We start from the raw sequence: 144,179 nt of genomic DNA, 5'->3' as shown, positions 1-144,179 counted from the left end.
GAAAGCAACACATTATCTAGCAAAGTTACTTGATAACATAAGCTTAAGAATTTGAGCCGAATTGTGATCACTGACTTTAGTAAGGCTTATGATAGGGTGGATCATAACGTGTCATCTCAAAAATGCTTCAAATGGGCTGATACCTTGAATTTGTGATTTTCTGTCTTGTAGAGATCTCAATGTGTGAGGTACAATAATGTCACATCTGACTGGAAGCAGTTAAACGGATGTGTCCCACAGGGTACATTTGTGGGTCCGGCATCATTTCTTTTTCTGATAACTGATACAGTTAATGCACCGGACTCACACGTTATGGCGCTGAAATATGTTGATGACATCACCATTGTAGAAAATTCACAAAGTGTCATACAGGAGGCCTTACAGAGGTTTGTTACTTGGTCCGACAACAACAACATGTCTCTTAAAGCAACAAAATGTATGTCAATGACTGCTTGCTTTTGAGTCCATCTCCTCTTACTATAGCCAACCAACAACTGGCTGAAGTGAATGTTGTCAGGTATTCAAATCAGTTCAGATCTCAAATGGGACACATCCATTAGAGATGTAATAACACGCGCACATATTATGCTCACTACGCTTAAGCGGTTCAACCTTCCTGTTAGAGACATGATTTATGTTTATGTAGGCTATGTTAGGTCATTATTGAAGTATGTAGTACCAAATTGTCACGGTGGTCATGGTGGTATCACAAGAGAGCAAACTCTTGCAATTGAGCGCATCCAAAAACGCAATTATTAAAGAGTCATCCTATGAGGAGGCGTTCCAAACTTGCGCACTTGATAGATTCACGCAAAGAAGAGAAAAAAAATTGTCTAGGATTTGCTCAAAAACATGGACTACGATTCTTTTCGTGGCTTCCTGAAGAAAGGGTGAAAATACATGGCCATGAGCTTAGAAATAGACACAAACTTACTCTTCCTATATGGCGCACAAATAGACACACTGAAAGAAAATTAGGTGTCAGAGCCGACACCTTTTGGTGTGAAAGTGACACCTTACAGTGTTGCACCGACTCCTTTGGGTGTCAAAATACAATTGACACCTAAATTAGTGTCACATTTATTGAAATTACTCCACCAGGTACCAGGTGTCAATATTTTCCTGAATAGTATATATCGGAAAGAGGCGTCAGGACCTGATTACACCTCTTTTGGAGTATTTTTGTCTGACACCTTAGCTGACGGCATGTTAACAAAAGGAGCGCGACGTTCACATAGAAATGTAAGCATTTGCATGGTAGACATCTCACATCGTTTTTGCATCAAGTAATACAAAATAATTCTTACCAATCTCACAATGATAGTACAGAACATTGGATTTTTTACATTCAGAATCGGTAACGCTTTAAGATGATGGATACATCCTATTTTTAAGCATAAGCCCATCAGCACCCTCACATAACTGCTGTAAATTTTATGAATATTGATAAAATAAAAATGATATTGATTTTACCGCTGCAATATTTCAATCCTCTATTTGATTTAAAAGACACTTTCCTGGTCTGAATCATACTGCACTTGTGCTCCACCAAAGGCTTTTAATGATTTCACCTTTATATCTGACAGCGGCCTTGAAACTGGAAGTATAATTAGAACAAGCTCCTATAATTTCCCGATTTAGTATTACGTGAAGCAAAATGAGTCTTCTTTCACATTAAAGCATTAAAAAATTGATATCGTCAGATCGATTTAAATGTCACTATCATTTCATGCTATATTTCGAACTTTTCAAAATTATGAAACGTTCATAACATAACTATTCGCAATAAAGAAAAACATACTTTCATTAGTTTACGACAAGTCGAGTAGTATGGTAATATGATAAGCTCGCTGTTTAATACATACAACAGGTAAGAAAATTACACTTAATTAGTTTTTTACAAAATGTACACAAATTACCCCGTTTGGTATTCCTAATCTTTTTTATGCAACCATTATAGCCCGCATCTAAAATCAATCAGATAAGGGTGTATCTCACAAACTTCTTCAAGGTAAAATCAGGGCCCTGACACTCCGTTCAGAAGTATGTTACTGCGTGGAAGCGGCCATTGACCCTGTAATCGCGTAGCGTTTGTTAGCACCCCAGCGACCCCCCGCGTTGCCGTTAGCACCCCATGGTAGCGCCCATACGTGTGTCAATTTGTGGTTCGCGGGATCTTTTTTTCAGGCTCTGTAGCGTGCAAATTTGGCTGGTGCGATTTTTACAGTGGGGGACCTGGTAAAATATTAAGAGCATTTCCCCCTCTTAACATTTTTTAGATCCATGTAAAAATAAAATTCAAAGTAAGATTCTATTGCTGTGACATTATTGAATAATGTAAATAACATGGATTTATTGTAAGACAAGATACTCTTAATGCAACAAGATATGGCTTTCATTTTACTTATGGAATTAGATTCTTGTATTACATATTGATGAGGATTCCTAGTGCATAAGTAGGAAATTAAACTGATATTGAAATTTAGAAAAAATGTGCTTTCCTAAGGGAATTGCAATTCGTGGGTTTTGCACTCTATAATCCAATTGTATAGGGTGAAGTCGTATTTAATTATGAGCTTTTTCTTCTTAAAGGAGTGGTATTCAAAGAATTATATCAACATTGATACTATGTTCATACATACACGCTTTGTAACAGCACGCGTGATTGGTCGAGAGGCTACGAGAGCTGGGCATAAACAACGTTATGCCCGGCTCGGGTAAACAACGTTTATGTCCGGTATTCCGGATGTGAGATCACCGGAAAATCGTGTTTTTAATAATGTTACTTGTAATTTTTTGTTATTATTTGGATGAAATAAGATTGACCTTTTCGGTAAATCCCATAAGCCTTTGCGAGTACACCTGAGATGTCGTCATTGGACTTGCAATGCGCAGTAACGATGTTCGATAAACGATGTGTGCATCGACTCAGATCGGCGTGACGTCAAATGACGACATCTCAGGTGTACTCGCAAAGGCTTATGTGATTTTACCGAAAAGGTGAATCGACTGACAGATGTTGGTATTAATAGAACTTTACGGATCAGCAATGATCTGGTGCGAATTCTATATGTGAAAATATTGGGGTTTTCAATTGAATATGAAACACTGGATAGAAAGTAGGAAGAAGTAGAAAGGCACTAAAACATTATATCCACGGAATGCCATTGGCTGCTCTGAAAGGCTGACGATGTTTCTACCAGTTTTTATATACTGGTGATTCTTCAGGGTGTATCAAAATAAAGTTTGCAGTTCAAAAATACCACTACATTAACAATTATGAGGTATTCAACATCTTGTCCTCTCACAACTGTAAAATCACTGGCGTGTGACCATTAATAAGGACTCGGTAGCTATTGTTGTGAGCCGTGTAAAAATGCAGTTGCTCGAAGTCAATTAAAATAACATGTAAATCACAGTTTCGCCACTTTTCTTGCAATAATTGACAGAATACCTTGTAGAATTGTTTGGCAATCGTGTGATTCGTTTGAAAGACCTAGTAGAATGGTTCCTAAGATCTTCTGATACCTCTGGATTTCTTCTTCACGTGCTATCTAAAAGCAAGTCCTCCTGGAGACCTTTATGAACTCCGCAGAAACATAATTGCACAAGTTGACATCCCAGGCAGACCTCTCGTAAGAATGGTGGTGTGAATGCCATGTTGGGGGAGAGCCGGTATTAGAGTCAAGCGGTAGCATGACCAGCAAGTTTTAAAAAAACGACTGATAAAGAAGAATAAACAGATGCACCGCGGACTATATTTACACGAAACAAAACGCTATTGTTCTGTGATATTTTTCGCTGGGTATAAAATATATCTAAAACCATGCTAAATCTTATTTACTGTCCAAAGTGTAATATTTTAATAACTCAAATTAATTCAAAAAGTTACACCAATCTTACAGTCAATCCGATTGTTTGATAATAAACAAACATTCTTGTATTATTTCACGCGGTATTTCATAGCCAAAATTAGTGTAAAATCATAGCTAATAATACTGATATCCAGAATCTTTCGTCACTGCTACAGCCATACATGGCTGTCACTGTCGCACTACTTTTTGAGATTCACTTTCAAAATATACCCTAGCATTTTCCTGGATACCCTACATACAAATTCTGGATCCCATTCGCCAAAAAGTTTTTCACAATTCTTTTATTCTTTCCGGACCACAGCATACATTCATATTAATAAATACTCCACTTTCACACGTCGTTATATCGGGACGTCCACGTGGCGAAGTGGTTAAGGCCATGGACTTCTAATCCACTTATGAAGTTTTGCCCAAGTTCGAAACTTCCCACCACCTTTTTTTTAAATGTTTTATTAACCAATTTATTGTCATAAATCAAGAATAACACCATTTCGAACATCCATTGCTATTGTGATATTATATTTTTTTTCATCAAACAAACATGTTTGATTTTTTATTTACATTTAGGCCTAGGCCTAGGGCCTACTTTCACCATCCAGGTCATTTAAAACACATTTATCAGTGGCTCTGTTCACAGCTCAGACTTAAATTATATTTGGAATAAATATTATAAATTGTCACAAATTCAAATCACAAACAGCGAAAGATCGCCAACAACTGCCGCTGAATATTGTTATCCAACTAGATTTCCCCACAGGGCTATAAAGAACCACAAACCGCGAAATTTGGATATATACTAGATTGCCCTGCAGGGCTATAAATTAGCTCCCGATAGAGGGCAGGGCTTGATAAGGGAAATTAAAATCACAAACCGCGAAAGATCGCCGACAACCGCCGATTAATAGGGATATCCAACTAGATTGCTCCGCAGGGCTACAAAGAACCACAAACCGCGCAATTTGGATATCCAACCAGATTTCCCACATGCCTATCGATTATAAAGAACCACAAACCGCGAAATATGGATATCCAACAAATTAAGACCACAAACCGCGAAAGATCAACAACAACTGCCGCTCAATATTGATATCCAACTAGATTGCCCGCAGGGCTATAGAGAACCACAAACCGCGGAATTTCGATATGCAACTAGATTGCCCCACAGGGCTTCAAAGAACCACAAGCCGCGAAATATGGATATCCAACAAGCCAGATTATATAGAACCACAAACCGCGAAATATGGAAATCCAACAAATTAAGACCACAAACCGCGAAAGATCAACAACAACTGCAGCTCAATATTGATATCCAACTAGATTGCCCCGCAGGGCTATAAAGAACCACAAACAGCGAAATTTGGATATGCAACTAGATTGCCCCACATGGCTACAAAGAACCAGAAACCACGAAATATGGATATCCAACAAGCTTAAACTATAAATTAGCTCCCGATAGAGGGCAGGGCTTGATGAAAACCACAAACCACGAAAGATCGCCGACAACCGCCGCTTAATAGGAATATCGAACTAGGTTGCCCGCAGGGCTACAAAGAACCACAAACATTAAAACACGATTATATTGCCTACTCGGGCATTTAGACGCTTCCGTAGTATATGCTTAAATATAATGCGCATTTACCAGTTCCGACTTGAAGTAGGCCTAAATCGGACTTACTCTCTGTGTCTCTCTGGCATTGTCATCATTGGATGTGTGTTGTTCATATTTACATTTTCTTTACATATTTACGTTGCCTTGAATAATTAAAATATATTAAAATGTATATTGATCATTTTGTACGCCTCTTAACATTACAGTCACGTGTGACAAGCAAGTTTTAAAAATAAACGACTGATAAAGTTTTGTTTAATTATTTATTGTCATGAATCCAGAATTGCAACTTCAAACATCTATTTTTCGTTTTATTTGTTTTATGGAGCACATCCTAACCTGATGACTTTCCAAGCTTGAAGCTGCTTGGCTACATTCATAAAAAGAAAAGAAATCTACCAAAAAAACGTTGACAACGTAAAGAAATCAGCAAGTTTAAAAAACCCCACCTCGGCTCACTTTTAGAAACTTGGTCCCATTTTAAACACCAACAGCAACTCAGTGTTTTTATTTTATTTCAACAGAACACAGCGTTTCCAACAAGATTACAAGCCTACGTGTTATTTGTTTAATTCAATCATTAATCATGATTATTATAAAACAAAACACAATAGGATATTGGCTTACCGTGCAAGAACAAGATAATAACCTTTCAGGTCGTTCCAGAAAGCTTACAAATTAATATCGCATCTCCACATTAAAGATAAATAACACTTCTGGAAATGTTTTAAATTTATATAAATATGATAAAGTTTAAATCAGTACCTTTTACAATGGGACCAAGTTTCAAAAAGTGAGCCGAGGTGGGTTTTTTAAACTTGCTGATTTCTTTACGTTGTCAACGTTTTTTTTGGTAGATCTGCATATACAGTAAGCCAAAATATTAAGGTACCAGTTATGTTCACCCCTTGTATATCCTAAACAAAGACAGATGTTTCATAATTGGAACCAGCAGTAAACAGCTACATCCTTTAGCTTAAATTTAAGACCTCATTCGTTGAAATTGTTCAAGAAATAAAGACACGACGATTCAAAAATCCAAGGAAGATGGCAATTTAAAAGTTGCAGTTTGCTCCATGCCATGCCCATATATTGGTTTTGTACACAAAGCATTCGCGAACAAGAGAACTAGCGCCGTGTTTCCATTGATTAGCATATTAAAACTAGCGTTGTGCTTTCATTGATTAGAACACGAAAGTGCAACTTTTGATTTCGTTTCTTCATTAGGTTTTAGATCGCAATATTATTGTCTTTAATTCTCAACCAGTTTCAACAAATAAGGTATTAAATCAGAGCTAAAGAGTACAGGAATTGGCTTTTTTGTTTTATTTTGACATATTTGTCTTTATTTAGGAAATACAGGGGTGAACACAACTGGTACCTTAATTCTTTGGCTTACTGTATAGGAATGATGTCCATGTCCTGGTGTCCGTGTGGAAGACTAAGCCTGTTTATTACTGTAAAGAAAGTGGTTAAACGTGTGATTCGGTTCACAATAAAATTGCTACTGAGTCCTTATAAATGGTCTCATGCCAATGTTTTTACAGCTGTGGGAGGACAAGATGTTGATTCAGCTATCAGCTTGAGTATCCATCATACGTTTTAACCTAGTGGCATTTTTCGAACTGTATACTTCACCCTGTGAAAAATGCAGTGAAAAATGTGTAATTCCGGGCAGAGGACGCTAGTTGAAGTTGTGAATCAAAAGGCAACGGTGGTCGTAAATTGTGTTAGGGAAACTGTCGAAAAACCACACACAAAATAGGTAGCTACTCAATCAATACCAAAATCATCAAACTGTTCATCAATACAAATATCAGTAATATTAGTTACTTCATCAGTACAAAAAAAACAGCTACTTCATCTTTAAATCATGAATACCATACCAATACCAGCAGTTGATACAGCGTACGTCAGCTTCTAAATCAGCAGCTGATACAATTACATTAGTTTACAGCGAATAATTTATATATGGATCACCCTGTACGATACAAAGACCATATCAATTGTATCCTACAGATAACCAGAAGGATATAAATATCACATTAAGCCATACTAAATTAGCAGCTTTCATAATTTTCCCAAATTGTATTTTCCATTCTCTTTTTTTTTCAATTGTATTTCACATCTGTTACATGAATTATCGAGGTAGTGTTACATTTACCATCGAACAGTAACATTGCCAATATGGAAGGAGGGGCTAACCATAGCAGCACATAGCCTAATGGGTATATGCACGAGTGTGCACATATGACAGTATTTGTGTTATGAAATGCGCGAAATAGGTAGCTCAATGGTTATTTTATCATCATTTAATGTCATCATTATCATCGCCGTCATTACCATCTCCATCACCATCATCAGAGGGTGGGGGAGGGGGCAAGACAACTTTTAAATAGGGAAAACTTTGACGAATAATGGTCCAAACAGGCTAAAAACTACAAAAAGGCTATTTCACATATCAGGACGGCCAGCATCCCACAGGGGGTGCAAGAGGGGGGGGGCAAGACTTCTCACAGGGGGTAGCTGCTCCCCTTGGCTACGCCACTGATAATTATGAACGGCCTATTTGATTTTAAAGTGGAAGAACCAGTCATCTTGGGCAATATCTAAGGCAGCCACACACACGTGACGTGAGAAGTGATTTTATTTGGTCATCATCTGGACATTATAGATGTGATTCGCTGTTATCTTACGCAATCTGCAAGGCAAGCACTAACACGTGAGAAAGGTGTTTATTCTGTCATCATCTGTACATAATAGATGTGGCTTCGTAATAAGCAGTCAGATCTGGGGGTTAGATTACCATGATTACCAGGTGCAATTATTCCTACTTCTATTAATAACGCGAGGCATTCAGTAAAATACAACAGCAAAATAACACCAGAGCTGCTAATTTGCAATGTAAATTCAAGTTATGCAGAAGTCCGCGAAGCGAGAAAGGTATGCTCGGACATGCTTCACAATTCCTGTTATATAATCTATTTTAAGGCAACAATATGGCCTGCTTCATTCATTTAAACACAATGAATGAGGGACGTAGACATTTTAATATGGTATCAATTTGATATTTCATATTTGTGTTATATCTTCATTTAATCTCTATAATTATTTAAAAACAAAGCAGGAACATGTAAACCAAGGTCACAAGCTGAAAACCCAACTCAGGCAGGGTTTTACAAGGCAACATAAAAATAGCAACATATCTGGAGTTCCACAATGCATATCGAAATAGAAACACAATTTTTGTTATGTCTTTGAATATTGATTTGTCAGGACACTTTTCAAGATCGTTCATTAAAGATCCGATTCTCTCACTGTTCAAGTTTCTACACGTACTATATGCGCTTTATTAACATTCATTTCAAATGGATAGTGAGTTCAACAACCTGAATGCACTTGGTGTTGTTATTTATGATGACTACATCTGTGCATTGACTGGTGTTAAGACTATCGGAAGGAATTGCACCCTCGCCAATGCATCACCCCTTTGTCCGCATAGATCTTAACCCAAGAAGTGAGATTTTTGTAAATAGCGCCTTGCAGTTGGTGGCGCCAGAATGGTAGAGAGGACGGAATTGTGCCCCAAGTAAACCTCCTCTTAGAGGCACGTGGAACAGGTGATTAATAAGGATGTGCTGGAAACATACACATCGTATTCTTAGTCAGTGGGAATGGTCTGTTACGTAGACACATAATCTGATTGGACAATCGCATGATTTTGGGTGTCGTCTATCAGGTTGTAGACAATCCCACGTCATCATGAGTGTTGATAACGCGTAACGCGCTCATAGAGATGCGAGTATGTATCGCGTTGTATGCGTAGACGCTAGCAGTACGCACAACAAAAGATGTGAAGTTGTAAACAAGTTTTGTTCATTTTAGAGAAAGGGAGTTTTTTGTAACTTAATTTTTGCTTTGAAAAATAGTTTGCAGTTATTAAAATAATATTTAACTGACTAAGAATGAGAATAAACGATAGCAATTTTTTTTACTATCCTCTACCTATGATAGGTAGTGGATATCGTAGTTGGACTTGCCTCTCGTCTATCACACGGTAGAGGATAGTCAATATAAAATTCCTATCGTTTATTCTCTAATTTATACCTTACATATAAATCGATAGATGATCTTTACCTCACTTCTTCTGCTAATGCACCTCAACCAAAGTGTCATTTTTTGCAAGGTCACTGTGGCTATGGCCAAGTGACATCAAGGTCCATCCAATAATGAAGGGGAGATTACCATTTGGCTAGCGCTGTTGAACGCTCAATACACAAGGGAAATTAAAGTCAATTCATGTGAATCTCTCCTGCTAAACCAGGCAACAAATGATCGCACAAATTATCTTCACGAGGAGTGAATTCATCCTGATTACCAACAGATTATGATGTCACCGTTAAGGTTAGCAACTATTTTAAACTGTTGTGATTTGGTAGTTCACAGCTGAGACCATGGTCTCAGGTTCACAGTAGCTTGCGAATGGTAGTGAGCTTTGGCAAAATTTGCAGTGATCATTTCATAGCGAGTGTGTAGAAGAATTCGAACATCACATATATACTTTTGTAGGCCCTGTGGTTCTTGAGTTATGTTGTAAAGAGGGCTGAAACAACAACACTTTTGTAAAACGTACATAAATCAATAACAACAATAAATCAAGCACAAGCGAGTAGTTATGATTTGTAGAATGAACTTTTGCAAGACATCAAAATGTTATTTGTCAATAATATATTGATTGTGATAATTAAAATCGATTGGTTTTTTGGCTGTTTCGACCAACAATGCATCGTGTAATATAATTTACCCCATTGATGTTTATTGTTGGTTTCTTTCACCAAAAGTGATTGATTTTTAAATGGAGATTTTAAAATATTAAATGGAGACTATTAGTTTTCTTTGGGCCAAACAATAATTTAATTTAACCATGGAAGACTGGTACCGATATTATAAAAGCACTTATTATTCTTATGTAAATTAAGATATTATTCAACCGATAAATAAAATACATGTAATTATCTAAAAACATATCAATGGAGCAGATAACATAACTTTAAGCAGTTAACTTACTCATGCAACTCGAATCGAATGACTTGATTCCACACGGACTTGATTCAACAGTTGCTGGTTTGTGACTGGAACAGCAAATGATTCAACCCTACTTGTTGTAATTCGCCTTGGTTGATTCATTAATGACTTTACTCGACTCGTGACTGGGATCCTCGATTACTTGACTCGACTCGGGACTCAGCTTTCATGATCGCAGACTGAACCGTGACAAAGGGTTGGACATCGACCCTGTCTGGGACAACCTCCTGAACCCCAGGAACCAAGGGGGCGGCACAGCATCTTCAAGTTTTACGTCATCAACATCTGTGACGTCATCGGAGGTGTCCTAGTACTACATCACTAGCAACAACAATCTTCAGAGCAATAACATCCGCTGAAGACACCAGTTAACCCGGTGAAAGCGCTCCGGTGAGTGTACAAAATTTGAGTAGCGTAGAAGGATAAATTTTTTTTTTTTTTTTTTTACGTTTATCGCTACGTATGAATATACATCATTATATTGCCAACTTGCAGCAAAAGTCGAATGCTAGATGATTGAGGCTCAAAACCAAGCCGCCCTTGTCCTTTTATTATATACTAGTACCTTATCCTTACCCTGGACTGATAATTCTTTGAGCAACATGCCTCAATTATGCCCAGAAGATGTGTGTCATAAAACATATATATAAAAAACCATATGTACCTGTTAGCATTCCATAATTTCCTGCTGAAAGAAGCATATTAAATCCAAATCACGCAATACGCCCATGTAATAGCATCATACACAAATACAAACGTGATAAGGTACAGGAAATGCCGTGTAGGGAAAGATACCTTTCATGCATGAACAATTAAAGGCTTCAGCGAATCGGAGAGCATGGATTATTAAAAACGGGCGGGAAGTAATTGGTGCTTCATTTAATATTATTTTATATGATGTTAATACATCCCAACGAACACAAATGCAGAACTTATTTCCTTTTCAATACGATTCATCCCAAGGATTTCCAACCTATACTATGCATATTAATTTGCTTAAATCTTTTTTCACAAATATTTCACAATATGATGTGATGGTCCTTTAATGATTTGTGAATTTTTGGCCAGTTTCATTAACGCTCAGTGTTAAATCACGTACGTGTAAACAAATGCAACGCAGAACATAACTCAAGCGGAATTTTACTTTTTTAAGGCAAAAAATAAGACAAAATACTACGGAAAGATATGGTTATTTCAGAGAAGATATCTTACCCTTCCCAGAATCCTTTGCAACATGATGTATCACCTCGTTACATCAAATGACACCGCTTTTACTTTGTACATGTTTCCTTTGTTTTCATGTTGAGAATAGACTTGCTAAACATGGTCCGATAGTCACGAAAAAACAACTTTTCCAAGATCTGGATGTTCTCTATTTATTTATATTTTTGTCACCAGTGTTGTACTAGATAGCACATCTCTGGTATTCTTTATTCACCCGAAGGGGATTAAAAAAAGATGCATTTTACTCCCACATTAACATACTTGTTGGTGAGGATGACCTCTTAACTGGCCTAATTTAAGAGGTCAATGAGTTATTAAATGTTCAAAACGTGTTCTATTTCAGATGGTAGAGATTTCATTTGATTAACTGGATTCCAGCATCACGATTACTCTTTCAATCCAATGTCATGGGCTAACAGCTTCATCTTTAACAGTTATAACAGTCATTAGATTACTCAACATCCTTACATCCTCATCCATCTTCACCCAGTGTGTGAAGTTTTTAGTTGAGTCGGCAAGGGCAAATTATGCGTGTTATCCCCATAATACTTAAAGATGTTATCAAACATTAAAGTATTACTTTCATTTCATTTTATTCGCCAGAAAAACACTATAAAATACATATATTGCACCTTTATAAGCACTACATCAAAAACAATTAGATATTTAAAAACGATCATCTTAGAGGGAAAAAAGTTGGAAATAAGTAATCTCCTATTTTAAACGCAAACCCATCAGCACCCTCACATAACTGCTGTAAATTTTGTGGATATATCGATACGATAAAAATGATATTGATTTTAGTACTGCTATATTTCAAATCCCTTTCTGATTGAAAATACACTTGCCTGGTCTGAATCATACCGCAATTGTGTTGCACCAAGGGGTTTTAATGATTCACCCTTTCAATCTGACAGTGGCCTTGAAACAAGAAATATACTTAAAAACAAGCTCCTATTATTTTCCGAATCAGTATTATGTGAAGCAAAAATGAGTCTTTTTTCACATTAAAACATCCAAAAATTTATATCAAATCAATATAAATATCACTCTCACGTCGTGTTATAAAAAAGGTATTAAACTTCTATAACTTTAACTATTCAACAAATTATTCCTTCATTATAGCTTTCGAAAAGTCGGCTGATATAGTAATCACACTGTTCAATTCCAATATCAAGTAAGAAATTGACATCTTATAAATTCTTACCAAATTTACATATTTTTATATTACCCCGACATATTACCTGATGCATTTCCAACCTTTCGGGGTATATCACAACTTCTCCAAGGCATCAAATGAAGAGCATTTCCCCTTTTTAACATCTTAGAGTAAAATTTTGCCGCTGTGACATAATTGAATAACGCAAATACCAAGGATTTCTGGTGAGAAAAGATACTTTTAATGCAACAAGATATGGCTTTCTTTTTCCTTATGGAAATAGATACTTTGGTGGGGATTCCTGGTGTATAAATTGAAAATTGAGGTGTGCTTGAAATGTAAATTGTAAAATGTACTTTCTTAAAAGATGTTAACGGAATTTAGATTCATGGGTTTGAATTCTACATTTGTTGTCATTCAAAGTATTATATCACCATTCTATGATTTTGATTGCAATCTCATACAGTTTAAAGGAGGGTGGACCGATTTCATTACATTACTATGTAAAACATTATACTCACGGAATGCTATCGACAGCTCTGAAACGGTGACGGCGTTTCCTTTAGTTTTTGTCGAATAGAGGACGCTAATGGGAAACCGTCCAGTGATTGTAAATCTTGGTAGGAAAATGTCTGAAAACAATACTAAATGAGTAGATAGCTTCTCAATCAATACCAAGATCATCAATATTTGGTTACTTTATCAAATACAAATATTCAGTAATAGTTAGCCACTTTATTAAAGGCCCATTCAGTGATTTGCTCATCCGGACGATCGTAAAAATCATCAAAATTCAGGCTTTGGTACCTTTGTCATTGTCATAGATGTGCTAACATAACCTGCTATTGGTTCAGCCGAAAGCTGTGTATTTATAAAATAGCTACATGCATTTGAATGGGACTTCAATTTCGTCAATACTTCTGTTTTCTTCTTTTTTGCCAATTTGTTCATTTTAAAAATACCATATTAATTTTTTTACACTTGCGCTAGAATCGCTGAATGGGTCTTTAAAATAAATATCAGAAGTAGCATGTTACTTCACCAACGTCTATATTAGTACTAATATCTGCAGTTGATACAATTACTTTGTCAATACCCATATCAGCAGTTAATATAGTTATTTTATTAATACCAAAATCACTAATAGTTAATAACTACTTCATCAATACAAGTATCAGAAATAGAATGTTAATTCGTCAACAGTTGACAACATTACTTCATTAGTACCAATATCAGCAGTTTATACAATTACTTTACCGATACTTATATCAGCCATTGATATATTCACTTCATCAATACCAAAATCAGCAATCAGGAATTGATACATTCACTTTATCAATACTAATATCAACAATTGAATACTTCCTCAATACCAATATCAGCAATTGATATAGTTACTTCGTCAATACTAATATCAGCGGTTTATATAAACTCCTCAACAAAATGTTGGAAAGTTTTTTTAAGCATCTGTATCTCAAATTATTTGTGACATAGTCATATCGTGTTGCATATCAATGGATAGCTACAATACGCCCCTTTACAATGACACCCAATTTGAAACAATAACATTTTTCACGGCTGCGTACACGCCTTGTGAATGTAGTGGGTCTCAAAAAGAATTTGCCAAATTGAACATTATTCTGTGCAGCAAGCTGCAATCCCATAACTTCACAATCTGGGACCTAATGCAATCCTCCAATATGACACCGGTCGCCCCACATAGCCAGGGTAGTCAACGACTACCTACCAAAAATGGGAGTAGAGTCAGAATGGCCTGCCATCAGGCCAGACCCGGTGCCAGACTTCAACCCGATTGAACACTTGTGGGACCGGCTTGATCGTGCTGTGCGTGCCAGAGAAGCCCATATGCAACCACATTGAATGACCTGCGACCAATCCTTGTTGAAGAATGGAATTCCATCCCACAGTAACGTGTAACCAGGTCGGTGAGCAGCATAAGGAGAAGGTGCCTGACTATTGTGGCTGCCTGTGGTTTTTCCACCCGCTATTGAGGTTAGTGGCTAGCGTTGTTTGAGCACAGAATAATGGTCAATTTGGTTCATTCTGTTTGAGACCCCATTACATTCACAAGGCGCGTACTCAGCCGTGAAAAATTGTTATTGTTTCAAATGGGGTGTCGTTGTAAAGGGGAGTATTGTAGCTATCCAGTGATATGCAACACGATATGAATATGTCACAAATAATTGGAGATACAGATGCTTGAAAAAACTTTCCAAACTTTTGTTGAGGAGTTTAGTTAAGTCATCAATACCAATATTATAACCAGTTGATACATTTACTTCATCAGTACCAATATCACCAGTTGATACATTTACTTCATCAATACCAATATCACAAGTTGATACATTTACTTCATCAATACCAATATCACCAGTTGATACATTTACTTCATCAATACCAATATCACCAGTTGATACATTTACTTCATCAATACCAATATCACCAGTTGATACATTTACTTCATCAATACCAATATCACCAGTTGATACATTTACTTCATCAATACTAATATCAGCAGTAATGTGTTGATAAAGTCACTTCATCAATACTAATATAAGCAGCTAATAAAATTTAAAATTATTTCACCAATACACATCATCAGCAGTTGATACAGTGTACTTTATCAATACAATATTAGCAGTTTATACAATTACTCCTACTTCGTTGACACCTTATCAATACCAAAATCAGCAATAGTTTATAGCTACTTCATGAATACAAATATCAGAAATAGAATGCTACTTCATCAATGTAAAAGTCAGCAGTTGACGACATTACTTCATCAGTACCAATATCCGCAGATATAGTTCATTCATTAATACCAATTTCAGCAATTGATATAGTTACTTGATCAATACCACAATCAGCGGTTTATATATTTACGTCATCAATACAATATCACCAGTTGATACTTCATCAATACCAATATCAGGAGTTGATATAGTCACTTCGTCAATACTAATATCATCAGCTGATCAAATTTAAACTTACTTCTTCAATACACATCAGCAGTTGATACAGTGGACTTTATCAATACATGTACAATATCAGCAGTTCATACAATTACTTCTACTTCATCAATACCATTATCAGCAGTTGAGACATTTACTTCATCAATACAAATATCAGAAGTTGATACAATATACGTCATCAATACCAATCTCATCATTGATAGCAATAATAGCAGTTGATACAGTTCGGCTGTATGAAAATAAGTTATTGCACTTCATTGACACCATTTACCCTCGAGCTTAATGGTCCGTCATTGTTTTCTCGCTAAAATGGACGCAAAGGAGGTACCCATGGTTAGCGCGAGTCATTTGGTGATTTACTGAAAAGTTTTAGTATTATGCTTCTGGATGAAGAAAGAGAATATTTAACACGTGATGCTTATAGCCTACATTATATAGTGATTTTTGATTGAAGCGTCCCGCGCCATAAGATTAACATAGTATACAACGAATTCCTTAAACACAGATCACCCTGTAACTTCGAAAATCCTTTTAGGCATTCTCACTAAGAACATCGTATCATATCCAGAAAGATGCATTGCTTTATCATATCGAATTGAGCCATATCAAATTAACGTCAATCATATTTTTGGCAAATTGATTTCCTCTCTTATCTTTTTTTAACACAATTAACATCTGGTGCATGGATCATCTAGCTAGTGTTACATTTTACTGGCGTTTTCTTTTCTTTCTTATTTTGAGGAGGGAGGAGGATAGCAGATATGAGTAGCAAAATACACGCACTTCGCGGATCATCATCATCATCATCATCATCATCATCATCATCATCATCATCATCATCATCATCATCATCATCATCATCATCATCATCATTATCATCATCATCGGTCATCCTCCACTACAAACACAATCAAAGACTTTGAATGCTCCTGAAATAAAAACAGTCTAAATTTACCATGATTCGGTTATTTATTTTCATCTTTCGCAATATGTGAGGCACATGTGAGAAGTGAATTTATTTGGTCATCATCTGGACATAAAGGATGTAACTCGCTGTTATCTTACGAAATCTGCAAGGCGTTGGTTCACTGTACAAACACGTGAGAAGGGTGTTTATTTTGTCATCAGATGTACACAATAGATGTGGCGTTGTAATAAGCAGTTAGATCTGGGGGTTAGATTACTAGGAATAACAGGTGGAATTCCTACTTCAATTAATAACGCAAGACAGTCATGGAAGTACAACACCAGAACTGCTAATTTACAATGTAAATTGTTATGCGGAAGTCCATGAGGCAAGAAAAGTATGCTCGGGCATACTTCCTGTAATAAAGTCTATTTTAAGGCAATAAGTCGTGACCTCCTTTATTCAACTAAACACAACGAAGCAAGGACGTAGAAATATTAAGAGATTAATTTGACATTTTATACTTATGTGTTACCAAAGAACTAATTGCATTAATTACCAAATTACAGTTTGGTATGCATTTTCAAATTCAGTAAAGCGGTAACCGTGGGTCAAAGGATGTGGTATTTTGATCAGTCACTCGACAGTGGTGACTTGAGACTTGACTCGTGACACGAACTTCAAATGACTGAACTCGGCTCGTGACTTAATCTGGTTGATCTCTTGATAACTGGAATCGATCATGATTCGACAATAGAATATTAATCGAGTACCATTGTTTAATCAGTTTAGGTCAGTTGAGTATTACAGGACACAAATATAATAATAAGTAGTGTTTCAATAAACAAAGTGGAATGAATGTAAAAAACTATAAAATTAATGTGTTAATTCATTATATTGATATTGCTTTAATGCTCACGACTCGATGTCCCTCTGCAATTGACTCTTCGACTCTTCACATCCATTCAAATGACTCGACTCGAAGTATTTTTTTTCAGATAACTTGACTTGACTCGACTTGCTCATTGATATGGCCCAACGCGTCTCGTGATTTGACCCCTCATTTCGCCTCGCGAATTTACCACTCAATGTCTCAATTCGACTCGTTATGATTCGACTTTTATGATTCGAAAGCAAGTCTGACTCAAGGATATTGAGCTTGATGCCTGCCAAAGTTTTGATCTTGCCCTGGATGTTGATCTGCTATCTGGAAGGATACATATTATCAAATAGTCTAATGTTTGATGTGACTCATGAGGCTTAAGAGCGGACCGACCTTGGTCTTTTATCATACGCGTCTGTTAGTGTAATCGCATCCTAGGTAATGTTAAAAATTTGCTGCTGAAAAAATCATAAATAAGATTCAAATTATAATACGTCTATGGCATTATGCACGAATGCAAACGTTAAATTGAAGGTACAGGAAATGCCGTATAAAGAACGGTACCGTTTCATGCCTGAACAACTAAAGGCTACAGTTATTAAATTGGAGAACATAGAATTTTTTTTTTTTTAAATGGCGGAAAAAAGACTGATCTGTAGCCCTCTGTATAAGAAAGTCTGTGTCTGATGAGGATTCATCTCAAAATCAACAGATTGTCTTCAATACTTATGATTTTCTCATAGATGCCCACAAGAGCTATAAAATACAAATTTCCATATTTCAAAACTTAAAATCGGTCCAATTGGTGCACGTACTAATACCATGCATTTGTCATTGTTTGTTTGATGTATTTTTACGAAGATGTTAAACTATGGTGTGATGCCGGGGTGTGATGATCATTTAATGATTTGTCATTTTTGGCCAGTTGATTTACTCAACTTCCGTTTACGCTTAGTGTTAAATCATGTGTAAACCAATGCAACGCAGAACATAATTCGAGCGGAATTCTACATTTCAAAGGCAGGAAATGAGACCATTCAATACGGGCAGATAGGATCCTCTATTCACCCGCAGGGAGGTAATAAACCGCTTTTTACTCCCATAATAACACACTTGTTGGTGAGGATATGATCTCTCAACTGGCCCAATTTAAGAGGTCAATGATTTATTAAATGTTCAAGGCGTGCGCTTTTTCAGATGGGAGAGATTTCAGTTGATTAACTGGATTCCGCCATTACTATATGTCCTCCAATCACGTCGACATGGCTTCATGCTTCATCTTTAACAGTCATTAGATAACGTAATATTCTTACATGTTTTATTTATGAACATGTTCAAAGAAGCATCACATTGGAATTGACGGGGTAATGTGAATGAACATTCAGTGGTAAATAAGCAGTGGCATAAAACATTAATAAAATAAAAATAATGAAACATAATTATCTCATGATTATATTCCCAAATAAATAAATAATAAATTCCCAGGAAACTACCTTCTGGTCTTTGATTTTTATTCGACAACCACTTGATTGTTAAAGGGCATTATATTGCTCGGGCAACATCATAAATAGCAAGATAATATTATGAGGACAATGAAAATGACTCCTTTTTTGAGAAAATAAGACGTTTAAAATTGATATTCCGCAAAAATCCTACTGTAAGCGGTGAGTTCCTTCGAACGAGGCAGATTTGACCTAGAAAAAAGTTTGACGTCATGAAATGATATGTGCCCGCTTTGAAAGACTGTAAACACTCTCAATGCACAGAACGTATACTGTTGTTGTTCTCAGAAAAACCTCTGAATCAAGTATTACAGATTTAATGGTTTTTAAACATATGGATAAAATCAGCCGCTTCTTTATTATATACTGCGCCAATAAAGTATCCTTACACTTGGAAAAATAATCACAGTTTCAAAACTAAACAATATTGGGGTAAATTTGTTTTTTAATCTAATCTATCTAATCCTGCACATTATGACACCATATTGAAACCAATGTGACCTCAAGAAGTAAAGTTACAACCAATTGAACAAGCGAAGGTCCAGTTTTAAAAGTGACAAACTGGCCAATACAAGGCGCAAAAAGATTTCAACAAGCCGCAACAAAGAGACAACACAGTTTCTCCAATGAAGCGTTATTTAAAGCAGTTTTTATTTCAGTTTTTACTTCTCTGTACTTTTCATAACTTTCATTTTATTTGTCAGTTCTTTTGTTTCAGTTTTCTTTTATTCCTTTTGTTTAAATTAAAGCCAAACGCATTAATCAGCCATTCATCACTTTTAAACCAGATGTCTAGACTGTGGAGTTTTGAATAGGCCAGTTTGTCACTTTTAAAACTGGACCTTCGTCTAATCAAATGCTTGTAACTTTGCTTCTTGAAGTCACATTGGATTCAATGTGGTGTCATAATGTGCATGATTAGATAGTGCATCTATTAAAGAAACAAATTTTATCCCAATATTGTCCAGTTTGGAAGTTGTGATTATTTATCCAAGTGTAAGGATACTTTATTGGCGCAGTATATATTAGTAAATTGTGATATTACAATTCATAATATATCAACATCATGAGAAATATTTGGACAAAATATTAAAAAAATATTTTGAGCTTAGAATTTGAGCGTGATCGATATTGTATTTATTATGCAAATAAACAATTTCAATGGGCCTTTTGTTGACCATTGAAGGTCGCGCATTTATACATGAATGAATATGAAAAGAGTTCAAGGCTCATGTGTTATCGTGAACATAGGGGAACGGCGGGTAATCCCACTCTTGATATTGGTATGGTTTATTCTATCTTACGTTGTTTTAATGTGTAGTAATAGGCTTAAATGAAAAGGTGTTCGGAATTACCCCACTCTCCCCTATAGTGTCCGCTTCATTTACTTACCTCATTCAGCCCGCTGCCTTGAAAATTAATTTCTAACAGGGGAAAGACCCGTACGAGCCTGAACTTTACCAACACAATTTCTCTTTTTTTTTCAGGAGAAATACGCATAAAACATTGCAACGAGTGTCAACTTGTAATGTAATAATTATTCTCTCCGAATGGAGTTAAACTTGTTTTTGCAATAGATATGCCCTTTAACACTTTGTCCAAAATATCGGGTCTTTTGGAGTATGCGAAACTGAAATGCTGGTCACCGGGCAATGCTGGGCGATATTTGTATGTTATAGGTCGTATCCGCCTTGCTTGGCTGTGTATCTCCGTACTTCGGAGATTGTGGACAAAAACAGTGTTATAGTTAAAACAGTGCATGATGCAGTCATGTCTACAGTAGAATTCATCTCGACCTTTGCAGGACTTAACCCCATTAAAAGCTATTAAACCAAGATAACACTCATTGAAACAGCTCAACTGATTAAATCGGATCTTCTCTGGTTGTGCACATGTGTCTGTTTTCATGTGCGATATCGCAATAAAGCTGGTATTATAGCTTCAGTTGGGTAACCGATTATAAAGGAAACGAAAGGAAACAATGGTATGTGTACCTTTGTTCACGAAATGAGACAATGGCCTGCTTTTTGTAAACCAGCATTCTTGAAAATGAGCAACATAATGATTGTTGACTTAACACGGTTTGGAAATAATTTCTTCATATTTTTGGTGTTATCTGTCGTTTACATATCCTTCCTAAAACACAAAAAGTGCGACCCTCTCCAAACACCTAAATTAGCTAAAAATTTAGGACATGTTACAAAACTATATTGTCTAGAATTTTAGAAGAGTACTTTTAATATTGGCCGGTTATTTTTCACACAGCGACGTTAACTAGGCAATGTACTATTACCTATAACATTAACTAAAACACCAAAGTACGAATATTTCCAAACATCTAAATTAGCTAAAAATTTAGGACATGTTAAACAAGAAATGTCTTTAAAAAAGACAATGCCTCCAAGATACCAGTGGGCACCTTTTGTTATTAGTTAAGGAGACACTTATAATGCTAGCTTTGAGGTAACGCTATTGGATATAGATTTTGTCTGATTGAAATATGTGAGTCCATTCTCTCCTGATTACAAGACTGAAAATTTTATTTTAATCGGATATTCGGTTACCAAAATATATGGCCTGTCAAAATGGCGCGAAGTTGGCAACAAATTTCTTTAATTTTTGTTATGCAATGATGTCAGATAGGCCTTATTTTCTAATTATATATGCAAGAATTGTACAAAGTAGAATGTTCAGATCGGCTACAAAATAAGATATAAAACCCATGATTGCCTTTTTCCATGCAAATTTCCATTTGCATAATTAATTAGGGCCCTAATCAACTTTTCTAATAAGTGGCCCAAATTAATTATGCAAATTGAAATTTGCCAAGACGCAACCGTAATTTTGTAGTAGGTCTACAGTGTGTGTTCTACCCATGTACCATGCCTCAGTAGGCCTACTATAATAGCTCTTTTAATTGTATCTGAAATCTTTACTTTGCATAATTCATACATGTAATTAGAAAATCATCTGGCAACTGGACTTGTCAAAATATAGAAAATAAAAAGAAAGTTGTTGCCAATTTTTTGTTTTGGGTTCGCACCATTTTGACAGGCCATATCTCAAGAACCGAATGTAATCTACAGGGCATAAGCTTTAACATATTATTTAAATAGAAAGAAAATCTAAATTTGTGCATTAGCCAATAGGGCCACGGTCACCTAAAGCCATCTTGCAATCTTGCAGATAATTCTGATGTATGAAATAAGACCTTCAAACTTTCAGATATGAAGAGTTCCAGATGCAGGCAGCCGTTTCTGTTTTTAAATGCATATATAAATAAATAAATAAATAAAGTAATTTATATAGCGCATTATGCCAGGCCTCAATGCGCTGAACAGAGAACTAAACTTACAAATATATGCAAAAACTACAAAAGTACATATTCAAATAGGCATAATACAACCAATACAAATTAAATTATAGTAAACACATTTAAAAAAACAACAATATAAAGCAATATTACACTTGATAAGAGAAACAGAATAGCATATTATAATGAACAAAAGCATGATATATTATAAACAACACACTTAAATCCAAATCACTACTCGAATCCCCAGGAATATGCCCAAGTTGTATCAAGAGTCATTTCTCGTGGAATTTTTGACTGAAAATTACGATTGTAACGTTTCAGAGTAACAAATTTTCGTATCAGATTTTTTTATGCCTGTTTATTATATTTTGTATTCAGGACTAAAATAATATTAATATTATTATATTTAGGGGGGTCTTTTTATAGGCCATTTCTCTTTTGTATGTGTAATTGAATAAAAAAATCAAAAACATTATTGTTTTTGTTTTGTTTCCTTCATTTGTGCTTTGTCTTGCATCGAAAGGGCCAATATCAACACCTTGTTTGTGAGAAGTATTGTGTGGGGAAAGATGATTCTTGCATTTTATTTTTATTTTTATCTTAACAAACAAAAAGCAAATTTCTCAGTCAAAGTCTTGAAACGGTCATGGGTATGCATGCAAAAATATTGCAACAGTACCGTACTCAGTAGAACATAAAACACAACCACGCATGGGAATTGGGGAAGCAAATACTTTAAAACGAATTATTCCGAATTATATCAACGCAATAAAATTGCAATATTTTAGTACATGTATTTGAACAGCAATGCCCGGGCAGCAATGAAGCCGGCCATAGGCGCGGCTAGGCGTATCATACCATACATTGCAGTTCAAATGCATCGGATCATGATTGTGGCCTAGTCGAGCCTAGCATGCATGCCAGTCGGTCTGCTGACTCGCCGCGGCACAAAAATACCTCCAATTTTGCACAAAACAATCCATGATGTCAAATTATCACATCCAAAGTGTCGCCATGAACGTCAGCTTCAACTTCTCCAGCCAAAGTTTTTGCATTAATAACCAGGTTTCATGTAATCATGAAATTAAACCTTGTTTGATGTGTATTCCCATTGCCACAGCACAACGGTTTTCCAACTTGTCTTCAACGATAAAGCTGCTGATCACACCGAAGGCTGATGAGCGCTGAGGCTACAACCTATAATTAAAGACCGAATTAAAAAAAGACTAGTTTGCGTCTGACGTCATGACAAAGGCGCGCCGTGATTGGTTGCTGACCTGCGCAGTATGGCATTTTTGGTCTGGTTTACAGGACGGCATACGCAAGCTAGTCTTTTTTATTCGGTCTTCAATTATACAACATATGAGTTTGAAAATATTCTAATGCATAATTCATTAACTTGATAGACCCACGCCATTGGCGCCACGTGCTAGGCGTTTCTAGAATCCCTATAGAATAAGATTAATTTTAATGCTAATTTATTGCACATGCTGAGGAAGCGTGATTACCTTTTTGAACATTCGGAAATGGCGATAGGCGAATTTATGTATGGCGCAAAGAGGTGGGGGATATATATTGGGCTCTCGATATTGGGCGGAAATTAGAGTACTTGTCAGAATATAAATTTGTACAATCGGCCTACATGCCGCGCAATGTGCGGCATTTTAGGTGTAAATTTCAAAGCATACTACCTCCTGCGGAGGCAGAAAAACTGACATACATACCACCAACATGACCAACCACGCATGGGAAGCAAATACTTTAAAACGAATTATTCCGAATTATATCAACGCAATAAAATTGCAATACTTTAGTACATGATTTGAACAGCAATGAAGCCGGCCATAGGCGCGGCTATAGGCGCGGCTAGGCGCATCATAGTTGAACACGGCACAGCACATACATCTCGTATGCAGAGAAATCAAATAGCTAGCCGGTCTTTTCAATCCCATCATTTCAACCTATTATTATGATGTAGACACGCATGCACGATGATTGCGGCCTAGTCGAGCCTAGCATGCATGCCAGTCGGCCTGCTGACTCACCGCGTATTAAATGACACAAAAATACCTCAAATTTTGCACAAAACAATCCATGATGTCAAATTATCACATCCAAAGTGTCGCCATGAACGTCAGCTTCAACTTCTCCAGCCAAAGTTTTTGCATTGATAATCAGGTTTCATGTAATCATGAAATTAAACCTTGTTTAATGTGTTTTCCCATTGCCACACACAGCATAACGGTTGTCCGACTTTATTTCTACGATATTGCTGATGTGCTCTATCTTTATTCCATGATGAGGCTACAACCCATAATTAAATACCGAATTAAAAATACTAGTTGCGTCTGACGTCATGACAAAGGCGCGCCGTGATTGGTTGCTGACCTGCGCAGTATGGCATTTTTGGTCTGGTTGACAGGACGGCATACGCAAGCTAGTCTTTTAATTCGGTCTTCAATTATACCACATCTGAGTTTGACAACATTCTAATGCATCATTCATGAGCTTGATAGACTCGCACCATTGGCGCCACGTGCTAGGTGTTTCTAGAATCCCTATAGAATAAGATTAATTTTAATGCTAATTTATTGCACATGCTGAGGAAGCGTGATTACCTTTTTGAACATTCGGAAATGGCGATAGGCGAATTTATGTATGGCGCAAAGTGGTGGGGATATATATTGGGCTTTCGATATTGGGCGGAAATTAGAGTACTTGTCAGAATATAAATTTGTACAATCGGCCTATATGCCGCGCAATGTGCGGCATTTTAGGTGTAAATTTCAAATCATACTACCTCCTGGCGGAGGCAGAAAAACTATATTTTCTAGAACTTTAGAAGAGTACTTTTAATATTGGCCGGTTATTTTTCACACAGCGACGTTAACTACAGTGCAACAGAGCATAAATGCCCAAAACTGACTTTTGTACAGATTGACACATAATTTAAAATCTAGATTACATTGAAAGATGTCACTTACAACATTTTTTGATCAACCTCTGATCTTTAATAATATTTCAAAATTTGACACGTTTTCGTTCATTTTCATATAATTAACATAATAAAAAGAAATGTATGAAAAAAATGAATTTATTTTTTTTCGTCAAAAGTAAATATGTTATAAAAAATAAAACTAACAAGAAAGATTGACTCTTGTCAAATCCTACAATTCTGTCAGAGAAAATTTGCATATTTGTATTTATTTTTTTAATTAATGGACATAATATTGATTAAATAATTTGCGATAATAAATGATTTTTATGATTTACCATAATTCCAAACATGTCAAGCAATATGTCAAATTAAAGCTAATGAAATGCTTTATAGATTTGTCAGAGCACATTTTGAAAAATGCATTTAGTATTTTAGTTACAAAATTCCAAACATTCTATTCCAATTTTTTGCTATACACGCACAGGAGCTGTTCTTTAAAATCCGCGCCTAATCAATAATGAGTCTTTCATTCTATTGTCAAAGTACTGCGTTCCCTGCAGCATTATTGAGTGACCAGGTCCTTGAGTGTGATGGTTTTGTAGCAGATGACAGTGCTCATTCAAGCCTATCAAGGTCAGTTAGTAGCAACTTGCTGAATGGTTGGGCATTATCAGCTATCAAAGAGATGCCTTATGCAGCTGCCAATCACAATAGAGGTTTGATAACATTTGGTTAAAAACCCAAAAGTTATATAAGGACAAAACTGTGCATGCTGGTACTTGATTGTTAGGATTCTTATATGTTGAAAACCCCTTGTAGTAGTATTTTTTTATGTGTAGTGTATATTGTTCATAAATTATATAGCTTTTAAATTTTGGGCATTGATGCTCTGTTGCACTGTAGTCATATCCCCATACTTTTAACGTAGGGCTATTTGTAGAGGTCACGCGTCAATGGGAAAGAGCACTGTGTATTGTGTATAGGAAAACGGACAGTAATTGCAGTATGGTTTATTTTGCAATGCTATTTGTGACGTGTCATGTCAAAAGCAGACACTTTTGGGCAGGTTATCAATTTTGAGGTTTTTACATATCTTAACTATAGAGGTATTGCTCCACAATGCCGTTTTCCCCAATGAAATCAGACATTCCTAAGCGAAGATATTGAGTTCGTAAGTGGAAATTGAGATATCGGCCTATATAAAAATATTATTGACAATGTTGAGAGTAGAAATTACCAAGAAAAATGTCTCAAAAAATACAAGATGCCAGTTATATTGCGGTCTGAAACTATCAGACAATATTCTAAACATTAATAACATCACAAATTCGCAACAAACCCAAATTGTGAAAAAATCTCCCCCGGGCAGATTTTTAGCTATTTCTCCATTTGCGATCCTGCCCAAAAGTGTCTGCTTTTGACATGACACATCACGTTTTCGCTTAACATATTTTAAGCCTTTTATTAATTTGATGTGTCCCTTTGACAAATGAAATTGTATTGTAATTAAAACAATTTATAATGTAATTGACTTCCTTAGTCTCACATCAGCGTTCGTCACTATCAATGTCAGCACAGGTGTATCCTACAGGGTGTCACGGAGCTTCACTGAAAAGCTCTGAAAGAACTTTATCGTCGAAAATTGACTTGTTTAGGTATTTTAACGCATAAACCAAACATTACTTAATAACCGATGTGGTTGAGGAATATATCAGCTATCACATACTTTTTGACAATTGACCGCTCCATTTTTGAAATAAAAGAATTTTACGAAACTAGCTTATTTTCAATCCGTTCCACGGAGTCAAATATCTGTCGAGGACAATATTGACGCCTCATGCACTGATGATGCTCTCCCAATACAGATCATCGATTGATATTTGAATCTGTGGAAAGGTTTGAAAATGAGGAAGTTTCGTAAAATTCTTATAGTTCAAGATCGGTGTGGTCAATTATCAAAATTCAAAAAATATGTGATATCTGATTTATTCCTGAAACACACCAGTTATTTAGTTATGTTTAGTTGTGGCGCTACAATATCCAAACAGTTAAGTTTCCGACGATATAGTTCTTTCAGAGACACCCTGTATAAATCTATAAGATTATCCCTTGCGCAACTCCCAATGCACAAGTAATATATAAACGCATCCCAAAAAGAAAGTATCCAGTTTGATTTTGGTCCATAAGTGACAGATGTGGTCTTAAATCAAGACCTACTAAAGATGAATTTATACCGCACAGTTTGATACCTCATTTGTCCAAATCGATGCAGAAATAATGACACAGTGATCTTTTAAATGTAGTCGCTTCAATTTTTAAAGTTGCAGTAATTCCTATTAATGTTGTTTTCCTGCTTCTCAAGATTCTTCACAAAGGTACACAATAACAGAGACGGTCTAAGGCTGTTTGACCCCATTTCATGTGTTTTATTCAATACAAATACTCTTTTACTCCTTCCTCAATGTTTTCCCGTTCACTCTTCACAGTCCATATCTGGTATGTCCTCCTGCTGCATCAATGATTGCCAGACATCTGCGGCCCATGCTCTCAGCGTATTGGTCTATCGCTGTCCATATTGAGTAGCAGTACCAAATCAGTAGGAATTTACTGCAACTTTTGAAATTGAGGTGATTGCATTCAAAAGGTCATTGTGTCATCAATTCTGCATCGATTTGGACAAATGGGGTATCAAACTCTGCGGAATAAATTGATCTGTAATATACTTTTGGTAGGTCTTGATTTAAGACCACATCTTCTTTGACTTATGGACCAAAATCAAACTGGATACTTTTTGGGATGCGTTTATATATGAAGAGCTTTGTTGCAAAACCCCTTACATCCACTTTTGACTTTTTGAGAAAATTTTTTTTAATTGTGCAAGTATTACTGGTTCGATTTGATTCAATTTGGGTTTGGATAAAGTGTTGATGAATAGAAACTAAAAGAATAGGTTTGGTACAATTTTGAAGCCTTCCTATTTATTTTATTATATCTTTTATATCGCGCCTTTTGTGGATATAAGGGGTTTTGCAACAAAAGAAATTTACCCCTTTTCTAGAAACCACCTTTGCAATCATATTTGAGCCCGTTTGTTTGCACTACTTTATGTAACTTGAGTAATGCTTTCAAAATCAAAAAGTAAAATTGAAATATCTTATTTACTTTTTTAATTATGAATTTTTAATTAAATTCGGGAAAATGGCATTTTTTGAGTATTTCCGAAGCTACACCTTTTGTTAATTAAAATGATTTTTTCATTTTTACATAGTGACCCAAAAACAGTTCTCTTTGGTTTTAATAGGTAAAGAACATTCCATGCTACTAGTATACATCAACAAATTAAAACAAAACAATTCTATATTCATTTTATGTTCAGATTTCCGGAAATTCCCCAAGATTTCCCAAACGGGAAATATACCATATCTCCGGAAGGGAAAGTGGTATGAAGGTCAAACAACCACCGAAATGTGTATTTTTACCCACACTATAATGTCATGTCAATAACTCAATTTCTGCCAAAAGTGGATGTAAGGGGTTTTGAAACAAAGCTCTTCATATATGTAAATCGAATTCATGTAAATATCAAATTGATTTTGGCTTTGCCCTGGTGTTCATGAAATGGGCTCCCGGGGGTGCCAGTTGAACCGTCAATGAAGTCATCACCGACCAAAATTTCGCGGTAAAAGGGTATCTTTTTAAGCATAGGCCACGTCCCGCGCGGGACGCGAAAAGGGTCTCAATTTTGGTGTTTTCTGGAAAAAGGGTACCTTTTTACAATAGATATGTCGGCGTTTTGGGTTCATGAAAAATCAAAGTCCAGCATTTGACGTCAGCCGCTGTTTTCGTTCCTGATTGTAAACAACTTCTTACTTCCGGGTCTGTAAGTGTAATATATTAGTCTTGTGCCCGGTCTTGTACCATGATTAAAACTCGGTGATGTTTGTGCATGCTGCCGAGCGGGCTGCGTAGAGACGGGCGTAGAGACTACGAATTTTGTACAAGGTACAGATACTGTGTAATCGGAATGGATTACGACATACGTTTGACTGCTGAACCAGATATGACAGGAACCATGCCTTTTGGAAATCGTGAAGTGACATTTGCCATCGCTGTTTGTCACCCGCGCAAAACCGAAGTTAAACGGGGAAAAAAGTGCTTTATATTTCAGATTTCAGAGCTTAGCGCGGATCATGGATTCGGCCCGGGATTCAGCACTGAAATCAAAGGTAAATAGCTACGCTTATTAAGAAAATGCAATCACGTTTTTCATCGCTTTTGCTGATGTTTCTTGCTTTCTACTCCCGGGTTTCTACTTCCGATTGTGTGCCGCGGGTTGTGTACCATTCAAAAACACACCAGTCCAGAGGGTGCAAAATTCGGCACACACATGACCAATTGATAAGCTTAAAGTTGGTAAGCTTCACTGCTTAGACGATGCATTTCTCACACCAACTAAGTCATGACATGGTGAAATAAATATTACATTTTACATGAATCTGTATTAATTTATTGGATAATTTATGACCTTAGAAAGTGCAGACAGTGTGCCTGCAATGAAATTCCCGGGTGAAATTGATCGAAATATCCATCGCAAATTGTGCCGCTGATAACCGGCGGATTTGGCGATGGAACGCTGGAGTATCTAGATTCTTGTACTTGTACTAATTGGATACCAATGAAATGATTGCAGCTTGTTTGTTGTGTATGACCACAATTTTGTGTTAAGGATGATATTCCAGGCTATTTCATATTATAACAGAAATTGTATGTAAAGGGATTGGAAATACACTAGGTAAATATTGCTTTCTACCTTCGTCAGTGAAAAGGGTCATTGGGACATAAGGTCAGTGATATGGGTACCTTTGTTTGCACCATGGCTGTGGTCAGTGATTTGGGTATCCTTTTTTCATAGCAGGTCAGTGGTAAGGGTTACCTTTCAGCCCTTGGGCATGTCAGTGTTTTGGGTGAAAAATAAAAGTGTCTGGTCAGTGATGACAACATGCAATGGTATATGAGTGGCACCCCCAGTTGAAATTTATATACCATATGGAAGACATGACCTTAATCTCCTATAGAGGGCGTCTGGATTTCAAAATGGAGTCACCCATTCAGCATGCAGGTAACCCGAAATTCATAATCCCTTTGCAGAATATTAAGGTCATGTCTTCAATAGAGGGTGTGTAAATTTAAACTTGTATAGCGCCAATCTCTTCCTGCAAGAAACATACGCCAGAGATATCAGAAAACAAAATAACCTCTTGTATTCTGATAGGTAATATCTCCTCCTAAACGATGGTGATTTCAGTGCATGAAAAAAAATGAAATCTCTTAAAACAATTTTGCTAGAAAAAGAAAAAGAAACAAAATAGTGCAGTTAATGATGTTTGAAATACATTTGAATGATGTGTTTCTACAAACATTATTGCATTTATTTATAGATATTTTAAGGGGTCTTCGTACTATGAAAGTAAGTAAATCCTCGTCCAGTGTACTAAAGTATTGAGTCGACTCGACAAGTGTAAATCTATGTGTTATCCCCATGATACTTGGGAGAACAAGCAGTACTTCATCTTAAAGGGTAATAAGGTTGGACATAAGAAATCTCCTGAAATTCACTTGTGCTGAATCCCGCTTTTGAAAAGCTTAGGGTAATACTTCCCTGGACTAAAAACACAAAAAGATGTTTAGGGTGTAATATGATAGATCCTTTGAGGCTTGACCTCACAATCAAACTCATATATGGAATGGTAATAGTAATATGTGTTTATCTTCCAGGCTATCAACTAGCATGTTTTAATCACATCGGACACTTTATTGTGACTTTTCTGTTTTATTGCCTCATTACTAAAGCAACAGTTCTGTTGCAGGACAACAAAGATGTAGATCACATAATTTACAGTCTTTTTGCTTCATGGGCCAAGGAATAAGAAAACAAAAACACCAATCAAAATTCAATGTAAGCAATACTAAGCAAATCTGAAAACTTATTTCGTTCCATTTCAGTGACTTGGCGGTAATCCGCAATCAAGACGCGACGGTATCCGCAACCGTGTGACAGCCCGGGGTGACAGCACACTCAGGAGCGTGAACACATGAACGATAAAAAGTCAGGTACCAGCCGTAGTCTTTGTTAATGACCTCGCGATCCATACCAAAGGGGGGGGCAAGGGGAGCAGCGAGCGCTCCAGGCACAGCCTTGTTAAAAGGCTTGGCCAGCCGTACCCTTTCCCACCTTCCTTTCAATACACACGGATAAGATAATATATATTTGTTCGTGCAATTGCACAAAGTTGATCTGATGAATTTCGGACCATTAAGCTACCGACTCCTTCAATGGTTTAGCCTTAGATTATTAATACACAGATTGGAATTTTCATGCCTGTGCCTTCTAAGCATACTCGAATTCAGCTGACGCCGGTACAGCCCCAGACAAACGTGGTATGTCTATGGGTACAGCGTACAGACCTGGCGACATCGCTTATCTTACGCGCGAAGTTTCTTTTGTGTACGCTCGCGCTGTTTGCGCTATTTTTGAGTATGCTCACGCGGTACCTGACTTAGCGTCGTTCCCCTGAGGCAACATGCCATGTTTCCGCGGTATGGGTTTAGCTAACAAAGACGGTAAACCTTATTGAACTAAACTGTGGCCAAAATACTTACAGCATAACGTCTGCATGTTACCAACTGTCAACATTTAACGAACAATTGCCTGAGGCGAATGTTACTAAACGTGACTTGCATAAGGTCACCTCATATGGCTGACTACCATTCCTTAGCTGTATGACAAAATTAGAATCTTGGATAAGGGGGCACTACACTAAATCCTTCCGCATTTGGTGTAACCTTGTATAGTCCCGGTTAAAAATAGCGCCTGGGCGAAATATATCAGCCTCTAGAGGGTACTGAATTTAAGTGAATCGTGCTTGTTTTTATGAAAAGAATAGAGTAGGACCTCAACATTAAAAATCTGTTCCAAAACTGTTTCAAATCGATTGTGAATTAGTGACAGGCTGTCGGAATAATATTTAGGCCGGAACTGGTAAAGAGGCGAAATTATCGGCTGAAATTCGTGAGGGCGCTGTTCAGGTGCCCGTAGCTCAAAAGTTCGACTGAAGGGACCCCAAGAAAATAAATTTTTATTAAATTTCAGACTTTATACTTTTAGAAAATCCATACGACATTTTCTCAACTTTAGGCAAAAGGGTAGAAAAACGAATTTACTTTCTTGTGTTTTCACGTGTATTTCAATGGGACGATTATTTAGTGGTGTGCCCCCATAATATATCTGGGTCTAGGGCGCACACCACTAAATAATCTTCCCATTGAAACACGTGTTAAAACACCGGTTTTCTTTGCTCATTTTGAGGCCTTTTGGGCTCGTTTTAAAATATTTTATGATGACCAGTCGATTGCAAATCGATGTAAGTTTAGCATATGTTTCAAAATATGGGGGTTGTTTCTTCTCGTTTTCCCGCTAGGATGCGGCGAACAGCGCCCTCACTGTTTTTGACATGCTCTCAAGACTGAAACCCGATTCTGCCATTTTTTAATTCGCGGACCTATTTTCTCAATAATTATAAAATGCGACTTTTTTGGCGACTCAAATTTATGTATAGGCTTTACACATTAATTTAAGCTATAATTCGCCACTCTTTCTGATTAATAAGTCTAAAGACCAGCCCAAAATACCTCATAAAGTTTCTGTTTTTTACCGGAACTCATTAGGGTTACACAAATGGCGCATTGATTTAGTGGTGTGCCCCCTCTAAAACTATTAAGAAGAATTTACCTCTTTGGTAACTCCCGTCATTCATTGCGTTAGACCCCAGATCTCGTCATTTGACGTCATGTGCATCGGCGTGACGTCAAATGACGACATCTGGGGTCTAGCCGCAAGGAATTATGGGATTTACTGACAAAGTCAATTTCCAACGTTAAAAGGGACCTGTAGCCTAATGTATTAAATGAAAAGTGATACCATAACGCATTACATTTTTTCTAATAAAACTGCTTGGATATCTGGATATCACTAAACAACACGCTACCACCAATTCACATCTCCTTATAACAGCAACAGTATAGTCAGTGACTTTCAACGTGAAGGACGATTGAAAACAATTTAGTTACACAGCCTGGTTTTAAACAGAAAAACTATAACACTAGCACAAAATAAGCTAAGCGAAATATGATGCCACTATTATTATTTTTGTAAATATTTATTTATATCGGCAAACAAGGCGATGATAATAATACAATGCTTCATAAAATGTGCTCCTATTTCGCGGAAAAGTAATATGTGTAAGGTTATAAATATAATCGTTTAAAAAGATACAGAACTTCATCACATGTCTCATGTTACAACGACCACTTTAATAAGCCAAATCGGCGTTGGAAGTTTGCAATGCATTGTAGGACAGTTTTTGCAGTTTTAGGACACTTTGTCCTTTGACCTTTTAGAAAATTCAGAAATATTGGGTTTTTGTACGTACAAAATATAATCTAAAATGTTTTACAATAATTAAAACAAATATAAAAAATATTAGTATTTTATAAATGAATTATTTAGTATTTAATAACAATAACAATAATAAGAAAATTAATAATAATTACGTCAATGTTCCCGATATGTCAGAGGTCAAAGTGTCCCAAAACTGCTCTCAAAAAAAGTTAAAATGGCGATTGGGCTTATTGAGAACTATGAGAAGAAATTGAATGAATGAAATATTTTGGAACAGCATTAATAGGTAAAAGGTAAATCTGAATTCATAGTACAATCGATAGCGAAAAGCGATTTTAAAACTGACCAATGAAAATAAAGCGACAAAAAAGAAACAGTTTTACGGACCCGACCGACCCAGATTTTGGGTCTTGGGATTTTTTAGCTGTATAAATTAATAACAGTCTTGACTGAATGGAGTTGATTTTGACAGAATTGCTTTGAAAATATTCAACAAACTATGTTTGCCAAAAAAAAAAAAAAAAAAGAAAAAAAAAAAAATCAGATTTATTGGTTTCATTTAACCTCTTCCAGAAAAACAACTCCCCGACCGACCGACCGACCGACCATACTTGGTAAGTCCATCCGCCCGTAGAACAGGGATTCTTTTCCTTGCCAAATCGTCAATTCTTGTCTTAAAATAACGATCAAGTGAATTGACTGAAAACATTTACCTTCAGCGACTAACGTCATATAATATTACTTACCCCTAGACAGAGAATCACCAAACTTGGACTAAAATGTGCGATATTTGTCTGCCCTCAGAGAGGATCATTTATTCAACAATAATAATTCCACATAAATGCACTAATTGAAGTACTGATCGATCATTTACATCATATAACTTGATACATATATAAGGACATAGCCACGAAACACACCAAATATATATTGAAACCTGAGTAACCGTACCCATAGACACAACCTCCTGGTAAAAAGGCCAACCTACCAATGGAGGCTAATTTAACACAAGATATATATAAATTATATTGAGACCTGAGTAACCGTACCCATAGACACAGCCTTCCGGTAAAAAGGCCAACCTACCGATGAAGGCCCGGATGAAGGCTAATATTAGGACCAGAATAAACGTACCCTTAATCACTACTTCCTGGTAAACATACCACTGAAAGCTAATTAATTGTATATAATTATTATGACCTGAGTAAAATCGGAGAGCAAACCATACCCATAGCCACTACTTCCTGGTAAACCTACCACTGAAAGCTAATTAACTGTACATAATAAAATAACATTAAATAAGAACATAACATAACATTTATCAAGTTAATCTAATAATAAATATGTGGTCATATGATCAGAATTGATATAATTAACATGATTAAGAAATAGTATAAAGAAATAAACCGCCCTTAAATGAAGAATTTTTCAAGCTATGGGCTGGGTGGGTGGGGAAAATCATCTCGATCCGCTCTGAGCAATTGCAGACAAAAAAGTGAGGATTCAAATGAACCCGGCAAGCAACGTCACAGTGCACAAACAAAAAAGAGAACGCCCATTGGATGAACGAAGAGGCCGATTGGCAATGAAATCAATACCATAACAATGGGCTCAAATCATTCTCTGCTGAGGTAAATTGGTTCTATTTAGACAAGCTAAATATAACCGTATTACCCCTAGACAGAGAATCACCAAACTTGGACTAAAATGTGCGATATTTGTCTGCCCTCAGAGAGGATCATTTATTCAACAATAATAATTCCACATAAATGCACTAATTGAAGTACTGATCGATCATTTACATCATATAACTTGATACATATATAAGGACATAGCCACGAAACACACCAAATATATATTGAAACCTGAGTAACCGTACCCATAGACACAACCTCCTGGTAAAAAGGCCAACCTACCAATGGAGGCTAATTTAACACAAGATATATATAAATTATATTGAGACCTGAGTAACCGTACCCATAGACACAGCCTTCCGGTAAAAAGGCCAACCTACCGATGAAGGCCCGGATGAAGGCTAATATTAGGACCAGAATAAACGTACCCTTAATCACTACTTCCTGGTAAACATACCACTGAAAGCTAATTAATTGTATATAATTATTATGACCTGAGTAAAATCGGAGAGCAAACCATACCCATAGCCACTACTTCCTGGTAAACCTACCACTGAAAGCTAATTAACTGTACATAATAAAATAACATTAAATAAGAACATAACATAACATTTATCAAGTTAATCTAATAATAAATATGTGGTCATATGATCAGAATTGATATAATTAACATGATTAAGAAATAGTATAAAGAAATAAACCGCCCTTAAATGAAGAATTTTTCAAGCTATGGGCTGGGTGGGTGGGGAAAATCATCTCGATCCGCTCTGAGCAATTGCAGACAAAAAAGTGAGGATTCAAATGAACCCGGCAAGCAACGTCACAGTGCACAAACAAAAAAGAGAACGCCCATTGGATGAACGAAGAGGCCGATTGGCAATGAAATCAATACCATAACAATGGGCTCAAATCATTCTCTGCTGAGGTAAATTGGTTCTATTTAGACAAGCTAAATATAACCGTATTACCCCTAGACAGAGAATCACCAAACTTGGACTAAAATGTGCGATATTTGTCTGCCCTCAGAGAGGATCATTTATTCAACAATAATAATTCCACATAAATGCACTAATTGAAGTACTGATCGATCATTTACATCATATAACTTGATACATATATAAGGACATAGCCACGAAACACACCAAATATATATTGAAACCTGAGTAACCGTACCCATAGACACAACCTCCTGGTAAAAAGGCCAACCTACCAATGGAGGCTAATTTAACACAAGATATATATAAATTATATTGAGACCTGAGTAACCGTACCCATAGACACAGCCTTCCGGTAAAAAGGCCAACCTACCGATGAAGGCCCGGATGAAGGCTAATATTAGGACCAGAATAAACGTACCCTTAATCACTACTTCCTGGTAAACATACCACTGAAAGCTAATTAATTGTATATAATTATTATGACCTGAGTAAAATCGGAGAGCAAACCATACCCATAGCCACTACTTCCTGGTAAACCTACCACTGAAAGCTAATTAACTGTACATAATAAAATAACATTAAATAAGAACATAACATAACATTTATCAAGTTAATCTAATAATAAATATGTGGTCATATGATCAGAATTGATATAATTAACATGATTAAGAAATAGTATAAAGAAATAAACCGCCAAACAAGTTTCTTTGCAAAAGAAACTTGCTATTCCCCCCACCCGTGAGAGCTAGAGGGGGGAGGCGGTATATAGCATGTTAATGTTAGTAGCCTCGCCAGTTTGGTGTTAGGCCTAACAACTGATTTTTGATTTTTAAAAGATAATAAAGTATTAACGAACTAACTTCAGTAACATATCAACATATGTGTTTTGAGTGTATTCAGCATGATCAGATAATTGACATCTCTGTAATAAAGTTTCTCGACGGACTAACCCGTATTCTTTCCTACAAGTAGTTGTTACAACTTTCCTGTTACAACGAACTATTAATAATATTTATAAACCTCGGGATTCACTTCATTTTAATCCTGCTGATGGTAAAGGTGCCTGCATCTCAACAGATGCAGCACATTTTGGTACCATTATTTAAATAACCATTAAAAGCTTAAATGTCGGTATTCCGAATCTTAAATAATGTTACTAATGAAGACTATGCCACATTAATGTTGCCCTATTGTTGAAATTTCCACTATAATAAACTTGACGAAGCCATATATGCATTTAATACAAGCAACTCAGAATTAAAATATTAACACTTTAGCACGCTTAATGAAATAAAGGCTTTTACATGTACAATTGATGAGCCTCAAAGGATAAAAGTATTTAAAAACTATACAATAGTCTTAACCATGAATATCATGCCTCATTATTTGCTTGTAGAATAATTTTATTATACGCTATACTTCAAGAAATCCTGGAAACACATTGTTGTATAAATGGATACAGTTTTGTAGTCATAACAGGAATATACATAATAAACAATAAATCTTACCAATCAAAAACATTGTTATCATGTTGGTGGGAAAAGAGCACGCATCTCAACAAGTGCAGCACATTTTGGTATGCTTAATGAAATAAAGCATACTACAGTTATTTTTAAAAAGCCTCACAATATAAAAGTATTAAAAAACTTTTCAATAATCTTCACCATGAAGATCATGCCCCGTTATTTTTGATATGTTTGTTGAAATGACTATTCACTATACTTCACGAAATTCTAGAAACACGCTGTGTAATAGATATAGCTATAATAACATGAATATACGCCATTTATAATAAAATATTACCAATTCACTACGTTATATGTTACAAGAGCATGCATCTCAACACTAGTGCAGCGCATTTTGGCATGCTTATACTAAATTAAGTATTCCACCATTATTTTACAGACAAACAAACATATTTCAAGATTTAGAGACTTATGCTAACAATGAAAACAGAGATAACTTATTTTTTGTTTTTGTTGACCCATTAAACATTCTCTATTTTGCACGCAGTTCTGAAGACGCACTTTGTATATAACAGAAGTTATAACCATTGGTAGCATAAGAGTAGGTATTTCAAAATTAGTATACTTTGAACACTCAATGTATTGTTACTATTTTACAGGTTTTAAACTACACTTATATATTTGAATTCATGAAATCTTCCGATCTTGTTATTTTCATACATAAGACACATTAAATTGAACATATTAAGCTTAATAATAGTAAGTATCAAATACCGTAATTGTTGAGTTATCAATATTTGAGGTGACTGCTGCGCTATTATTGATTCACCTGATATTCAAAATTGCATTAACTCAAATTTGGTAGTTCACTGTTCTCAATATAAAATCCAGAAATACACAGTAATTGTCCTTACAAGAAAATGTTCGAATATTATTAGCTCCCTGATTAGCTCACATTCCTCATGCGCAGTTGAGTTCATTTCTTCTTCAGTCTACATATAGGCCTATTTAGGCGAGATGAGCACGTCCAAATACAGACCTTTGTAAGTATATAATAACATTATCATTTTGTTCGCAGTTATCAGCTGTGATGCGACAAATTGTAAGATGATAACCATAACGCATACACCTTTAACAGCTTTTAGCTCGTTTTCCTTCATCGTTTAGTAACCATGGTAACAGATTACTTGTTATTTAGGCCAGAGATGTGCACAACGTGTATAATTATCATTGTCCATCTGTTGACAATTAGCTGTGATTTGTGTCGAATTTAAGTTGATAAACCCTTCAGCTCGCTTTTCTTCATTGGCTTACTACCAATCCTACCTACTTAAGTTATTATGTAGGCGAGATGAGCACATCAATTACATAAAATTGTCAAGTTTTAGGATCGGTGCCGCCACTTCGGCATCTTTTTCAGGAATATTTTGAATTGCACCATTATCATGATTATCTTTATCATTACTGTTAGTGTTATTAACACTATTTACCAATGTGTTTCTACTTGGTTGTTCACTCGTATTTTACTGGATTTTGTACCTATCCTTCCCTTGTCCGTTGAAAGTCCATCCCTAATTGTTGGGGGTCCACCGCTGTGATGATGGTTGTTGTTGAAAACCTGATGCATGTAGTTGCCTTGGTGTTTGGTTTTGCACATTTTCAGGTTGAATTGGCTATATTTCTTGTTGCCGACCCTGTTGTGAAACGGTAAGTTTGGGTCAAGGTGTTGTTGTTGTGGCTGTTGGGAGGGAACCGTGGAATCATTTACTCGCCGCCGCGAATTTTAATGCTGCTGGTTTTCAAGATTCGGCTGTTGCTGAGCAAATTGCCCATGAACACCTGGTCCGCTCCCAAATTCATGCCTCTTCTAGATATTGTTTGTGGACGTCCAATTACACCTCGATTTCAACGATTTCCATATCTGGATATTTGTCGCAAATTAAAGTTGGACCGTGTCAAATTATCCAATTGTAATACCAAAACTGATGAGTTGTAGATTCATAAATTCTACATCCTGTATCTCGAGCATTATTTATTACTTCAATAAATGTATTCCTCAGTAACGGATTGCTGTCAGCATTTAATATAAATGTGTCTATTTGGTCGTAGGTGAAGAAAGTACTAATCACTGTGATATGCGACAAACTTCAGTTGATACAGGCATTGATCATGTCATTTTGTAATACACTGCCCTGAAGATCATATTATTCATTTCCCATCATTCCGTATACCTGCAATAAACCAGAAACAAAAAACAGAAAAAGGGAACAAGATTGCGCATATTTCACCCCGCTATGCTCGCTGTATGCAGATTTCAATCCATAATTTAAATTACAGCTATACAATCGTGTAGATACTACTTGTGCGGTGCTATTCCTGTTAATTATATGTTAATTAATCCTTATTTACTATTTCTTCCATTTATTCTCCTAAATTCTGTTTGTCGGCCTGATCGACAGCTTCCTTCCATTTTTCATCATCAAAACTGATGTTCTGGTATCAGCTTAATATTAGCTTAATATTTTAAACTGTTGTGATTTGGTAGTTCACAGCATCTTAAGAATGGTAGTGAGCTTTGGCAAAAACTGCATTGCTCAATTTATAGCGAGCGTGTAGTGTATAGAAGAATTAAAATATCACAGATACACCGTTTTATAGGTGATGCAGTTCTTGAGGGTTTTTTTTTTTTTTTTTTTTTTTTAATTTTTTTTTTTATTTATTTATTTATTTATTTATTTTTTTTTTATTTATTTATTTATTTATTTATTTTTTAAATTTTCATTCATTTCACTTTCTGAAGCTCGGGAAATATCGGGAAATATTTTAAATACATACTATTCTTTCATAAAGTGTCCGATTAAGCAATAATAATTTGAATTGTACGTGAGAAATTGGCTTTAATTTCACCTTCCTTCTATTTATACATTTACTTCAGGTTTTCTTCATTTCTTTTTTGTTTTAATATACGCAACGTGCCAATTCAATTAAATTACTCCGTGGACATTGAAACCAATAACAACGCTCATATCTGTGGACTTGCAATTTAACAGTTGAGCATGTTCTATTTATTGATTACCGAACAATGCCCTATCATCAAACATCACAAACCCCACTTATCATGCTTATGGTCCCCACTTGATCGATTTCCACGGCTTGGCACTTGCAACGATTCCTTTATAAGCATGTTTATACATACATGTAGGCCTATATCATATGCTATTATAATATTAGTTAGGCCTAGTATCGTCCAACTTAGTTTCGTCAGCACAGACACTGATGACTGTTACCACACTGACATCTTTTTTAACGGAATACTACTCTTAGCGCGATAGACACCCATATATTATGATAAAGGATGCGACGGTAGGATGTTTCTCACTACTAGTATAATATAGGCCCAGTATAATGTAGACCATGTATAGACCTACGTAAATGAACGTAATTATTATGTATGTCTACAATTATTTTAAAACGACTCACCGCGGATAAATTCCTTGTTGGAAAACATGAAACTGATCCTGTCGTTGCAATCATTCACGAGCGATTGATTTACGGCGATAACTACCGCTAATACAATGCAAAACGGTAAAAATTCATCTTAAAATCATCCACGAAAATCATCTCGATCCGCTCTGAGCAATTGCAGACAAAAAAGTGAGGATTCAAATGAACCCGGCAAGCAACGTCACAGTGCACAAACAAAAAGAGAACGCCCATTGGATGAACGAAGAGGCCGATTGGCAATGAAATCAATACCATAACAATGGGCTCAAATCATTCTCTGCTGAGGTAAATTGGTTCTATTTAGACAAGCTAAATATAACCGTAATTTCAATTTATATCCATTTAAATCCTTTGTCAATTGGGTTAATCTAATCAGAGCATCTGCGTACTTTGACAAATATTCGAAAATTGGTCACATTGCCTAATATAGTGTATCAAAAATGTAGGTTAGGTTAATTTTTCCTTTTGTATTTTTCCGTTGAACCTTTGCAATATTAGATCATAATCTGATTTCAAGTAAAATGAATAATGTGAACCACACAGCCAGGCTAGATTAGAATCATGTGATCACGAATTCCAATTTCGTTGATGTTACAATGTTCCTTTGCAACACACGTTCGTTTAAACATGTTAAATGGTTCATTCAATTTACATCAGGACATGATAACATTAATAAACATGTGATTTTGACTTGCAGATTGTAAGATCAGATGTTTTGCATCATGAGGGATAAATAGCATCGTTAGTTTTAATATTACCACATCATACTAATTTGGGAGCAGCTTACGGGTTAAAGGAAACGGTAACGACATTTAAAACAACAGTAACAACAAATCAAATGCAATATTTAAACGATTTCTGACGGGATCGGGGCAAAGTGACCAAGCAATGATAATATTAAAACAATCGGTGATTAGTTGTTTGGTTATCAAAAACTTCTTTCACCCAATGCAATTTTGGGAGCTACACAAATATTGGTGAATATTACAATCTAAGTGCGGAAAGGTCTGCGCCAGGTTCGGCTGCAACTGGCCTAGTTGATGCGACCTGATTGTGATGATTCACCATGGCAGCGAAATTACAGCGCTTTGAATCCTTCAAGATCTGGAAAATAGGTGCTGTATAAATCAATTTTTTTATATTAATGTTAAACTATAAGTTCTTGTAACTGCCTGTAATGTAGCCAGATAATATAATTTCGTTAAAAAAATCAAAAAAGTATATTCCATGTTACCAGCAGAGAACCAAAGGATGACAAACGTTTGTGACCAGGAAATGTTTTTCAAATACGGCTATGTACGAAGTGTTTCTAACTAAACAATTAACATATAATTCGAAATTTAACAATTTTACTCTTTCGTAATGGTACTGTCACCTTAAAGTGGAGATGGGTGCTTCACACGATATCAAGTTTCATAGTGCAGCTTTCTACAGTCGCAAAGAGGCATGTTTTAAGCATTCTGTTCCGTCAAACGCCAATGGCGTGGATTTAACATAGGAAAAGTCGTTTTAGCAAAAAAATTCTTGTATCTTAAACCTGAAGGCTAAATAAATGTGTACGTGAAGTAGTTATTGTGGCTTTATGTCATCGTTTTGTTCACAACCAAGGTAATTTAAATATAACCATTGGATTTTTTTAAAACGATGGTAATTAATGGTTAAGGTAAAAGGCGGTAGAGTGAGTGCAAGCATGCCTCATGTGAAAAAGGCTGTAATTTCAAAGACTAGATAGAGAATAAAATGTTGGAACAAATTGAAGATGTTATGTAATTATAGCACATTCCGGTTTATGCCCTGGGCAGATTCCATTGGGGTAAACAAGATAAGCGGTAAATCGCGAATTTAATATGATGAACCGGATTTTTTTATATATATATAAATTATTGAAATTAACATTAAGGGGCAATTAAATTATCCAGAAATCAACAGCCTGTCTGCTTTTGAATAATCCTTCTATTTTAAGCTGGAAGAAACAAATTAGTGAATGTTTTTAAAACATGAGTTCATGTTTTTGACTTCTGGCATTTAGGGTGTACGACCTAGATCATGTAGATATACCTTGCATAACATTGCGTTTAATCATTAGTATGCACAACACACATGGATGATCATTAAAAGATAATTGGATATAGAGCGTCTTTCGAATCGGAATGCTATAATTACAATGGTATTTTAATTCTTATAATATAAGCGAAATTGCTGGAAAACTTGCAATGTTATGACAGATGTGTTATATTATAGGATACCCTTATCACAGTTACCTGCACCATGCCTGCACTACATACTGGAGGGTAAATATGCTTTGAAGGACATAAAATATTTACAGCATCCTAAGTTTCGTTGTGATTTTCAGATAAATAAAGTAGTGGCACAGAAATCATGACGGAAAAAATACTGCTTGGCGATGATTATTTTTTGCCCAGGGTGCCGTGCTTGTTTTCTCTACAAGTTAAATGGTGAATTATTTTGAAGAATTTTGTCCTAAAATTTACCCACGGAGTGTGAGTAATGACACCATCAGTGCAGTGTAAGATATCGTAATTATGTAGAAAATGAATTGCTGACATAAACAATGTCAAGTTATGAAACGTCTTGTTCGACCTGGCAGTAGACTTCGTGAAGATTGTAAGAAATTCTGATGACATTAGTGTCGATTGGTATCAATGGATGTAGACCCTAAGACTAAGAGGCTGTTTGTGCAATAAATATGAGCCCACCCGGGGGTAAAATTTTCAAATTGCGTGCCAAAAATTGCTTGACTCCTTCCCTCTCTAGGCCTGCCAAAATTGCTTTCCCTCGGCCTACCCAAAACTCTAGGGTGTTTTTCCAATCGGAGTACCATAATTACAATTATTTCTATGGTATTTTAATTCTTATAATAATAGCAAAATTGCTGGAAAACTTACATTGTTATGACAGATGTGTCAATTCACTTCCGGAGTTTTACTGACTGGTTGTTTCTATAGACAACTGAATGGAAGTGATTTTGAGAGAAAAACCTGTGTATCATTTTAATTCCTTCAGTTAGATTTACCTGGTCAATATGGTTTTACATGCAAATGAGTGGATTAAATATCTGTGATTAAACTGTATTAAGTATGACGATTAGCATTTCAGGGACTTCGTGGGCTTCATTTTAAATTCTGGACTTGGGTGGTTTTTTGAATCATATACAAAGACAACAATGTTGGAATGAGATTACCACTAGTAAGATAATACAAAATAAAGCACACAGGTATGTATAATGTTGATAAGCATTCTGACATGTAATATAAACCACACACTTTCCTTTATTAAACCCATTTTTTTTTCTTCAAAAGTCACTCTCCAGCAATGAATGTGTTACAAGTGGACTTTTATACATACTGGATTTCAATCAATGTGTTACAAGACTCAAATCATGATTAGGTGGTTCTTTCATACATGCTATTTTGCACATGCTCTATAGACAAGGAGGATGAATTTGAGTTGTTCATTCATACATATGACAGGCCTATGTATAGCAACAATTTCCCATGCTTAACTCAATTTGGCCAAAGTATGGACTTGGGTGGGTTTTGTATTCATATATTCAATTGTAATAAAACTAATCCAATAGATTTGATATGAAGATGGCGACAGGTTAGACTGCTTTGCATTCCTTTTATAACAATTCATATACCATTCCATGCATAAAACACAACACATCCACACCCCCAGTGACTGCCCTGTCCAGAGAAAAAAGCATAGCTGTTGGATCAGAACAGGATTGGTGGATTTTCCATGGTGGGATTAGAGGTATATGATAAATTTAAATGGTCTACTACAGTAGACTAGCGACAGGTTGACAGTCTTGGATTAGGTCTACATCCTAAAATCCTCAAATAATGCAAAAAAAACCCACATCTTTCCACCCCAATATTTTACAGGGTCAATAAGAAAAATATAGACTCTCCATCCACACGCTGATTCAAAAATCTCCATTTTGATGGAAAAAAAAGTGTGAATGATTGCTCATGGGACCATCCTCTTTCAAAATCATATCTTATATTGCTATACCATAAAAAAAATCGATAGTGAGCATATGTGCTTACTATCGAGCGCTTTTAAGGGGGTACTACACCCCTGGCCAATTTTTTGCCTATTTTTGCATTTTTCTCAAAAATTATAGCGCATTGGTGACAAGTAAGATATGTATATTATAGGGGCAAGGACTACAACTACTGTACTGAAAATTCAGCAATTCAAGGCAAGTAGTTATTGATTTATTGATCAAATATTGGTTTTCCCTCATTTTTGACTGTAACCCCACAACTGTTGTCTGTGCTGAAATAAAATTTTCAGTGCAGTAGTTGTAGTCCTTGCCCCTATAATAAACATATCTTACTTGTCACCAATGCTCTATACTTTTTGAGAAAAATTCAAAAATAGACACACAATTGGACAGGGGTGTAGTACCCCCTTAAAACATGAAGAGCCCCTGCAAATGTGTGTCTCAACCCCATTAGCTCAGTTGGTTAAGCGCTGGACTTTGTACAATTTCATGTTTACAAAAGCGCTTGATAGTAAGCACATATGCTAACTATCGAGTTTTTACGGTATTGCTATTAGTAGATAGCACCCATAACCTTTATTGGCTATTGATATCTTCAGTAGATAGCACCCAGTCTTCAACTGCTATCTTCAGTAGATAGCAATACCTGATTTCAATACAGCTATCATCAGTAGATAGCAACCCCATCTTTGCTATCTTCACTAGGCCAAGTAAAATAAATAACATGTACAACCATGTATATCGTCCCCGCCTACACTGATTTTTGGAAATTTTCAAATACTTTTGTTATTTTCCTATTTGCTTCCTTACTTTGTTTTTAAAATTGTTGTGATGAAAAAACATGTTAAGAGGTTCTTGGTTATCATTTATAAACACAATGCAAACACATTGCAAGCTAGTGGTAGGGTTTTGGGGAAATAACAAAAATATTAGGAAGCCACCCTGATTTTATGGTGTGTTGTTAACACTTTGCAATTACAATTTTACACAGAAATGAATGGTCAAAAAATAACAAAATAAAATAAAATAAAATACCATAAATAATAAGGACCCCCTCACTGATTTTTGAAAAAGTCCGGACAATATACATGTATTTTGATATTGTCCTTAGATTGATTTATGGCTCTCTTCAGTAGATAGCAACCTGGCACTGTACCTTCAGTAGCACAGATTTGAATATTTATAATAGCTATCTTCAGTAGATAGCAACAACCCTGATTTCAATACTGCTATCAGTATAGTAGATAACAACAACAACAACCCACATCTTGATATTACTACATGCATCTTCAGAAGATAGCGCCCATAAATTATTATGTTAATTCAGTAGATAGAACCCCTGATCTTTGGTACAATTATTATCTTCAGTAGAGTACAACTATAGAATTTAATTGCTATCTTCAGTACAAAGTTGTGGAACCAGAAGGTAAATTTCCATATTGCTGTAGGATGCATAGTTAAATGGTTATTGAGTCAAAATGTCAACAATTTGTTGCACAGAGGTCATATTTTCAAATTGTTGATTTCACCAAAAATTCTTATTGACAAAACAAACACCAAAAATGATTTGTTTGATATATCTAAAGCCAAAATCCATGTTTCAAAGGTTAACCTGCACATTAATATTAGCAAATGTTAGCCATCAAAGTCTTATTCAGATTTCATTTGACACAATAACCATCGCGTATACGCGTGCGACGTCAAGCGTATGCATTGAACCTTGTGCAAATAATACGCGCTGGACGGCTAGCAGTACGCTTAATTTGTAAAAGGGAATCTGAATAAGACTTTAGTTGCCATAATATTGTAGCTGACTTGACATCACAAATTGCACCCAAATAATTAAGATTTCATATCTAGAGTAATTTGCAAACCAGTTTTGTAAACATCATTTTGAAAATTTGGCCTCTATTTCATGCAACAGGTTGTTGTCATTTGACCGTCTCGACTTTATAACATGAAACTATACATCCTTGACCAATACAACAATTTACATTTTTTTTTTCATTCTGATGGACCACATGAGCATATGTGATGCGATCAAGCAAAATCAGTGGGAACTTGGAAATATTAAATTTTCAGTTTCTTATAAGATAGTCCCCCGGGAATACCCCCTATAAAAAACATTTAATTTTACTAAGCTAGATTTTGCAGAAAACCCCATTGAAATTGAACAACTAGTTCCAAAGATATGAGCAATCAAAGAGTTTCCAAAACAACAGGAAACAAAAGGATAGTTCCTTTGTTTGGTTATAATATCAAAATCAATATTTCTGAGTTCCGACTGATTTTGCTTGATCGCATCACATATGAACAAATGCAGATGATCACATGCTATGCCTCTGAATTACAGTTGTTTTCTGCACCCAGAAAGTAACCTTACACTTGGAAAAAATTCTAATTTTAAAACTAAATCATATTTGTGTAAATTTATTTTTGAATAGATGCACTATCTAATCCTGTGCATTATGGCACCACATTGAATCCAACGTGTCCTTCAGAAGTAAAGTTACAAGTATTTGATTAGACGAAGGTCCATTTTTGAAAGTGACAAACTGCCCTGTACATAAGGATTAGGAGCATGCAACGACAATGTACAGCCATTATGGACAATAATGGTAGTCACACAAGATATTGATGGGATCAAAAGAATTTAAACAAAAGGAACTAAAGAAAACTGAAACAAAAGAACTGAAAAATAAAATAAAAGTTGTAAAAAGTACACTAGAAGAAAAAAATGAAATAAAAACTTACTGCTTTAAATAAAGCTTGACTGAAGAAACTGTGACAGTTGTCTCCTTGTTGCACTTGTTGGAATCTTTTTGCCTTGTATAGGCCAGTTTGTCACTTTTAAAATGCTTGTAACTTTACATTAGATTCAATGGGGTGTCATAATGCGCAGAATTAGAACAATAAATTAGGAATCTTTTTACAAGTGTAAGGATACTTTCTGACTGCAGTATATTTACAAATGTACAGCTAGCTATCTTAAGCATATTATAAACTGGCCTCAAAAAGAAACTTACAATTTTTTACAAGGTCATATCTTAAAATACAAATGAACAAAAATTACACACAGGATTACCGTACTTCAATACTCTACTCTAAACACGTGTCAGTAACCAAGCAGTTGTCCCACTGACACAGCAGCAAAATGCACTGACATGGAACAGCTTCCTGGACCACATTCACATGCGAATAATTGGCACCCAGGAAAAATAAATCTGTGAGAATGCGTACAAGATCCTTACACAAGCACTTGTTCAGTGCCAGTATGGGACCATGACAACCCCTCTCTGACATTACAAAATCCACCAGTCCTATAGCTCAGCGTAACGCTGCGCGTCTCGATCCCAGCCGAGGAACTAGAGCTAGTTCTACCTTATACAGGTGATTATTTCCAACGAGTAAGTGAACTATTCCACCTACTGACAGATTTCTTGTGTTGGGTGCCAATTGGCTGTGAATGCGGTCCAGGAAGCTGTTCCATGTCAGTGCATTTTGCCGTAGTTATCAGTTGGACAACTATTTGGTTTACTGACCAGTGTTTAGAGTGGAGGATTTTCAGATATGACATTATGAAAAATTATGAGTTTCTTTTTGAGGCCAGTTTATACACCGTTACCCTGATATATTTCACACATTATTAATTTATAACATAATTATGTAAAGATTTGCCTAAAAATGCATTGGCTCCCTTGACATAGTAACCCTGATTTTTTTCACACACATTTATTCCATAACATACGTAAAGATTCCCCTAAAGGCACATATTGGGCTCCCCAGTTGCAAATAGTGCAGAAAAGGCCAATTTTTTTACCACTAGCGATGACCAGGAAATTGGCAAAATAGGGGGTATTCCTGGGGGACCACTCACATTGTCTGTATGCATGCGTGACCAAAACAACAAGTAAAAAGGGGTGTTTTTTAGGCAAGGCAAGTTACGCGCGTGATGCATGATTTCCAATAATAAGGGTAGTTTTCTGAAACTGAATAACTTGTTTAGGGTACCTTTTCAAATTGTTGGTAAATTAAGAGTCCAAAGGGGGTACATTTTCTTAATTTTACCTAGCCAAAAACTCATTAGGGGGTAAATTCTATATTAAATTACCTCATTAAGGGGCTAAATATGCTGGTAGAGTAAAACTCGATTAGGGGGTGTTTAAAAAAAATTTGGTCACACATGTGTGCACTATCATACTTGAGCGGCCCACCTGGGGGTATTTAATTTGCATTGTCCGCAAAATTTTGGATAAAAGGGGTACTTGGGAAAATCCCGTAATTTTATGTCAATATTTAGTGTCATTGAAAAGATGCGTTTAAAATTCTAGTCATTGAAAACCACAAAAAAGGGTTTTTGGCCAAATTGTTTATTCTAGTTTTTAGGATTGTTTCAAAAATGTCAAAATAAATTTCAATAAATTATTATCTGCTTTGATGACACCTCTGTCACTTTCAAAGAGGTATTAGAGTGAGACAGGTGCTCCGTTCAATTCCTAGCAAATCAAGGCTGTATTGATTGCAGATCTATTTGCTCCATTGCGTTTACACACACAAACCTCATCTGACAGTGAATGGAATTTGTGCAGCATGACGTCACAAGGTGTCACCGTAGCAGGAATGAGTCAATTCACATTTATGATTCCGTAAAATATTTTCTTTAAAGTCACAGGCATATACTTTATATAAAAGTCTAAGGCCCTGACAATTTTGTGTTCCACTGTATAAGAACCAGTGGCGTAACAGGAACTGATTTATGTTTCTGCAGCAAGTGCAATGTAATTAAGTTCTACCAAACCACCTGGTAAAATGGCAACATTTGTTTTAGCAGCTGATAGGTTTCTTCCTTTAGCAAATGGCACTGAAGCACATGTAGATGCATTCTGTTGTCTCATGCTACCAACAGAGGCACTTAACATTGAGGTGACATCCTTTCTGGGGACAGGTGCTTTTGAGATCACTTGTTTTCTGGTGCCAGCTAGAGAATCAGATGATGATCTGCTCACTGGAATTGCCAAAGAAACTGGTGATTTTAGTCCTTGACTAGCTGCATCTGACTCTGTTGAAGCTTTACTTGGCTTAAACCCATCTACTGGCAAACCTGAAAGCTTTGACTCTTTTTGTTTAACAGAAATTATTTGTTTTAGCTCCAAAGCTTGTGATGCAAGAACGGATATCAACTTATCTTGAAGTTCTGAAGGACGGTTAGAATCTGAATCTCCTGATGCAAGAGATGAATTTGATGTGGCAGTTACTGTCACTTGTTTTGGTGCTTTATGTGCTTTCTCTCCAATGGCCTCCCTTTGCCGCTTTGTTGCTTCTTGTTTACTTTGCTTTCGCTTTCTACTAACTGGCTGACTACTTTCAGCAGCATCTGACTTTGTTGTGCACTTAGTTGCTTCATGCTCTGCAGTCATATTGATGGGTTGTATTTGGTCTATTGATCCCAACTGCTCTGATGATCCTCTTGGTATCTCTTCATACACAATCTTGTGCCAGTTGTTTTTATGTTTTTCCAAGTCATTCTTTGAACCAAGATTAATTTCCACACAAAGTCCACACCTGTGACAGGAGTGCAAAGAACTAAGTCTTGCTTTACTAGTGGTAAAATGCTTTCCACAACTATATTTCTTGATAGTACACCTTTCAAATATATCAAGATGAAAGTTGATGTGACATTTGGTGGGTAATTCCAAGTTGCAGTGTAGGCAGACACATATCATCCATTTCAAAGACTGGTCATTCTGATAACAAAGGCGATTTTTGTTCTGTTTTTTCGGAAGCTTTGACAACATTTGCAAACAAAACTTACACTTCTTTCTGTTCTCTTTTGTAGACACTGTTCTCTTTTGTAGACTACCTTGTCTTGTTACTGGCTTGGTCATTATTAGAGATAATCCTTTCTGTCTGCTTTTCCTTGCACTATTTGATCTTCTTTCATTGTCATTTTTAAGGGACAGCACTTCTTTCCCTGCTTCACTGCTCTTCATTGCATTATTTCCCTCTACAGCATTTCCAATCTCAAGATCTGTATTGACATCATCATTCTCTTTTTCAATTGGCATTTCATCACTGGCTGCATCAACATCATCCTGTTTAGAATGCACGGATGACAGTTTCACTTCAACTTCACTACAAACTTCCTCAATACCTTCCTCCACTGTCCTTTCAATCTCAAGATTTATATTGACATCATCAGTCTCCTTTCCAGTTAATGCGTCATCTTTACCTATACATGTATTACCATCATCTGGTGTAGAATGCACAGATGACCATTTCTTTTCCGTTTCACTTTTAGAAAGAGCCTCAACACCTTCAGCTTTGGGTGCACTGTCTGTTTCTTCTTCACTTCCATCATCTGTTTCAACAGCTGTCAGCATCAATTCTTCATCTTCCACAGCCTGTGTTCTTGATTCTTTTACAGATGTAATTAACACATCCTCCCTTTCATCCTTAACCAATGCACTGGAAATGTTGCAATCTTTATTCCTCTTCTCATTCTTACATTGCTGCTCATGATCCACCTTCACTTCCACTTCACTAAAATGAATTCCACAATAATTACATACACACGCTATATGATACTCTAAACCGCACATTATATCAAATGATCTGTCACATTTTGTACAGGTGTACAAAAGTCCTTTGGTGTCTTGATCTTCACTTGCAACATGCCTCTCATATGAATAACTAGATATGAACTGTTTCTTGCAATGAATACAAGTAAATTGATTTCCCGTTGCTTGGTATGGCACTTTGATGTTACTTTCATCTTCTTCTTTGTGATGTGGTTCCACACTCTTGTCTTCCCATGATGTCAAGGCTGATTTGGTTACAGCAGACAAGGATTCACTAGCCGTTTGTGATAGTTCATTGATAATAGACACCGGACATCCATTTTGCGCTTCACTAGCTTTCAATGCAGTATCTTCATCAACATTGGCAGCGTTGGTAGTAAAGATACTATACTCTTCAAAACCAATTTGAAATTCCATTCTTCCTGAATGCTGCTCACTTTCTTCATTTTGTTCATAGAGCTCATCACATACAGACTGCTTCCAATATTGTGTTAAAATGTCATCCTTTGCTCTTAATGTTGGTATCTTAACACTCACAGATCCAACTGTTTTGCTAGAAATTATTTGCTTTCCTTTGGACTTAGAAGTGATATGATTTACCTTCTTGAAATGATGATTGGCTGCCAGTGGAGTCCTGAAATGTTTCTTGCATTGAGGACATTCATACTTAAAGGTTGATTTGTGCTCCATCATTTCTTCATATGTATCGACTTTGTCTCCACAATACAAACACACATAGATTGTCTTTCCTTCCTCTTCAACAGTATCCCATGTTGCCATCTCCATTAACGACTTACTAATCAGTCTAGAATTATCTTCTGGTGTAGTGTTTGTTGTGTTCACATTACCAATGTTGTACTTCACCAAATGAGTAACAAGGTCTTGATATGTTACAAAATGTGCACCACACTTACAGCATACAAACTTCCCTCCATGAAGTTTTTTCTGGCACGTTGCTTGGATCATTTCACCGCAGCGGCAAAGATAGAGTTTGTCTCCAAACTTTTGATGTTGCATCATCTTATAAGATGCTGATGGAATAGTTTTTAGACAATATGAACAAAGTTTACCTTTTATTTTGTCTTCAACATGTTCCCTATGATCAGTAATTTGACAGCATGCCAGATCCATAGAGCAGACACTGCACCTAGCTTGTTGCGGGAAAGAAGACTTATCTATGTAACCCTTCTCATGGGCATTTTTACGTGACATATTTTTGTGTATAGCTCCACAATACATACACTGACATTTACATCCTTTTTTCTTGTGGATCCTCTTTTGACAGGAGTTGTACAGTATGATACCACAACCCTTACACTTTTGGTGTATTTCTTTTGCATGATGATTAAACCCGCGATGTGATAGACTCGTAAACTGTAAACGGCAAAACCTGCATGATATCATAGCTGGTTTTTGAGTATGTCTTCTTCTGTGGACATCCAGCTGACATACTGTATCTAGCATTTCATTACAGTTTTCACATGGAAATGGAAATTTTCCTTTGTATCTGTTCAAGCCACCCTTATTTTGATATTTGGTTTTTGATTCATGCTTTATCTTGTCTTTTAACGTATCAAACGAGTGCCCACAATATTTGCAGCTAAAAAGCTGGGGCATCATACAAAGATCTGTGCCAAAATGTTGCTTCTTGTAATGGGACTTGAGTTTTATTTCAAGGCTAAAATGCTCATGACAAGTGTGACATCTATGCACCCAAATAAATTTATGTAGCGTGTAATCTGAATCCTTTGTATAGGTTGTTCCACAACGCAAGCAGGTTGAGTATTTATATTCCCATGAACATAAAAGGCTTTCAGATGATTCTTTTTCCAATACACTCTTCACATGGGCTGAAAGTAGGCTGGCTTCATCAAAGGACTTGTCAAAATGCTTGCACCAGTGACCTTGCTTTGATTTTAATTTTGTCCTAACATTGTGACTCTGCTTTCTATGCTCTCTCAGGCTGTCCCTGTCTTGAAAATGTTGCCAACAAATATTACACTTACGATTGAATCGCTTTGCATGGCCATCCAATATCTGTGGACTAGCAAATACTCTCCCGCATGACAAACATTTGCAGTTTAAACATTCTACTTCCTTTCTATTGTACTCAATATGCTGCATGTACTCTTGCGGGCCAAAGATCTGATGACACCCAGGACATTCCTTCTTGTTTTCATGGTCATGAAATGTGACTCATAAGATCTTTATTTTTCACAAAGTGCATTCCACAAAATTGACACAAGTATTTGAACTGCTTTTTGTGCTGCAAATGGTCACATGCATTTAACATCATTGGCCTAAAATACCAGGCACCAGGGCACATTGGACATTGATGGGGGTACTTTGATTCAATTAATGACAAACATTTCTGGTGTTCCTTCAAGGCTGCTTCAGAATTGAACTCCACATTGCAACTGCTACAGATTTTCTGAGACTTTTCCACTTGTTTACTGTCATCATCGTTTAAATTTGTCAAAATGTTATCCTGAATATCTGTGCCCATTCCTTCCAATTCTGTGACTGTAACATGAACAACATGGACCATTTTATGTATTCTTAAATGCTCCACAGTTTCAAATGTTGCAGGACAACGTGTGCAAGTATGAGCAACTGCTTCACTACCATGTGTTTTGTTATTTTTGTCATCTGAATATGCATTTTTATTGTTTACATCTTTCCCCTCTGCTACTCCAGATATGTTTGGTTTTTCATCATTCATTTGTTTGTTCACATTCTCAAAATTGACATCTGTACATGTTGTATGAGAACTGTCTACAGGGTTACTAAATTTCTCATTTTCTTGTGTTGTCTCAACTATCTCTGCTGCATCTCTGTTGGCATCTGTCTCCTCTCTGTGCGTCTTACTTGAGAATAGTTTGTATCTCTCAGGGCATTCAAGCAGTACATGCATCTCTAGTGTCTCCTTATCTGGGATGATTTCATTGCAATCTAAACACATCAATGACAGGTGCTCTGCCTCATGTGCACATAATTTCACACTTCCACTAAATATCTCCTGACAAGCTTCACAAACATAGACTTTTCTTTCTGGTTGACTCTCTTGGCCAGCATCATGATTGTTATTGGTTTCACTTTTAGCAGCCATCTTACAAGTTTTTCTATGCATGGCATAATTATTTCTACTTTCAAATGTAAAGCAACATTTCTTGCACACATAATACTCAGATCTTGGTGTTCTACTAGACACCAATGATGTAACAGATTCTGACTGTTTAGATTTCGAAGACGTTACTAATCCAACTTTCTTTGAAGATATCTTGCTAGACGCTGCAGCTTTTGCAGTTAGCTGCTTCCCTGATTTTGGCTTATTTTGAGGGTTCATCTGACAGTGTTTTTTATGATACGTTACACAACTATTTTTAAGAGTTTTCCCACAGTATTCACATACACTCTTTTCCACATGATTCTGGTTAATATGATGCTGTCTCAGCTGCCATGTATCATAAAGAAGATGACAGTAGTGGCATTTATATGTAACTCTAGCTTTCCTAGGCTTGTGATATCGCCGTGTGTGAAATCCTAGCAGACTTTTGGAACCAAATCCTTGATGACAAATTTCGCATTTGTAAACATCCAACCCTTTGTTGATATGAACAACTGTATTGTGCATTTTCAGTAGCCAAAAAGTAGAAAATACTAGGCTACATTTTGGGCACCTCACAGATGTGCTACGGCTAGATGGACGCCATCGTTTTTTACTTATTGATTTGTAGTGTCTTTTAGAATGTTCTTGCAAATCTGAGAAAATTTCAAATTGAGAACTACAGCTGTCACATTTGAACATACTTTCACTTTTGCTTTGCTGTGCATCATTACTTGTGTCATCGTCTTCTGCGCCATCTTTCTTTTCACCCGCAGCATTCAAAGGACAAAAACTTCTCCTGTGAGTTCCTAACCTTCTTCTATCATCAAAGCATTTCAAGCAATTCAAACACTTATACACGCCATTTGGAGTTTCATATCTTTCATTTTCTGCATGCAATTCTTTATGTTTCTTCATAGCATACCTCGTAAGAACCCTCATGCATATATCACAAGTTTCCTGTTCAACCCATCCACGACACTTCCCCCTTTTCTTCTTACACACACTGGTTTTCACTTCTTTCTTAATACACTTCTTCTTCCCTCTTCTTTCCTTTTTAGCCTTCAAACCTTGTGTCACCTTTTCTGCATCCTTTGTAGAAGTATTGTGCTCATCAGTTGCTTCATTTCTCTCACCCTCACCCTCTGAAGACAAACAATTTGATTGTGTTTCTGCAATCCAATCAGGATCATTATCAGCATCATCTTGGAAGTCTGAATCACTCTCTCCTGTAAAACACAATTAAACAAAATCAAACAATACAGTTTAAAATAACAAAGACCATGAACTGGGAGCAAATGTTCTCACATACAATTAACAAAATTTATGTGAACCGTACAGTGCACCACCCTGCATATTTTGAAATATTTGATATTTTTTATTTGAAATCTCAGAATTTTAATTTTTGTATCAAATGAAGGAGAACTCTCTAAAATGAATGCAAATTTGATAGAATTGAAACAGACTAAAGTTGTTTATTAAAGTCATTTTTTACTTCAAAATGAAACAAACCATCCTCAGTTCACAACACATGACCCAATAGAAGTAATATCACAAATTTAATAACACACAAAATATACAAAAAGATGTTGTCATATGATGACATTGGTATATGTAAGACATGCATTTTGAGAATAGATCAACATGCACAAATGTGAAATTGTGATATTCTATTTATTCATTCATTCATTCATTCATTCATTATTTTTTCATTTTTATTTTTTTATTTATTTATTTATTTATTTATTTATTTATTTATTTACTTATTTATTTACTTACTTACTTACTGATAAAAATATCTAGGACCCATTGTTTTGTTGTTGTTGTTTTGTCTGTTTGTGTTTTTTTTTAATAAATTTTGACCAACTTGAAGAAATCTGCACCAACAGTGGTCAGAAAATGTTCAATTTTACCCCAAAATCATAAAAAAGCCTGATTTTTGCCCAAACTTCTAATTGGTTGGTGATGTTGATCCAATTTTGTTATTTTAAAAAAGGTCCTAGATATTTTTATCTAGTTTGTTAAAATATTTTTTTTTGTTTTGTTAAATGTGGTCCGAAAAATCTGTTGCTCCCAAATGAGTACTTTGACCTGTTGCTCCCAAATGAGTACTTTGACCTCAAAGTTGAATTCATCAAGTCTTTGCCATTCTAAATGTGTATTTTAAAGGAGTATTTCGTGATCCTAGCATCCTCTTTTTATGACATTTTTCAGTACATATCCACGAAAAAGCATATTCCCAAAATTTCAGTTGATTCCGATATTGCGTTTGCGAGTTATGCATGATTATGTGTATTACACTGCTCCATAGACAATACGTTGTAATTTCGTTCTGGTGCACCAGAACGAAATTCAAATTTCACGATATCTTTGCTAAACAAATTAATCTGCAAGAAATATTTTGTACATAAACATTATGTAGCCAGAGGTTTCCAGTGATATAAAAATCTCAACTTTTTTTGAGAAAAAAGGGGGGATGAGGCGGTGGATCACGAAATGCCCTTTTGATCAACTTTAGACCAATAATTTAGCAGTTATGGGGCCCAAAAGTTTCCATAATTCCAGGGTTAAGACCACCCTTAACATGACAATAGATTTATCCTGCAAAGTGTACCCAGTTGATATCACATTATAATGAATGTTTTTGCTCAATACATTGTCAAAATTATGCATGTCATTTTGGTCCACATAATGTGACAGTTTAAAAATTGACAAAATTGGCTATTCCAGAAAATAGATGCACACCTCTAGGAGTTCCAATTTCAGAACTTTTTGACCAGTTATGATGGCTGGACATCTAGACTTCCTAAGTGTCTTACTCACACAGGTACCATCCCCATCATGGGGGTAGGTTGCAGTCTTGGGATGAGCCTCCGTCTTGTGTGGATTGGGTTACAGCACTGTATGTGGACATTCCCATCCAGGATTTGATATTTGATTCCCATGATGATCATGGACTTCCTCTGCCTCAATTACCTTGTGTATTTCCATGCAACAAGGTTCTAGCAAGATTTCCTGCACTGCCTTTTGCTATGTGTTGCCATGAATCTTCTTTTTTCTGATCAATCTGGGCAAAGAAGGACTCATTCGCTAGTGTGTTTATCTTGCCAAGATACGACAGTAACACCATAGTTCAAAGGATGACATCTTTTTGGTGTCTGCACTTTTCAAGATCCAAGCTTCACATCCATAGGTTGCTATGGGGAATATGAGTGCCTGAAGCAGTCTGGTTTTGACTTTGACTGTGAATGACCGGTCTTTGAGTAGGTTTTGGATTTTATTAAATGTGTTTTTTTTGCTATTGCAAGCCGCCTTCGTAGTTCCTTTGAGGTGTCGTTGTTGTTGAAGCAGACCTGTTCCATCCTAAATATGTGAAATCATTGAGTTGTTCCACTGGTTTAACCTTTAGCTACATGTCCATATTTATCTGCTGCTTGGAACACACCAAGAATTTGTTTTGCTTCAGATTTATTTGGAGGTGGTATGTTTGACTTTCTTGCAGACATCTTGCAGCAGCATCCAGAGGTCATCTTCATTTTCAGCTAGGATAGCCGGTGTCATCCTCATACCCCAGGTCAGTAATATTCAATCCATCAATGCTGATGCTTGTGTTGTTCGGCGATTGACTTTCTCATGATGATCTCAGAGTAGACATTAAACAGGGCAAATGAATATAACTTTGACAACAAATTGTTGTACTCCTCTTTTGATTTTAAACCATTCAGTGATTTCTCCATCTACTCTGCTACTCACACTGCAGCTCTCTGTATGCTATACATGTATAGTGACACTATTAAGTGCTATTCTGTGTATGGGAAATCCCACACCAAGCAGTGTACGCAGTGTCATCTGACGGCTGACTGAGTCAAAGGCCTTTTTGTAGTCAAAAGGCTATGTAGATTGGTGTATTTGTTTCCATTATCTTAGACTGTAACATCATCTGAAGGTTGAAGATTTGTTCTTGTTGTGTTCCCCTTCGTTTGCGGAAACCTGCTTGTTCCTCTGTAATTTCACAGTTTAGGATGTTCTGTATGCGGTTCAACACTATGTTCAGCAAAATTCTGCTCGTAGTCGTATGTGAAATGAGGGCAATTGTACTATAATTGTCACAAATGGTAAGATCCCCTTTTTAGGGATTGTGATCTTTGGTATTTAACATGAAACATAGTCTAACACATTCTGCCTCGAATATGCTGTTCAATCTTTTTAATTTGTACCAATGTCTACAAAGAATTGGGCTTATGATCCAAACAGTTTTTCTCATCTTCAATAATGGACCTGGGTTTACATACACTTGATTCATACATGATACTCTTGATATGTCGTTGTTACTGTGCGCATTACGCCTGAGTAAATTGAAATATATGTGTGCCAGCCGCATATTCAGTCCTGTGCATACATTGTAGATAATATAAAGTCCATAATATAAAATTGACTTACAAACTCATTAGTCATTCCAGAAGGACTCAACAGTTAACACTACCAATCACGCTGTCAGGTCTGAGTCCTTCTAGATTCATTCTCTACCCCCCATCCCAGCACGCACACTCAAATAAACAGTGACCTGAACCAAATGAGTTAGGAATTACGTCATGACTCCAGATATGGTTATTAACCCCGCCCATAATTTTTAATAAGGTTCTGCATCTATTATCGCGTAAATTAGCCATCATGTGTGGGCCTTGGTTAAGCGTACTTGCACAAGATAGCATGGAATTAACACATTGTATGGCCAAAATTGATCTATTTTTGCTGGAAAATTGAAAAAAATGACTCATAACCGTTGTACATGCTGAAGGTAAAATGGTTGTACATACCTGCAAACTGTTTTGACATAGGACTTTACGGGTCAAATTAAAAAATAAAATCCACATGCACAAATATTCCCCCTATGGGCTGAAAAGTGTATGAAGCAAAGAAATTTCACATGCACAAAGTGAATTTTACATGCACAATGAGTGACAGAACCGGCATATTGTACAAGTTTCTTAACAATCATACTCACCACAGCTGATAATGATTCGTGTTTCAAACAAACTCCTTGGTCTTTTATGGGCCTTTGAAACAGCCTTGCATTGTTTTGTCTTCTTTTTGGATGGTGAAGCCTCAGCTTCCTTTTCTGTGAGGACATCTTGATGAATCTGGACAGGAAAAAAATGGCAAAACTCTTGTTAGGTTCACCAGGATTCAGGATTGTTCATTAATTTGGTCATTTTTTTTTAAATTTGCAACTAATCAGTCTCAGATGACACTGCACACCGTCATCATCCCTATATCTTCGTGTTAAAAATTGCCGTGATAGTACGATGAATCCTCACGTTTTTCAACAACTACGCATGGTGATTTTATTCGAGATAGGCCGTGCAACTCAGGCTAAGCATACAATTTGAGATTTTGAGCGCCTGCCACACTGTTTCTATTCTATGTTTTACGATTTTCGCATGATCAATATATGGCTGGCCGTAACCGCCACAACGTGGAGCTGCTACGCGTAGCTTACTTTTCGCTTCGCGGAGCTAAATTGACCAATCATGTTAGATCTTTTCATTACGCGGAGCCAGTGGATGCATCCTCGTTCCAGAGAGAGAAAACTCTTGCCAAAATTAATGTTTACTATGGGGATTTTAAATGAATCGATTGTAAATAAACCACGACCAGTTGTACAGGATCAATACAATTGTTTGATTAGTGTAGGCCTATAGTCAATGTTACCTTGCATGCATTTGTCATGTGTGTGGCGTGTTTGTTTGTTTGTTTGTCTACTATGTCAGGCCAGGATCACTGACACCCACGGTACTGATACTCTCATACTATCACGGTGATCATATTGTTGAATGTTGTTGACTTAAAAATAATCATGATGCAGTCATGTCTACAGTAGAACTCACCACGACCTTTGAAGGACTTAAACCCTATTAAAAGCTATTAAACCAAGATAACACTCAATGAAAACGGCTCAACTATGTTACATCAGATCTTCTCTGGTTAAATACATACTGCACTTGTGTCTGTTTTACCTGTGCAATGAGCAATGAGCTGGTATTATAGTTTCAGTTGGGTGAACGATTATAAAGCGAACGCAAGGTAACAATACTGTGGGCTTTTGTTTACGAAATGAGACAATAGTCTGCTTATTGTTAACCAGCGTTCTTGAAAATGAGAAGCTTAATGACTTAACACGGTTTAGAAATAATTTCTTCATATTTTTTGGAACAAAAGTACCAATATTTCCAAACACCTAAATTAGCTAAAAATTTAGGACATGTTACAAAACTATATTTTCTAGAATTTCAGAGAATACTTTAAATATTGGCCGGTTATTTTTTACACAGTAGTGACGTCAACTAGGCAATGGCCTATACTTCTAACATACACTATTTGTAGAGGTCACACGTCAATGGTGAGCGCACTGAGTATTGTGTGTAGGAAAACGGACAGTAACTACAGTATGTATGGCCTACTACTAGTATATAAAGTAAATCCGAACTGGTTTGCAGTTTGCTGAAGGTCGAATTCCGCAGGGACACCGCGCAAGTTATACAAATTAGCTCCCGGCGATACACTGCAGATCGCAGAACTGTGTGCATAGTTTACCACCACTCTGCCTAGCTATATAGTTATGTACAATACTGTATGAGTTTCTTATGAGTGCATGTCCATCTTAATAATAAGTCAGTTCGTACTTTTCATAAACTACTTTTTGAATCATAACTTTCGTGACCGAGGATATCTTGCAACTACGTGACGCTCGTCTGGCAAATTCTTAATGAATAAATTCGCTTCACGTAATGAGTAAGTCGTACTTAATTAGTCAGTTTTACCTCCGAGTAATGAAAACTCTAACATGATCATGATTGGTCAATTTGGCTCCACGGAGCAAAAAGTCAGCTACGCGTATATCCAGCTCCACGTTGTGGCGGTTGCGGCCTACCATATCAGTATCCCATATGATATTTCTATTGCAAGAAAATTTTATTTGTTGTCAGGTTTTATCTTAAATACACTAACTGGAAATTAAATACACTAATTAGTGAGGACCGGTATTTTGCTGTGGATATGTTTAACTGCAATTTGCGGGTAAAAAATTGAAATCCTGAGTAAAAATTTTGATCATATTCAACTCTTTGAGAAAAAATTTATATAAAAGAATGCATGTAAAATCCAGCTGCAATACAATGTACATTATTGACACACTATCACTCTCTTTATCTACGGCAATAATAGAATATCGATTTCAATCGAATTGAATACGATGCTCAGTTTTGAGTTTATAGTTGACTACTAAGCGACCTAAGCGATCGATTGCTAGCCAATCAGATAGAACTCCTTTTCTTGCGTTCGGTGAAATACCAGTCGCCCGTCGCTCACCAACGGAGTATTAAATTTATATTTATCGAATAGGAAGTCGACACTGTGCACTGCTAATATATTCCAGTTGCATGATGGTCAATATGGGTGGAATTTGTTGAGTATTTTAATGATAAGGGGCTGTGCAGTAATTGATATTCATCATTATCCCGACATCGGACTCATTTTGCTTGATCGCATCACATATTTTGTTTTATATTGAAGTTTTAGTACACTGAAAGAATATAAAATTTGCACCGGTTTAGGCCATTTTAGCTGAAAAAACAGCATTTCGGTGGTGCTTAAAATCTCATGATGATAGCAGCTTTTCTATGTCATAGTCTATGTGGAACTGCTATCAAAATAGACAACATATTTATGTAGGTTTCCTTGAGCTAGCTGTTCTTTTAAATGTCTATATATTGTGTTTGGGCCCATGTTAGGCCATTTTTATAGCTGACTAGCAAATGTGTTAGTTAGTTGTAGTGACTACAAATTTCGAACGTTTGAGGACCTGTTCTCAAGTTGTAGGTACGTACTCCCGTATTAGGTGCCTCCAGGGTTTTATTTTGGCAAGTTTGCATTAGTATATCTGGTAAAATACTCACTTTAGAAACCTGTGTCACTGACGTATATGTCAACTGTGATTGCTCAACTTATTCTACGCATCAGCTTTTGTCCAAAGAAATATTTAAAATCTGGATGATTTTTGAGCGATTTTTATGAGCAGCGAAAAGTCCACTCCACGACGCATGTACATGTGAATATGGTGATGAATGCACGCTAAATCGCGGCGACACATACACGTAGCTCCTTGGAACTCACGGTCGGAGCCGTGAGTTCCAATTATTGGTACTAGATATATAGTGACACCAGGAATTGATGCAAATTTTACAGTAAAATGAAATCAGGAAGAGGAAGAGGATAAGGTTGATGGCAAATTTGAATTCACCTTGCATACAGTCCCTACGCAGGACAACCAATTCTTTTGTTATGCAAGGCTCACTCAGTCATTTAATGAGGCAATACAAACGATCGAATTTGGTGTTGAAATGAGCAAAATTTTGAGTTAGGCCTACACCTTTTCAATGTAAAATTAATTTTCTCGGCCAAATGAAAAGCAATAATTTTCATTTTTTCAGTAAATGTCAGGAAAAACTGAAATGCTTGATACTATATTTTTGTTCAAATCCTAGTGTTAAACTTAGGCGTGAAGCCCGCGAGCCTTTTTTTGGATCAACCTTTTAGCTTTTCAAAGTAATATAGTTCGCTAAAGAAGGATTTTTCCCAACTTTCTAACGCACATCACCGTGAGCGGCGATAGGCCTATATCATAGTTTTGTCAGAATTTCCGTTTTGATTCCATAACTTTTTACTGCCGGCTGAAAATTTTTCAAATCCACGCGTGAAATCTTAGGCGAATACTAGCATTGTGGATCGATATCTCTGGGTGCCCGGCCTGGCTACAGTGTTGCCAGAACTTCAATATAGCAAAGAAATTACCTAGTGTTTCAATTGTCATGAAGGTTTTGTTTGTGTTTGTTTGAAATTGCTTAAACCCACAGAAAGTCATAATGAAGCAGCCAAAGCAATACAAGGTTAAACATGGAAGTTTATAACAACCTATCATAATGACCAGAAAGGAAAAATCATTTATGGCAACAATGCATTGAATTTGAATGCATTTTGATATCCTTAATAGAGTATGACATGAATACAAAGTATCAATTTTCATATTAAAAATACAAAATATCTTGACATTTTTTTATTTTTAGGTCAACCATGAATGATCCTAGCATTTAGGTCTAGGTCCAGGGACACTACAAAACTGAAAAAATAAAAAACTTAAAAAAACCCAAAAAAACACAAAAAAACATTTTTTTTTTTAAATTTCGGGTACCCGGTTACCCGCCCGAAAAATGCGCTGGGTACCCGGGTACAAAATTACCCAAAAATGCCAGGCCTACTCTGCACCCACCCCACCCCCATAGGCCTACATAATATTACATACCGGTACCGTGATATTTATATAGCACGGCCATAACTATACATTTAGAAAGTAGGTCCTATAGCGCAGCGGCTGAATTATGACAAATAGGCCTAGGCCTACATGTCAAATTAAAAACAAACCCGAATGCAAGTCTGAAGGGTGTAATGAAAATGCCAACCCGCGATGGGGGGGGTCATTCAAAATTCACCTGGAGATAGGAGGGACAGAAAATTAAAATCCCCTATAATAACACGCACATTTTTCTAGGTTTGGACCCCGGTTTGGACAGTGGATTTTCCCATGGACCTCATCCTAGGTAAATAAACAAACAAACAGACAGACAAAATCATTATTCCCTTGAAGGGGGCACACCACTAAATCAATGCGCCATTTGTGTAATCCCAATGAGTTCCGGTAAAAAACAGAAACTTTTTGAGGTATTTTGGGCTGGTCTGTAGACTTATTAATCAGAAAGAGTGGCGAATTATAGCTTAAATAAAAGTGTAAAGCCTATACATAAATTTGAGTCGCCAAAAAAAGTCGCATTTTTATAATTATTGAGAAAATAGGTCCGCGAATTAAAAATGGCAGAATCGGGTTTGCAGTCTTGAGAGCATGTCAAAAACAGTGAGGGCGCTGTTCGCGGCCTCCTAGCGGGAAAACGAGATGGAAGAACCCCGTACATTGAAACATATGTTAAACTTTCATCGATTTGCAATCGACTGGTCATCATAAAATATTTTAAAACGAGCCCAAAAGGCCTCAAAATGAGCAAAGAAAACCGGTGTTTTTACACGTGTTTCAATGGGAAGATTATTTAGTGGTGTGCGCCCTCTGCTTTGCTATTATTAACAGCTTGTCACCCACTTAGAGGTCATACCGGGCTCACTGCACCGATGTTGTTGTGAGGCTTGTGACTTGTGCTGCATATTTTAGTTACGGTTCATGTAGCTGCGCTGAGAAACAGAAAAGGTCGACAGATTTGATCGATTTTTGATCTGATGACATCATCAAACAGTGATCAAACTGTGTACATGTAGGACAGTGCAGTGTGAATTATGTGGTGACCTTTCGACGTGTATACGGTGAGTTTTTAGGTGTAGAGAAAGTGTTATGGTGCATGTACTGATGTAGTAAATTTGTGTAGCTGTATCGGGAGCTGTATACAATGTAGTCATGGTAGTTATAGCATGCATAGGTATTATAGGCCTAGACATGTAGAGGAGGTTCCACAGAAAAATCCTAATCCACTCAAATAGGGTTAAGCTAGTCACGATTATGCACTTTCAGTTTCCCACGCGTTTGAACGGGAATTGGATTGCGTACTTTTTCGATGTCTTGTTAGTCCGAGGTGCTCTGACGATAACACTCCGATCGCCAGGCAATCTACGTTAGTTAGTTGTAGTAGGCCAGTGGGACAACGAAAACGCTACGTGAACGAGCTAATGTCTAGTGAGCAAATTTTTTCAATATTTTGAAAAAATGATGTCAAATTTTCTATTCTATATTGTTGGTAAATAATGTCTTTTGCCAATAGTATGTTTAAAGTTGTAATTTTGTGTTTTTGATCGCAAAGATCGGATATTTTTTTTTTTTTTTTTAATTTTTAACCCTTCGCTATGGTGTCGATTTTGGCAGAACTTTGAAGATAATTTTGCCTTTTTGTACACTAAAATGCTTTCGATCCTTAATTTTGTTTCAACCGAGTCTTAAATTAGCAAGTGCAATACGGTTGGTACCACTTTTATATACATTGATGAAATTTTAAAGATTTTTTTTCAAGTTTCAAACCGGCGCAAATCGTTAAGTGTGTATTTCCCATTGACATCCAAAATGGCGTAAGCCAGTCCTCAATATACATAGGTACGGCGTATATAGGACTGGCAAGCGAGTCTAGGTTAAGCCGATTACGCTATTCAACACGAGTCATCACTTGAATGGATTTAATCAGTGCAGTCCCTCAAACACGGCCTTTCCTTTGATGTTTATGATCGTTATGCGACATACAATATCGATCATCTATTTTAAAATGTAATTTAAATAGACCCCCACAGGTGACCCGTACCGGAAATGGGTGGTATTAGTGCCCTTTTGCATCGGGTCACATGATCTTCGATTAAGCGTCATTGTGTTTCCAAGTTCAAGTTGATTTACTAGCGAAAACCTGATCGAATTCCCTCATTTCCTTCCAAAGTTACGGTGAAATTACAATGTATGTATTTTTTCTGATCATGATTAGTAATACTGACGGGTGTCTGCAGACAGGGTCTAATTCTGCATAAAACCGGGCAAGCGATCGGAATGTTACAAAAGTACAGATCGCATTCAGCTTACATTGTACTTCATATGAGATGATCTTTGGAAAAATACGGCATAATTTGTCTTGGTGTTTGCGGAATGCCATGCAGTAAAATATTAATACCTTGCGGCAATTCATGATTGACAACTAACAATTGGTGTGTCCTTCGTATCCTCCACTGTCAATTTCTTATCCACTCACTAATCCTCACAAAAGCTTTGTGTTGATTAATACGTAATGTGTGGAGGCAAATTGCAATAAGTACAATGAAATAATGAGTAGGGCGGGCTCCGAGTATGGTTTCTTCTTCATCTTACGTAACAGTATTGTTCTCCAAAAACCCGGAAGCTTGTCGTTTGGAGCTCTAGCTGAAATACAGCAAGATAATGTAAGATAGTAAATGTAAACCTGTATTTTAGCTAGAGTATCTCGAGCTAGGTGTCTGCGGGACTTTTAAACCAGTGGAAATGATTTGGAAATGTTTTCCAAGACTGGTAATGTTGCTATGATCCGCCAAGCTTGGCCATAAGAAATATTGACGTTATAAAATTACCGGAAGTACATGTAAATTGTTTTCCTTTGTTTATGGTCACGGCCACAATGCTTTGTGGGTAAAAATGATGTCATTCTGCTTAGAAGTCGCGATAACGGTGGTTCATAACTGGCCAAGCTCAATAGATAAGAAGCTTAGCAGATAGTGCACCATTCATACCTGATTGCTCAGTATCGACTCATAACGATCATAGTACAAAGGGAACTGGTTTGTGAATTCTCCTTCTATTAATAGTTCAATGGTTATAGTGTTCATGTGTTTATACGGTCAGGACAGCGTTCGAAATAGGGCCGGTCAGCCGGCCATTGGCCTGTAACTTTTTGGCCTGGCCGGTAACTTTTCTGACTGGCATCTAACTTTTTAAGGTCAAGCCCATCTGGCCTGTAACTTTTTGAGGCATATTTCGAACACTGGGTCAGGACTAGCCCTAAACCTTAAACATCATTTTCCGAGGCGTGGAAGTACACCAAATTGATGTTATATGATGACCTTTGACATTCTTTTGTGGCGAGTGACATGGTCTTTCAATTCACGCAGAGTGTCCATGACAGGCTTGACTATATGCTTCAGTGCCAAGTGGTCATGAAAGAATTCAAAAGATAACCTCTGCCCCAATAATCCCAAGCTATTTTCTGAAACTGCACCTCGGAAGATGTATGGTAATTCAGTCCTCAAATGATAGTCATATAACGACCAAAAGATAAGTGACTGACTATCATTGAGGACTAAGTTCCACAGTCTAGGTCAGGACAGGTTATTAGAGAGCTTGCGAAATGAAGTTACTTTAACTTTAATGTTATATCCTTTAGTCGGGGTTTAACTATTCCGGCTAAGGGACTATTTAGTGGACAAAAGACCTCAATCAAAACGACAACAACCAGCCATTTTAGTAGCACATGTCAAAAGCAATTTATTGAGGGCCAAAGGTCACAAGGCAAAAGGTCACTTAATTAATGGGAGACGCAGCTCTGTGTAGTAGCCCAAAGGTAAACAAGAACAGCTGACTTTGGGTCGCTGATGATTAGATGATTAATATACTACACTCCTCCTCTCTTACATTGAGTGTACTTTAGCCTTTTACAGAGACTGGGGGACTCAACTCTGGGAAATGTTATGTTAATGTTAAATGTATGTCATTTGTTACATGTGACATTTACAGCATAATAAGAATCTACATCAATAAACATAACCCTTTTTGGTCAATAAAAATGCATCTTTAAAACTGCAATCTGAGTCTTGTTTTAAGTTCTGAGTTCAATGTCTCCAAATGCTTGACTGAGTAGATATCATTTGTGCTTTTCTGTTTTAATAACAACTGGAACCAACTTAGTCAACTAAGGTTCACAGATCTAGTTTCTTTGGTGCTCCGCAATGCCTAGGCGGATTTCTGCGCGGTGGTATTTCGCGAGGTGGTGCGGTGCGGGGTGGTGTATCGCGAAGTGGTGTGTCATGCGAGATAGTGTGACGCGAGACGGTGGTGGCGTAATAGGGGCATTGGGTGCACTCGGCGGTTGCAGTGGGTTTGGCACTGGTGCAGTTGCTGTAGGTTGTGGTACTAGTGGAATTGGGAGTTCCACAGGGATGTCCATTGGGTCCACTCTTTCATTTGGCGAGTGAACACTACCACTAATAAGGTGATCAATATGCACATGTCGCAACTGACCTTGTACGCGAACCATGTATGACACAGGACCAAGACGTTGCATAACTACTCCTGGTTTCCATTTATCGCTTCCTCTGAAACTGCGAACCATAACGGAGTCTCCTGGCGTAAATTCTCGTATTTCCTTCCCACGATCTTTAGTAGCTTCCTGCTGACCTTGCATGCGTGCTGTTAAACTAGGTTTAACCATTGACAAACGCGTGCGTGGTTGGCGTTTGAGAAATAGTTCTGCTGGTGTATGTCCTGTAGTGGGCTCAAAATAAGCTAAGGTGTCATAAAAGTGTAACACACAATTATTTTTCCAGCTCTTTTCTTTTGGTCTCCAACCAGGTTTAAATTATAGTATGCACATATCGTTCATAATACACTAAAAGAAAGATAAGTTATAGACCATTTACTTCACAAATTTAATTTTCTAGCCCTTGCGTACGTTATATTTGACAGACACAATTTTGATGATTTTCTGCAATCAAATAAAATTTATAAAGTATTACATAAGGTATTTTGTGGTTATTTAGGTGTAGGACCTACAGCAACTGATTGTGGAAAAAATGTGTCCAAATATTACAATAAGGAGGATAAATTGTTATAAATAAAATATGTGTGTCTGTCAAGCCATAACATACGCAAGATGTCTGTCAAATGTAACATACAGAATAATAATTTGGCAAAAACAGTAGTTCAAGATGGGAAATTGAATAAAGATCACATGCAGTTTATAAATCACATGTTTTAAAACACTTTTATAAACTCTAAACTATCATCATAATGTGAACATCAAGTGATTTTTAATTTTTTTAAACGTATTATGTATGTTACTTTTGACAGACACATACAAATCTTATGCGTATGTTACTTATGTACAAATGTTTGACAGACAACACTTAACAATGGATTGTGTCATCAAAAAAGCTTCTCCTCACAAAGTGATAGTGCCACAAAGCTAGGTGGAGCTAAATGCGATGTCATGTAGCATAATTAGCTGTATCTCCCTAGTTTAGCTGGAAATACAGCACCGTCTTGCGTATGTTACTATTTGACAGACATTTCAAGAAAATTTTTAAAATTGTTATATGTTCAAAAAAGATGGCAGCCACTTACAAATTGATTATAATATGGAGAAATGAAGTTATTTACAAAAGATTTACCCTTTAATTTATGCTTCAAGTCTTTGTTTATAAAAAACTGAGGGACTTCAAAATCAATCAAAAGTTTGACAGACAATAGTAACATACGCAAGGCAAACTTTTAAATCCTTTTTTTGATCTGTTAACTTATAATTCATAATGCCTCTTTCTGTTTTTTTGATTGGTTTACTGCACCATTTTGGGAAACAGGTCACATGAATTTCTATAAGGATCCATAAAAAAATTAAAAGCTGTTGAAAAAAGGCGTCTCTTGGCATGTTACAAATAAAAGTGTAAAAATAGGCATTTTTACAGCTATTTTTATTTTTTTTATTATTTAGAGTGAAAGGATTTTACTTAAATTGTGTATGCTATGTCTTTACTACCTAAACTTGCCACTAAACTAGCAAATATTCCATTTCTATAATTATTATTTTTTAAAAGATGTCAAAATATATGGCTATAATATGACACCTTAGCATATTTTGAGCCAGTGGCATGTGGCGTATTGCGGTATGAGAACAAAAAATTTGCAATTCTGTGTGACATTGGCAAATTGCTGTGTTCCTCAAAACTGCGCTTTAGAGAGTACTTGACTGACTGAACCATACGTTCCGCAGCTCCGTTTGTAGCTGGGTGATATGGTGGACTTGTAACATGGTTTATATTGTTCATGCGCAAGAAAGTTTCAACTTCGTCTGACACAAGCTGTGGTCCGTTATCAGACACAATGACTTTAGGTAACCCATAGGCTGCAAACCAAAGTCTCAGTTTGTTGCATAACTGGGTTGACGTTGTGGATGACATGGGGAAAACTTCAGGCCACTTAGCATGTGCATCGGCGATAATCAAGAAGTTATGACCACGAAATTCCAAAAATCAATGTGTACACGCTCCATTGGAGCAGTTGACCACCTCAAGTTTGGGACTGTGTAGCTTGTGGTTGCTTTCTTACACTAAGACAAATTTGGCAGTTCTGTACCATATCATGAATGTCATTATCAAGTCTGGGCCACCAAACATAACTTCTGGCCAGGCTTTTAGTCTTACAAATTCCTTGGTGTCCATCATGCAATTCACACAAAATACGCTTCCGTGGCGTTGGGAATAATAACACGTCTGCCCCATAGCAAACAATTGTCTTCCACTGAAATTTCTAACTTGCGGTGGAAGTAGGGCTCAAGCAATTTGTCTACATTTGCTGGCCAGTGTCCATGTAGAGTAAAGTCTAATACTTTAGACAGAATAGGGTCCTTTTTCGTTGCTTGTGCAATCTCACCACTTGTGACGGGTAACTCATCAACATGCGACACAGCGTAAATGGCTTCTTCAATATGGTGGGTGAAGTCTGCGGTACTAGGCACTGGTAATCTAGACAGCGCATCCGCGTTTGCATGGTTGTGTGTGTTGCGATATTCAATCTCATATTGATGAGCAGATAAAATTATGGCCTAACGCTGTAAACGCTGCGGCAAGTGGAGGAATGCCATTTTGGGTCCCAAAATTGTCACTAACGGTTTGTGATCAGTAATCAAAGTAAACTTCCTACCGTATATGTACGAGTGAAACTTTCGGACTCCAAAAATCAACCCTAAGGCCTCTTTTTCAAGTTGGGAGTAATTTTGCTCTGCTTTTCGTGACTCAGCAAAAGCGACAGGGCGTTCTTCTCCATTTGGCATTATGTGAGACAGAACCGCTCCTACTCCATAAGGAGATGCGTCTGCTGCTAAGCGCAATGGCTTATTTACATCATATGGGCTAGTACTTCGGCAGATGCCAGTGTGGCTTTTGCTTGTTCAAACGCTGCCTTGCACTCTGCACTCCAGTTCCATACTACAGAAGCCTTGAGCAGCTCATTCAATGGCTTTAGCATTGTTGATAAGTTAGATAAAAATCTGGAATAGTACTGAAGCATACCCAAGAAACTGCGCAACTCAGATACGTTCTTGGGTTCTGGGGCATTGATAATTGCAGTGACTTTGTTGGGTGTTGGATGGAGACCATTTGCATCGATAAGATGTCCCAAGTACTGGACTTGTGGCTGGAAAAACTCACACTTTGAAACCCCGGTGGGTTCAGTCTTCACTGACAATGTGTACGCATGATGGTTCCAATTAGGGGTACTTTTCAAGAAATGTCCGCGGAATTTTCGAGGACAAAATTGTTCGCGATTGTCCAAATTAGGGGTGTTTTGGAGCAAAATTGTCCTTGAAATGAAAAATAGGGTGTATTTCTATGACTTTCGTCCGCGTTTTACCGCTACAGTTTTCGTTATTGTCCTCATTTCCCCGTGAAATAGGGGGGAAATTCAAAAGCGTCCTTGAAATGGTAAAAATAGGGGTATTTATTTCGGAAAAATGTCCTTGATTCCTCGTGATAAGGGGGCGAAATGAAAATGCGTCCTCAAAATGATAAAAATAGGGAGGTATTTGGGGCAAATTTTCCTTGATTTCACGCAAATAGGGGGTAAAATTGCTGCAAATGTCCTCGATTCCCCGTGAAATAGGGGTCATTTTCAAATCCTGGAACGGTCATACGTCCTACCTTTAAATACAAACTGAACCCACCGGGTTTGAAACCTTCAACCGTAAGCCATGTGTCTCCAACCGTTCCAATACTTGGTCCAACCGACTCAAATGCTCTTCCTCCGTACTTCCCGTGATCAAAATATCATCCAAATAGCACAAAACCCCATCTATTCCTTGTAATACTTGCTCCATGGCTGCCTGGAATATGGATGGCGCTTGCTATACCATAAGGCAATCTGGTATACTGAAATAAGCCCATGTGTGTACTTATTGTTACATACTGACGAGAATTTTCATCCAATATCATTTGTTGATATGCTTGAGAAAGATCCAATTTAGTAAACAAGGTACCCCTGCAAGTGCTGCAAACAAATCCTGAGGGTTGGGGAGTGGGTATTTTTCAACATACAAAGCATCATTTAGTCCCACCTTAAAATCCCCACAGATTCTAATTGACCCATCACTCTTTACTACAGGTACCACTGGTGATGCCCACTCACTGTGTGTTACTGGTACTATAATACCTTCTTTTGTAGGCGCTCATACTCTTGTTCAACTTTCTCCTTTAAAGCATACGGTACAGGGCGAGCTTTCCTGAATTTGGGTACTGAGTTCTCTTTAACATACAAGGATGCTTTAATGTGTTTCATGGTGCCAAGACCTGACTTGAATATAGGCCCATGTTTAGACAACACTGTGTCCAACTCTGAAACATGCATAATATTTGCAACAAACAAATTCTCCCAATTCAATCTTATGAATTGTAACCAATTTCTACCCAATAATGCAGGTTGACCATGCTCAACTTTGGCCACAACTAAAGGCAAAACATATTTTTGCTCCTCATAGCACACTTCAACCATTGCCTCACCCAAAAGGGGCAGTGGTTCTCCAGAATAGGTTTTGAGACCATCTTGTGGCGGTGTCAATGTGACATGTCCAAATTTGTCACGGAACAGAGTTTCTGGAATGATAGTTTTAGCAGAACCGGTATCCACTTCCATCTGTACTGGTGTGCCAGCAATATTCATCATAACAACAATTGGTTTTGTTGATTTCTTTGTATCAACATGGCCAACACGCTCAACATCAACATGGTACAACCCTAATGTGTCAAAATCCTGCATCATGTTACATGTACCTGCGCTTTGTTGACATGGACATCCGGAATGCACTTCTTGACTAGCATTTCCAGCTACCTGTACATTACCATGATTACTGACATTTTGACAACTATTTACATTTGACTCATGACTATGTGATTGCGATTCATCAACATAATGTGTATGACCTGATTGACCTTTCTTCTGACGGCATACCTTAGCCAAATGTCCTTGTTGTTTACAAAAATTACACTTATACTGTCTGTATTTACAGTCTGAGGGTGTATGACCTTGCTTTCCACATCTGTAGCATGTAGACGAACTGTTACTTTGACTATTTGGTTTACGGTTACTACTAGCACCGTTACTGGATTTATTATAATTTTGGTGTCTCGTCTACTACCCCTACATAGTTAGTTACACTTGTACTACTACTACTGGTATTAAACCGCTGCGCACCCTGTTTAGCTGCTTCCGCTGCGTCGCTGTATCTAGGGCCATTTGAAAAGTCAGATCTTTTACTGTAAGTAATTTGCGCTGAGTATGAATATCACGGAGACCACACACCAAACGATCGCGTAGTGCTTCATTTAGGAAGTTACCGAATTCACACTTATAACTAAGCCTTTTTAGTTCAGCAGCAAAATCGTTCACACTCTCACCCCCCTTCTGGTCATGTTGCCAAAACTCAAATCTCTCAGCTATTATCGCTGGTTTTGGGTTAAAGTGTTCCACTAAGACCTGCTTTAATTGTGTATACGTTTTGTCCTCTATCTTATCAGGCGCTACCTGTGTTTTCAGCAACTTGAAAGTTTCATGATCGACGTGCGTGATCAGATGTGACTTCTTGTTTTCTGTAATCCCGTTCGCTGCAAAATAGTGTTCCAACCTTTCCGCGTAAGTTTCAAAATCCTCTGCAGTTTTGTTGAAAATCGGGATATCTCCAAGTGCACGTTGGGCAGCCATCTCGTCGCCAGTGTTATATCCTTTAGTCGGGGTTTAACTATTCCGGCTAAGGAACTATTTAGTGGACAAAAGACCTCAATCAAAACGACAACAACCAGCCATTTTAGTAGCACATGTCAAAAGCAATTTATTGAGGGCCAAAGGTCACAAGGCAAAAGGTCACTTAATTAATGGGAGATGAGCTCTGTGTAGTAGCCCAAAGGTAAACAAGAACAGCTGACTTTCGGTCGCTGATGATTAGATGATTAATATACTACATTTAACTTTAACGTCTAGAGGATTATAGAGGATTATGTATTCAAAACCAAGGTGGTTTTGAATACATAATCCTCTATAATCCTCTAGACGTTAAAGTTAAAGTAATGTCATTTCGCAAGCTCTCTATTGTAAAGCCTCAAACAAACTTCGCCAGTTCGTGTAGGCCTACTACAAGCTTTTAAAATTTTTATGAAATCTTGACTTCAAAGAGCTGATTTTCCGTTAACTTTTTTGAAGCCTCCGAAACAAACTGTTCAGCAAGCTTGAGCAAATATAAATAAAAGAGCTCATCCAATCTATTTATCAAAATGTAGCAAAGTAGATCCTCAAGTCACTTGTTTTTAAATCATGGAGATATATATCACCGTTTGAAAATGGGACCCAATACAAACTTTCCGTTAACAATTGAAGCCTCCGAAACAAATGAAGCCTCCGAAACAACAGTAAACTTAATTATCATCTATGCATATCTAAATTGGTATGTTCCATATTGATATCTGCATTGTAATTGTTGCATGATATGTGCAGAATGTCATAAATTTAAAAAAATTGATATTATGGTTAATGCTTGAAAAATGTACTTATATTCAAGAAAGCCTGTTTCTGAGGCTTCACATGCAAATAACACCATACTTAACAAATGGGTGAAAAAATTATCATGTTATAAATCTGCAATATCTGCCGCATAGAATCATTGATTCAATACACACAAGAAAATAACAGCTTATATGATCCCAACAGTGTTGTTTTCAAAAAAACTACTTCTGCCATGTTTAACCATTGTAAACATGAAGCCTCCGAAACAAAAAAAATGACTTGCTGTGATAATTTAATTTTTGTCACAACTGAAATTCAATACTTAAGCAAAGCATGAAAATTGGTAATTGTGATATTTTTTACCTATTTTTTCATGTCAACTTGTAGTAGTTAGCCAAATATTTTACTTTTATGATCACCTGTGTTGTTAACTGAAGCCTCCGAAACACAAATCGCTTGAATTGCCAATTCTAAAAAATAACTCCAATTTCTGTGAAACTTGGCTGGGAGGTTCCTTTCATCAAGTAGTATTTGTACATGAAGTTAGACATTTAAATTATTTTAGGAACCCAATTAAAACTTAAAAAATATGTTTAAGGTTGGGAAATTTCCATTGCAAATGACCCTTGATGTTAAAAATTTTCAAAATTGCAATTACAAACATAGCAAAACATGGTATAAAATTTAACTTATATCTGTTGACTTACTTTGGAATGGGATTTCACATGTATTCCAGCTTTCATGTCATAATTTTCTGAGCTTATGTAAAATACATTTTTCTTAGATTTTAACCAAAATGTTATGGAAATGTCAAATTTTTTATCAGAAATCAAAAGGTTTAAGCCTTGAAACACTATTTTACTGGAATTTAAGTTGCTTCTATGCATGATTACAGTAAACAGAAACATATTTAAGTGGTTTGAAATTTTGACCCTAAAAATCAAAAGTTACACCCTTTACTGTGAAAATGACCTTATGAAAAGGCTAGCAACTCTGTGGTCTTATACATTAATTGTATTTTTGAAAGCAATGGCTGAAATGGGCAGCATAAAAGAATATCCTCTTCTTCTTCCTTGTAAGTGCCTCCCTCATATTATAATGAGTATTATCGTACTGCGTACAGACAAGCTGTACTTATTTTTACTCTGGAACCTAGAATAGATGAGTGTATTTTTGAAGTGCAGTCAACAGTACCGGGATGATCCCCTGCTCTTTTCGAATAGCCTGTGATGACGTTCTTTAACGTATTGTAGTGTACACTGTATTAATGTCAGAAATACATGTACACGGGACCGACGGCTTAAAAGTGCCCTCCGAAGCACTAAGCAAGTAGAGTGAAGTGCCTTGCTCAAGGACACAAAGAGCCAGCTGAGCTCAGGCGGACCTGGGATTCAACCCTTGACCCTTAACCGATAGGCCACGCTCCCCCCCCCCATTTTACTTTGCCACTCATGTTGCATAATTTGTTTTCTATTTCAGGCAAATGAGATGAACATGGCTGAAGATCTTCTGCAACTTCTAGAATGCCACATCTGCTCAGAGGTGTTTGATGATTCTGACAGAAAACCGAAAGTGTTGCCATGTCAACATACATTCTGTTTAGCATGCCTGAGGAAGATGGCAAAAACAAAGTTTAACCCGGATAGCAACGGATTCTTTCGTTTGACATTAGTAAGCATAATTAGCATTGTTATTTATAAGGCAAAGAAAAATAAGGCTCACTTCAGCATCCTGCGTAAACATATAATTTGCATTTAAGGCCAGAGTAATGGAAGACACATTCGTTCACGCCCGAATTTGAGATTTCTTGATATTTATCAACACTAACATGTATTCTTTCACTTGAAACTGATAAAATACAACTTGCTAATATTTACTCGTATTTTTACTTGATTTGTTTCACTCTTTTCAACTCTAAAAGTCACATGGCTCAAGACAGCTTAGTAAATTGGCGGAAATAATGAGTCAGAAATGCTTGCGAATGCGAAATATTGTGATTACGCGCGTGATTCGCGGCGCGTCACGCAACGCAACTCTGTCCAACGCAGTCAAGGCGCATTCGGTATGTTGTTCACGCCAGCAAATGTGGTGTAAACAAAACAACAATTTGCAGTCAAAATGCCACTTGGATTTTTTAATTATTTTGAATTTTGGCACACTGAAAGCAGACATTATAGATTTATTGGTGCAAAAAGATGCATATTTAGACCATGCACCAGATACAGCTTTTCCAAGCGTGAAAGTCATACCGTTTTAAAATATAAGGACGTTTTGTGCATAATTTTGACATTTTTTTTACTAAAACGTCGATTTCTCAGAGTTCACTTTTGACAATATTGCAAGATTTTTGTGACAAGATAACTCGAAAAATATGCAAGCAAAAGGTAAACTTTTTGCACTATCGTTTAGAGTACATCAAAGCCTAGGGAAGATTTTCTCATTTTTTCTAAATATTTGTTTTAAACAAAAATATACACCATTATGTGCAATTATTAGCTTAATAGAGTGACAAAATTGCTTTTTTCACATGTTTTTTTCAATATTTCGAAAAAAAGAGACGAATTTCAAAAAAATAAAAAAAGCTTCCCTAAGTTCATGTCTCTTCTTCATGAAAAGCTAACTGATTCTTTTTTTCTCCGAACGGATTTTTGTTGTCACCAAAAAAATGGGGTAAAAAAGTGAATTTTTGTGATTTTTTCAAAAACTCGAGATTTTTTAACAAATCTGACATCACCATGGGATTCCTTGACTCATTTCCTTTCCAAAAATGTATAGTTTTATATACTTTTGACATACAATTCAGAAATAATGATGCTCGAAAAGGTCCATGTTCTCTCCCATTACACTGGCCTTAAGTGGGATTTTCCTTGTGCTTTCAAGGTGATAAATTGCTGATTTTTTTAAATTGTCAGCAAAAACAACATTGAACAAATTAGCTGTTTTTGGGGTGAGAAAAAGATGTGAATCAAAATTTCGATTTTAAAAGAAATCCTGCATTGTGTATTACACATGACAGTGCCACCAATTGGCTACTCCACTCTAGCAAACTTCTGATACTGATAGCGTAAAACAGCTTTAAGCTCAAACAAGTGGACAATGACATGTGTGTACCTTGATCTTGTAAAAAAACATTTTGATAACACTTATGAAAGAAGTTGCTTAGAGATTAATGACTGACTATGATTTTGTTATAGTGCTACAGTAGTGACAAAAATCAATGTATGCCCCCTTGTGATTTGCATATGCATGCTCGATTTTGGCTACATTTTGTACAGAGAAATTCTTCTAATTATACTTGGCACTGCTGACCAGCAGTGCCTGATTTTGTTATTATGGTTTAAAAAAATTACCAAAATCAGAAGTAAAAATCCATCATTGGCAGCCAAGAATGATGCGTGTGTATGACACAGTAATACGTGAACGTGAATTCAGGGCCATACATTGACAAAAGTCAATGCATGAAATGCATAAATCGAAGGTCTGCTGATATTGGCTCATTGCCTCATGAATATTAATACCACTTATGGGGGTACTACACCCCTGGCCAATTTTGTGCCTATTTTTGCATTTTTCTCAAAAATTATAGCACATTGGTGACAAGTAAGATATATTATAGAGGCAAGGACTACAGCTACTGTACTGAAAATTCAGCAACTCAAAGCAAGTAGTTATTGATTTATTGATCAAATATTGGTTTTCCCTCATTTTGACTGTAACTCTACAACTGTTGTCTGCGCTGAAATAAAATTTCCAGTGCAGTAGTTGTAGCCCCTATAATATACATATCTTAATTGTCCCCAATGCGCTATAATTTTTGAGAAAAATGCAAAAATAGGCACAAAATTAGGCAGGGGTGTAGTACCCCCTTAATGAATGACTCTTATACAATGTAGAACTTGTTTGATTGCTGGAAGCTGTATACGGTAGTTAGAGATTTTGTGTAATAGTTTGTGAATAAACTTGCTTATTTTGTTAAAATCTTTTCCGCCAGATCACAATCAAGTGTCCAGAATGCAGCCAAGAATTCAACGCTCCCGACGGAGGAGTGGCCAACTTCATCAACAACTTGACCATGATGGAACTCTTACGGGTCATTCCTCAAACTACAGGAGAATCTAGCAGTTCAGCAGACCTCAAGAGGTGTTTGTCTGGACGTCTACAACGGCTCCAAACCAAGTTGTCACAGGTGGCTGAGGTCAGAGCAAAACAGGTGTCATCGTGGGAAAAGGAGGTAAACTAGAGGTTGTGTAATTGATCTTTACTATACCTCATAAATATTTATTAGGTAATCCATACATCTTATTGGTTAATAACGCCAGCATCTGAGTACGGTATTTTGACCCCGCGCCTGTGCAATTACTCGCACGCGGGGAAGTAGTATAAACTTCCGCACCCCTACTACCTCACGGTGTCTCGACCCAACGAGTCACCGTTCCTTCAGACGTAGCATTGTGCTACATGACGGCAATTCTGCAGATGTGTCTATCATGAAAATGCTGCAGTAATTTCTCTGAGATTACCGATGGATAATAACACACGAATTTGACGTTTTATGAAACAAAATGTTATTGATGGAGTGTTAGAAAGAAAATTAGAATAATATAGGTCAAAATGTAAATATTAATTGAACAGAAATCCTGCAATAAAATCAGATAAGCAAAATATAAAGCTTATTTACCATACCGGTCGGCACATTGACTAGTACTGGTGTGTTTTGATTTTTGTTTATGATTTTACCATGATAGTGAAAATATTTATGAGGTATAGTAAAACAAATACAACATGTTCCATTTCGTGGAAGTATTTAAAACTACTGGTCCCTTGGTGTTGGATGATTTGACTACTTCCCTCTGCTGACGCGTCAGGAAGTAGTCAAAACATCCATCACCTCAGGACCAGTAGTTTTGACTACTTCCCCTCAAAACATGTTGTATTTGTATAATATATACCCTTAATTATAAAGCCATAATGTACAATCTTATAATATGAAATTGGTTAATATTTTTTCAAACTTGATTTTGGCATATTTGTAATGTTTACACATATGTCCCAACTTACACATAATTATGTAAATGGAATCAGCCAAATTTGCTGTGTTTTTCATGTCAACAGATACAGATATTTTTAAATATCCTCCATGTAAAATGGCCAAAATAGCCAGTGGAGTTTATTTCATTTTACCTTGTCAACGGTTATTTCAGCTTAATATTGACACAAACCTATCCTAACAGTTATTACTTAAATATTATTTCAGCATTTTGAGTGAAGAATTACCAAAATTAAACCTGATGAATATCATACATTATGGCTTTTTAAAGGAATAGTCAGAGATTTTTCAACAAAATAGTTTACCTAGTCACTGCATTAAATAATTAACAAACATATAGACAGGGGGTCCAGTACCCCTTGGCCCCTCCACACAATCATATATAGCTCATGCTAATTTCATGGGAACCCACCACAACAACTACTTAACTTTATAACTGTGAATATGACCATGTTTTCAAAGTCAACAGCCTCATACAAACTTTAAAGGTGGGTGGTTGATTATGACACATGCTGTTTTCTACCTCATCTTGAGGCCACATTCATATTCCATGAGTTACATTGATTCAGCAGTTGCAAAAATGTGTACCACAGTTGCCCATAGGGTATTGCTATCGAATTTGAGCCCTTTTCATTCCCAGTATGCATCATTTTTGCCTATCAATCGCTATCAGCAATATACCCAATAGAACCGCAGTAAATGATGACCTCTGGGTCATAACCACCAAACTACCATATTTTTTACCGTGCTGCCTAATCGAAACATATTTCACACCTGAAATTTCACAGGTGTTGTGAGAAAAATATGAGCTTTCACCTCATACCAAATCTTAAATTCACTGAAAACTGTCAGTGTTTATACTTTTGTTAAATTCACTGAAAACTGTTGGTGTTTCTTTTGATTTTTGACAAAAAATCCTGCACAACATACTCCACTAATGATAGAAATCTCATTGTGTTTTACAATAACACTTTGTTTTCAGGTATCTGACAGCAGAGCAACTATCCAAGCCATGTTTGCTGAGTTCCACCGTGCTTTACACGACAGAGAGAACTCATTCCTCAATCAACTAGATGAGTTTAACCAAACCAGAGACTCGTTAGTGCACAAGACCATGACAAGAGCTTATGAAGTCCAGATGCAAGAGATAGTAGAATTCTGTTCCAGAACGGAAGAGATGATCAATGAGAAATCTTTCAAGGTAAGACAAACAAACAAAATGGAGGAGTTGGAAAAGGTGTGACATTTTACTGATTTATAGTACATATGTCAAATTAGCTTACAAGCATAGAATAATCACTATCAATCTGCATGTTTCTACTGGGGAACGGTTTGGCGGGCAATTAATGTGGTTTAGTAGAGTGTTACCGGTTAATGTGCTCAGTGGAAACAGATCGGTTCAGAGTGATGCGGAGTGGACACCCGGCAACCATGATCCACCTCATGAGGTAGACCATGTGGTGTAACACCCGGTATTTCTGCCAGTGGAAACACAACGGTTAACGGTTGCTGGGTGTTGAACTTCTTTTATGTACAGTTGTACACTTTATGTATCACATTATGACCTTAAAAGCAGCTTGGGGTCAGGAGAATATTTTCAGCACTTCTGGAACACACCACAACCCTTATTTTAAGCATCAGTAGAAACATGCTGGTTGTTTCCTGAATCGGATTGTGAGTTACCAGTAATACCGGGTAAAAATACAGAGTGCTCAGTGTAAACACGCAAATAGTGATAGTCAGTAGAATGAAAATATATTCTTATCAGACTAATAAGAATACATTTTCATTCTACTGACTATCACTATGATAGTGATTATTCTATGCTTGTAAGCTAATTTTAGATATAATGTATGCAGGGTCTTATAATTAGCTATAGACTTCTACATCCCATTGGGGGTTCAAATAGTTCAAATATGTGTTGTTATGGCCTTGCAAATCTGACCTACTATAAAGGTCAATTAGCTTTCTCAACACCTACAATTATAATGTAGCATCTGTCAAAGGCATTCAATTTGCCCATCCTAGGAGCAAACACCCTGTCTAAAATAACGGGCAGACGGGTGGCTAGCTAAGACCCAAATGTATGGGTAGTGAGAATCTGATGTGATCAAGGAATTAAAATGTAGAAGGCCTCAATATCTGCATTTAGGAGATGCAGGGATAGAGTGTGTCTCTATATGTGTACCCTTCAATTTCTTTTTAGTGCATAATATTATCTAAAGCCATATTGATTGTTGGTTGTCATTTTGCATACATTGCACAAAGCTTTGTTTTAAAGCAAAGCCTTCTAAAACTTACCAGAGAAGACAGTAACCCAATATGGCAGTTTCCATAGTGTTCTTTACATGTATTTTTCCTTTACTTTCTGTGAGCAACACTGAGCATGATCAAATTCATTCAATTTCTGACAAAGATGAACTCAAAATAAACTTGGGAGACACCAGAAATATATGTGGAGTGTATTGATAATGCATAGGCCTAATTGCCACTCCTGAGTTCCACATGCAGGACTTTCAGACATGTTCACTTCATGTAGGATTGATTCATTTTCCTTGATGGTGGATGCATTTATTATATGTGACCTGCTACCACGAAATCAGCGTAAAGTCGCAAGGTATTAGTCACTCAAAACGCCCTGGCTACTGTGTTGGTGTTCACTCATCTGTTAAAGCCACTAAGTATGAGGGCACAATGGGCCATTCACGAAGGATAATACTACTGGCTTGTACAGGTGGCGGCAAACAAAGAACATCAACTTAGTCAGACCAAATATATCGAAACTACCAACTCGGCTAAATGAGCATAAAGTCGCAGCGACTTTACGCTGATTTTGTGGTAGTAGGTTTGCTTCTGTTCTTCAACATTTTAGGGAATAAGAATGTTACATGTATAAGAATAGCAAAAATTGTGGGATTTCTTTCTTGTGTATGAAATAGGTTAAAACTGTAGAAGTTGGGTAAATCAATGCTCTTATAACCTTGTCCGGCACACATGCCCATGCCCCTACATGCTCATGCATATGATACATCTATTATAGCACATGTGCATTAATTTGTCCAATTTCTCAATTAAAAACTAATTTGCAGTTATTAGTGCATAGTTCATCAATTCATACTTCTTTTATTTACAAAACATTTGTATTTCCAGATTTCAGAGCGTATGATCTCAGAGAATCTTAACAAATGTTTAGAGATAATGGAACAACTTGAAGGTGCTGGCACAGATGAAACAAATGGTAAAAAATGGAAAGTTCAATTCCATCCATGTGCAAGAGACACACTACAGGTAGGTCACTTGTGCCAATTAGCCAATCATAAATTAATGTCTTCTGCTTGGGATCAGGGGTAGCGCTAGGTTGCTTTTTGGGGTCCCGGACCCACCAAAATAGAGTCTGGACCCCCTGTTTTTAAATTTTCTGCAAGTTCAGGGGTCCCTGCAGACCCTCAGTTTTTCAATCTAGCGCTATTGCAGACATACTATTTATGCTGCATTTGTGCAACTCGGACTCACCAAACTCTACTCCAGACCCCCTGCTTTTTAATTTTCTGCAAGTTCGGGGGTCCCTGTGGACACTGGAGTGTTTAGTTATAGCACTACCCTGCTTGGGATGAACAATATACAGTATGTTCGGCTTATAATTGGTGGAAAAAATTGAACTCATAACATTGTGTATTGATATAGAATGATGTGCACATATTTGGTCACAGCACTTCGCGTAATGCGTGATTGGTGCAGGCTTATGCGAATTTATGTGAGTGTAATTTTGCACTTTATTGATTCACGATGTAACAAATAATTTTGGCCAATTATAAGCTAAGCAAGACTGGTCAATATTAACCCAGTACATCTTACCATTTCTTACCACTAGACTACCTAGGGCTGAGCTGGCTATATTTTAATCTGATAAACAAAAAATAATTTCATTATGTTATCTGTATTATATAAACATTGAATGTGATATCATATTATTCAGTCGACAATGGCACTGCTTAAATTATTTCATAATGGAGTGTGTGATTGGTTCCCACATACAGGGGAGTGTGTGCTTTACACACTCCCCCATATTTCTAGGATGTAAAAGGGAGTCATGTAGGGTAAATACGTGGTAGTGGGTATTTTAATAAATGTTAAGACCATCTGTTAACAGTTAATTTGACACCATATACAAGTATGCATGGGTTGGTGTTTTATGTTGTTTGTTTACAATCATTTCTTTGCAGTATTATATTTTTATAAACACTGAACAGTCTATCTGCTATTTCAAACTTGTCAACAAAATTTTATTTCCAGGCTGCCATTGACATGTTCGGTCGATTAGTACTAGACTCTCCGCAAGCCAGCAGCCAACAAGTAAAGCAACAGGAAACATCCAGACCTAGACGAGTCTACACAAGAGGTTACTTGCTAGCCTTCCAAACCAAGTGCTTAAACCGTCCAGATAATCTGCCATATATACAAGGAGTGACATTGAACCAACCAGAAATACAGGTATGTTAGTGATGTAAAGTTGAACTCAATGATAAGAAACCAAGTCAACAAATAAACATCTTGCATGTACTCAGTATATTCTTTCATATTATATTGTTAGGACCAGGGATCTAAAAGGACTTCAAATCTGGAGTACCATCTGTTTGTCTAATATTTAATTCATGAGTCTTTGAATTGCAGACAGTTTCCTGATCAAGATATTATGCAGAAAATGAAACAAGTTGAAAATGGGGGTGGGGCAAAGAGTGGTGATATAGTAGTGCGACCAGTTACATCATAACCAGGTGTTAGCTCCTATAGGCAAAATATTTAATTCTTGATCATGAGAGCCAACTTGGGTACGCAGGGATTTGCGTTGAGCGTACTACACAATGCAAGCACATCTTTTAACCCTATATTCTATTACCCCCACAAAAGTGGTATATTTAATTGGTGTGGAGGTATCATATTAACTACTGCATTGCAGTATTATCGGTTGGGTAAAAACCAATAAGTGTCATACCATTGGCAAGCTTGGACTGGAAGCTTTTAGAAAAGCAAGTTTAATAATTAATTATGTAAATTTTATGCAAATTAACTCATGAATAATTAATGAGCTCATAGCCAAATATGATGAAAAAAATTTTGATATACATTTTTGAAGTGCATGCGAACATCAATGTGGTATTTTCATACAGTTTTAAATACACTGCCGTGTTTCTACATATAATAAAAAGAAATTAGATTTAAAAGTTTATGGACATTTTTGGGCTATTTTTTGTGCATGGTTAAAATATGAAAGTTTCCAACATTTTAAACCATTTTATGGTGTGTAAATAGTAGTTATATTAGGAAAAAAAGGTTTTTTGTTGATAGAGAAGTGATAAATTATGAAAACTGTTCAAAAGATAAGACCTTATTTTTGTATATAGTTTTTTACATGCATATTAAGCCATTTCGTGTTTCCACAAACTGTATGCTGACACAAAGATATGCAGGAGGTACGTCCTCTCATGATCATGAATTAGATCATTTGCCTATAGTAAAAATAGGAATCCTATAACAGACTAGTGTAACATGTGCTAGCATGGTGGATTCAATCAAGGCAAAGCTTCCAAAATGGGCCTGTGTGTAACAGGGTCAGAATTTCGTTTCACAGTGCGATAATCAATCTTGATTCTTACAGAATAAATTTGCAGGAATCATTTGATTCTCGCAAATCAACTAAATGTTAAACTACAAAAGTATGCGAGAATCAACTTTGATTCACAGAAATCTGTTTACGAGAATCTTCGCGAGAATCGATTCTCGGATTCACGCCGAAATTCTCACCCTGGTGTAAGGTAAGAGTAAGGTTATGGTAAATCTACCATTGGGTTGTCGCTCATGGAGGGCAAATAGTGTACCTCTGGGGTTTTATGATAAAAAGAGTCCGAAATCAGACAATGAATTGTGTATTTAGCGTTACAAAGATTTGCACACTCAGAGCTTAACACACTATTTTGGCACAAAGTGTTACATGCAGAATGCAAACTACAGCGCACTTTTGATCAAAGTTTGCAAAATTATCCAGAGGTTCACTATTTGCTCTCCATGAGTGACACATAAACATGGCAGAGTTGGCACTCTTTGGTTGCATCTGATTGATTAATACACAAATGGTAATCTGTTCATATTTATCACAGCAAATCACAGAGTCACCGTCATCTTGTATGCATCGCCCATTGGTAGCTTGTCCAGCAACAAGAGATGCATCAAAACGACATAAAGCACCATGCCATCCTCCTTGGTTAGCAGTAGCTGCACCCAGAAGAAATGGAAATATAGCGGACAGTGATGGCTCCAGGATGCAAGAAATCAATTGGTTGACATTCCTACAGAAGGAAATCTCTCAACTTCTTACAGTAGAACCAGACAATGTAGATGTGTGCCATTTAATAGAGGTGAGTTGCAGTGTTTACTGAGAGGTGCACAAGAACTTACAATACAGCTGATACTCTACAATGGATCAGATTCTGGCACTCCCTAGTATACTGTTAAAGTGGTTATTTTTGTGTGTGTACAATTTTGTGTTTTGCCAATTTTTGACCATTTCACTTGTTTTAAAATTCATGATTTTGAGTTTTCTTACATACCTATACATAAAAAGAACATATTTGAGTGTTTTTATTTTTGTGGTAGGTGTATTGAGCCTGAATTGTGCGAAAGTTAATGTACAACGAAAATTTCCACTTTTACAGTATGTGTGAAGACAAGCCAAAGCACCATACCATCCTCATTGGTTAGACGTGCCTATAGTATTTGAACTTTCAGTGAGTCAGTGATGTTGTATTTCATTGGTTGTAGCTTTTAAACTCCAGCATTTGCCCATAGCTTTGACATACATGTACACACATAGATAAGCATTTGAAACAGCTGCCTCAAGGTACTGATGTCACCGACTCGCCAAGAAGAAAATACTATATGTGTGTAGGAAGAATTGGAATATAGTTGAAAGTGAAGATGGATCGAATATTCACTTGTTACCAAACCAACTACGACGACCTCTTACCACATATGTGATGTGATCAAGCAAAATGAGTCAGATGTGGGGAATATTGATTTTGAACCAATAATAGTATTCAATTTCCTTTGTATTATTTTGTTCTGAGCAACACAGAAATAGCCATATCTTTAGAACCGTAAATCATGGGGGTTTGAGCTCTGAGAATGGCTCATGTAATGAAATTGAAAACTGAAATTTAATTTTTATTGACACGCATTTAGCTTGATCGCATCACATATTTAATTTTACAGAAAAAACCCCAAAATTTGAACTAGGAAGTTATAGTCTTGTTTCATACATGTTGTACATGTTTTGTATTTCAGAGACATACAAATACTGAGCAAAGGGAGAGTAAAGAGTTCATGAGAATGTTGGCTACAGAATTCTTGGAGAACCCAGGAGGACGTAAGTGCAATTTCCATTTGGGACATTTTTCTGGTATTCATAATGTGTTGCGAGAATGAAGGACAAGCTCAAACGTGTGTGGTCCAGTGGGCGGAGCCCCAGGAAGTTCACAATTTCTCGCCTTTGTTGGAGAGTTGCCATAGCACTCTTATAAATGATTTACATAAATTATTATATTTTATAATGACTGAGTTCGAGATGAAGAAACAAATTGATTACAGATTCAAAGTTGTCCCATTGATCTGCTTCCAGAATGGCTTTATACTGGGACAAATTCACACAAAAATGGCATTTTAATGCTAAAATGGGCCAAAATGTGGTTATAATTTAAGTCTATCTAAATGAGCATGAAAGATGAACTAAAAGATGAAAATTGATTGTGCTTTGCATCTACATAACATGCACGATTTGAGGTTGAGGGTTAGGGTACTTTTTTCTGTTCAACACAGCATACGTAGGCATATGACTGTACAGGTACGCAAAAAATAAAAAATAAAAATTATACCTCTATCAAGCCAACACGGCAACAAACGTGAAATTCGCTAAGCATTGCGTAAAAAATGGATCTCAGTCAAAGCAACAAGCACTAACGCCAACGCAAAATAAAATTGTACCTCTATCAATCGCAGCAACATGGCAACAAGGCAACAAACACTACAATCAACGCAAAAAAAAGAAAAAATCATCGCTCAATCGCCGTGTTGCCCTGTTGATGATAACTTTTGCTCGATATTTTACCTTCTTGTTGCCATGTTGCTGGTCAATTTAATTTTTTTAATTTAATGTATTTTAGTCAATCCCTCGTTGCCGTGATGCCACGTTAAAGATAACTTTTGCTCCAATTTTTTTTTGCACTCTAATATATTCTGCCTGTTTGTTGCCGTGTTGCCTTGTTACTGGTCAGTTTCATACTTTTTTTTTTATTCAAGTTTACTATTTGTAACTTCGATTTATATTTTCTTAGATTTTCTTTTCATCCTGACAGTTCGCTCGCTTCAAACTTCAATTTTAATTTTCCCTGTTCATTTTTCACCTTATATTTTTGCCCACTTCAAAATTCAATTCCAAATTTGTTCGCTCCCAGTACTCGTCATACGCACCTGTTACACTTGTGCGTTGCCGGGCAACAAACACAAGTACCCCAACCCGCAACCTCAAATCGTGCACTGTCTACATGATTGGTGTGTGTGGGAGGCAGGGGCAGGGTGTGTTCCTTTATAATGTCACAAGATTATGTTGTTACAAAAATGTTAGAAAACACTTGGTGGATGGTACATCTTTAAGTAATAATCGGTGTAGCGTACCTGAAAATTGCACTGATATTACAAACCCTTGAATCCTTACAGGCAAGCAATCTGGCACTGTCCTACAATGTATTATTTTAATCAAGTCAGTTGAAATTGTTTCACATAAGAGTGGCAACTCATAATAAAATCTTCATTATAATTTTTGAATGAAGTTGTAATGATTTTTTTCATAATTATGCTTTTGTTTAACAGCAACTGCAATGCAAGCAACCCTATTGGGCATGTCCTATACCATCCCAGGCTACCAGGTCATCTTACGAGACAGAGTGGCTGTTTTACGCAAATATATCGAGGCCAGCGCCGATAGTGACTTAGAACTGGAAATCCTCTACGCTGCTCAAGCGTTTAATTTCCAAGTTGGCAATCCTCCAGGCCTACTCAAGAAAATCTTTGACGCGCTCTCTGATGAAGACGTCGTCGAGGAGGAAACATTCTTTGATTGGTTGAACTGTAGTGATCCAGCTGAGCATACTGGGAAGGCAATCGCTGTCAAGGCAACGCAATCATTCTTTACTCATCTGATGGATGATAATATAGATACAGACCAGGAGAGTCCTCCACCATCAACTAACAGAATGAACCAATCATCAGCATTTACTTTATTTAGACCTGTAACAACGAGTCCACCTTTAAGCCCACCTTCAACTCAAGATGATTGAGATGTACCATACTGCTTGGTATACAGCGCCTTTGTATAGTTTGATCAGCTCTGAATCGGCGGGAATTGTTAGGCTTTTACTACTCCGAACAGTAGACCTATGTTAAGAGTGACATAGTTGACATATGTGGTTTATTTTGTGTGTGTTAAAAAGAAAATATACAACATATGGGACTTGAATTAATGTGTGATGCTTCTGGTGAGATGTCACAAAACAATTCTCAAAATAACATATATAGATATTATTCTGTGATGTATAAGGCCCGCGGTTTATGAGCTGATCAAAACTATAGGGACATTACTGTGTGTTTTTAGTTGTGTAGCGGTGAATACTGAATACACATGTGTCTAAAGGCAGCACATCTCTCACATACAGAGATGCATGTTGAAGTCATTACCAGTCTCGAGGTAAAAAGCAATATGTAGTCAGTTGCGTCTCAAGTTGAGAGTAATGCCATGTTGCCGATTCCAATCGTGTGCAATAACCTATTCCTGTGGGGCGTATACACACGCATAGAAGAGCAGTTTTGTCTGTACAATGGCGTTGCAACTGCAAATGCATCAATTCAAATCTGCCGGTGCGAAATCCAACATGGCATGACTCTCAACTTGAGATGATATATACTACAGTCAGTCAAATGATAAGGTTGTATACAGCTTAACACCTACCATATTTCGTCAAATAGTCGCCCCCCCCCCCCCCAAATAAACGCCCCACCACTTTTTTCAACCAAGATGTTTCAAAAATGCCGATATTTCCATGCCATCTTATGTAGTAAGTTTACCAAGTTCCCCACATGGTCAATAATAGCGTCAATAATTGGCGAAAATCTGGATTGGAAACCCGGAAGTGAGCCAGAAGTCAGTGTTTCTAGTTCATATTTCATCATTTTTGCGTTTTTTATCGTTCTAAAATTGACCTTGAATAAACGCTCCCCCCCTTCGGAAAATGTAACGCCCCCGGGGGCGTTTATTTGACGAAATACGGTACTTGCCTGATGCTGGTGGGTGATATTGCTATAGACCTTTTTCCCAGATGTCACCGATCAATCGACATTGTGTCCAGCATTTAAGTCATCCACGTCCAAACGCAAGTAATGCGCCAGCGTGCGCAATCAACATTGTCTATAATTCTTCCGCAATGCATCGGTTTTTAGCAATGAAATTAGCAATGTTTCCATTGAAGACTGTGGGCAATTAGTGGTATTTAACCCAAAGCACATTGAGGGATTCTCGGCTATAATGCACTTTAAAATACTAGTGTATGAATAAGTACCAGTGGCGTAGCGTGGGTCATCATATTGGGGGGGCACCGACCATTTTTGAGGGGGCACCGGGTCTGATGGGGGGGGGGCACAAGCATTTTTCGGCAGTTTTCCTATGGGATTTTCCAAATTTTCAGATCGATTGGGGCTATGCCACTGATAAGTACTTCATATTTATTTCAGATCAATACAACTCACACTTGTGATAGCGCTCCAAAACTTCCTCAAGAGATATGAGTAGATAAACTGCACTTTATGTCACTCTAGGCCTGCAATTTGACATTTTTTGTTTTCAGGTTTTAGGACCTATTTTGATGTATGTATTGTATATCTATGAAAAATTGTATATTTGTTATGGAAATGTACCAATATAGATCTATATATTGTAAAAAAGTCAATTGGAAGTTCAAAATATGCATCACATGCAACGTTAATGGAACCAAGTTTGAAGTACTAATACTTGTGCTATTATGATAATTAATTTATAAAAATGCAGTAACATTTTTATGTAGCCATAAGAAAAGAAAATATTGATCAAGGACGAAATGTGTGTGTGTAGAGAGAGAGAGAATATTGTATTATAATGGAAAGGAAAATGAGATTTTGCTGAACTGGGTTTCCTATACACTGCCGAAGTTACGTAATAATCGGATTAACTACCATAGCAATAGGTGAAAACACTTTTTTTTAATGTACCGTGCTGCACTGATACGTTCACGCGGTACCTCTGCATTGAACCATATCACGCTGATCACTTGCACCTGTAAGATTAGTGTCTTTGAAAAGACCTGAATTGTATTCAATCTATGATTGCAGACATACACAGGTGATGAGTGTAACCTGCTTGTAGTGCAGCATGATATGTTCAAAATTGTTTTTACCTATTGCTATGGTAACTAATCCGATTTATTATGTAACTTCGCCAGCGTATTGAGGACAAAAGCCTGGCTATACACCTGCTGAAAACAGTACTGAAATGTTTTATTGAATGGCTGAATGCATCTTGTGAAATATAATTATCACTTTTATTTGTATATTTAAGTTTTAAATTCTATAGTTTCGGTACTACATTCTTTGTATCTTTATCCCTAAGTACTGCTAAGTAATGCACAGGGTTTGGTTTTTGCTGGCAAAAATGGCAAAAAACTGGCAAAAACTCACATATAGTCACTCAAATATTAAAAAGTAACACAGAAAGCTCATAAACAATAACATTAACACAAAAAGTTTTCATGAATCGTTCAACATATTTTTTGTCTCATCAAGTCCTTAAAATGAAAAAGTTTTGAATTTGATATATGACACAATTTGGTTAAATGCACTTGAGCAATGAAAACACATGTCTTTAATTTCTTAATATGTTACTTATAATTACAAAATATGGCCTTGTTACACTCAGGAAATTATTTTTGTAACTTAATAATTTGTTTTGAGATGAAAAACCTGAACTATAAATCACTTTTTTAGTTTTTTGCCATTTTTGCCGGCAAAAACTGTTTTTGCCAAGCGGTTAAAACCACGGTTTTTCCACTTACGGCAAAAACCTGCGAACCCTGGTAATGCACATTGTACAGTATTTATATGTTGTTACTATTTTATATATACTCATATTTTTATTTATCTAAATTATAAGTTTTCCCACCTTACTATAATTTCTTTATAAACAAATGAAAACCATCTTACTTGTTAGTGTTAAGAGTGTGTAATTTAATTTAGCTCCTACATGTAATATGTCCATTATACTATTGAGGTTACATTTTGCATACTATTGAGATGTTTCTTAATGTAAAGTATAGAGAGATGCTGATAAAGTTATAGCACCGGGAACTTACTAGTTTACATTGAAAACCATCTGAATTAAATAAAATTAAATTCTGCCTGGAAAATTTAACCTTGCACTAATAGGTAAAAGCAAGTGACAGGGAATGAGTGTCAGACAAATATCTAGTGATTGTACATTGCTATTTGCTCAGTCGTGGCTGGTAACTGTGATTTGCAACAATAGAAAATTGTCTTGTTTGGGCAAGCAATTTGACACAGTGCCATAGCGATTATGATATCGGCAATCGCTTTTCCAATCAATGCTCTTTGTGGTTACTTAGTATGATACAACTAGATAGCTGTTTCTTCGGTTCGCCAGTGTAGGTGCAGTGGAAATGATTGACAAAAAGGTCCATGTAGTGCTTTCCATGGTATCATTTCTTTTTTAATCTACCACAAAAGTCAAAGCTAGAAAGAAAAATTGACAAAGCGACCAACCACTTTTTCCATATTAAAGCATTAAGTCTACTTTTTGCATTTAAGAGCTTTTCAAAAAAGTCTGCATTTTGGAAATTCCGCACCCCTGGCAAAGATAACCTGGCTTTTGGCCTGTATAAACCCACAGAAGTGGAAATGTTCATCCAAAACATCACCTGGTGATATTTTCTAAAATGATGTTTTTGATGAGCATTTCCATATCTGTATATTGCATACTGTACATCATATTGTTTAGTTAGAATGTAGCATGTTAACATCTCAATGTTGTCCTCATGCATACTTTCCTATAAGCATTAGGGCTGTTGCATTTAAACATGTAAACGGACAGGTGGCCGTTTAAATGTTTAGAGAAATCCTAAATGTGTAAGCAAAAAAATAATTAACATTTTTTGACCTCCAATAGTTTGTTTTGGCCATTTTTTTAAAGTCTAAATGGTTGAACTTGGAGACATCCGTTTAGAGAATTAAATGGAAATTGACAGCCCTAAGCATCCTAGTTGATACCATATCTGAATTCTCTGTTGCCTACAAGCTCAGATAAATTTAGATGTGTAATGAACAAACAAAGTTATGGTGGTAGAGTTTGCCATATTGGATTGTTATTATGGGACCAAAATAGTGTACCTCTGACATTCCACCACAAATGGGCTGTAATGTTGAGATATTGACCAGGCAAATTCTCCTCAAAAAATACTTTACAATGAAAATTGATTGATTAAAAGGGGAGTTAAAAAAAAACCCAATAAATGTATTGGGAATTTCTTTGTTTTCTGCTATGTTGTAAGATGTTCAATGGACAACACCCTGAACCCTTTGTGGTGGATGGTCACAATTAGCATCTTAAAGTTTTGCAGTGCTCATGACGAATCAGTATGGGCGCATGAAATTTGTAAATACGGCTTCTCAGTTTAGGCTAATGAAAGTTCAAAGTATGATACTTCTTATGTGGTTGATGAGAGAGGCATGTCTATATTGCAGGTGCTGCATACCATAATGTGGGTTGTCAAGACCCCCTTTTTTAGAACCACACTGTCACCCAAAGACCCTGTATTTTCAAAACCTGCAAGCTATGTCCCCAAATACCATACTGCACCTTGAATCTGTCACACAAAGACCCCATTTCGGATGAACTTGAATTTCCCTTTGACCAGAGATGATAATGTTGCAACATTATACATAAATTTAGTAACAACCCACCTATTGTTTTAGGGCATGGTGGCACAGCGGTACAGGCTCAGCCTCGAAATCAGTGGATTGCGAGTTTGAGCCCGGCGGTGCTATCATTTTGAGCACTTGGGCAAGGTGCTTTACCTTCCTTGCCTCTCAATACCCAGGGGTGAAATGGGGAGCTGTTATGAATATTGTCCATCGGGTGCCGCCAAAGGGTATGAGCAGGCCTTGGGCATTGTATGGCACCTGACATATTATAATGATGGCAGAATAAATGTAAAGTGCTTTGATACATGTGAAAGGTGCTGTATAAATACCAGCATTTATTTATTGTTTTCCATTCAAATTCATTATTTTCTATGCTTTGCAGTTGTAGTTAGAGGGCATCAACTGAAATGAGGTCAACAGGGTAGTAGTCATTAATGTGAGTTTTAAAAAAAAATAGGGATATTATAAATTATAGAGAAATTTATATTGATCATTAACTATTGAGCTTCAGTACTGAACTTATATTTTTACATTGCTTTTTTGATATTAATCTAGTGCTAAGATGTTTTTGCCATTGAAGTTTACAATAATTTAGTACTACACTGATGTTTTTTGGATTTGAGTGGTGGGTGGCAACACAGAAATCACTGTTCAGTGGTGGTAGAAGCAGTGAGTGCTGGACCCGGTGCTGGGTTTCACTGATGCCGACACCCACTGTAGCTACAACCCTGGTTAAGAGTTGCATTAAATTAGTTATAGTAGAAAAAATAAGGTAGCATTATACATGTAGGTATTTGTTTAGAAATCAATTTTAAGTTCTTTTTTAACACCACAGGTTTTCTAAAAACATGGTGGACATTATTTAAGCAATTATATTATGATTTTGGTATCACAGGGTTCTTGCAATAAAAATGTAATATGAATTTACTAGCTGCCTCATCCTTGTGTGGTTTGTGTTGAAGAACTGTGAAAAGTTACTGTTGGGTTTCAGATATTTTCTATTTTTCAGTGATGTTAATCCACAAACTTCTGACATGCATATCATTCTCAATTTTCATACAGTTATGTTGACAGTTGCATGTGTAATACTTTGGGAACAATCCACAAGATACAAGTCCTATCAAATAATCAAGTGCTGTATTTAGGTTTAGGGAGAGTGGCTACACATGTGAGCTCATGTGCAGCTACATGTACACCTGTTGATAATGATATTTTAACTTTTAAAATCAAAAGGATGCATTATTTTTGCAGATGTGAAAATCTATTTTGCTTTTTTATTTCCTTTTTTGAGGGGGACAAAAGACTGTCCACACTCCAGTGGCAGATGCTTAGGAATGGCATAAAGGTATAAATTAAATTGGCTACTCACAAGAAGCATGGTCATAGTTCCACAAAAGGCATATCGCATAATTATCAAAAACCGTTTCTTCCCATACTCTTGTGGGAAAACTGCTTTCCCCTGTATTTGGTACTAAATACAAAAAGGTGATCTGGAATTTATAGGCGGCACAGTTTAATCATCTCAAATACCCCTCGTCTTTTATACATGCATTTCCTAATGTCAGGTTGCAGAGTACACTAAGCACAGTAAAAGTTAGCAAGAGATGACATTTTGCTCCAATTAATAGACCCCCCCCCCCCCAAAAAAAAAGAATCAATGACAAATAATAATCTCATCCATCACATATTTGATCTTCGATCATCTTTTCATATGATACATTCACTCTCAGCAATTTCATAATATTCCCATCACATCCTTGATCTTATCAATGATAAGTAAATGATAATAAATTTAATAGAGATCTATGATCATATTTTTTTACTTATCATGATTTTCTAACCCAAGATTGTCGAAACATGATTATAGTTTGATATTTTTGTTTCATTTTATTTTGTTCGCCATTAACTCACAAATATAGATTTATCCTTCCTTTCTTCCTCACTCCCTCCGAGGGAGGGGGGTGCACTCCCACTTTGGATGTGACACATACGGTAGGGCTGTTAAAACCCCCTTTTCAGCATCACTGTCACAAAGGAACCCTGGTATTGTTCTTCGAACACATCTCTGTCACTAAAGCTCCTTATTTTTCCATTCCATGTCTGTCACTCAAGACTTCTTTTTTTTTCTTCTTTTTTTTCATATGTTGTTCTCACCAAATGCAGCCCTTCCTGTGAAAGTGTCAGCCCTGTACTTACACTAAGCCAAAAAAGAAACAAGGTCATATCTTAAAATCCTGTCTATCAAAATTAACCAAAATTACACACAGGATTGCCTCAATACTCTACTCTAAACACATGTCACTAACTATGCAGTTGTGCAACTGACACAACAGCAAAATGCACTGACATGTAACACCTTCCTGGACCACATTCACAGCGCAACGGATTTCTTTGGCTGGAATCCAATTATTCGCCTGTGAATGTGATCCCGGAAGCTGTTCCGTGTCGGTGCATTTTACTGTTGTGTCAGTTGGACAACTGCTTGGTTACTGACATGTGTTTAGAGTAGAGTATTGAAGTAATCCTGTGTGTAATTTTTCATGTTCATGTACAGGCGAATAATTGGAACCCAGCCAAAGAAATATGTTGCGCTGTGAATGTGGTCCAGGAAGGTGTTGCATGTCAGTGCATTTAACTGTTGTGTCAGTTGGACAACTGTTTGGTTACTGACCAGTGTTTAGAGTAGAGTATTGAAGTAATCCTGTGTGCAATTTTTGTTCATTTTTATGGAGAGGATTTTAAGATATGACCTTGTGAAAAATTATAAGTTTCTTTTTTGGCTTAGTGTATATCCATTGTATATTGAAGTGAGCCTCCCCATCCTCCCTCCCGCCTCCCTTTTTCTTTCATTCTTTTTTCCCCACTTGAACAAATTGTTGTCTTTCACCGTCTGGGCCCATTCTCCTACAGACAGCTCGTCGTCCATTATCACGAGATTGATGATAAACATGTTTGTTTGTCGTATAAATGTCATTTGTTTGTTTGTTTTGATAAGAAAACTGGACTAAAGACCGGACAAGGTTACAGACGAAGCTACGGTTTCAAGAGGTATGACAATTTCATATGCATTTGAATATTATTTACTTGAAATTGCAGTTAAATCGTAACAACTTGCATGACTTTTTTTGTGTTTAATACTTCCCTGTATACTTCAGATATGTTAACTTAGTAAGCTTACCGAACATGCCGAATGTGACATTTGTTATTCATTACATTGTATAATTATTTTAAATCAATATTACATTAATTTAGAGGTGTCAACATTGTGGACCGTGTTTAGGATTCTTCTTCTTCTTCTTGTAGAATACTGGCAAACACCCTTTGGCCTTTTCATGGCCGGTGCTTTGCGTAATACTTGTAGGTATGCTAGGTGAATTCAAATTTGCCATCAAACTGCATCATTTTACATATCAAATTAAAGCCCTTGAGTAAAGAAAGCCAAAACTGAAAACATTTTTGTCATAGCACTTTCCGTAACAAAGAGCTACAAAGTTACATCTTGTCAAAGATTGACTTTCATCAAAAAGATTCTGCTAGCAAAATTCCCCAAAACGGCATTTAGGAGTGTTTCTAGATCTTAGTCTCATGGCGATAGCAGCTTTTTTAATGGAACTGCTATCAAAATCCTCTAAAATTCCATGTGCGACTTGATTATCACCATAAAAAATCATATATTTGGGTCAAGTGAAGTATAGAAAACATATTTATGTAGGTTTCCTTCACCAACCTGTTCTCGAAAAAAAATCAAATTTCTATGTAAATATGCATTGTGTTTGGGCCCCGGTCTCAGCGAATTTCGCTGACTAGCAAATGTGTTAACTAAGGTTTGCCTGGGATACCTAATACTTGTATTCAATTGTAAGCGGTCAGGGGAGGTGGTACCCTGAGTAAAGATAAACACTTGTGCTGAACGTGAAATTGTTCACTTATCGCTCACTGTTCAAAATGTGACATCTACACCAATTACAGTCCCCGAAACGGTCTACTTTTTAGCCGATCTCAATTCCGAAACATACTGATAGTTAAAAATGCGATCCCCAACCCTTTGGTTACCTTTGGACGAATTTGTAGAAATCTCTGCGGAGTCTCCGTGTCTGAAATTCCCCGGTACAAACATCGAAAATGTCGCATTTCTCAGTCCCGTGATGATACTATATCCGCATCACTGTTTTCATACATGTATGAATATATGCATATCTCTGACCCCTGTAAGGTCAAAAACGTGGCGTTGATTTCAACCAATCCGATCCACCGATTGTGATACTGACGTCATATCTGAGGTGACTAGGAGGCAGGAGATACCATTTTGGTCAACTGAACTCGACTCGTGCGTTCTTTTGGTTGACATAAATCGAACAAAATTTTCAATAACAGGTAATAGTAGGATTTCAATTTATTATTTAAAATGAAGTTACTTGTAGTTTTGAGGAATGACAAAGTTGTTTTTGGAAACTTAGATGTTTGTTTCAACTGATGATATAGGATCGCAAGGTGAGTGAATTCGTGAAGAGATTTGCTTGTTTGAGTGATAGTAGGATACGGGATGTAGGCTATAGTCCTCTGTGTTTGACCTGCTCCGATGTCTCAATTCACGCGGAATTATTCGTACCTGCTAACCAGACAGCAATACTGCGTATAATTGCTGTATGGAACCAGACATAGGGAGGTGGGTACAGCCCGTACGTCTAGTGGGACATCCAGGATGTACCAACATTTCTATTAGCCCGAGGTACATCTCCGTCACTACGATTTCCACTGTCCTTCTCCGTACGAAGGTCTGAGACTCCTGAGCCTATCTGGTCGAGGGTACACATAAAATTATAAAAATACCACTTTTTCTCATAAATACCACTTTAATTCTACCATTCCTCACGTGAAGATGAGACTTAAACAAAACATATTTGGTGCCTGTTCATAAATTTTGAGCACATTTGAGGTGTAAAAGACCAGACTTGTGACTGTTATCATCGCCGTGTTTTGAATTCTTCCTATAAATAGATGCCGTCAGTGTGACGCCATCACCGCGACGTGAGTTCACGGTGCCCCGTTTCTACGTACGTATGGCATTCATGGCCCTATGGTGAGGAAGGAACAACTAGGGCCATGATGTTTCGGGCTACATCTCTATGTGTTGGCTCCGCCTCCCAGACCATACAACAGGGTGCCAGAAATACCAAGGAGGACCGCATAATTGACCAAAAAAATGATAAATTAATTACGATGACCTTTAGCATTCATACCCAGAGGAACAGAAGTTTGTAATTTTTTGATCCATTTATTTTAGGCTGAGTAAAAAAAAGTACATGTTTCTCGTCCGCGTCCTCCTCCTTTTTTGAAGGTTTTTAAAATTTCTTTTTATTTTGTAATCTTTCAGTTAACTTGTTGAAAAAGATGTTTCAGAAGTTGAAACTTATTTTACGGCTTTGTAAATAGCATAATACATCATTTAAAAGAAGAGTTTTGTGATCACTATACTAGAGGGGACCTCTCAAAACAATCAAATAAAAAGGGCCTCCTCTTTTTCTCAGATATCAATCTGTATGTCGATTACCCAAAATATGGTGCCAAATACAGGTGTTTAGCGTCGTTTTCCAATAAAAAATAGAAAATAAAAAGCCCCTCATCCTCCTAATTTTTTAAAACCCGGACGAGAAACATATTTTTTATTTTTACTTGGCCTTAGATTCAAGAGCTACATGTAGTCTGTGAAAGTAGTTAGTGCTGGGTTTGTCATCACAAGTGTGGTTTGGTTTGTTGAAGTGTTTGGCTAGTTTATCTCTGCTGTGTTTTGTGTCCTCACAATGTTCCAACAATTTCAGTTCAGTTCAGTTCTTTATTGACTTGCACCACACATAGGTATAGTCAAAACACATGTACCGGTACATCAATACAAGGATATAATAATGGTAGTATAAAACATTACAACATTCAATTTACATCATCAAAATATCACTTGTTTAGGTGAGGAGCAATCAGCAAAGTGTTAAATTCAATTTCACAATTCTCAATGAGAAAAGGCACATTTTTGTTATCAGGATTAACATGACGCATGTGAGGTGTAAATTCTGATTGGTCTTGTATGCCTTGATAATGAAGCGAGATTGGGGTTAGTTGAAACATTTTTCACAAAATCGTCTTTTTAACGCAAACCGATTACTTTCAAGAAACACTAACCATATCAGTATAAACATATACATACATGGTCATTTTCACGGTAAAGGGTGTAACTTTTGATTTTTAGGGTCAAAATTTCAAACCACTTAAATATGTTTCTGTTTACTGAAATCATGCATAAAAGCAACTTAAATTCCAGTAATATAATGTTTCAAGGCTTAAACCTTTTGATTTCTAATAAAAAAATTGACATTTCCATAACATTTTGGTTAAAATCTAAGAAAAAATATATTTTACATAACCTCAGAAAATTATGACATGAAAGCTGGAATACATGTGAAATCCCATTCCAAAGTAAGTGAACAGATATAAGTTAAATTTTATACCATGTTTTGCTATGTTTGTAATTGCAGTTTTGAAAATTTTTAACATCAAGTGTCATTTACAATGGAAATTTTCAAACCTTAAACATATTTTTAAGTTTTAATTGGATTCCTAAAATAATTTGAATGTCTAACTTCATGTACAAATACTACTTGATGAAAGGAACTTCCCAGCCAAGTTTCACAGAAATTGGAGTTATTTTTTAGAATTGGCAATTCAAGCGATTTGTTTTTCGGAGGCTTCAGTTAACAACACAGGTGATCATAAAAGTAAAATATTTGGCTAACTACTACAAGTTGACATAAAAAAATAGGTACAAAATATCACAATTACCAATTTTCATGCTTTGCTTCTAAGTATTGAATTTCAGTTGTGACAAAAATTAAATTATCACAGCAAGTCATTTTTTTTGTTTCGGAGGCTTCATGTTAACAATTGAATATATATGAATACAAAAGCCACCTAAGTCCATACTTTGGCCAAATTGAGTTAAGCATGGGAAATTGTTGCTATACATAGGCCTGTCATATGCATGAACGAACAACTCAAATTCATTCTATGTGTCTATTGGGCATGTGAAAAATAGCATGTATGAAAGAATCACCCAATTCCATGATTTGAGTCTTGTAACACATTGATTGAAATCCAGTATGTATAAAAGTCCACTTGTAACACATTCATTGCTAGAGAATGACTTTTGAACAAAAATGGGTTTAATAAAGGAAAGTGTGTGGTTTATATTACATGGCAGAATGCTTATCAACATTATACATACCTGTAAGCTTTATTTTGTATTATCTTACTAGTGGTAATCTCATTCTAACATTGTTGTCTTTGTATATGATTCAAAAAGTCCAAAATTTAAAATGAACCCCACGAAGTCCCTGAAATGCTAATCGTCATACCTAATACAGGTTAATCCACTCATTTGCACGTAAAACTTACCATATTGACCAGGTAAATCGAACTGAAGGAATTAAAATGATACACGGGTTTTTCTCTCAAAATAACTTCGCATGGACTTAGGTGGCTTTTGTATTCATGTATTCAATTGTTAAACATTGCAGAAGTAGTTTTTTTGAAAACAACAGTGTTGGGATCATCTAAGCTGTTATTTTCTTGTGTGTATTGAATCAATGATTCTATGCGGCAGATATTGTAGATTTATCACATGTTGATTTTTTCACCCATTCGTTAAGTATGGTGTTTTTTGCATGTGAAGCCTCCGAAACAGGCTTTTTTGGGTATCAGTATATTTTTCAAACATTAACCATAATGTCAAATTTTTTTTTAATATATGACATTCTGCACATATCAAGTAATAATTACAATGCAGATATCAGTATGAAACACACCAATTTAGATATGCATAGATGATAATTAATCTTATTGTTGTTTCGGAGGCTTCATTTGTTTCGGAGGCTTCAATTGTTAACGGAAAGTTTGTATTGGGTCCCATTTTCAAACGGTGATATATATCTCCGATTTAAAAACATGTGACTTGAGGATCTACTTTGCTACATTTTGATAAATAGATTGGATGAGCTCTTTTATTTATATTTGCACAAGCTTGCTGAACAGTTTGTTTCGGAGGCTTCAAAAAGTTAACGGAAAAACGGCTCTTTGAAGTCAAGATTTTATAAAAATTTTAAAAGCTTGCAAATCGACTAATTGTTGTTACCCATTTCAAGTTAAGATAACAACTGTTATGAATCAAGAAGAAGTGAAGAAATACCCAAGAATTATGAACCAAAGCTACACCCACAAAGTTTGTTAACAATTGTTAACGGAAAATGAAGCCTCGAAACGACAAATATCAAGTCCGTTCTCAAAAATACAGGGCTGTTCACAATTAAATCTAATGTGGCAGTGTTTACTGAACATATGACTGTACTTTCAGGATAAGAAAATTATCCATGAACTAACTGAAGAAAAAAAAAAAAAAAAAAAAAATGTTACTGTTTTTATAGTTTTTCAAAATGGCAATATTAAGTACATTTAAGCCTGCTAAAACTGAACGCAGTAACTCCCAAAGCTGATTATGCTACCCAAGGTAGCTGCTAACTAGATGACTTATGTGGCCAAAAATCATGGAATTCTGTGGCTTTATTAGAACGCTACGGATTAAAATGTTAAAAATCCAAAGTTACACCCTTTACCGTGAAAATGACCACATGCTACAAATACAGCCTTAAACTTTATTGGACCTGCTTATGATTATTCATATAATCCAATTTGAAAATTTGAGGGTAGTTTTCAACTAACCCCACCCCTGGGGTAAGTTGAAACATAGGGTGGGGTTAGTTGAAACACGGCTTGTAAAAATTTCAAAATAACTATTATTGTGTTGTTAGGGTTATACTTCCCTTGAAGGCACCCTTTAACATACAATCAGTGTGAAAAAATGAATAAATAAATATGTGGGAGTCGGGTCAATACTTTGGACACAAGGTGACGAGTGTCACCATGGACCAAAATATGAGAAGCCTAAAATATTATAAAATGTACTTTCTGTGTGCATTTTTTGCTTGTATATTGCTTTTTAACCATATTAAGGTTATACAAGATTTTGAACTTTTGTGTAGGCAAATTGGCTGCACGTAGCCACCTAAAATATTTTGTTTTTCAAAAAATAAACATGGCAGGCCTAAAAATCATACTTCATCTTAAAGTTGACACTCTAATGATTATTATTGTAATACGTTTAACGTCATAGCTCATACACAAATGTACTTTGTAAGTGTTTCAATTTGTGTTCAATTTCATGAGCATGAGGTTTTTTTGGGAAAGAGGCCAGGAAAATATGGGGAGAGGGTCCGATTTCATTGCGATTTCGCATATGTGTTACAAACAAACCAATGAAATAATGTACCTATTTATTCTTTCGATAGGTCCTCCTGATTTAAAACAGTAAGCTTACATGTTCACAGAATGTCAATGAAAATGATGGGGTAAATGTCGTCTTTTTGCAACAACAATATTAATTTAGTGTGCCAATATATTGACACAATTATTCCCTACATTATTTCTTTGAAGTATCAGCTTACACATGCATATCAAAATTTTATGAATCAGCTACGGAAACATTAAAAATAATTTATTTCATCTCAGCATATCAGGCCAAATGGTCCAAAATGGAGTTCTGAGATATCCACACATTTAGTTTCAAGTACTCACATTTTCTGCTATTTCACAGTATCAATTCACAATCCCATAATATTCCAGGTGCAGTGCTCCTGTATTACTACTGATAATCCTTACTGCATGGGAAGTATCAATTGATTTTCACAAAACTTGCAGAAATTGACAAATTTCTGCCAAAACTTCCACACTATCTATTATAATGTTCAAACCATGTGCTAACTTGTTTACAATGCTAGTTAGTGTTGCCAGGGCCAAGGTGATAGTACTTATTTTATTGATTTTGTCTAGTATAGTGCTGGTTGAATACTCATGCTCCACTGTGCATATGCTTCAGTGATTTTAGCAATCAAATGAAAATGATAGGGTTGCCAGTTCATGCACTGGAATAATAATCACTATAAGGGGGCACATCACTAAATAAATGTCCCATTGAAATACATGTGAAAATACAATAAAGTAACTAGGTGCATAATAATTATGAGTCCTGGGGAGGGTAGAATGGGGAGGGGAGCAGTTTTGGCAAACATTTACAGTGCATCTTTATAAGGCTTAGGAAACACTACAGAAACATTCAAATCTGCATCATAATATCTAGGCCATTTAAAGTTTCCACATTGGCAAAGTTAGGCTGGCCGAGAGCAGGGCCAGGGAGGATGACAGGAAATGTTGGCATACCTTTTAAAATCTAACCCACGGGCCCCCCATGTATATTTGGGATTCCCCTTCCAAAGAAAATGATAGCCCTCACACCTTCTCTTTCTTCCATGAGTTACACCAAAAGCGGAAGGATTTAGTGTAGTGTCCCCTTAAAACAAGAACTGTCTTTAAAAAGAATTAGTGCTGTGGGATATCTAGAGCAAATATTGATACACAAAAATAATTTAAAAAATACTTTGTTGATACAATTTTTTCAATCTACATCTCTGAGATGTTTAATATATACATATACTTCATAAATAAAAATTAAAAAACAAAAGACAAGTTGAGTGGAATTTTCACCCTCCGTAACCTTAAAGCAATATTGAAGAAATGGTAAAAATGTTACAAATTTTTAAAAAGTCAAATTTTTAACCATATTTTTCTATGCGATTTTCACGTTTCAACTAACCCCACCTCAAAAGTTTCAACTAACCCCGATGCCTATTTTTACATTTCAAAGTTCATTACACAAAATAAGAAATACAATAAAAATTTTATTTAACATTATTCTGGGACTTACTTCTAGTGCTTATGATACTCAAAAAATAATCTCCTGAATCTTTAAACAACATGGAGATAACGCATCTTTTCTGAGGGGCATAAAAATTAGTCAGTAAGTCAAAAACAGATATTCCTTTCCCAAGCCAACACTGATGGGGCATCAGTGCTGTTGCTAATTTGGTGGATGACCCTTACTAATACATATTACTAGGTGCCAGTATTTTACCAAATTAATTTTTTGTGTCAGAAAAAAATACAATGTTCAACTTACCCCGCGTTCCAACTAACCCCAATCTCCCCTATCTTGATTTCCCTTTGGCCAATCTCAGTGAAAGATATGATACGGTACCATAGTTCAAAATGGTAAAGAGACTATTGGGACACCCTGTATGGTTTCACATGGTCAATGAGCAAAATCTGGGCTTTCCACTGAAATCTTCATTTTGTATGGAGAAAAAATGATGATGAGGTTGTTGATTGGTCCATCCTCCAAAATACATTGTCTCTGAGCTTGATTGTTCTATGTACATGAAAAAGCCCTTATAATTATACTGGGGAAACGATTAAGCATCAATAATGATCTCCTGCACATGCGTACTTGCGTAATACTTGTGTGTGTGTGTATTGTATACCGGCCATGACTGCTATAACATTAGACCCAGCTTTAACCACCGCTTATCAGTGGGAGCTGGTAGCCTAATAGATAAAGCGTCCGTCTAGAGATCGGAAGGTCGTGGGTTCGATTCCCATGCCGGCACATTCCCTTGCTTTTTTTTTCAAGTTGGGTTGTGTGCTGGTCGGGATTTGTGTTTATTTGTTGTCATGTTTAATTGTAACACTTTGGGTTGGTTAAACTGTTCATTCTTTCTTACTAAAATATGGTTTTGGCCCTTTTCTTTCCAGATTAAGTGGAATTAAAGTGGAATTTCCAGTCTGTAGAGTGATTGATAGTGCAAGTCAACTGTGGCACTTCTTTGTAGTCCACTTGCCCATTGTACATACTCGGGCTAATTTACATTTAGCATAAACTTGTGTGTGCAATTGATAGATTTTCACATCTGATCTTTCAGTCACCATAAACTCCCTCTGTTTGTTAGCTTCCCAAGTGGACCACGGTACTTACATTGTACTTTGGATTGCGCTTTTGCTTAACACAGGTGTCTATGGAAAGATTGTTGGATTTCTGGCTTACTAAAGTTAGCCGTGATGTAATTTGTAATTCATCTTTAAATCCATCTGGCTTGTGATTGGCTGCCCAGGTGTCGTGATAGTTTAAATCCTCTGGGCATCTGCGTATGCAACTATCTGTGGAATTTGCAGCGCGTCAGACGCAAAACACATGATGCATGGAAGTAGCTCTCATACTTGAAACACGGTTGTTTGATGTATACATGTAAAGAGAAGTAGTGCAAGATGGGGAGTTTTTATGACCAGGAGTATATACCTTAAAGTCATCCATTTTGTTTTGATAAACATGGTTGGGTTTTAAAAGTATCTCAGATGTAATATGGGCAACAAAACTCTACAATCAAACTCCAGCATTACTACGATTGGATCAGGGAGATGTATTTAGCATGTTTTTTCAGTTAAATCGATTCGCATTGTTTATACGTCACGTGATGCCCAAATTCTGTATGCCCAAAGTTTATCTTCTATCATCTGAAAGGGCATAATTTCATTGTTATATTTACCAAGAATGATGAAAAATAATTCAGGGCAGGCTTAAGAACCTTGCTTGTTTTTTCAACTTCTAAAATATGAAATTTTAATGTGGCAACATGCATTATGCCGGTTTGCGCCGCTCGGGGGTAACCGGCGCCGACCGGCACTAAAAAAAATTATTTATATTCCCCCACAAATGTGTTATTCATCATAAAAAGAGTAAACAACCAATAAAAATTTCGAGGGTACACCCCCTAGCCTATTCCCTGATCCCTCATGTTCGCTTTATAAAAAGATTGTACCCTGAGCCAGCACTCTAATTGGATAGCAAAATTAGCCAGCACTCAACTTGGGCTAGCTATAACACTGGCAACAGGGTATCAATCTGGCAACCCTGACTCATTAAATTTGGGTAATTGTAAAACAATTGCTAGGATTACTCAACTGTGAAGTCTGTTTGGGCAAAAAATCTACCATCTTAATGTGTGGTTTTTGCAATGTTTGAAATCAGAGAAATTATGGTGTTTTTTAACCTAAACAAAAACAAGGTAGGCTTGTTACCATGGCAACAAAGGTTGCTGATTTTTTTAAATATCTATTTTTGCATTGGGGCCCAATAGCTTCTATCTCCCAGACTTGGTTTTGGAGCAAAATCAAAGAGATGACATGTCCAAGAGTTTGTCAACGTAGGAAAAATTTGCTCTTAAAAGTCATAAAACTTGAAGTAAATGGTTTCTTTACACTTTTTTTGATGTTAACTGATGAATTTGAAAAAAGATGTCCACTCACAAAAGGTTACTGGACAGTGGCATAGCCAGGGGGAAAATGGCGCCCCCCCCCCAAAAAAAAAAAATTGGGACACCAAGGAGTTAAGTGTCATGGGACAACAAATTTGAAAACTTGACTTTGCCCTCCTCCCCAAACAAATGATGGAAATTTGGCTTTGCCCCCCCCCACACACACACTAAAAGGCTAACTATGCCCCTATTACTGGTTTAGTTGTGGATGGATTAGCCATCCATCAAACCGGCAATCACAATCAAAATACAGGTGCCTGGATGTTATTTTCATCATTTATGAACAGTTTGACTCAAAAAAAAATTGGTGGGCATTTATATTAAAAGAGAGGGGCATTTACATGTATTAGAAGTAATGGTAGCTTTAGGCCAAAAAAAAGGTTGCTTGTGTTTTTTTTTTGTTTTACTGTACAAATGAATACCGACTCTAATTTTGGAAATTCCAGAAAAAGTTTTTTTTTCTTTCAACATTTTTGACATCCTGACAAGTTTTTTTTTTACATCCAGTTTCTACACACTTCTAAACTGTTTTAAAAATATGAATGAAGTGGTATACAGACTTACAGTAGAGAATTAGCCCAAATGGGATATTATTTAAAAGCTAATTAAAGGCAAACAGTCATGTGTTTGGTTATGTCCTTTAAGAATTTTTTTTTTTTTAATCCAGACCGACCGACTGACCCAACTCTGAAAAAGTTATGGAGGACAAGCAAACAATCTTTTTTTTTTGGCCTTATTGGCATGTGTTGCACCAAAATGTTGCTACAGGGTAACTTGACAATATCAGCATTTCCATATACTTATTATCAATATGTCTGGTTCAGCAAGGTAGGATTGTATGTGTTGCTATAGTCACAGGAAACAGGAAACAATTTGGCAACTTATCTAAACTTTTGATAGTGGAAACAGTTGTCTGAATTGCTGTATAGTGTCAGGTATAGTGTATGTTTCAAAGATAATGTTTATTACCCTTTGCAAACATGTTACTAATTTTGCTCTAAATGTGCTTCATTTTCAGAATGTTGTCTTCAGAATAGCAAGCAGGAACGGGAACGAAGCATTGGATTACATGTGAACTTGATGATGAATAAGTTCCTTCAGCAATAAGGCTGTGTTAATGACTTTGGTCTAGCATGATTCAACAACAACAGTTTGAGAACAATTGCCTGTATGCGATAGATTTTCCACCAGCTGCCTTTTCAATTTCATATCTCTACTTTTTAAGCCACCATATCCATCTTAAGTAGTAAAAAATTGTTTAAACTCCTGTGGACGAAATATTTGATGGAATCTATAGGAAAGTGACACCTGTTTTCAGAATTCTGGGCATTACGAGAATAACATCAGGTGGAAATGAAAAGCACCTGCTGTGTCAATATCAATTGTAGCACTGACAAACAAACATGTCTCTCAAGGAGGCTCTACCATCTCTTCAAAACTCTGCACTTCTTGATGATGATGCTATAAGAACCACTGCAAAGCCCACAGTAACATGTGAGGGTGATAGCAATGGGCTGCTTCAAGATTCAGTTGTATCTGATGGCACCCATCTGGAGAAGTCACCTGCTCCTGAAAGTGGTATTCATCAGCAGGTGACAGGTGAAATTAGTTGTGAGCCATCTGGTATGACAGATGCAGGTACTTCAAAACAGGATCAAAGATCCGATTTAGAAGACAACCAGACCATCTCAGATGAGTACAATCAACATACATGTATACCAAATGCATGTACTGTGGCCGATAGTTTACAGAAGACATCAGCAAGATCATCGGAACAGACTGAAGTACCTCCATCTGAGAAAGAATGCTTGAGTAATTCCAATCAACATCATACCATTCCATCGGTCTACATCGGACATATCAGTGATACTACTTCTGAACACGAACATCAAAATTCCTCAAACCAGTATTATACAGTCCCAATTGATACAGAAGATCCCAAAACTGGACCAGAAAATGTACCATCTACAGAACAATGCCAAATCACCTCATCAGAACCAAATAATTTGTATGACCCAAATGATCCAGAATTGCGCCCTCCTACTACGACATGGCAGCAGGTTACAATAGGTATGATAGGGTTTGGTATGGAGGTTTGCTATGCTACAGAGACTGCATTGCTTGTACCAATCTTATTACAGCTAGGATTACCAGATAGGTTCTATAGTGTGATATGGTTTGTCAGTCCTGTCTTGGGATTTCTACTGCAACCAATTATAGGTAAGGCAGAAGGTTGCTTTTCCTTTTCATTAACGTCAGCCTGAAACTATGAAATATATGCAATCTGTCAATTATGATCAGTTCCCATGACCATCAGGGTATTTGTTGTGTAACGTTTACGTGTATATTGGAAAGTTTAAATACTAGACTGGATCTGCTCCAATGATCTCATGATACAGATCTGGTCATTTAAATTGGGTCAAATTGTACATTCTGTAAATAGGAACTAATGATTATGATACAGTTTGGATGTTTTATCTCAAGATTGTATAGTACTATATCTGTCCTCAGTCTGCATTGACTTGTACAACCCATCCTAATTTGGATATTTATTGGTGTTTGCGTGTTGGAATATAAGTGTTTTATGTTTTTAATAGGTAGATATAGTATCCATTGACCTTCCTTAGGTGATAAACTCCAATTCCCCAAAAATGTTAGTTAGGCCCCTTTGCCATTGTGAGGGCAGAATTATTGTTCTCATGTGTGATTGCAACTTTCTGAGTTTTAGTATTAAATAGAACTTGAATTATATTAATACCATACTTAATCTTAGAACTTGGAAAAGAGGTATACATGTACCAGCATATGTTGTGATGCATATAGCAGGCATGAGAATTTTCCTGCTTTTGCAGGATTTCCTGCTTTCTTGTGGTCCAAAATTTCTGCACTTTCTTTTAATTTCAGCCCGTTTTTGGCCTTTATAGCCTCATTTCACATGCTTTTTCAGGCTTTTTCAAACTTTTCAGTTTTTTTCATGGATGATCATTCTCATGCCTGATATAGTCAGGCCTCGAAATTCAAGGAGACCATAATGACCTTGGCCTCCACTGCCCTAAGACTGATTGGAATCTACTAATTTGAATCTACCATGTACAATGTGTACTGCGAAACCCAACATGGCGTTACTATCAACTTGAGACAAGACACACTGTAGTTTATTCATGCATTTTGGGCCATTCATTACTTTTTAATATTTTTAGATTTCAACCTTAGTTGTCATAGTCATCATAGATAGTGATTTAGTACCAACTATAGCCGATTCAACCCATAGCGGGACATTTTCCAACAAATCCAGGCTGCCTGTCAATCATCTGTACCTAGTCTTTAGCGTGATGCATGATAGCCTGGTAACCTGAATTTGTTTGAAAAATATTCCACGATGGGGTGAATTTGCTATAGTCAACAACTAAAAATGTTGTGCACCCAGGAATATCATATTTGTTACTTTACTGAGGTAGCTTTAATTTCTAAACATGTAGTTTCAGTCATTTGTTTTCTTTCTCCTCACAGGTTCCTGCAGTGATAGATGTACCAGTCCATGGGGTCGTAGAAGGCCATTTGTGTTAGCAATGGGGTTAGGAATGGTTGTAGGTGTAAGCATATTTCTCAATGGAGAAGATATTGGATTGCAGCTTGGGGATACTGTTGCAGGTGAGAACCGTGAGATGATAGAAAGACCATGAAATGTGTGACTATAGTTCATTTGGCTTCCTCGAGACGGTGACGTCAGTGCGTGCTCCAGTGCACGTAATATTAAATCATGCCACGTGTTGACTCAAACAACTGGCACAATCAAAGGCAGTACATCTGTATATCAGAACACATGCAAAATATGCGCAAAGCACTGACATTGCACTCTTGAGGAAGCCAAATGGACTATAATTAGCAGGTAAAAGCAGGTTTGTTTGAAAGTGAATAGTTATCTTGACTGTATCCTTCTTACAGCTTGAACAAACAGGATGCAATAATGTGCTGTTCATCTTCCAAGTTCTGGTGTAATGTTAGGAGCCTAACTGTTGGGAAATCTACAGTGCTGCAATAAGTTCATTCCCAAACATCTGACAATGTATTTGCCAGAATGGCGAATAGCTGCTTCATGCATTCTTTGTGGAGCACAATCAGAATAATACAGCTAATAAGATGTCAAATGTATTTATTTACCAATAATGTAACCCAATGTAAGTTGTTAGATTTATATTTGCTTGGATTGGACATTTTGTATTTCATTGATTAGGCCAATGGATCATTCATTTCCAAGTGGACATTTGATAGTTTATTCATAACCTCCGCGTATTACGCCATATGTGCGTCCCAATCAAATTGCTCTTTAGATGATATACGCACACCGGCGCAGAGAGGTTATTGATATACATCAATGACCTCCGCGTATGCTTACGCGGTACAATGACTTCTGCGTGTGCGCATCTGTTGCACCGAAACACTTCACACGCACGTAACTACCTTATTTGCACATAGCGTGATTGCGCAGTGCTGTAATTGGTAAGTCCGTTATAGCCTGTTTGACTTTTTAAAGGGCGAAATATAAGTTTTGATAAATGTTGTTTATTTTAACAAATTTCGGAGAATAAAATCTTGAGAATTGGTTGAGTGATGAGTTTAAAATGACGGTTATGAATTCGGTTAATAACTTTGCATCAGTTATAATGTCGGGCATTGTGAAAAATCTAAACATTTTGCTTTGGACCTCGTAATATCCCTCTGTTCCAAAGCAAAATGTTTCGATTTTTCGGTTAATAACTTTGCATCAGTTATAATGTCGGGCATGCGCCCCGAGGGATATTCAGAGGTCCAAAGCAAAATGTTTAGATTTTTCACAATGCCCTCCAAATAACTAATGCGCAGTTATCAACTTAAAAATATATGACTGATAGTTTGATATGCATTTTACAGTAATCCAAGCAGTTTTTATTTTTACCCCTGTATTATGGATTTCCCCCTCCTAGAGTTAGCCGAAAATTCTGGGCGTTAAGTAGGAGCTTATTCTATTCCTGTTGTCACAAAGAACCAATATCAACCCTTGATACTTCCTTTGCTCTCACGGTCACGAAAAACATTATGATCTTATTAACTTCGAAAGCAATTTCTACCATAAATTCATCTCCATTGGGATTTTTATGGATGGCCTAGGCATTTTTTAGGTGGTCCAAGTTTGTGATTGCCCATCCAACAGATGGGTGGGCGGGTTGCTGACTAAGCCCTTGCTTTGCGTATAAGGTGTTCTTTCATTCACATAACAATTATTCACTTTCTTCCATGCTTCTGTATTTTCAGATCATTCCATAGGGATAATCATTACAATGATAGGACAGGTAATATTAGATTGGAATGCAGACTCAGCTGATACACCTGCTAGATCTTACACACTGGATGTTTTCAACCCACTGGACCTGGAGAAATCACTCACCTACAGGGCACTTCTAGGAGGTCAGTTAAAAATGCATTTATGTATGTGTGTGTGTTTGTTATAATAATGTAAATTAAGGAAACACACATGAAAAATCACCCTGTAACAGTGGATGCACAGAAATTGCGTAAGTGTAGGCTTCCAGGACGGTCTTACTACTAGATCGGAAACAACATTAAAATGTTTTATAATGACAAGTCAACGGTTGGATGTGTGGGGCGAACAAGCCAACGGTTGGATGTGTGGGGCGAACAAGCCAACGGTTGGATGTGTGGGGCGAACAAGCCAACGGTTGGATGTGTGCGGCGAACAAGCCAATGGTTGGATGTGTGGGGCTAACAAGCCAACGGTTGGATGTGTGGGGCGAACAAGCCAATGGTTGGATGTGTGGAGCTAACAAGCCAACGGTTGGATGTGTGGGGCCCGAACAAGCCAACGGTTGGATGTGTGGGCGAACAAGCCAATGGTTGGATGTGTGGGGCGAACAAGCCAACGGTTGGATGTGTGGGGCGAACAAGCCAACGGTTGGATGTGTGGGGCGAACAAGCCAACGGTTGGATGTGTGCGGCGAACAAGCCAATGGTTGGATGTGTGGGGCGAACAAGCCAACGGTTGGATGTGTGGGGAACAAGCCAATGGTTGGATGTGTGGGGCGAACAAGCCAACGGTTGGATGTGTGCGGCGAACAAACCAACGGTTGGATGTGTGGGGCGAACAAGCCAACGGTTCGATGTGTGGGCGAACAAGCCAATGGTTGGATGTGTGGGGCGAACAAGCCAACGGCTGGATGTGTGCGGCGAACAAGCCAAAGGTTGGATGTGTGGGGAGAACAAGCCAACGGTTGGATGTGTGGGCGAACAAGCCAATGGTTGGATGTGTGGGCGAACAAGCCAACGGTTGGATGTGTCGGCGAACAAGCCAATGGTTGGATGTGTGGGGCGAACAAGCCAACGGTTGGATGTGTGGGGCGAACGAACAAGCCAACGGTTGGATGTGTGGGGCGAACAAGCCAATGGTTGGATGTGTGGGGCGAACAAGCCAACGGTTGGATGTGTGCGGCGAACAAGCCAACGGTTGGATGTGTGGGGAGATGTGTGGGGCGAACAAGCCAACGGTTGGATGTGTGGGCTAACAAGCCAATGGTTGGATGTGTGGGCGAACAAGCCAACGGTTGGATGTGTGCGGCTAACAAGCCAATGGTTGGATGTGGGGCGAACAAGCCAACGGTTGGATGTGTGCGCTAACAAGCCAATGGTTGGATGTGTGGGGCGAACAAGCCAACGGTTGGATGTGTGCGGCGAACAAGCCAAGGGTTGGATGTGTGGGGCGAACAAGCCAACGGTTGGATGTGTGGGGCTAACAAGCCAACGGTTGGATGTGTGGGCGAACAAGCCAACGGTTGGATGTGTGGGGCGAACAAGCCAACGGTTGGATGTGTGCGGCGAACAAGCCAACGGTTGGATGTGTGGGGCAAACAAGCCAACGGTTGGATGTGTGGGGCGAGTTCACGTTCAACAGTAAAAACTCAAAGAACAATAATGAGTGTATGGGTTAGACAGGGTGAATAGGTACATGTATGTGTGGGGTAGGGGTGAAGGTGTAAATTGTCAGTTTGTTATAGGCTCTGTAGTAATCCATTACTATCCATGAGTCTATAATATATTCAGAACTTGTAATTGTTGAGAGCAGTTATGTGATAAAAATTGAGATCAGCAGTTTTCTCCGGTTGTTTTCGTCCACTAACTTTCTCTAAACCATGACAACCAAAACAGTTAATAATCTGATCCGGTCCACAGTGTCAGGTCCACTGTGTGATGATTAATTGTCAGATTTGTGTATAAAAGTTCACAGCTTCAGCAGGGAATGTAAACTCTATTGTTGAGAATCAAGAGGGAATCAACTGATTTTCTGAACTTTTCAAGTTCAAAATGTGTAAAAGTTGTCAAAGAATCAATTTTGATTCTTACAGGGAATCAACTTGAATAATTTGATTCGTACAGAGAATCAAGTTGAATCAATTTTGATTCTTACATCCAATTTTGAATATCACAATTTCATTTTAGGAGAATTATTGCGAGGTTGGATTGAAGGATTGGGCTATTTCAGTTGAAATCCATACATTGCTATGGAAGACACAACCTCAATCTCCCACACAGGGAGTGTAGATTTCAAGTGCAGTGATCCATTCAGGTAACCCCATTTGAAATTCACACTCCCTGTGTATAGAAGATTAAGGTCATGTCTCTCATAGTGGTAGTGGGTGTATGGATCTCAACTGGAATGCCTATTCTCATCAACTTTGATGCCAATAATGATGATGGCAACGGTTGTTGTGATCTGCTGCTACTGAAACGTCATCATCATGCCAGTATTGATTTGGCCTACCATAGCTTACCATAGCTAAAATTTTCTCCTGTTTTTGTATCATTTTACAGGCTTGGGTGGAGGAATTGGCTATATTATCAATGGTATAGACTGGGAGAAGAATGCACTAGGAGAGGCCTTAGGCAGTCAAATACGTGTTGTATATCTCTTCTGTTCCATCTTCTGTTTGCTATCGATTTTCCTTACTGTGTGTAGCGTTAAGGAAACCCCTCTTACAAAAAAACAAGCCAATCATAAACCCACAACCCAATCTATTCAAAACCACAACAAGTATGATGCAATCCAACCAACACAATATGGAACATTTTCAGATCCCAAAGGTCAAAGTTCAAATGATGAAAGGTCACTTTTGGTAGAACAAAGGTCACAGAGGTCATCATTTAGTAGTTACAATGAAGACACAGATCTAGAATGGGATAACTCATTTGACTTTCATCATTTTGACCTCACTGATCCTACGCAACAAAGTTACCATGGACACATACGGTTTGATACCAATGATGACAGGGATGTTGTGCCATTAGCAACTAGAAGAACTAAAGGTTTTCTTGCCAAACGTAGGATGTCTACAGCATCTTTACAATTGGAGGAGAGGGACCATCCTGGTTCAGCTCTTCAGCTTTTATATTCTATAGTGCAAATGCCTAGAGAGCTTAGACGGCTGTGTTTTAACCACTACCTCGCATGGACAGCTATGGTGACCATTTTGTTGTTCTTCACTGATTATGTTGGGCAGGTTGTGTATCGTGGTAAGTTGATGTAATTCTTACTGGGCTATTCCAACTGAAATCCATACACCCCGAAGACATGACCTTAAACTCCACACAGGGGGGTGTAGGTTTCAAATGAAGTTGCCCATTCAGGTAACCCCCCTCCCATTTGAAATATGTGGGCGATTGAGGTCCTATCTTCCATAGGGGGTTATGGATTTCAACTGGAATAGCCCAATGTGTTTCTATGTGCCTGTTTCTCAAATAAAAAAAATGCAGCCTGCAGTCAATGCAGTCATGTCTTTGTGTGAGTGCAAGAAAATCTTATGATGATAAGAGTTGAATAACTGCAAGTCTTTGTATACCGTAAAACCCCGTCTACAAGCATATATGGGTTTTTTTATGAAAGCTTAACTAATACTAATTAGGCGTATATATACCAATACAATAGATTGGTCTTACAATAATACTTGTTTTTATATGCTTGAATCTGTAATTTATTTGTTCAAACTCCATAATGGCGCCTGGAATAACTTAGTTTTCATCAGAAGCACTTTATATGCTTGTAGACAGGTTTTTACGGTATCAGTTCATTTTAGCAGAAGTTTCCTATTTTGGGGAAGAATTTACACTATCAGAATTTTGTGAATAAAGTTTGAAAGAAGTGTAGCACACACAACTGGGATCTTTATCTGCCAAAGGGATATATGTACTTTAATTTGGTTTCATACATTTTTGTTACCTGACCAAGCTTTCCAAGTTAGCCCAATTGGTAAGGTGCTAGACGCTTGTTGCATTATGGTACAAGTCCCTGCTGCTAATTGTCCCATGTTGCATGGGCTGCGAAGGTTTATTGTGGTTTGTCTAGGGTGTGCGCTTCTTACCTATAGACGAATCCGACGAGCCAAGTGATGGTCAGGATTAAGTCGGCCATAGCTGGGGGCCAGAGAAGATTTATAAGCAGTCCCATGATACAACTGAAACATCCGGGTACTTGAGAACCAGTCTAGTAATCACTGAGTTTCATACAATTGCTCACTGTTGATTCCCGTTCCAAAGACGTGATTTTCAAACACTCAAAATATGTCCAAAACTTGGGTCGATAAGCGTTTTGAGATGATCCCTGAAAAGAACATCGGTACCCTGTTCAAATGAGCTCATTTTTGTTACTATCGACCCACATTTAAATGAGGAATAAAAAAAGTCTGAAAGTACAAGAAATCGGTATACTAAAAGTAAAAATTTCAATTTAATGAACACAGCTGTACGTGATGCGACCGATTTCATATGTCGCGTATTTCAAAGTACAACGCGAACGCACGACCATGGATACAATAATGAAAATACTAACCAATCATGAGTGAGTTGGCAAGGTTGGATTCACTTTCGCGTTACGCACACGCGGGCGTTCATCACTCAGTGTACGCAGAGAATCATCACGCTATTGTCAGCTGCATTCATTCAATTGAAATTTCTATTAGACTGGTTCTCAAGTACCCGGATGTTTCACTAGTATCATGGGATTGCCTAAAAATCTTCTCTGGCTGGGGGCCATCCGCACCAAACTAGCTTAGTATGTTTGGATTGCGATCCAAGACACCCACTATCGCGAGCGCAGTGGAGCGGAGTGCAGTAGCACTTGCTCCGCTTCACGGGAGTGGTAAACGCTGCACGCCTGTGATACTGGCGTCACGTAAAATGGCTGGAAGGCCCCCAGCTATGGCTGCCAGTGAGGTATAGGAATGTGTCAGGTTGGAGTCGTGTATAATTATGTGATTTGTTGTAAAGTGGTATATAGGGTGATTTGGTGCCATAAGTGTTAAGAGACAATCTATAAAGTTGGTAGAAGCCTTGTGGGTTTGGCATAATAGTGTACTCTAAATCACAAAGTTATTCATTTCTTAGATTGCCGGTATTAGTACTTGACTTCTCACATGTCACATGTGTTTTTCTTCTTTTCACATGCAGGTGATCCTAAAGCACCATTGGGTTCACCAGAGAGGACCCTGTACCAGCAGGGTGTCCATATGGGATGCTGGGGAATGTGTATATTTGCATTCTCAGCAGCATTATCAGCAGGTAAATTGCATGGTGTCAACATCCAGTAAGCCAAAGAATTAAGGCACCAGTTGTGTTCAACCCTGTATATCCTAAATAAAGACAATTATGTCAAAATTTAAAATTAAAACAAGCAGCCAATACCTGTACTCTTTAGCTCTGATTCAAGACCTTATTTGTTGAAATTGGTTGAGAATTAAAGAAACGGTGATCTAAAACCTAATGAAGAGACAAAATCAAAAGTTGCACTTTTGTGTTCTTATCAATGAAAGCATGATGCTAGTTTTAACCTGCTTAAGCAATGGAATCATGGCACTATAGTTCCCTTGTTCGCGAACGTTTTGTGTACAAATCCAATAGGGCATGCAATGGATCAAACTGCAACTTAAATTGGCATCTTCCTTGGGTTTTTGGATCATTGTGTCTTTATTTCTTAAACAATTTCAAGGAATGAGGTCTTAAATTCGAGCTAAAAGATGCAGCTATTGCAATTATGACATATCTGTATATGTTTAGGATATAAAGGGGTGAATATAACTGGTACCTTAATTTTTTGGCTTACTGTATTTACATGTCCTTCCATTCCTTGGACAGACCACATACAGTTATTACAAGGGCAGTTGCTTAAAGTAACACTAACCCAATTACAAAAAAAATAAAAATAAAAAACCAGGATAATCACTGATCAGGCCTCTTGGCCTTATGAGCTTCTAAAGCCCCATTTAAATTTTGTGTCTTAAAAGTTTGTATAAGTATAAAAGTTTCATTTGAATGAAAAATGATGATGGAATTGGTGGATATATGAAAGTTTTAACCCACCTTACAGCAAAGACACCAACCACTAGCATATGTGTGGATGTCAAGGAACATGCAGTTTTTGTCATTCCCTTTGATTAATATGTCCAGACTAATAGATCCCCTCGGAGTCTTGAGACTAAACGGTGGAATTTAAAGGTAACACTGTGTATACTTTCAGTCATCTGGGATTTGATCAATTCTCGCTATTCACAATAAGGACGCCGCCAGCAGTTTGCGATGTAATCGTGATGTATCATGGGAAAAGGTCGACATCCAAATCCGCGCAATACGAATATTACCATGCTATTACCAGGAAAGTTGAAAAAGAAGGAGGAAGAACAGAATTATATCCTTGAGATAATCCCGTAGGTTATCCTGTCGCACCTATTCATAGTCCTTTATTCTCAAGTAGTTACACATCTACTTGAAGGTAGCCTTTGATGTGATGTGTGTTGCCGACTACGGTTGATTAATTTTCACTCCAGAATTGAAACCATATCCAATGTTTCTATAGATAATTCCTTGAAAGTATGACACGTGTGTGTTAAGTACCTGCAAGTTGCTCTGCAGGGATACCACACGTGGATACTATAAGAAAGAAATGTAGTTTTGTAAAGATTTCAAAAAAATCCGCCCATTTTGGAACATACATTAATTATTTAGGAGAGTGTTTTAGGATTTTGTTAGAAACAGGATGATTTTTGATCATCTATATTTTATTGTTTTAATGTATTTTCCTGTCATTTCCTGCAAACCTAATAAAGATATTTTGATAATTGAAAATAGTCTGTATCATAAATCGTAGAGGTTGAAAGCGTAACCAAGCGTGCAAAATTATTATTTGCCATGGAACTTCGGTCATATTTTATTTGAAATAAACTGGATGTTAGGATCTGCATGCATGGTATGCATAGTATTGATGGTATACAGACACTGACCTTTCCCTAAAACTAGTAAGCAGCAACTTGTGTATTACACCCGTCATGGGTTCGAACCCTTTTGTTGTATTTTATTGTTAAACCTAAATAGCGTGATTGCTTTTGAATGAGCGGCAACACACATATTTTGTTTGAGGATAGCTGGATCTATCTCCTTTCTTTACATCTTCTCTGCTATTACATAGGAACATGTGACAATATTTTTTAGTTTGTCAAAATAAAGGTGTTACACGCGAATCGATACTCAATAATACTTAATAATGTGATTTGAAATGTGCACAATTAATTTGTTCTCTATCGATTTGCGTGTAATACCGTTATATTGACAAACTAAAAATATTGTCACATGTTCCTATGTAATAGCATGGTAATATTCGTATTGCGCGGACTTGGATGTCGACCTTTTCCCATGATACATCACGATTACATCGCAAACCGCTGGCGGGCCCTTATTGTGAATAGCGAGAATTAGTAGATAATTAAATCTGGTCAACCAGAAAAACTCACTTTTGGTTAGATGGAATCACTGACGTGAAAACCTTAGGCCTTCAGCTGGGTGAAACGTTGGTGATTCCATCTAACCAAAAGTGAGTTTTTCTAGTTGACCAGATTTAATTATCTACTAATTGAATTTAAAGGTGACACAAAGTTGACATGTCTGAAGTTGTCTGACATTTAGAAATAGATACAAAAACATTTTGAGCTCCAGGTAGTAAATACATCAGGTAAAATTCTTATCGCTTGAAATAACATTATATTTTTTTCATTTTTCAGTACTCTATGGTCGTCTGATGCAATTCTTATCTTATCGGACCATATATGTGTGGACGCAAGTTCTCTTTGCAGTGGGAACAGGCTGTCAAGCAATATTCTATGATTATGAGTGGGTGACCCTTGCTCTCTGTACGACCTTTGGCCTCATGTTCACTTCTATCCAGTCAATACCATTTTCAATCTTATCTGATTTTCACAAAACAGAACAGGTAAGAAAATATTGCAAGGCCAAATTAAAAAAAAAAGGTTTGTCTCAAAGCTCTCCAATTCTGAAAAACTGATGCAAAATAAGTTTTTATTTTTGTATTTTTTTTTTTACCAAAGATTTTTTTCGAAAGTGAAAAAAACACTTTAAAGTCCTATTCTACTGTATGAAGTGTTGTATTGAACAATAAAGCGATGCTGCTATTGTATTGAAGTGAAGTAATCTAAGAGCAGGGTCTGAAATTGTCAAAACGGTAATTTGATCGTATTCTTTACACTTTTTCTGAAAAAAAATAAATAAAAAGAAGGAAAAAAAATGCAGGTGAATAAACTAATGCACACGGGAGCTTTGAGACAAACCTTTTATTAAAATTTGGCCTAAGAGGATAAATTTAGATAAACAAGTCCTCCTTCAGAATGCAATCCAAAATAATGTATACCATATTTGCTCTATTAAACTCCCCCGGGGCATGAAAGTTTCTCAAAATGCACTGAAAGCCTGCCAGATGGTTGGGCTCATGGTAGACTTGTTAAATGTCCATGTTCAAGGATTCAAGTCAGGTACAAGAAAATACATCAAACAATACAAGTCTAAACCCAATTCTAATACCAGGGGTATCAATTGTTTGAAATGGCAGTAGAACAATTAAAAATCATGTTACCTTTGTCTTATTGGGAATGAAGTACAGTAGGGCTAGGTGGTATACTTTATTAGAATCACCTTTACGAATACAAATAGAAATTCAATGATGCTCATGATAATTTGCATACACACCCTCGGGCTATATAGAGATTCATCTGGATTGTCAATTAAAACTGTGTGATGGGAATTCATGCTATCAAAGGTATTTTGATTTCGGTGACTACTACATGTACATACAACCTTGCTTCTTCTTTCTTGGAGTTGCTACTATTAGTAGGCATGTCCACTAAAAATTGAAGTACTTTTAAATTGATATAGACCTAACTTATTGGATGGGAATTGATGAAAGAAACATTTTGGCGTTTAAATAATCTTAATCGGACGTTTCATTCCAGAGATATGGCCTTTCGAGTGTCACGGTTTTATATAGGGCTGCTAGAACATGTTAAAAAGTTAAAGTCCAAAAAGGAATACTAACAGAAAGTGCAACTTTAAGGTACTTTTTCTTAATGTATTTATTAACTATCTTATCTGGAACATTATATTTGCTTATAACAACATGAAAATAACATCATCCTGAAAATTTAATCGATTTTGTTGACATACAACAAAAACTATAAGACCTCAAAACCCATGGTTTGTTTGTTGAAACCTCAAGCATGATCATAGATGGCCGCCATGGAAAATATCTCCATAGAGGAGATGAACAATAAGTGCATTATTTCAAATGAAAAGCGGTAGTCTTAAACATTGTTCAATCTTTTAAGGTCAGCACATTTTATCTTCAAAAATTATTATATTTCATCATGGCATAAGTTTGGTAACATTAATCACTACCAATTTTGAGAAATTTGCTCCAACTCGAAGGTTATCTTTACTACATTGAGCAATACACTGTGTGCATGGAAGCCATGATGGTCCCCGGTTTTTCTCCCCCCCCTGAAATGGACATGGTAGTGAGAAGTGCACGGGAAGTGCATGATTTGAGATGGGCATGTAGGCTTAAACATTCTTAAATTTCTTAACATCCTACACATTTTGTCTTCATAAATAGTTAAATTTTATGAGTATGTAAGTTTGCTTGTCTGATTCACTCCAAATTCGGAGATAATTGCGTTTGAACACCTGATGCACGGAATGGTGTCACTTCAACCTGTTGTAGTTCTCATCTCATTAAATTTTTCATTAAAAAAGTTGATCTCTTCATGCAGGAAGGTCCTCTCTATTTACTGACCAAACAGGAAAAAGTTTGGTGAATGTTTTCTGGTGGAATCAGGAATTTCTTGAAACACCCTGATATAGGCCTACATTTGGATCAAAACAAGTATGTACGCCATTTAACATGCCTGGGATTTCTTGTATCGATCAGTTTCTCCATAGACAATACGTGTGTGAGTGCACGCACACAGTAAATGAAAAATCGTTCTAGTGGAAACTGTATTGAGAGTGGGCATCCCTACTATTAGTGGCTAGAGAATATTTGGTAACCCTGTTCATGATGTTTCCCTCTTGGCGCCTGATCCTGATTGCCTCCCTAATAGAGGTTATCCACTTTACTCATGTGTGACTTATAAGGCGCTGGTTCCTGTAGTATTCCTCATTCAAACCAATTGAATGCACAACCTCAGAGTTACCTGCATGGCTTTGGCGGGATATTTCGAAACAGTCATGGTTGCACGTGCAGGTACTTCTTTTGAAAGTCCTAAACAAGGTATAGCAATCGCTGATAGGATATGCAGCTAATAGAACACGGATAACCTCTATCTGTGTTTATTTCCTGTTGTTCTGCCTTGATCTGATACTATTTCTATATTTTACAGAATATTTTCAACCAGGTTCTAGCGCCACCATCGGTAGCAACTTTGAAAAAGAAGAAAGGTTGCCAGTCTTGAATGGAACTAGTAGTATGTCACAAGAAATGGATTTAATAGTATGAAATCCCATCAAATGCCACTATGCTATTATGAAAGAACAGAATGATAGAGATACAATACAATAAACGGAATTTATATAGCGCCTTAGCATAAGTATGAACAAAGCGCTTTACAATGATCTTAAAAGTACGACTTACACTACATCTTAGGCTACAGTAAAATGTACAACTTAATTAAAAATAAAAAACTTAGTTTGGAAACAAATAGGTTTTCAGATTAGATTTAAAAGTGGCCATACTATGTGAAGTATGAAGTTTTACAGGTAATTTGTTCCAGAGAGCTGGCACAGAATTGCAGAAGGCATTATTCCCATATGTTGTGTGAGTTCTTTTACATTCAAGCAGACTGCCATCAGCATGTGATCGTAGGAACATACCATCAGAAAATGTGTGAGATTTTAGGAGATTTTGTATATACAGTGGTGTTGTTTCATGTCTACTTTTATAAGCGAATGTGAGTAGTTTGTAGGTAATACGCTCATTTACTGGAAGCCAGTGAAGTTCTTTCAGCAGAGGAGTGGTGTGTTCCATACGGTTTGCCTTGAAAACAAGTCTGGCAGCTCTGTTTTGTATCTTTTGTAGTTTTTGTGTGTTTTTTACAGTTGTTCCATATAATAAAGAGTTACAATAATCAATTCGAGAAATAACAAGTGAGCGGACAGCATGGTTGCAAGTATCTTTATCAATATAACAGCGAATGCGTCCTATATTACAAACTAGGAAATACACAGATTATTCACCAACAGCCAAAGTCCCCGTATCGTCTGTTAATGAGGACCAGCCTTTCTATGAAGCACACGCTCAAAAATGCACACCCATTCTGCACCTGTTACCACATGTTTTTTCAAAGGACATTTTTGGCATCTTTCATGTAAACGCACAGGTACTTTATAGAGCTGATAATAAACCCTAATACAGCTAATTGATGTGCATATGATTGTTTATTCGGGAGTCCGAACAATCGTCCCTCATGAATATGCAAGAATTGTCAGCATACAAAGCACAGACTTTAACTGTTGGTAAATAGTCTGTATATTGTCTCTCATCTGTGGTAGAGATAAATGCAATAAAAAATTAATTAAAGAAAGAAACCCACTTATTATTTTCATTCAGATAGTTGTTCAAGAAGTGGACTAAAACAAATTATTCTATTTGTGTTTGAATTTCAGTATGTTAAGAGTCCTAGTGGTTATCGCCGTGGCCTTGGCACCGACGTGTCATGTCTGTCAGCTATGGTGTTCTTAGCACAGATTACAGTCTCATCTATCCTGGGTCCGCTCATGAATGCTATCGGGTCGCATCTTGTGATTGTCTTATTTGCATCCATCATGGCATTTATGTCATCTATAGTTGCTGCTGTTTTCGTCATATATGAGATCAAAGAGGACGATGAGGAAGAAGAGGACATTGGTGTGAAGGGATATGCTGGTTTAGGAGAGTCTGGGAGTTCAAAGTATTCAGAAAGTGATGATGATGAACAGAGACCATTGCTGATAAATTGATTTTTGTATCAATCCAGTATCATCAGTCAATTGGGTTATTCCATTTAAAATCCATACTACCCCTGTGGAAGATTTTGGAAATATCTTCCACAGAGGGAGTATGAATTTCAAATTGAAACTCATTCTCCTTCAGGGGAAGATTCAGGTTGAATCTTTCTCAGGGGGTGTATGAAGTTCAAATGGAGCTGCCTAATGTGCTCATTCCATTTGAAATTCATACCCCCTCTGTGGGAGATATTTCCAAAATCTTCCACAGGGGTAGTGTGGATTTTAAAGGGAATAGCCCATTGAGGTGCCTGTCATTCATCAGGACCTCAACAAAATGGTGTTTGTGAAGAATGTTTTGTGACCTGATCATGAATATGGGCTATATTTCATTTGAAATCCATACATCCGCTATAGAAGACGTGACCATAATTTCCAACCCAATGGGTGTAGATTTTTAATGTACTAGTCACCTGGGACTAGTCACCCATTTCTTCCATAGGGGGTGTATGAATTTAAACTGGAATAGCACATGCACCTCCTCATGTACATTGGTTGTTTTTGAGATGCGAGTTGATTTACCATTCAGATTGTGATCTGCTCCCATGAAATGAGCATAAAGTTGGAAGTTTTTGAGATGTTTCAACCCCGGGGTTTCAACTGTTGAGTTGCAATTTTTTTGTTTGAAGACATCTGTATTGGCAGTGGTGTGAACTGAAATAAATTGACAAGATCTTTATCATAATGTAAACAAATCTAAACAAATTGACTTTTCAAGACATTGTCCTGATAGTACTTGATCAGGTCACAGTATACAAATATTGACTGCTATGAGGGGCACAGTTAAAATTATAGGCCTGATTTGATGTCAAAAACATGATAGTCATAGTCATGATTTTGACATCACTGAGGGCCTATAATTTTAAACTGTGCCCCAAATATTAAGCAGTCAATATTTGTTTTATATACTGAATAATATAGATTCTTCTCATTTGATTGGTTAAAAGATTTCCTGAGCTGACAAGGCCTACAAGCTTTTAACTGCATATGCCTTGATTTTGACTGTAATGCACAGTGCATGCAAGAGCAAGGGTGCAGTATTTGGACCGATATCTACCGATTTCATATCTAAAACCCTATCATTTCTGTGCTAACATCATACACTGCCTAGTCTTCAGATCGTAGTAATTTGTCTAAAAAGTGACATTTGGCAGGTATAAATCCTTGACATGTAACAGATTGTAAACAAATTACTGCACTCACTACGGCGGTGAAAAGTTGTCGTCTGCAAGGAGAGGTCAAATTCATCACGAACTATGACCGCTAGTCTCTTTTACAACACTAATCAAAGCCGACCGAATAGTGGGTGCGTAATGTATACGAACGATCTGTGTATTCGGGGTTGCGACTATCCAATTATTTATAGGGCACAGTTGAATCTATGCCCCAGGCACAGTTGCTTATAACGTCATCTTCATAGAAAAAGGGGGCACAGCTATTTTCATGACTCCACTTTTAACCAATCAGAGAAATCTCTATGAGGTATATAATATATACTGCAAAATTGTATAATGGGTATAATATTTGTTTTTAAATCAAAGTTTTCCAAAAACATCTGCTGTATGTTTACGATGACCCAGTTTTTTATTTTTTATAATATTCCAAGTCATCTCGCAGCTGTTGGGTGCAGCATTTGTGCTTTTTGCACTTTGCGTGCTTGTCATTGGGGAACGTTTATGTGAATTTATGCAAGTGTAAGGACCCTCATTTTTTATGCTTTATTATACTGTGCATGCACCTGGTGCATGTGACTTAGCTTTCTGAACGTTTAAGTCCTATGTTGATTTAAAAAGGTCTATAGAATTGTTGTAGTCAGAAATAAGCCTCATAAGCAGAGAGATAGTTATGTTTATATAATAGTTTTTACTAGGAACAGAGGATATATACAACAGATGTGTGCTGTTTCATATTAGGGGGAAACAATTGGTTGATTGGTGTAACCCGAACAACCATTTGAAAAAATGGTGACTCAAACCTTTCTGTTTCCTTTTCAGAAGAAATTTCAAACATAACAAGATATTCTTGTGTTAGTATTATTTAGAAAATCCTTATATGCATATTGTGTGCAGGGTTCAAATTTGGCTGTATCGCATATATAGCAGTTTGCTCCACATTTTGAAGTAACTGCTACCCAATTTTGCATTTGTATAGCACTTTTTATAGTGGTTTAGTATATGGAAGTATCCTGATTATGATGAATTAGCCAAAAACTGCTACGCAAAATTTTTTAACAAATTCGAACCCTGATTGTGTGCATTTTTCCCATTTCAATATTGTGTGTACTGGGCCCCTTTTACTAAATACAAAGAAGAAGAAAAAAATCCAACCAATGAGACCTTGATTGTTTGGGCTGAGACCATTATACCTGACTATTCAGGTATAATAGTCTCAGGTTTGGGCTTGTTACCCAAATCAAACAATTTTTAAGGCCTTAGTTTTATGACCCTAAATGAGCATGCCCTCTGGTATCACAGCTGGATTAGTGCCTTTGAAAAGCATCATGAAACATAATATGTGCCCATCCACCATAAACTGGTCGTAAAGTCGGCATTTTCCATTTTGAGATACGATCAAAAACAGTATATGGATTTCTATGTAAAATATATTAGGAATTTGACCTTCGATGAACCATAACTTCACTTCCAGATGTCTGATGAAGCTGGTCAAGGTGCCAGTTTAAAGCTGACAGTGCATTCTTTTATAATCTGCAATAAACAGAAAATGATCTAGAGCCGACTTTACTACCATTTTGTGGTGGATGGTCACATATGATCAAGAATACATTTACAAGCAAGTACTAGTAGTATATGTGTAACAATCCCAAGTTCTGTACCTTTATATGCTGACACTTGTTACTGTCAGTCCATTTTAAAGGTACATTAACAGATTTTGAGTTTATTTTATGGTGCAATTGCATACGGAGTGCTTCAAAAGCTGAAGTTGAGGAAAAACTCATTTTGGCATGCCACATGGATCATACATACACCACGAATGAGCCATAAAGTCCGCCACGGTCAATTTTGCTTTTAGAAAATATATATCATAAGCTTTAAAATGGTATATCATTTGACTTCAAACGATATCCAGAAGCAGGGTTATGGTTTGTTGAACTTTGCTCCTTCAACAAAATGGTATACCTTTTTCGGTTCTACATGTGTCTCTTTTCCCACATTGCTGGTAATAAATATCAAACAGTTATAATTGGCAGTTATTTCAAATCATCCCCAAGTCAACAAGGTACAAGATTAAGAATGTCCTCTCATTGTTAATTGGTGGTTATACATACCTAAACAAAATACAATGCTTTGTAACCCACCACTTGAACAACTTGAACTTTAGCCAAAGACTAGAGCTATTTAAGAATTCTATAGACATATGTAGAAGCTCATTATCCTCTTCAACAATAGGATTATAGTTTAAAGGTTTGACTAGCGCTATCAAAATGAGACACATGTAGCACTAACTTGAGGTACCTATGAATACGACCTTCATGCACATTTTACACTGTAACAATTTAGGACATATGATTTACGGCTCATGCGTGGTGTACGGTCACATATTATCTGCCAGTGCCTTATCCTGCAGGGATGACAATTGAAACTGTACCTTATAATGTTATTAGGATTGTAGCTCTATATTTATACAAAGTAGACTTTAATTTAATCTAGCATCAAAATGAGCTTGAAACAATTTTGAATACCAAAGCCTTTCACAGTTTTGAGATGATCAGAATCTATACATAATCATGCCAATTTGTAAAAATAAATGTGTTGTTGCAATAGTAATATGTGATACGATCGAATATTGATTTTGAGATATAGCCTAACAAAGGAAATATTTACTTTTATTTACTTTTGTTTTGGAAACTCTTTTAATTGCTCATATCTTTGAAATTGGTTTTGTAAATGTAAATGCTTTTTACTATCCTATAAGAAACTGAAAATTTAATATTTCCGAGTTCCGACTGATTTTGCTTGAACGCATCACGTAATGTGACACAATCTGGTCCATGGGGGCTAAAGGAGGCATTTTTGAAAATTGAGTTACTGTAATTATTACATTATTTATACAATAGGCTATCATTTACTGAAAACACCAAAGGTCTAGCATATGTGGTTCTAATGTTATGAAGTTTTTGGATGTCTATTTTCTTTTGTATTTTATTGTTTTTTTAATCCATATTTTTACCTTTATCTCAGTTTCCAATTTGCCGCTTTTGGCCCCCATGGACCAGATTGTATCACATACAAAATTCAATTGACGATACCCACAAAATCTTTGACGTGCCTTTAGTTTAATCAGATCACATTTGGTCCATAGTAATGTGTAGTTTATAAAGTTGGATCATTTTAAACAAGTTTTCTCAGGCTGAATTAGAAAAGATATTGTGGTCTTCCAAAGATTCCAATAAATATGATATATTTTTTAATATTTCTAAAAATCTGAAATTATGAGTAAGAGATTAAGTGCAGTTAAAGAGAGGTTTCTATATTTTTTTGCAAATGTTTTAAACATCAGAGTATTAAAATAATGATAAATTTTGTATTTTGTATGAAGGATATATGCACATGTATAATAAGAGGTTTGACTATAGAGTGTTAAGCAGCCATTTGGGCAATGCTATTGAAAATGGGCCATTCCAGTTGACATCTATGGGTGCATGGATTTCATCTTAAACAGCCCAGTCTACAATCTGCCATATTGGATTGCCGTGCACAAGACCAAAATAATCTGCCTCTGGCATATTTGGATGAAATTAGCATAATAAATGTATTACATGCACATTGATGAAAGCATGGGCACACACAAAATTTGTGTTTGCAGGATGCATGGCCAAAAATTGCCAGGGTTGTTCGGTCACTTGGTGTTCAAACCTAAATAATTATTTTAGTGATGAAATCTTTTGTTTTCTCTTTTTTGCTGGCATGTTCAGTGAACCATATCTTCCATGGAGACTTTCCGCACATTTTGTACGAACAGCTCTCATTTTTCCTTCAATGAGCCACACACAAACATGGCAGACTGTCCTCAGCAAACCTTTTTGATAAGAGGCTGTCAAGATATGAGACTTGTGATGCAATATTACAAATTGAGTCAGATATCATAGATAGATTATGCTAGCTTTTTGTTTACTATTGTCTTAGGGACAATAAGTTATCATAGTCTAGTTATATTTGACATTGGATTCATTCTGTTTGACTGCATTACATTTGGCATGAGATCTGTTGTTTTGGGGGATTTAAGAGGTGTCTATTACCAATTTTAACTTTTTGGGAACAGTCAAATCGGGTAATAAACATGCTAAACATCCTTAGCATCATTAAATCGAAGAGGGTTGCAAAGTAGCCCTTTTACATCTCAACTACTAATGCCAGTATCAAAATGATTGTCACCCATCAAAGTTCAATGGAATTTGATAAGAATTTTACAGCATTTTGTTTGAGCCTAGTCCCATCAGGAGATATCAGGACCCAAGTGTGTCTCTGTACGGAGTGACCATTTTTAAAGCAAACAAACAAATGCTTGGATACACATGTAGCTTAATGAAATAAAAAAGGCTTAAAAATTTGGAATCCTTGCTGTTTCAAACGGATCGCATCGTCTATGGGCAGGAAAACCTATGTGTTTCACTGTGACTTATTTGACAATGCATGTAAAATCTTGTCATTTTGATAGGACACAAAACCTGTCTTCCTGCTTAAAGATAGTGATTTAATAGTTATGTGTGTTTTATGTACCATGCAAAATGAAAATTCTGTCAAATTTGACATTTTGTAACTGTTCCCTATGTGCCAAATTGGTCACAGTGAAAATGGACATATGTGACCCCTCGGCACAACTGAGCCCTGAAGTCGCCAATCATCATTTTTGAGATATTCAACCAAAATATTCTGCTTGAAATTAGCTTTAAAATGATGTATATCATGTCTATAGTACTTGACATTTAAGTAGTGAAAAATCAATAAAACAGTCACTAAATCCTTTGTTTGCTATTGTTTATTGTTAAGTTCGATGGAGCATATCTCAATAGTGGCACTGGCGACATCCGGGCTCAGTTGTGCCGAGGGGTCACATATGATGTTTTTCATATCTAGGGATGCCATGTTTTTCAGTCTTTTCAAGAAACATCACAAATTGATGGGTGCCAATCATTTTGATTGAAGTTGTGTTTAGAAGAATTTTATGGTGAAATTTGAGAAATCTTAAATTGATGTTACTTTATACATTATACCAAAGAGTATCATGAGTAACAAAAGCTTTATTGTGCTGGTATTTTTATTTATAGTTATGAGGCTGAAATGTAATTTTAATTGTAATTGTGTGCTGAATAATCATGTGCCTTAACATATCTCAGTCTGTATTTTATTGACAATTTTAAAAATGTTGCTTTATTGTTACGCTATTGTTTTAGGGATTATTGGTTTTGTGAATTTTGTCATTAGGAGGTTGGTTTTGAGTTGACTTCAATAGCAGTATTATTATTATTTTACACCGAGATATTATTATATTACACACAGACAATTTTGGTAGTGGTATGTCAATTCACTTCTATTCTATTCTAATAAGAATTGAGCCAGTTCATTTATTTGTTGGAGGTCAGTATCTTTTTTTTTTCAATGTTTTTTTGTTTTGTTTTTTCAATGGGAGGTCAGTATCTTGCCAATTTCCAGGCCAGTAATGAAAATAATCTTAAATTCCGCCCCAGATTGCGAGTCCCATTCACATGTACTATACATGTTTACATTTTGGTATGCCCTCTGTTGGTCTGAGATGCAACTGCAGGGCAAAACACCCTATACTGTACCATTTTTCACCCTGATGGGGCAGTGATGTCAGTGTATGCATTTCAATAGGGGCAGCTCCGAGTAGCTAAATGGACACTCAAAGTGCTGGTGTACGAATGCACACACTTAAAGATGCCACTACATAGATGTTGCGGATATGCTTGTGAAACAGCTGCCTTGACGCATTGACATCATTGCCACAGCGGGGTGAAAAATATTATAGTCTACATGAAGAAATTCATTTTTCTTTTGCATTAACTTTGATTTTAATACAAATAATACCAAAAATGTTATGTTATCAAACTTGCTTGCAGGTGCTACAGGCTACATAATATCACACAGTTAAGGGTTTGCAAGTTGCATTTTGAAAATATTTAATGTGATCTGCCATAGACACTCTGTATTACTCTGCCTTACATGAAACGACAGTGGGCATCCTGAATGTATTAAAACATGTGACATCATAGGTCAACTCAGATAGCTTTGGTGATTCATGATTTAAATTATTTTCCAGTGGTGTTCCCTGGGTTACATATACTCTTAATGTTTTGTGGTATCGTCCAGTTAGGTGAGGAACCACCTGACATACTGGTGACGGTGGCGTACCGGGGACAATTTCCAAGGAGTACAAAATTGTAAAATCGTCCTTATGACATGCTACCAGGGGAAAAGCGCAGGAATCATGTTTTAATGCTGAAATGGGTTAAAATTATGTTAATTTTGGCCTAAAACCAAAACACCACTGACTGGAGTTTTATAAATCAGGCTTAATTGTAATTTCTCAATTTCACTAGCCTGACAGCTAAGTTGTCAGCCATTGGCTGCCAGACTGTTGTTTAAGTATACCTCTCAACTGTACATACGTTACTAGTACTAACTTCTACTAAGTAGATTTATATAATTATGTGCAATGCAAATGTCAACAATTGTTGCTTCACTGATAATGTATATGCATTTTTGCATGGTAGATTTAAACTTATACACAGCACAAAATGATATTGTATATTTTTATTTTGAAATCTAAATTTATAACTTGACTACAGGCATCAGCAATTTGGAAAAGACGATGTGTTCAAATGGTGTCACATTATGAGTATGTATACATGGTAGACATTACAAAAGTGTTAATTTATAGTGGAGTTGCAAAGTTGCATTTTATAATTTGATGTACAATTTGCATTAGTAAGCTGCTCAAAATAAAATGTGATTATTTTTGTGTCAATTACATTATATTTGGCCCTGTTTTGTCTTTTGATGTAACACTGAACATTAAAGTACTATTTTGTCATTGAGTTAGTAGCCAAGAAGTAGCTATAGAGTGTTTCATCTCAAGTTGAGAGTAACACCATGTTCAGTCCCAGAACAACGCCAAATATGGATTAAAAGACCTTTGACCTTGGATGTACAACAGCATGTTATGATCTAATGGGAAACTGTGCACATCAACAAACACCATTTCTATCAAAAAGGCAACGTCTGATATAATTTGAAACCACATAAATTACTAGAGTTGGTTCTTCTCTTGGATTTGGACCAAGCTTTAGAATATCGAATGTTGCGTTTTGAAATAAAACAAACCAGAAATTTATCACCCATTGTAAAAGATATGACACATGTACCGAATACATGTACATACATTGGCTGACCTTGTGGATTTCCTGGCCCAGCCATGCTAACCACATAAGGAGATTATACGATTAACCTAGTGCAGCTATTGTCATAGCAGGGTATTATTATGTAATACTCCTGATCCATATTTGGCGTTCTCTTGGACTGATGTTGGATTTTGCAGTGGCAGATTCAAATCGCGCCCACAAACCTAATCCCGCAGGCAGGGTGTATACACACATCCAGAAGGGCGATTTTGTCTGCATGCTGCCGACGCAACCACACAGCGATCGAATTCGACGGTATCGCATCGCAAAATGCGATGCAATTTCCATCAACTGCTATGCACTTTTCCAAAATGCATAGCTAAAAGTGCTATACTGCTATGCAAACATGTGTTTTGCATAGCACAAACTGCGATGCAAAAAAATTGACTGAATTCGAACCCTGCAACCACATAAATCCACTGATGGTGCTCTCAACTTGAGACAAGACAAGACTATATGTGACATGATCAAGGGGAATGAGTCACATGTCGACCCTGGTCGAAAATGAGTTTTACACATGTTTTTAAAGAGGACATTGAGAGCTTTCAAGAACTGAAAACCCCATGTTGGTACAACTTTTCTTTGCAAAGTTACATCAATTTATCAATTGCTGAAAACAATATGAAACAAAAGAATTTTAACACTTTCTTTGTCAATATCTCAAAATCAATATTAGCGAAATCCGACTCATTTCCCTTGATCGTGTCACATATAGACCACAATACCATCATTAGGTCATCTTAAGAAAAAGACCTTACGATATCATGAGTTGTATGTCAGAGTGTTTCCATCTGGGGGTGGGGGTGTGTGTGTGTGTCCGTCAACAAGTTTGTAAGGCTTTTGGTTAAAATTTGGTCCCATATGAAAAGTTCAAATCCTATTGCAACCAAACTTAGGGTCATATTTACACTATGGGAACCTTCATCTATTGTTGGGGTTCAAACTTGTAAATAGGCTGAAAATACAAAATCTGGTCTCACATGAACAGTTCACATCAAATTGCAACCAACATGAGCCAAAACTGCATTTCGTGTAATGGCGGTGTTTATGGTCACATACTGAGTTCAAAGGTCATTTGAGGCCAACTTGTAAAATTGGCTGAAAATGAAGAAAAAAAGAGTGTTTCACAATAATTTTTTTTAATTCACATGAATATTTACTATGCATGGTGTTAACTACCCATATCTTTGACGACCTATTGCCCTCGCTAACTAGCAATTACAAAGATATCTCTTCACATAAAATAATCAGCAATCAGCAGTAGATAGTTACTTCGTCAATACTGCCATCAGCAGTAGATAGTTACTTCGTCAATACTGCCATCAGTAGTAGATAGTTACTTCGTCAATACTGCCATCAGCAGTAGATAGTTACTTTGTCAATACTGCCATCAGCAGTAGATAGTTACTTCATCAATACTGCCATCAGCAGTAGATAGTTACTTCGTCAATACTGCCATCAGTAGTAGAAAGTTACTTCATCAATACTGCCATCAGCAGTAGATAGTTACTTCGTCAATACTGCCATCAGCAGTAGATAGTTACTTCATCAATACTGCCATCAGCAGTAGATAGTTACTTCATCAATACTGCCATCACCAGTAGATAGTTACTTTCAGTCAATACTGCCATCAGCAGTAGATAGTTACTTCATCAATACTGCCATCAGCAGTAGATAGCTACTTCGTCAATACTGCCATCAGCAGTAGATAGTTACTTCATCAATACTGCCATCAGCAGTAGATAGTTACTTAGTCAATACTGCCATCAGCAGTAGATAGTTACTTCGTCAATACTGCCATCAGCAGTAGATAGTTACTTCATCAATACTGCCATCAACAGTAGATAGTTACTTCGTCAATACTGCCATCAGCAGTAGATAGTTACTTCATCAATACTGCCATCAGCAGTAGATAGTTACTTCATCAATACTGCCATCACCAGTAGATACCAAAGTAGTAGAAAACAAAGTTGCCGGGCTGGCAGCATGTTTAGATATCCATGAACCCGATATTGTCTTAGGGTCTGAAACTTGGTTAAACCCAGATGTGGGTAGTAAAGAACTATTTCCAGGTAACTACACAGTGATCAGAAAAGACCGTAAGGACTCGTAAGGACTCACACGGTGGAGTTTTAATTGCACTGAAAAACGGCCTTGTATTTACCCATAAACCGGACCTCGATGCAAATTGTGAAATCTTATGGGCTCAAGTGCAATTGGTAGGTTGTAAAACATTAACCATATGCTCCTTCTATAGGCCACCAGATAAGAAGGAGTCCCAGTACCTGCAAGAGTTACATGATTCATTGGCAAAGATAGAAAATCCTAATGAAGGGATACTCTGGTTGGGAGGAGATTTTAATCTCGGTGATATCAATTGGACCGATCAATCGATCAGACCTGGTCCAAACCCCAGGAGTGTATGTCAGCAATTAATTGACATAGCTAATAATTTTAACCTGGAGCAAGTTGTGAACAAGCCTACCCGTAATCAAAACATCTTGGATCTCTTCTTTGTCAATAATGAAACTCTTGTTGAGAAGTCATGTGTTTTCCCTGGTATTAGTGATCATGACGGAATCCCCATTATCACCATGAACCTTAGCCCTAAAGATGTAAGCAAAAACCTAGAAAAATATACCTCTTTCATAAAGCCAACTTAGAAGGAATGAAATGTGAGCTCAAAGAATTTGGTGATGAATTTGTGAAAAAGAACACACACGAAGAGTCAGTAGAAATTCTCTGGTCCCAGTTCAAAGAAAATCTGTCGTCCACCATGGACAAGTTCATTCCATCCAAAGAGGTAACCAGTCGGAATAAAGTACCTTGGATCAATAGTAAGGTGAAAAGATCTCAGAAACAAAAGCAAAGAGCTTATAATAAAGCCAGAAAGAGTAATAATCAAGAGGATTGGGACTTATTTAAAGAAAAACGTAAGGACACACACCGGGTGACAAGAACCTCCCATAGAAGATATATCAGAGATTTTTGCATGAAATCAAAAAAACAATTTTGGTCCTTCGTTAAGAACTTGCGCAATGATACTACTGGTATTCACACCCTCAAAAACCAGGGTGTCATGGAGACTGGTAATACCAAAAAGGCTGAGCTTTTGAACGCTCAATTCAAATCCGTTTTCACAAAGGAAAACATGACCACGATGCCTGAGTTTGAATTCAAAAACACTTCCTCTATTTCCAATATTGTGGTCTCAGTGAATGGCGTTACAAAATTACTTGCAAATTTAAATCCCAATAAGGCCACAGGGCCTGATTGGATTTCACCGCGTGTTTTGAAGGAGTTTGCTCCTGAAATTTCGCCCATCCTTGCCTTTATTTATCAAGCATCCCTTGATTCAGGGGTCTTGCCCAATGACTGGAAAAATGCAAACATCTCACCAATTCACAAGAAGGGGGAGAGACCCAAGGCAAGCAATTATAGGCCTGTTTCTCTCACCTCAGTTCCATGTAAGGTATTAGAACACATCGTTCATTCGCATATCATGAGTTTCTTAGATAAGCATAGCATTCTCACAACATCGCAACACGGTTTCAGAAAGGGCCACTCCTGTGAGACACAGTTGATTCAGACCATCCATGATTTTTCATATTCACTTAACAACAAAACTCAAACTGACGCCATAATCATGGATTTTTCCAAAGCGTTTGATATGGTACCGCACAATCGTTTACTACTCAAATGCTCTCAATATGGTGTTAATGGAAAAGTAATGGATTGGTTGTCTGCATTTTTAAAAAATCGCACCCAACGTGTCGTTGTGGGAGGAGATTTTTCCGGCTGGGCAAGAGTGGAGTCTGGGGTCCCGCAAGGAACGGTCCTGGGCCCACTCTTGTTCCTTATTTACATCAATGATCTGCCGGATAATCTACACTCTACCGTACGTCTCTTTGCGGACGATTGTGTGATTTACAAAAATATCAAGTCGTCGCAAGATGCCCATAGTCTCCAAAAAGATCTGGAGACACTATCATCATGGGAGAGCCGTTGGCAAATGAGTTTCAATCCAGACAAATGCTTTGTTTTAAGAATACCAGCATCTAGAGCTCCGATAATTACCAAATACAAACTTGGGTCTACCATTCTACAAGAAACCACTCAACACAATTACCTGGGGGTAGAGTCAGCAAGACCTGAAATGGAACTCACACATAAATAAGATAACATCCTCCGCTAGTAGAACACTTGGTTTTGTGCGTAGAAACCTAGGGGCATGCACGAGAGATACTATTAAGACAGCTGCATATACAGCTTTAATCAGACCAACACTAGAATATTGCTCGGCAATATGGGATCCATATTCAAAAGAACTCATACAGAAGGTGGGGAAAATCCAACGTAGATCAGCCCGTTTTATACACAACAACTACGACTGGAAAGAAAGTGTAACAGAACTCATACGTAAATCCGATTTGGACATGTTAAGGCGTAAAATATCAAGACTTTGTATCCTCCACAAGGCCATAGGGGGGCACTTAGCATTACCAGTGCAAAACTACTTACGGCCGACCCAGAGGCTCACTGGCAGATCAGCACAAGGAGCATGTATCGAACACCAAACCAGAATTGACAGTTATAAGTACTCTTTTGTCCCCAAAACTGTAAGGGACTGGAATAGCATTCCATCGAACATTACCAACATCCCAGATCCTGAACACTTCAAGATCACATTGGGGGACTTCGTCCGAGTACAGGATCGAAACATTCATGACATTAGGGACTAAAGGGTCCAAACAGCGCACACCACTATCCTATTGCGTTTTGTTCCTACGAGGAATGTTGCATAGTATCCAAGAAGAAGAAGAAGAAGATATTTACTTCGTCAATACTGCCATCAGCAGTAGATAGTTACTTCGTCAATTATACTGCCATCAGCAGTAGATAGTTACTTCATCAATACTGCCATCAGCAGTAGATATTTACTTCGTCAATACTGCCATTAGCAGTAGATAGTTACTTCATCAATACTGCCATCAGCAGTAGATAGTTACTTCATCAATACTGCCATCAGTAGTAGATAGTTACTTCGTCAATACTGCCATCAGTAGTAAAAAGTTACTTCATCAATACTGCCATCAGCAGTAGATAGTTACTTCGTCAATACTGCCATCAGTAGTAGATAGTTACTTCATCAATACTGCCATCAGTAGTAGATAGTTGCTTCATCAATACTGCAATCAGCAGTAGATAGTTACTTCATCAATACTGCCATCAGCAGTAGATAGTTACTTCATCAATACTGCCATCAGCAGTAGATAGTTACTTCATCAATACTGCCATCAGCAGTAGATAGTTACTTCGTCAATACTGCCATCAGCAGTAGATAGTTACTTCGTCAATACTGCCATCAGCAGTAGATAGTTACTTCGTCAATACTGCCATCAGTAGTAGATAGTTACTTCATCAATACTGCCATCAGCAGTAGATAGTTACTTCGTCAATACTGCCATCAACAGTAGATAGTTACTTCGTCAATACTGCCATCAACAGTAGATAGTTACTTCGTCAATACTGCCATCACCAGTAGATAGTTACTTCGTCAATACTGCCATCAGCAGTAGATAGTTACTTCGTCAATACTGCCATCAACAGTAGATAGTTACTTCGTCAATACTGCCATCAGCAGTAGATAGTTACTTCATCAATACTGCCATCAGTAGTAGATAGTTACTTCGTCAATACTGCCATCAGCAGTAGATAGTTACTTCGTCAATACTGCCATCAACAGTAGATAGTTACTTCATCAATACTGCCATCACCAGTAGATAGTTACTTCGTCAATACTGCCATCAGCAGTAGATAGTTACTTCATCAATACTGCCATCAGCAGTAGATAGTTACTTCATCAATACTGCCATCAGCAGTAGATAGTTACTTCATCAATACTGCCATCAGCAGTAGATAGTTACTTCGTCAATACTGCCTTCAGAAGTAGATAGTTACTTCATCAATACTGCCATCAGTAGTAGATAGTTACTTCATCAATACTGCCATCAGTAGTAGAAAGTTACTTCATCAATACTGCCATCAGCAGTAGATAGTTACTTCATCAATACTGCCATCAGCAGTAGATAGTTACTTCGTCAATACTGCCATCAGCAGTAGAAAGTTACTTCATCAATACTGCCATCAGCAGTAGATAGTTACTTTGTCAATACTGCCATCACCAGTAGATGGTTACTTCGTCAATATGCCATCACCAGTAGATAGTTACTTCGTCAATACTGCCATCAACAGTAGATAGTTACTTCGTCAATACTGCCATCAGCAGTAGATAGTTACTTCGTCAATACTGCCATCAGTAGTAGATAGTTACTTCGTCAATACTGCCATCCCCAGTAGATAATTACTTCGTCAATACTGCCATCAGCAGTAGATAGTTACTTCATCAATACTGCCATCAGCAGTAGATAGTTACTTCGTCAATACTGCCATCAGCAGTAGATAGTTTCTTCGTCAATACTGCCATCAGCAGTAGATAGCTACTTCGTCAATACTGCCATCAGTAGTAGATAGTTACTTCGTCAATACTGCCATCAGTAGTAGAAAAGTTACTTCATCAATACTGCCATCAGCAGTAGATAGTTACTTCGTCAATACTGCCATCAGTAGTAGATGGTTACAAAATCAGTAGTAGATGGCTGCTTCATCAATACCAATATCAGCAGTAGATGGTTACTTCATCAATACTGCCATCAGCAGTAGATAGTTACTTCATCAATACTGCCATCAGCAGTAGATAGTTACTTCATCAATACTGCCATCAGCAGTAGATAGTTACTTCGTCAATACTGCCATCAGCAGTAGATAGTTACTTCGTCAATACTGCCATCAGCAGTAGATAGTTACTTCGTCAATACTGCCATCAGTAGTAGATAGTTACTTCGTCAATACTGCCATCAGCAGTAGATGGCTACTTCGTCAATACTGGCAGCAGCAGTAGATAGTTACTTCATCAATACTGCCATCACCAGTAGATAGTTACTTCGTCAATACTGCCATCAGCAGTAGATAGTTACTTCGTCAATACTGCCATCAGCAGTAGATAGTTACTTCGTCAATACTGCCATCAACAGTAGATAGTTACTTCGCCATCAATACTGTCAATACATCAGCAGTAGATAGTTACTTCGTCAATACTGCCATCAGCAGTAGATGGTTACTTCATCAATACTGCCATCAGCAGTAGATAGTTACTTCGTCAATACTGCCATCAGAAGTAGATAGTTACTTCATCAATACTGCCATCAGTAGTAGATAGTTACTTCATCAATACTGCCATCAGTAGTAGAAAGTTACTTCATCAATACTGCCATCAGCAGGAGGTAGTTACTTCATCAATACTGCCATCAGCAGTAGATAGTTACTTCGTCAATACTGCCATCAGCAGTAGAAAGTTACTTCATCATTACTGCCATCAGCAGTAGATAGTTACTTTGTCAATACTGCCATCACCAGTAGATGGTTACTTCGTCAATATGCCATCACCAGTAGATGGTTACTTCGTCAATACTGCCATCAACAGTAGATAGTTACTTCGTCAATACTGCCATCAGCAGTAGATAGTTACTTCGTCAATACTGCCATCAGTAGTAGATAGTTACTTCGTCAATACTGCCATCCCCAGTAGATAGTTACTTCGTCAATACTGCCATCAGCAGTAGATAGTTACTTCATCAATACTGCCATCAGCAGTAGATAGTTACTTCGTCAATACTGCCATCAGCAGTAGATAGTTTCTTCGTCAATACTGCCATCAGCAGTAGATAGTTACTTCGTCAATACTGCCATCAACAGTAGATAGTTACTTCGTCAATACTGCCATCAGCAGTAGATAGTTACTTCGTCAATACTGCCATCAGTAGTAGATGGTTACTTCATCAATACTGCCATCAGTAGTAGATGGTTGCTTCATCAATACTGCAATCAGCAGTAGATAGTTACTTCATCAATACTGCCATCAGCAGTAGATAGTTACTTCATCAATACTGCCATCAGCAGTAGATAGTTACTTCATCAATACTGCCATCAGCAGTAGATAGTTACTTCGTCAATACTGCCATCAGCAGTCGAACGTTACTTCGTCAATACTGCCATCAGCAGTAGATAGTTACTTCGTCAATACTGCCATCAGTAGTAGATAGTTACTTCGTCAATACTGCCATCAGCAGTAGATGGCTACTTCGTCAATACTGGCAGCAGCAGTAGATAGTTACTTCATCAATACTGCCATCACCAGTAGATAGTTACTTCGTCAATACTGCCATCAGCGGTAGATAGTTACTTCGTCAATACTGCCATCAACAGTAGATAGTTACTTCGTCAATACTGCCATCAACAGTAGATAGTTACTTCATCAATACTGCCATCACCAGTAGATAGTTACTTCGTCAATACTGCCATCAGCAGTAGATAGTTACTTCATCAATACTGCCATCAGCAGTAGATAGTTACTTCATCAATACTGCCATCAGCAGTAGATAGTTACTTCGTCAATACTGCCATCAGAAGTAGATAGTTACTTCATCAATACTGCCATCAGTAGTAGATAGTTACTTCATCAATACTGCCATCAGTAGTAGAAAGTTACTTCATCAATACTGCCATCAGCAGTAGATAGTTACTTCATCAATACTGCCATCAGCAGTAGATAGTTACTTCGTCAATACTGCCATCAGCAGTAGAAAGTTACTTCATCATTACTGCCATCAGCAGTAGATAGTTACTTTGTCAATACTGCCATCACCAGTAGATGGTTACTTCGTCAATATGCCATCACCAGTAGATAGTTACTTCGTCAATACTGCCATCAACAGTAGATAGTTACTTCGTCAATACTGCCATCAGCAGTAGATAGTTACTTCGTCAATACTGCCATCAGTAGTAGATAGTTACTTCATCAGCCATCCCCAGTAGATAGTTACTTCGTCAATACTGCCATCAGCAGTAGATAGTTACTTCATCAATACTGCCATCAGCAGTAGATAGTTACTTCGTCAATACTGCCATCAGCAGTAGATAGTTTCTTCGTCAATACTGCCATCAGCAGTAGATAGTTACTTCGTCAATACTGCCATCAACAGTAGATAGTTACTTCATCAATACTGCCATCAGCAGTAGATAGTTACTTCGTCAATACTGCCATCAACAGTATAGATAGTTACTTCGTCAATACTGCCATCAGCAGTAGATAGTTACGTCATCAAAACTGCCATCAGCAGTAGATAGTTACTTCATCAATACTGCCATCAGCAGTAGATAGTTACTTCGTCAATACTGCCATCAGCAGTAGATAGTTACTTCATCAATACTGCCATCAGCAGTAGATAGTTACTTCGTCAATACTGCCATCAACAGTAGATAGTTACTTCATCAATACTGCCATCAGCAGTAGATAGTTACTTCGTCAATACTGCCATCACCAGTAGATGGTTACTTCGTCAATATGCCATCACCAGTAGATAGTTACTTCGTCAATACTGCCATCAGCAGTAGAAAGTTACTTCATCAATAAAAACAGTAAACAACAGTTAACCATTTTTTGACTCAAAAAGATGCGAAAAGGATAAAGAAAACAAACCGTAATTTAATCAGAAAAAATAAACTTGTTACTGCTTTTCTTTTGCAGTTTAGACACTAATAAAATGGTTATTTTAAGTTTACATTCTAATTAAATTATAAAAGAATTAAACAAATTGTGTGTTTTTAGTTTTTACTCAAAGTAAAGAGAATGGAATACGAACGAACGGTTAGTACCTGGATTTAATCTGGATAAAAATCATCTTACTGTATTCCTCTCATTATTAGGTTTCAGAAAAAGTATAGTTTGACCTATCTCCAATGTATAGTTCTTGCGTTATAGGCATAAAGGTCAAATGTCAAATTTTGGTCTCCATATGATGATTATGTACAGGGGTAAAAAAAATAAAAATGCTCCGACTTCGCTCAAAAGTGGTCTCAAATTGTTCGGCTTGGAAAAAAATTAAACCAAAGAATACTTTGCCATATCTCATGTGTTTTGTTACCTGGGTAACAGGGGAACAAATTCAAAGCCCATTGAAATGAATCATGTTAATTTCGATCTATTTTGTGATGTTACCCAGGTAACAAAATACCTGAGATATAGCAAACTATTCTTTGTTTAAAATTTTGCTCCAAGTGGAACAATTTGAGACCATTTTGAGCAAAATCGGAGCATTTTTGATTTTTTTTTACCCCTTTATATAATGATGGAGACCAAAATTTGACATTTGACCTGTTATGCATATAACTCAAGAACTATACATCGGAGATAGGTCAAACTATACTTTTC

The 144,179-nt window shown here is 36.9% G+C and overlaps 4 protein-coding genes and 1 long non-coding RNA gene across 5 annotated transcripts; 3 read left to right on the top strand and 2 right to left on the bottom strand.

The window, feature by feature from the left end:
• Window positions 1-54,284: 54,284 nt before the first annotated feature.
• Window positions 54,285-69,250, bottom strand: LOC140157933 (uncharacterized). Its single transcript, XM_072181180.1, has 3 exons — window positions 68,864-69,250; window positions 60,214-60,349; window positions 54,285-56,437 (listed from the first exon to the last, which is right to left on the bottom strand). Exons 1-3 carry the CDS (start codon window positions 69,248-69,250, stop codon window positions 54,285-54,287), a joined length of 2,676 nt encoding a protein of 891 aa, XP_072037281.1.
• On the top strand, window positions 65,581-95,447 carry LOC140157313 (uncharacterized). The gene is made up of 9 exons (XM_072180457.1): window positions 65,581-65,630; window positions 77,059-77,250; window positions 79,571-79,810; window positions 81,609-81,827; window positions 83,777-83,914; window positions 84,920-85,117; window positions 86,782-87,039; window positions 87,965-88,046; window positions 89,546-95,447. The coding sequence occupies exons 2-9, from the start codon at window positions 77,068-77,070 to the stop codon at window positions 90,010-90,012; spliced, it is 1,785 nt and encodes a 594-aa protein (XP_072036558.1). The 5' UTR covers window positions 65,581-65,630; window positions 77,059-77,067; the 3' UTR covers window positions 90,013-95,447.
• LOC140157930 (uncharacterized) lies at window positions 74,236-74,784 on the bottom strand. Its single transcript, XM_072181179.1, has one exon. It carries the CDS (start codon window positions 74,782-74,784, stop codon window positions 74,236-74,238), a length of 549 nt encoding a protein of 182 aa, XP_072037280.1.
• Window positions 95,448-97,603: 2,156 nt separating the features above from the next.
• Window positions 97,604-125,987, top strand: LOC140157315 (membrane-associated transporter protein-like). Its single transcript, XM_072180459.1, has 8 exons — window positions 97,604-97,741; window positions 109,013-110,214; window positions 111,505-111,645; window positions 113,287-113,439; window positions 115,855-116,553; window positions 118,483-118,593; window positions 121,083-121,291; window positions 125,032-125,987. The coding sequence occupies exons 2-8, from the start codon at window positions 109,398-109,400 to the stop codon at window positions 125,362-125,364; spliced, it is 2,463 nt and encodes an 820-aa protein (XP_072036560.1). The 5' UTR covers window positions 97,604-97,741; window positions 109,013-109,397; the 3' UTR covers window positions 125,365-125,987.
• A 3,294-nt stretch (window positions 125,988-129,281) lies between these two features.
• LOC140157318 (uncharacterized) lies at window positions 129,282-133,487 on the top strand. The gene is made up of 2 exons (XR_011859666.1): window positions 129,282-132,005; window positions 132,058-133,487. It is a non-coding gene; the product is annotated as an uncharacterized lncRNA (long non-coding RNA).
• The last annotated feature ends 10,692 nt before the right edge of the window (window positions 133,488-144,179 follow it).

This window comes from Amphiura filiformis, chromosome 7 (genome assembly GCF_039555335.1).
Source record: "Amphiura filiformis chromosome 7, Afil_fr2py, whole genome shotgun sequence".
Classification (NCBI taxonomy): domain Eukaryota; kingdom Metazoa; phylum Echinodermata; class Ophiuroidea; order Amphilepidida; family Amphiuridae; genus Amphiura; species Amphiura filiformis.
This window is presented reverse-complemented; position numbering and strand designations above follow the sequence as displayed.

Excerpts from the sequence above, each read along its gene's own strand:
- LOC140157933 (XM_072181180.1), bottom strand. The coding sequence starts at position 69,250 with ATGGTTAAACCTAGTTTAACAGCACGCATGCAAGGTCAGCAGGAAGCT. Across the intron at positions 60,350-68,863 it reads TTACGCCACCACCGTCTCGC|ATTCATCAAGATGTCCTCAC; the intron begins GTCACACTATCT and ends TTTCCTGTCCAG. Across the intron at positions 56,438-60,213 it reads ACGAATCATTATCAGCTGTG|GAGAGAGTGATTCAGACTTC; the intron begins GTGAGTATGATT and ends TGTGTTTTACAG.
- LOC140157930 (XM_072181179.1), bottom strand. The coding sequence starts at position 74,784 with ATGGCTGCCCAACGTGCACTTGGAGATATCCCGATTTTCAACAAAACT.
- LOC140157313 (XM_072180457.1), top strand. The coding sequence starts at position 77,068 with ATGAACATGGCTGAAGATCTTCTGCAACTTCTAGAATGCCACATCTGC. Across the intron at positions 81,828-83,776 it reads TCAATGAGAAATCTTTCAAG|ATTTCAGAGCGTATGATCTC; the intron begins GTAAGACAAACA and ends TTGTATTTCCAG. Across the intron at positions 87,040-87,964 it reads ATGTGTGCCATTTAATAGAG|AGACATACAAATACTGAGCA; the intron begins GTGAGTTGCAGT and ends TTTGTATTTCAG.
- LOC140157315 (XM_072180459.1), top strand. The coding sequence starts at position 109,398 with ATGTCTCTCAAGGAGGCTCTACCATCTCTTCAAAACTCTGCACTTCTT. Across the intron at positions 116,554-118,482 it reads TGGGCAGGTTGTGTATCGTG|GTGATCCTAAAGCACCATTG; the intron begins GTAAGTTGATGT and ends TTTCACATGCAG. Across the intron at positions 118,594-121,082 it reads CTCAGCAGCATTATCAGCAG|TACTCTATGGTCGTCTGATG; the intron begins GTAAATTGCATG and ends TTCATTTTTCAG.